At 47.8% G+C, this 140,702-nt stretch overlaps 5 protein-coding genes, 1 long non-coding RNA gene and 3 pseudogenes across 14 annotated transcripts; 5 read left to right on the top strand and 4 right to left on the bottom strand.

Moving 5' to 3' along the window:
- The first annotated feature begins 8,808 nt into the window (after positions 1-8,808).
- LOC147366327 (UL16-binding protein 3-like) lies at positions 8,809-22,548 on the top strand. Of its 4 annotated transcripts, XM_086318311.1 has the most exons (5): positions 8,857-9,108; positions 12,869-13,135; positions 13,366-13,641; positions 14,569-14,701; positions 19,754-20,413. In XM_086318311.1, the coding sequence occupies exons 1-4, from the start codon at positions 9,027-9,029 to the stop codon at positions 14,682-14,684; spliced, it is 741 nt and encodes a 246-aa protein (XP_086174437.1). In that variant the 5' UTR covers positions 8,857-9,026; the 3' UTR covers positions 14,685-14,701; positions 19,754-20,413. The 4 variants fall into 4 exon arrangements, with proteins under 4 accessions (XP_086174436.1, XP_086174435.1, XP_086174434.1 ...); XM_086318310.1 differs by lacking the exons at positions 12,869-13,135; positions 19,754-20,413 and adding an exon at positions 21,810-22,548 and having other exon boundaries at positions 8,809-9,108; XM_086318309.1 differs by lacking the exon at positions 12,869-13,135 and having other exon boundaries at positions 8,821-9,108; positions 19,738-20,413.
- Positions 22,549-36,915: 14,367 nt separating this feature from the next.
- LOC147366326 (UL16-binding protein 3-like) lies at positions 36,916-48,084 on the bottom strand. Its single transcript, XM_086318305.1, has 5 exons — positions 47,902-48,084; positions 40,050-40,313; positions 39,540-39,815; positions 38,780-38,912; positions 36,916-37,402 (listed from the first exon to the last, which is right to left on the bottom strand). Exons 2-5 carry the CDS (start codon positions 40,084-40,086, stop codon positions 37,258-37,260), a joined length of 591 nt encoding a protein of 196 aa, XP_086174431.1. The 5' UTR covers positions 40,087-40,313; positions 47,902-48,084; the 3' UTR covers positions 36,916-37,257.
- A 6,192-nt stretch (positions 48,085-54,276) lies between these two features.
- LOC147366324 (uncharacterized) lies at positions 54,277-74,162 on the bottom strand. The gene is made up of 3 exons (XR_015133310.1): positions 73,613-74,162; positions 54,953-55,022; positions 54,277-54,620 (listed from the first exon to the last, which is right to left on the bottom strand). It is a non-coding gene; the product is annotated as an uncharacterized LOC147366324 (long non-coding RNA).
- LOC147366325 (retinoic acid early transcript 1E-like) lies at positions 64,723-72,644 on the top strand. The gene is made up of 6 exons (XM_086318304.1): positions 64,723-65,055; positions 65,883-66,063; positions 66,847-67,110; positions 67,352-67,633; positions 68,480-68,619; positions 69,021-72,644. Exons 2-5 carry the CDS (start codon positions 65,991-65,993, stop codon positions 68,587-68,589), a joined length of 729 nt encoding a protein of 242 aa, XP_086174430.1. The 5' UTR covers positions 64,723-65,055; positions 65,883-65,990; the 3' UTR covers positions 68,590-68,619; positions 69,021-72,644.
- Positions 74,163-76,821: 2,659 nt separating the features above from the next.
- On the bottom strand, positions 76,822-90,280 carry LOC147366322 (UL16-binding protein 3-like). Of its 2 annotated transcripts, XM_086318286.1 has the most exons (5): positions 90,034-90,280; positions 80,988-81,251; positions 80,474-80,749; positions 79,738-79,870; positions 76,822-78,553 (listed from the first exon to the last, which is right to left on the bottom strand). In XM_086318286.1, exons 1-5 carry the CDS (start codon positions 90,104-90,106, stop codon positions 78,499-78,501), a joined length of 801 nt encoding a protein of 266 aa, XP_086174412.1. In that variant the 5' UTR covers positions 90,107-90,280; the 3' UTR covers positions 76,822-78,498. The 2 variants fall into 2 exon arrangements, with proteins under 2 accessions (XP_086174412.1, XP_086174413.1); XM_086318287.1 differs by lacking the exon at positions 76,822-78,553 and having other exon boundaries at positions 79,738-80,205.
- Positions 88,020-89,797, bottom strand: LOC147366323 (uncharacterized; annotated as a pseudogene).
- An 18,825-nt stretch (positions 90,281-109,105) lies between the features above and the next one.
- On the top strand, positions 109,106-113,065 carry LOC147366321 (inactive tyrosine-protein kinase RYK pseudogene; annotated as a pseudogene). Its single transcript, XR_015132269.1, has 3 exons — positions 109,106-109,278; positions 109,354-109,405; positions 111,241-113,065. The product of XR_015132269.1 is annotated as an inactive tyrosine-protein kinase RYK pseudogene (transcript).
- An 870-nt stretch (positions 113,066-113,935) lies between these two features.
- On the top strand, positions 113,936-129,401 carry LOC147366320 (UL16-binding protein 3-like; annotated as a pseudogene). Its single transcript, XR_015132268.1, has 5 exons — positions 113,936-113,943; positions 115,159-115,267; positions 115,374-115,745; positions 115,980-116,256; positions 116,901-129,401. The product of XR_015132268.1 is annotated as a UL16-binding protein 3-like (transcript).
- A 2,124-nt stretch (positions 129,402-131,525) lies between these two features.
- Positions 131,526-140,299, top strand: LOC147366319 (UL16-binding protein 3-like). Of its 3 annotated transcripts, XM_086318277.1 has the most exons (6): positions 131,526-131,628; positions 134,952-134,990; positions 135,654-135,917; positions 136,293-136,568; positions 137,726-137,858; positions 139,028-140,299. In XM_086318277.1, the coding sequence occupies exons 1-6, from the start codon at positions 131,541-131,543 to the stop codon at positions 139,212-139,214; spliced, it is 987 nt and encodes a 328-aa protein (XP_086174403.1). In that variant the 5' UTR covers positions 131,526-131,540; the 3' UTR covers positions 139,215-140,299. The 3 variants fall into 3 exon arrangements, with proteins under 3 accessions (XP_086174403.1, XP_086174404.1, XP_086174405.1); XM_086318278.1 differs by lacking the exon at positions 134,952-134,990; XM_086318279.1 differs by lacking the exon at positions 134,952-134,990 and having other exon boundaries at positions 136,289-136,568.
- The last annotated feature ends 403 nt before the right edge of the window (positions 140,300-140,702 follow it).

The following is a 140,702-nucleotide window of genomic DNA, read 5'->3' as shown; positions in this document are numbered from 1 at the left end:
CAACATAAGTGTTTCCAGTGACTAAAAGTGAGTGGGCAGTTCGTTAAAATACCTATCATACTTGTAATAAGTACAGTATTATATGGACTAATTTTATGAAGCTCATAAACTATAAACATCATAGTAAGTGGAAGTGACTTCTAGTTCTGGCATCCACTTGGTCTAAAAGATCAAGGGCTTCACTGAGAAAAATCATTCGTTTTTTCAGTTCTGCAAACTTGAAAATAGTACTGCTTGGAAATATGATTCTCCACAGAATTTACAGGTTGGTATGATGATTCATGGCTGAAGTAATATCATTCATCTGCTCTTACTTCCATAGCCTGGGAACGTGTCTTATAATTTTGCCAAATGCCTACATGTTTCTAATATACTCCCAAAGATAAAGGACTTTAAGCTGCTTTACTCAAAAGGAAGGCACTCTATAAACTATAACTCAATAACTTTCTGTAAATTATATCTCAATTATAACTGTCTGTAAATTATGTCTCAGTAACTGATGTACATTAAAGACGGAAAGAGAGAAGACTAATAATAGTGGGACAAAAGAAAAACAGTGAACTTGTCCCACCTATGAGCACATCTATTGATCTGTTGTTTGGAAACGGTTTTTAAACCTTCCCCCCCTCCACTAGGACTAAATGACTGCCCGTGTGTGCACGCATGTGAAGTTGCTTCAGTTGTGTCTGACTCTTTGCGACCCCACAGACCGCAGCCCGCCAGGCTCCTCTGTCCATGGAATTCTCAAGGCAAGAATACTGGAGTGGGCTGCCGTTTCCTTCTCCAGAGGATCTTCCCAAGCCAGGAATGGAACCAGGTCTCCTGCATTGGCAGGCAGATTGTTTTTACCACTGAGCCACCTGGGAAGCCCCTAGGAGCTCTGTCGCCAAAGTCTTACAGGAAAAGAGTTTGGGGCCTACAGTTTTATATCCAGACAGTTTCATTTAAATGGGATGGGTGTGTGTATTAGTTTTCTATTTCTGCCATAACACACGACAGACTCAGCTGCTCAAATCAAACCCACTATTTTCACACACTTCTTGCCTGCAGGACAGAAGTCCGAGGTGACTCCCTGAGTTTCGCTGCTCTGGTCCTCCCCAGCCTGAAATCAAAGTGTGGACCAGCTGGGCCCCTGGCCTGGGGCCCTGAGAGGAATCAGCTTCGCACCCCACCTCCCCACCTCACTAGATCACTAACAGAAGCCATTTCCTTAGAGTTTCTGGACTGGGAAGCCATTAAGACCCAGGACTAGGAGGGGTGCCCCAGAAGTTTCTTGCTGGTGGTTCCTCACCCCTGACTCATTTCTCCCTGCAGGCTCTTCCTCCTTGTAAATTCTCCTGGGGCTGGTTGACATCCCCCGGTCAAGGCAAGGCCAGATAAAATTTAAAAACTGGCAAAAAAAAAAAAAAAAGTACAGTATGGAGGAGAGGTAGCACACAGAGAAGAGGGTGTGGCAGGAAATGCTGCTGCCCGCAGGCCACCCCCCACCTCAGAAAGCAGGAGCCCCTGAGTTGGGCAGGGCAGGATAAGGCAGTTCCTCCCTGTGGTTTCCTGGAGGACCCTGAGAAGACCTGAAATGCTTTAAAAAGCAAGTGAGCAAGTGAATGCACGCACGCGCACAGACACACACACAAACACACCCCTCCCCCTCAGCTGGTAAATTCATGACACCTCTGCTTTTACCCTTGAACTTGCCAGAGGAAAACTACAAAGCGAGTTAGCGCCCACTTCCCCCAAACACTGTTACCCTTTTGCCTGAGGACAAACCCCAGTGAAGCCCTCAGTTCCTGAAGTAGGAGGAACGGAAGTACAGTTTCCCAAAGTGGGGCTTGGGCCGTGAGGGTGAGGATGGGCACCCCACTTCTACCCTCTGGTCCCAGATCTGTATAGTCACCTGCTGGGGACACAAACGTCACAGTGGTACTTGATTGAGGCGGGACTCTGCAAGCTTTTCCCTGCAGGCCGTTTGGAATCAGTCTCTGTCTCAGGGACCCACCCCCACCTTTGTAGAGCAAAAGCAGCTGAAGACAACAGGCAAATCAATGAGGGGGACAGGAGTGCCACTGTCCTAGCTTACCATCCTCAGATTTAGGGTACATGGGGTCCCAGAAATGGGCGCCTCACCCCTAGTGAACCTGCTGAGGGGCTCCTCAGCCTGTCTTTGAAAAGCCCTGGCTGTGGTTTTGGGACAGTGGATGTGCTAGGAGTGTGGGTGTGCTATGGAGTGCCTTCCTGGTCTAAGGGGCCACGAGAGATGATTTGTGAAGCTGAAGGTGTGAGGAGAGGGTGTATCTGATGACCACTGAGCCCACCTGACCTAATGAGTACTGGGTTGAGGAGTGCAGATCACAACTGGCACTCCTGGGTTGCCAGGTCCCTTGATATCCTATGGTATCCAGCTTTAGATTCTGTGCTCCTCGCCCCCTCTGTGTTCCCGCTTCCTCAAGAGCGGCCTCCACATGCTTTCCATCTCCCTGCAACTTCCTCTTCTGCCTTAAGCCAGCAAAGGGCACCCTTTTGACTGGTGATGGGGAGGGCTGGGCAGGGACAGTCCTTGCTCTGCCAAGCGCAGCCCTACAGAGGGACACACTTGCTGTCACAGGGATCAGGAAGGGATGCCTGTGGGTCCTTTCCTCCCAACCCCAACCATCACCTGCATTTCTCTGTCACAGACTCTCACTCTCTTTGCGATGACTTCACCACCAATCTTGAGCCCAGACTAGGATAACCACAGGGTGTGGTCCAGGCCAGGTCAGTAAGACTTTCATTTACTATCCTTGTTTAGTGAGAAGGTTAAATTCTTTGGTCCTCTGGGACATGAAGGTGAAGGCCAGGGAAGACAGACAGAGACTCCAAAAAACCTGGAGAAGAACTAAAAACAAAGCCAGCTTGACATGAAGCTGGAAACTGTCACAACCAATGGGAAGTAGGAAGGCCCAGGGCAGAGGCAGAGGAATCACTGTAGGGTTACAGAACTATGTGTTTGCATACAGACTGGAAGTTGGTCCCACCTAAGAGGCCCAGCAGCCAGGGCAGGGACAGAGAGGATAGAGCAGGACCAGGAGACTGGAAGAGAAGCAGAGGAGTGATGGGGCATTGAGACAGGTTGTCTAGACCAGACACAGACCTCCTCTGCTGGGGGTAGGACTTCCCACCCTGCAGGGAGGGTGATGTGTCAGGGCAAAGCAATGGATGCTCCAGCAGATTCTGGCAGTTTGGCTTTCAAGGACAGAAAGAAGACTTTTTGACTCAGAGAACAGAAACTGAACAGTGGTTCATCTTGGAGGCAGACATTGGACAATCAGAGAGCTGTGACTGAGTTCCTCATGAAAATCCCAAATGGAGACTGTAAGGGCTGGCTTGAGCAAGCTTTCGTGCACTGGGATAAATTGCCAAAGACAATAGGTAATTGAGATGCTCAGGATAGAGTGGTAGTTCTCTCGAAATGAGATAGACCTATCCCACTCTGTGTGTGTGTGTGTGTGTGTGTGTGTGTTCGGGAAAACGGTCCATGTGCCATGACTTGGTCCAGGGAGGACAATTGCCCTGGGGATGCTCTGTCATCCTCCCTTTCTCGTCCCACCTCCTGACATCTCTTCCTCACATCACAGGCCTTTGGACTACTCACTAATTGAAAAGATTCAACTATGGAATCATTTTGATCCCAGAGATTTACTTCTTATTCCCTCTTCCCAGAATCTTTTATTTTTCGTCTCACTTGTTCTATTTCTGGAATACCTTCATACCACCTGACATGCCAGCTTCTGGAAACACTCTCCACGACCTTCCTCATGAGTCACCTCATTTTCCGTCACAGCAGGAGTGACTGGATATACAACCTATGCTTCCCATATTAGGTGTTTGAGCTGCGTGGGCCCAATCCTAAGACCTGAGCCCTTTCCTCACCAAACAGTAGGAGTCACAGCCCTCCTACTCTACACATTCATCAACTGATGGCAAGGCATCGATTGACAATAAATTCTGCTGTGCTGCAGCTGTGGGGAGGCAGAATCAACTGATGGCAAGGCGTCGATTGACAATAAATTCTGCTGTGCTGCAGCTGTGGGGAGGCAGAATCAACTGATGGCAAGGCGTCGATTGACAATAAATTCTGCTGTGCTGCAGCTGTGGGGAGGCAGAAGAACCTGGACCAGGACACAGGCTCTGTGCCCCCTGGGGCAGGGCCACGGGACGGCAGGCTTGTAAACGGCCGATTATAAAGAAAAGGCATTGCTCTTCCAGTACTCTTGGGCTCCCCTGTGGCTCAGCTGGTAAAGAATCCGCCTGCAAGGTAGGAGACCTGGGTTCGATCCCTGGATTGGGAGCATCACCTGGAGAAGGGAAAGGCTACCCCTCCAGTATTCTGGCCTGGAGAATTCCATGGACTGTATAATCCGTGGGGTCGCAAAGAGTCGGACACGACTGAGCGACTTTCACTTTCACGTCACTGATTCACTCGAGTCTCTATTCAGGAGGGGGCCTGGATGGTTTGGGGACAAGAGACACAGGGGGGCTGGGAGAAGGACAGGACGCAGGCTTGGGTGAGGCACCAGCTTGGTGGGTTCAGGTGATCAATGTGTCAGGGGAAGACTCATGCATAGGCCTGGGGGACAAGGGCCTGGGTTTAATCCCTGGAAAGAGGCAACATGGGGGACCTGGTAGCCTCAGTGGAGGAGGCTGGTGAAGAGGCAAGTGACTGGGAGAGCAGGAGAAAGACAGAAGGACAGCATTAGAGTCCTGGTCAGGACAGCCAGGTGGGGGAAGACGGGCCTCTCCTGACACTTGGACAGCCCTGGCCAACCCTACCCCGTGCATGCTCCTGCACCCGGGCACATTGCAGACCCCAGATGGGAGTGAAATCAACTGGGAGGTGATTTTAATGGGTGTCTGCAACAGAGCATACTTCCAAGAACCGCATTGTTCTTGCTACTTCCTTAAAATTCTGCTTGCATCTTTAAATAGGAAACCCAGCCTCACTCAGTGACAAGACATGAAATGGGGCACTGCCCTTGCTGAGGACTCCGCATGCCCCTCCTAGTTCAGGGCTCAGTCACCCCTGAAGCCAGCAAAGGCCAGGACCCCCATGATAACAGAGATGGAGCCCTCTGTCACAGATGTTAATGTCACTGGTAGTCTCCTGGAGTGAAAAATAATGTCCAAAGGCAAGGACCCACTTTCTAAGGATTAAGAGGGCTTGTCAGTCCCAACAGGAGATGAGCTCACTCTTCATCACCAGATAGATAGCCCCAAGACGTGAATTCAGAGATGTTGAAATCTTGGTTGGAAGCAGCACAAAAGACTGAATGAATGAGACAAATGTGAGGGGGGAAAATCCTCCACAAAGGTTCTGTTACGGGAACCACTGACCAAAACCACGGGCCCTGGCCAGGCTTGATACTGACCACTTGCATGAATTATCTTACAACCGGAAGTCCTGGTGAGGAATGCAGAACTTACAAGATACCATCAACCAGAAGAACTGGGGGAAGGTCCAAAGGGGAGAGGATACGACAGTCCATATGTCCTACCAGCTTGCCGGAATCCTCCCTGGAATCCATTTTGGCTGAGAGATGCCTGCACCTCCAGAAAGAATCCTAAGACCAAATATGGATCAAGCAAGGTGACCAGCCAGAGACAATTTCCAGAGGCCTGGAAATTAACCCCATCACCATAAAATCCGAGACCATGAGCCACGTGGCAGAGCAGTTCTCCTGGGTTCCCTTACGCTGTTTCTCTCCACCTGGGCAACCCTTCCCAATGAAGTCTGTTGCTTTGTCAGTGCCTGGGTCTCCTCGGACAATTCATTTCCGAATGTTAGACAAGAGCCCACTCTTGTTCCTGGGAAGGGCTCCCCCTTCCTGCAACAAAGGGCAACTCTGGTGGGATTTCTTCAATACAATTGACCACTCGGGTACTCAGGGACCAGCTTGTCTGCTGACCAACCAGACCCAGTGGTAGAAACAGGGACTCTTTTGTCCCTGTTCTCCTTCTGATGCAGACAACTGGCTAGTGCCCCAACTCGGTAAGAAACAAGAGACTTTATTGACCTTTTCCCCTTTCTTCTTTTCAGTCCCTCCTTTTGTACTTTTTTCTTCTATCCTGGTCCCGAATGCAGGAGTCTAGTTGAAGGGCCTCAGCCTGAACTGAGGGTCGGAGCCTGATGACCCCCAGTGAGCAGAGAACTCGAATTCTGGCCTGCTGTCTGGTTTTTGGAGGGCTGAGTTCCAGTCCTCCCTGCCTGGAAGCCCAGGGAAAAGGCCTGCAAGGCCTGGTGGCAGGTGATGTCCACAAGGCCCCCTTTAGTCCCCCCTCCTCCCCTCTTCTTTCAACCTGGCCTCCTTTCCTCCCTTTGCAACATTTCAAGACCCGAGCTATTTCAGTTTACTCTGTTAGCACTTGGAGCTGAGTTCTGGATCTCTGTAGGAGGTTTTCTGAGAGACTGCAGCCTTTCATTTACAGGGGGCAACCAATTAGGGCGGCTGGGCCTAAGTGTATAGTTTGTGTTCTGTGTTATGATATGTGATGGTCATTCTGCCTTCTGAAATCAGAAATTCTGGTTCTGTTGCACTGTGGAGGTATCTTGAGTGAATGCTGCTAAGCTAAGTCATTTCAGTCGTGTCCAACTCTGTGCGACCGCATAGACAGCAGCCACCATCCCTGGGATTCTCCAGGCAAGAACACTGGAGTGGGTTGCCATTTCCTTCTCCAATGCATGAAAGTGAAAAGTGAAAGTGAAGTTGCTCAGTCGTGTCCGACTCTTCACAACCCCATGGACTGCAGCCGACCAGGCTCCTCCATCCAAGGGATTTTCCAGGCAAGTGTACTGGAGTGGGGTGCCATTGCCTTCTCCATGAGTGAATGCTCAGTTCAGTTCAATTCAGTTCAGTTGCTCAGTCGTGTCCAACTCTTTGCGACCCCATGAATTGCAGCACCCAGGCCTCCCTGTCCATCACCAACTCCCGGAGTTCACTCAGACTCACGTCCATCGAGTCGGTGATGCCATCCAGCCATCTCATCCTCTGTCGTCCACTTCTCCTCCTGCCCCCAATCCCTCCCAGCATCAGAGTATTTTCCAATGAGTCAACTCTTCACATGAGGTGGCCAAAGTACTGGAGTTTCAGCTTTAGCATCATTCCTTCCAAAGAATACCCAGGGCTGATCTCCTTTAGGATGGACTGGTTGGATCTCCTTGCAGTCCAAGGGACTCTCAAGAGTCTTCTCCAACACCACAGTTCAAAAGCATCAATTCTTCGGTGCTCAGCTTTCTTCACAGTCCAACTCTCACATCCATACATGACTACTGGAAAAACCATAGCCTTGAGTAGACAGACCTTTGTTGGCAAAGTAATGTCTCTGCTTTTCAATATGTTATCTAGGTTGGTCATAACTTTTCTTCCAAGGACTAAGCATCTTTTAATTTCATGGCTGCAATCACCATCTGCAGTGATTTTGGAGCCCCAAAAATAAAAAGTCTGACACTGTTTCCACTGTTTCCCCATCTATTTCCCATGAAGTGATGGGACCAGATGCCATGATCTTTGTTTTCTGAACGTTGAGCTTTAAGCCAACTTTTTCACTCTCCTCTTTCACTTTCATCAAGAGGCTTTTTAGTTCCTCTTCACTGTCTGCCATAAGGGTGGTGTCATCTGCATATCTGAGGTTATTGATATTTCTCCTGGCAATCTTGATTCCAGCTTGTGCTTCTTCCAGCCCAGGATTGCTGATGATGTACTCTGCAGATAAGTTAAATAAGCAGGGTGACAATATACAGCCTTGACGGACTCCTTTTCCTATTTGGAACCAGTCTGTTGTTCCATGTCCAGTTCTAACTGTTGCTTCCTGACCTGCATACAGGCTTCTCAAAAGGCAGGTCAGGTGATCTGGTATTCCCATCTCTTTCAGAATTTTCCACAGATGATTGTGATCCACACAGTCAAAGGCTTTGGCATAGTCAATAAAGCAGAAATAGATGTTTTTCTGGAACTCTCTTGCTTTTTAGATGATGCAGTGGATGTTGGCAATTTGATCTCTGGTTCCTCTGCCTTTTCTAAAACCTGCTTGAACATCTGGAAGTTCACAGTTCATGTATTGCTGAAGCCTGGCTTGGAGAATTTTGAGTATTACTTTACTAGCGTGTGATATGAGTGCAATTGTGTGGTAGTTTGAGCATTCTTTGGCATTGCCTTTCTTTGCGATTGGAATGAAAACTGACCTTTTCCAGTCCTGTGGCCACTGCTGAGTTTTCCAAATTTGCTGGCATAGTGAGTGCAGCACTTTCACAGCATCATCTTTCAGGGTTTGAAATAGCTCAACTGGAATTCCATCACCTCCACTAGCTTTGTTTGTAGTGATGCCTTCTAAAGCCCACTTGACTTCACATTCCAGGATGTCTGGCTTTAGGTGAGTGATTACACCATCGTGATTATCTTGGTCATGAAGATCTTTTTTGTACAATTCCTCTGTGTATTCTTGCCACCTCTTTTTAATATCTTCTGCTTCTGTTAGGTCCATACCGTTTCTGTCCTTTATCGAGCCCATCTTTGCATGAAATGTTCCCTTGGTATCGCTCATTTTCTTGAAGAGATCTCTAGTATTTCCCATTCTGTTGTTTTCCTCTATTTCTTTGCATTGATCACTGAAGAAGGCTTTCTTATCTCTTCTTGCTATTCTTTGGAACTCTGCATTCACATGCTTATATCTTTCCTTTTCTCCTTTGCTTTTCGCTTCTCTTCTTTTCACAGCTATTTGTAAGGCTTCCCCATGCTATCTGACTGCAAAGATTCTAGCTATGAGCCCATGATTCTAGAGGGAAGGGATGGGACACAGCAACTGGCAATCAGGAACCAGCCGGTCTTTCAGGACAAGCCTGGCCAAGTTGGTTCAGCCCAGCCCAGCGGGCGGGACCCAGAGGCGTGCCGCTGGAAAGGAGCAGGCACAAAGAAACCAGCCAGAGCCAGCTAGGTCTCAGATAATCCCCACTTCCAACCGGCAACCTAGCATTCCTGCGAAATTGGGATGAGGTGACAATGGCCTGGATCCGGGGTTTCAAGCCCGGTCTTCGCTTTCTGCTTCTACTTCTGTTTTACCCGTTCAGCGCGACGCCAGGCGGTGAGTTCAGGGATGAACTTCTCGGTTGTGGGTGGAGGGGTGGAGGGAATGACTTAACCCGGGAAGGGGATGGGGGTATACGAGGGGGTTAGGGAAACTTTGTGCTGTGTGACCCCCGCCCTCCTCTGTCCCTTCCCCTGGCCCCTTTGCTCCTGGGGTGGGGGGCTTTCCCAGGCTGGTTACCCACCCTCTGGGCCAGAAAAGAGGTGACTTTGGTGAAACAGTGGTTGGTGCCGGGAGTTTCGGAGGTGAAGTTGGTAGAGGGCGAGGAAATGCTGCCCTCAAGACCCCGGCCTGCCCTTGCGAAGTGGGAGCCCTGGAGCCAGGGTGTTTGGGACAGGTGGCCGTCCCCGGGAGAAGAGACCCAGGTAACTCCTCCAAAAGCACGCCCTCCCCCGACCCCATCTGCTCACACAAACCCTTCAGATCGGTACCGCTCTCTGTCCTTGTAAGACCAGAGCTCTTTACAGGTAATAAATTTCACCTGCAGAACGGACGGGGCTGCAGAGAAGGCAGGGCCGAGCTTGAGAGCGCGGAAGTGGCGGCCGCGGCTGGCTGCCACGTGCTAGGACGAGATGAGCTGCGCGGCGGCGGAAGCTCGGGTCTGTGAAGGGCTCGCGGGCGGCGGTGGCGATGGCCCGCGGCGGCCCAGCTTCTCCTGGGCGGCGGAGGCGCGGTCCCAAGCGGGACGGATCTGCTCGGCCTTCTCCCGGGGCCGCGCATCCTGCGGGCTGCCGCTGCCGCCGGTGCTGCTCCTGCTGGCTCTGCTGCGCTCGCGCCAGCCACGCGAGGCCCCGCCCCCCGCCCCTCCAGCTCCCCGCGCCCTGCCACCAGCTGCCGGGGTCGGGGGAGATGGTGGGGGGAAGGGGCAGGGGGAGGGAGGTCAGCGCGACCCTCTACCTTAGCGAGAACCGGGTGTGTTGGCTCTTCGGTCTTGATGCATAACTTCATTGTGTGAGAAATGATCTTATTTCGGTAAAGAATCTGCCTGGTTTGATTCCTGAGTTGGGAGGATCCCCTGGAGAAGGGAATGGCAACCTACTCCAGTCTTCTTGCCTGGAGAATCCCATAGACAGAGGAGCCTGGAGGGCTACAGTCAGTCCATGGGGTCGCAGAGTCAGACAGGACTGAGCGATTAACACTAATCCTTTAACCTGTTAATACCCAGCGAGACAAATTCCCTGCCCTTCACTTGGCTTACAGAGTCAGTTTGAACATAAAGCAGGTTTCCAAGTAAACAATTTCGTGGGAATTCCCTCTTCATCGTTTCTACTCGGGGGCAGTGGCCACGCATTGTGTCTGTGTTTCGGACTGAGTTTTTGTTCTGGCAAAGTAGATTCTGAGGTTATAAGAATCTTTTAATCTTCCAGTGCAGCTCCACTTGACAGTAGTCTTCAAAAAGCTTTACAGTCTTAACGTTGAAACGACGAAAAATGTGCCACAAAAAATTTGAAGTAAAAACTTCAGTTTGTACAGAATCACTAGCAGAACTATTTATGATCCTGTTCCAGTAGTTCCCAACACGTCCCAAGCCATGTTGCAGATGACTCAGCATCTGAGAGGCGACACACCCAGCAGTGCAGTTCCCATCTCCAGTTATTGTACCCTTGGGAGAGAGGAGTGGGAGTTGAAAAGTGTCACTTTTTGGAGACGAAAGCTAAGGTGAAGGATATTGAGATATCCAGGGAGATCAGTTTTTATCAGTTTAGTCGCTCAGTCGTGTCTGACTCTTTGCGACCCCATGAACCGCAGCACGCCAAGCCTCCCTGTCCATCACCAACTCCCAGAGTCCACACAAACCCATATCCATTGAGTCAGTGATGCCATCCAACCATCTCATCCTCTGTCGTCCCTTTCTCCTCCTGCCTTCAAGCTTTCCCAGCATCAGGGTCTTTTCAAATGAGTCAGCTCTTCGAGTCAGGTGGCCAAAGGATTAGAGTTTCAGCTTCAACATCAGTCCTTCCAATGAACACCCAGAACTGTTCTCCTTTAGGATGGACTGGTTGGATCTCCTTGCAGTCCAAGGGACTCTCAACAGTCTTCTCGAACATGACAGTTCAAAAGCATCAATACTTCTGCGCTCAGCTTTCTTTGTAGTCCAGCTCTCAGATCCATACATGACCACTGGAAAAATCATAGCAGTGACTAGATGGACCTTTGTTGACAAAGTAATGTCTTTGCTCTTTAATATGCTGTCTAGGCTGGCCATAACTTTCCTTCCAAGGAGTAAGCCTCTTTTAATTACATAGCTGCAATCACCATCTGCAGTGATTTTGGAGCCCCCAAAAATAAAAAGTCTGACACTGTTTCCACTGTTTCTCCATCTATTTGCCATGAAGTGATGGGACCAGATGCCATGATCTTCGTTTTCTGAATGTTGAGCTTTAAGCCAACTTTTTCACTCTCCTCTTTCACTTTCATCAAGAGGCTTTTTAGTTCCTCTTCACTGTCTGCCATAAGGGTGGTGTCATCTGCATATCTGAGGTTATTGATATTTCTTCCAGCAATCTTGATTCCAGCTTGTGCTTCCAACAGCTCAGTGTTTCTGATGATGTACTCTGCAGATAAGTTAAATAATCGGGGTGACAATATACAGCCTTGACAGACTCCTTTTCCTATTTGGAACCAGTCTGTTGTTCCAAGTCCAGTTCTAACTGTTGCTTCCTGACCTGCATGCAGGTTTCTCAAGAGGCAGGTCAGGTGGTCCGGTATTTCCATCTCTTTCAGAATTTTCCACAGTTGATTGTGATCCACACAGTCAAAGGCTTTGGCATAGTCAATAAAGCAGAAATAGATGTTTTTCTGAAACTCTCATGCTTTTAGGATGATGCAGCGGATGTTGGCAATTTGATCTCTGGTTCCTCTGCCTTTTCTAAAACCAGCTTGAACATCTGGAAGTTCACGGTTCACGTATTGCTGAAGCCTGGCTTGGAGAATTTTGAGCATTACTTTACTTTACTAACTACAAAGATTGTCCATTCATGTCAGAAATCCAGGCGATGTGAAATGAGTGTGGTGTGGATCTGTGGACCCAGGGACAAGCACTGTTAGCAGGGACAGCTATCCACTGTTACCAGGCACAGCTATCCACTGACTGCCTGGAGCCCTGAGCCTCACTTCAGAAACAGGGAGGCCATGATGATACTTCAGTCCCTGTGCATAATGCTAGTAACATGCCAGGTCCAACATGAATTTGGGAGTAGTTTCTGCTTCTTCAGGTTCACTTACCTGAGTCCATGGTCATGTGGCTCATTGGGAAAGAAGGAAAGGACTTCCATGCTTACTGTGGTGATGAAAGGGCACTCCTCACTGGAACATGGCTTCCTTCTCCAGGGATGCGTTCTGAAAAGAGGCTCTGTTCTAAAAATGAAATGCTCCTCAGAAGCAGCCCCCACGTGCTCTCCATCTCTGGCAGGACACTGGGTTCGATTCTGAAAGTCCTCTTCCATCTAGGCTTTTCCTGCAGAGCTGTCTGGCATGTAATCCAGCAAGGCTGTGTGTTGGTCAACCCTGGCTACTGACTGGTGGGCAAGGGGCTATATCCAGGATGTGCAGTTTCTGCCCAGCAGGGGACCTTTCCTTCTCCACAAGGAAGGGAGGGGCACTGGCTCTATGGAGTGTCAGGGATGGAGCAGGAGGGACCATGCTTGCTTTGCCAGGCCAGCCCTGCTCTTTTACTCTGCTCTCACGTAACTGAGGGGAGGAGGCCTATGGGCCTTTTTCTGCCAACCCTGCCCTCACCTGCCTTTTGCCTTCACAGATGCTCACTCTCTTTGCTATAACTTTACCGTCGATTCTCAGCCCAGACCTGGACAACCATGGTGTGTGGTTCAAGGCCAGGTGGACGGAAAGGTTTTTCTCTCCTATGACTGTGGTCGTGCTAAGATCCAATTCACAAGTCCATTGGGGGAGGAGGTGAAAACGACAAAGGCCTGGGAAACACAGACTGAAACACTCAGAGACATTGGGGACTTGCTCAGGGAGCAACTGCCTGATGTTACGTCAGAGAAACGCACGGTCACAGTGAGTTAGAAAGTCCAATTGCAGAAGGAGCAGACTGGGGGCTTAAACTCTTTCATTGTTTTTGGGTAAAGAATAAAATGGAGGATATTGTTCCTTCCCTAGTAGTCCAGTGGAAGGAGCAGGCCTTGGAGGAGGGAACAGGGCCAGATTAGCTGGGCTCAGGGGAGGTGGACCCAGGTAGGGCAAAGAATCTGTCAAGCCCAGAGGCTGAACTCTTTGCCACGGCGGGGGCAGACCCTCTCACCCTGCAGGGCAGGATGACATGTCGGTGTGAAGATGATGGACACATCAGTGGATCCTGGCAGTTCGGCTTCAGTGGACAAATGTGCCTCCTCTTTGATTCGGAGAATGGACACTGGACAGAGGTTCATTCTGGAGGGAGGCGGATGAGAGAGAAGTGGGAGAAGGACAGAGCTGTGACCAACTTCTTCAAGAAGGTCTCCATGGGAGACTGTCGGGTCTGGCTTCAGGATTTCTTGGTGCATTGGGAGGAAATGTTGAAGACCACGGGTAAGTGAGACTAGAAGAAAGAAGTGGTAGTCCACTCAAAGGGGCATGGACCCACCGCTCTGTGTGTGTGTGTGTGTGTGTGTGAAAGTGATCTATTCAAGCTGAACAGTTCCTGGGAGAACAATGGCCCTGGGGATGCTCTGTGATCCTCTTTCCTCTTCCGCCTCCTGACATCTGTCCCTCACATCACAGGCCTTTGAACCATTGTACATGGATTCTTGCTGACCCCTAACATGAGGGCACCACTCTGATTCTAGAGATTTCCTTCTTACTGACCCTCTCTCTACAAACTCTTTAAAAATATCGGCTATTCTAGTTCTGGAAATCTGTCAATACCGCCTCAAACATCAGCTCCTGAGAGGACTTAATCTGTTCCCATCCTCGTGTCGCCTCATCTGACGTCATGCAGGACTGAGGGGCTGCGTGGGGACCCTTGCTCGCCCATTCACTGTCTGAGCTCTGTGGAGATGGGGCGCCTCCCTTCCTCCATCTCACCTCAGGACCTGTCACAGGGGCTGCCATATGGTTGGTTCAAATGACTGCATGACAAAGAGACAGACTTGTGAACAGAGCAGGGGAAGGGCAGGGCGGGACGAAATGAGACGGTAGCAGTGACGTATATACGTACTATGATGTGGAAAATAGCTAACCAGTGGGAAAACGCTATATGACACAGGGAGCCCAGGCTGGCGCTATGTGATGACCTAGAGGGGTGGGATGGGAGCGGGAAAGAAGGTTCAGGATGGAGGGGATATATGTATCTAATTATGGCTGATTTGCATGGTCCTACAACAGAAACCAACACAGCATTGTAAAGAAATTATGCACTAATGACTCCATAGTAGGGTACCCGGGTCCGGGGGGCTGAGAAGGCATCTGCTTAGTTTAGGGGTCGGGACAAGGGCTTCACTCTCACTTTCCTTACAGCATCACCAGCTGAAGCTCCCCTCAGAGTCAACTCCTCGGCCCCAGCCATCAGGCACATCACCTGGATCCTCCCCGTGCTCCTCACCAGTTTCATCATCATTGTCTTCCTGGGCTGAGTCCTTTCCAGGAACAGGTACTGAGGGCAGAATTCAGAGGGAAGGCATGGGCACAGGGCCTGGTGTGAGGCCGGGGAAGGTGAATCCCACCCAACCCCTGCCCCTCACTGAACCTCCTCATCCTGGAAATGAGCAGGTGAATAAGACTCCATATCACCTGAGAGCAAGAACTGCAGACCCAACTCCAAAGGCCCGTTCTCACAGGAAGTGGCCTGGGTCAAGCAGGCAAGGCAGGAGCCCCACAGCAGAGACTGTGAGAAGGGCTGAGGCCAGGCCTGTGCTCCAGGAGCAGCAGCAGTTGTGACTCAGCCTGTGGCCTGCACGCCACCAGCCTCCTGGGGACCCAGAGCCTCCATCACTGAGAGGCCTTGCCTTGAACAGAGGTGACAGGATGGGTGGGCCTGAGCTGGGGTGGAGGTGCCCAGCTGGGGGGACCAGGAAGAGATGGGGGGCAGGGACCCTGGTCCTGAGAGCTGTGTGTGCTGCTGGCTCTGAGGCTGGAGGGGAGTGAAGGAAGGAGGTTTCCCTGAAACCCCTCAAGGCTGTCAGGAAGCAAGGCCCCTCCTCCCCGGACCTGCCCCATGAGGGAGGATCAGGACAGGAGTAAAGGGAGCAGATTGATTCTTTACTTGCTTCAGTCCTGAGCCTAAGCAGGTGATCTGTGTGTCAGGGAAAGGTTCTCATGCACAGACCTGGGGGACAGGGGCCTGGGTTTAATTCCTGGGAAGAGGCAACACGGGGGACCTGGTAACCTCAGTGGAGGAGGCTGGTGAAGAGGTAAGTGACTGGGAGAGCAGGAGAAAGACAGAAGGACAGCCTTAGAGTCCTGGTCAGGACAGCCAGGTGGGGGAAGACGGGGCTCTCTGGACAGGCTTGGCCACCCCCACCCGTGCATGCTCCTGGCACCTGGACACAGTGCAGACCCCAGATGGGAGTGGAATCAACCAGCAGGTGATTTTAATGGGTGTCAGCAACAGAACATACTTCCAAAACAGTGGTCATGATGAAATTATCTGATCACTTTGTGTTTCTTTCTTAAACTTCTGCACGTGTAGTTTCCACATATGTCAATAGGAATCCCAGCCTCACTGAATGAGAAGACATGAGATGGGGCACTGCCTGTGCTGAGGTTTCAGCACACTCCTACTTCAGGGCTCAGTTACCCCTGAAGTCAGCAAAGGCTAGCAACCCCATGATAACAAAGAGATGGAGCCCTCTGTCACAGGCTTTGACCTCTCTAGGTCATTAACAATCTCTTTGGATGGAAATAATGACCAAAGACAAGGACCTATTTACCAAGAATTAGGAGGCCTTGTCAGTCTCTGGCTTCACTCTTCATCACCAGAGAGCCCTGAGATGAGAATTCTGAGATATTAAAACACTGGTTGGAGGTTGTGCAAAAGAAAACGAATGAGACAAACACCAAGGGGAAAAAAAGTCTTTCATAGTGGTTACGAGTGTCATTTGGAGAACAAAAAACCTTAAGACGTCTCCAGGTGGCAGACAGTGGCGGCTCTGGATCCCAGTCTCCCTGCCAAACTTGGAAAGAGACACTCCAAGCTGAGTCCTCAAACTTTTTCTAAAGAGCAATTACATTGGTTGACAAAATGTCTTGGGCTCCCCTGGAACAGAAACAACTAGAGAACGTACTGTTGATGGCACTGCAGGTAGTGGCTGTCTTCTATCCCTTTCACGTTGTTGTTCAGTCACGTCTGACTCCTGCGACCCCACAGAATGCAGGATACTAGGCTCCTCTGTATTTCACTATCTCCCAGAGTTTGGTCAAACTCTGTTCACTGCGTTGGTGATGCTATCTAACCATCACACCCTGTGCCGCTCTCTTCTTTTGCCGTCAATCTTTCCCAACATCAGGGTCTTTTCAATGAGTCAGCTGTTCGCATCAGGTGGCCAAAGTATTGGAGTTTCAGCTTCAGCATCAGTCCTTCCAATGACTCTTCAGGATGGATTTCTTTTAGAACTGAATGGTTTGATCTCCTTGCAGTCCAAGGGACTCTCAGGAGTCTTTTCAGCACTGAAGTTCAAAACCATCAATTCTTCGGCCCTCAGCCTCCTTTATGGTCCAACTTTCACATCCATACATGACTACTGGAAAAATCATTGCTTTGACTAGACAGACATTTGTTGGCAAAGTGATGTCTCTGCATTTCATACGCTGTCTAGGTTTCTCTTCACTTTCCTTCCCAGGAGCAAGTGTCTTTTAATTTCATGGATGCACTCACTATCCACAGGGATTTTGGAGCTGAAAATGACTCAGTTTCAGAATGACTAAAACTGAGAATGGAGAGGAGGAAAGCTGAGGTATCAGAAGAACCATGTGGTGAAAAAAAGGAAGAGGGGCAGGAGACAGGTTTGGAATGATTGGAAACTGCAAGAATGGGCAGCTGTTGGGGCATGGATGATGTGAGGAGTGGTATGACCAGAGAAGGAGGCCCCATGCCCACTTCCCCATTTTGCTGCAGGAACTGGAAAATCTCTTTTCCTCTCATTCCTTCTCATCCAAGCAGGGTCTCAGTCTGCTGAGTTGGGTCGTCTCCAGGCTCCAGGTGGTATGTCTTGGACCACTGTTCCAAGGTTGGTCTTGGTTTCCTGGTGCTGCTCCTCTCTGGTTCTGCATGGCCCCCCAAGGCTGTGAGTTCAGGGTGAACCCAGGAGAGGAGTGGGGGTGTCCTGGGCATCCTGGAAACTTTCCCAGTGGGGTGCCACCCTCCCTCCTCTTAAACCTCTGCAGGCTCCTTTCCTCCTGGCAGGAAAAGAGATGATTTGGGTGAAAAAGTAATCCCAGCTGGAAGGGAGGTGAGGCAGAGAGATGTGGGAGCCAGGGCAGTGGCAGAAAATGCTCCTGCAGCCCCCCTCCCCCAGCCCACCCATCCAGAATTTGTAGCCACTGGAGCCGGGTGGGGGGGAGTGGGGGCAACAGGTGGCCGTCCTGAAGGACCGAACCCACTGGGGTGGAGGGGAGGGCTGGGGGGAGTCGGTCATGTTGTGATGACTGGGGAGGAGGTGCAGGGGGAAGGAGTCCAGGGAATGGGTGGAATCTGTTCCTAGAAGGCTCCTTCCTCAGGGTCCTGCTTGGTTACAGCACCATTTATTACTCATCTCTGTGCATCCCAAGAAGCCCAGGGCCTCCAACTTTCTCATCTATGTACAGATCCTAAACATGCCCTCTATCACCTGACATCTTATCATCTTGCTTGAGGACTCGTCCCAGCAAAAGCCTCCCAACCTGGCCTCCAGGAAAGACAGGAGCCCAGTCTCCCAAAGCATGACTCGGGGCATGAGGGTGAGGATGGGCACACCCACTTCTGCCCTCTGGTCTCACATTCATGTCTACAGACTGTGGAAACAGTTCAGTTCACTCGCTCAGTCCTGTTCTTCACATCAGGTGCTCAGATTACTGGAGCTTCAGCATCAGCCCTTCCAATACACATTCAGGGTTGATTTCCTTTAGGATGGACTGGTTTGATCTCCTTGCTATCCAAGGGATTCTACAGAGTCTTCTCCAACACCACAGTTCAAAAGCATCAATTCTTTGGCATTCAGCTTTCCTTATGGTCCAACTGTCACATCCATACATGACTATTGGAAAAACCATAGCTTTGACCAGATGGACTTTTGTTGGCAAAGTAACATCTCTGCTTTTTAATATGGTGTCTGGGTTGGTCATAGCTCTTCTTCCAAGAACCAGGCGTATTTTAATTTCATGGCTGCAGTCACCATCTGCAGTGATTTTGGAGCCCAAGAAAATGAAGTCTGTCACTGTTTCCATTGCTTCCCCATCTCTTTGCCATGAAGTGATGGGACTGGACGCCATGGTCTTCATTTTTTGAATGTTGAGTTTTAAGCCAGCTTTTTCATGCTTCTCTTTCACTTTCATCAAGAGGCTCTTTAGCTCCTCGTTGCTTTCTGCTATAAGGGTGGTGTCACCTGCATATCTAAGGTTATTGATATTTCTCCCGGCAATCTTGATTCCAGCTTGTGCTTCATCCCGCCCAGCATTTCGCATGATGTACTCTGCGTATAAGTTAAATAAGCAGGGTGACAATATGCAGACAATATACATTACTCCTTTCCCAATTTGCAACCAGTCCATTGTTCCATGTACGATTCTAACTGTTGCTTCTTGACCTGCCTACAGGTTTCTCAGGAGACAGGTAAGGTGGTCTGATATTCCCATTTCTTTAAGAATTTTCCACAGTTTGTTGTTATCCACACAATAGGTCATTCAGGTGCGACCTAAGTCAAACCCCTTATGGTTATTCAGTAGATAATTCCCTAGGGGATGGATCAACCAGTCCTGGGGTTAAATCCTAGTCATGCTTAGTTGTTTGATGTGTTTGATTCATTTTGACCCCAAGGACTGTACTCTACCAGGTTCCTCTGCCAGGCTTCTCTGCCCATGGGAGTATCCCAGCAAGAATTGTGGAGTGGGCTGCTGAAGGAAAGTTTCTTGGCTCAAAATAACCAGGAGTTAAAATTCCCCTCCCGGTCCTCCCCACTATTCTATGCAAAACAAAGAACTCTTTCACCTGAAGAAAAAAAATGAACATTAAGGTTGATTACTCCCAAGAACTACTCCAAACAACCTTGAAGAAGAATAGGCCCCCTTAAGACAGTAGACTTCCACCTATATGCCTATATAAACTTACTCTTTTCTTGGGTTAGTGCTGCAGCTCACTAATCTGACTGCTGCCCCTTCTCGCCTCTTTAAAGGTGATCTGTTCCTGTAAAGTGCCAGTCTCATTCTTTTTCTGAGCCTTGCCTTCTCTAACTCCCTTACCCTACAGTTGCCATTTCCTCCTCCAGGGAACCCATGGACTGAACCCACATCTCCTGTGTCTCCTGCACTGGGAAACCCAGTTGGTTTTCATGTTCTCTCTGGCTGCTGTTGTCTCACAAATGTGGAGGTCTCTAAGTGGACACAAATGCAGATACAAAATCTATCTGGTTTGTCTGAAGAGACAAACAGATTTACTGTCTTCTTTAGAAAAAGTTCTCCAGCTCTTGTCTTAATTAATAAATATTAATATTACAGGCTGCTGTCTCCACAGGCTTCAGCAGTACTTGAACCAAAATGTTCAAGCTGGATTTTGAAAATGCAGAGGAACAAGAAATCAAATTACCAACATCCACGGGATCATAGAAAAAGCGAGAGAATTCCAGAAAAATATCTACTTCTGCTTCATTGACTATTCTAAAGCCTTTGACTGTGTGGATCACAATCAACTGTGGAAAATTCTGAAAGAGATGGGAATACCAGACCACCTGACCTGCCTCTTGAGAAACCTATATGCAGGTCAGGAAGCAACAGTTAGAACTGGACATGGAACAACAGACTGGTTCCAAATAGGAAAAGGAGTCTGTCAAGGCTGTATATTGTCACCCCGATTATTTAACTTATATGCAGAGTATGTCCCCTGGAGAAGAAAAAGGCAACACACTCCAGTATCTTGCTTGGAGAATCCCATGGAAGGGCGAAGAGCTGACACACTGGAAAAGACCCTGATGCTGGGAAAGATTGAAGGCAGGAAGAGAAGGGGACAACAGAGGATGAGATAGTTGGATGGCATCACTGACTCAATGGACATGAGTTTGAGCAAACTCTGGGGGTTGGTGAAGGACAGGGATGCCTGGCATGCTGTAGTCCATGAGGTTGGAAAGAGTCAGACATGACTGAGCGACTGAACAACAATAAAGGGAATTAAACAAGGGGTTCCTCAGTTGTGTGTTTATGAACCAGAAACTTGCCCTGTACCTTCTAGGTGTTGTGAATGTGATGGGAGTGTGGATCTGGTAGTTAAAGGCTAATGTTCCCCCTCCTTCTCTGTAGACCGACTTCCTTGGTCCAAGGAGTCACAGGGGATACTGCATGAAGCCCCAGGTGTAAGTAGAGGGTAGTGGCCATGCCACAATTCTGGTATCACATCTAGGCCACTTGCTGGCCTCTTATTTTCCCTGTGGCCCTGGTTATGCCAAACCAGATAATCACTTCTATGCTATGAGAGCTGGCCTATCTGAACTAATGATTAGGGGTTGGTGAACTCAGGTCATGATGCGCAGCTCTGACATTCCGTGGCCAGAGGCCTCATCTCTGTCAGACCACAGGACCATACCAGGAGCCACTTTTAAATGGTATGGCTTTCCCACTGCACGTTGGATGGCCTTGCTTCAAGACACAAGGAGTCTGTGTTGTGAGCAGCCAAGTAGTCATGCCATATACTGCACATAGCACCTTTCAGACCACAGATACCTCTAATGTCACAGTTTCTGCTGGGTCATCTGCCCAAGAAGCAGGTCTGCCATGGTCATTATTCACCAATCATCTGTAACTGCTTTTGTGCAAGGAGAACAGTTGCAACAGAGGCCCATGATCTCCAAAGCCTGAAATATTTCAGATGTGCCATTACAGAAAATCTATGGCCACACTGGTAATTAAATGGAGACAGCATAGGGATGACACCTCTGCAGCTGTAGAGAGGTTGTAGGTTGGTACTCATCTCTGTCATTTCCTCCAGGATATGATATTGTTTATAGATACAACTGGGGGATGAGGAGTCAGGTTAGAAGTGTGAAAGTGGAAATCACTACTATGGTAGACCTCACTCCGTGATCACTTACTAACTGCAATGATTGTGCACTCATGTTACAAATACAATGCATGTGACATGAGCACCCTGTGGGTCTGTGGACGAGTGACACTTCTGTGAGCAGGACCTGGGACAGATGTCTATTCACTACCCAGTACCTTATGTATCACTTCAATGACAGGGGGTCCTGAAGCTTCAGATGATGTGAGTCCCACAGTAGGTCCATATGAATGTGGGGGTATCTTGCTTCCCGGTGTACACTTACCCAGGTCAATGACCAGGTGGCTTTCAAGGATGGGGAAGGCCAGCAGGACTTTTGCACTTGCCATGGTGATGAAAGGGCCCTCCTTGCTGGGACCTGGCATCTCTCTCACTCTCTGCAGTAATGGATTCTGAGTATCAGACCCGACTCAGTTCTGGAAACTTGGCAGAGGATCTAGACTTCTTCTGGGGATGGCTGCTTTCAGCCTCATGATCATTCCGCCTTGTGTTTTGTCTCCCTTTGTTTTGTTTCTTTCAGTCATGCAGTTTGTATCCCAGTTGGCTGCCTATCTATTTGCCTCTAGGATCGACCTCTGCTACTGACCAGCATTGTACTCTCTGCAGTCAGGCCCTGGGTGCACTGGGACTCTCTAGTCTGATTGACTATTGCACCAACTTTGCTCCTGACATACAGGAACCCCACCTGGCATCTGTGCTTTCCACCTTCTTCCTCCCTGTTCCTGCTGGAAACCCACTGGGCACACCATCTATTACCGCCTTTCCTGACCTTCAGCAAAAGTCATCCTTGAACTGTTGGAGATGCTTCTCATCCATCCTTTCTACTTAGTCTTTCCCACGGAGCATGGCGGACTGGAAACTTTTCTGCCCTTTTGTTAGGGAAAGCATAGTGACTGAAACCGCCCACCCTGGCCAGGCACCATAGTAACTATTTGCATGAGTTATTTTACAACAGGAAGTCTTAATAAGGAAGAAGAAACTAATAAGCAGCCACCAACTGGAAGCATTTGGGAAAAGTCAAAAAGAGACACCATGTGTCCTACCACTTCCCAGAATCCTGCTTGCTGGTATCCATCTTGGCTGAGCAATGCCTGCGCCCCTAATTCAGAATGATTGGCCAAAGAAAAGCTGGAAACTAATCCCACTTCATAAAATGCAGGACTGTAAGCCACATCACAGAGCTGTTCTCCTAAGTTCCCTTACCCTACTGATCTCTGCCTGGGTGCCCCTTCTCAATACAGTATCTTTCTTTGCCAGCACATATGTCTCCTCGGACAAATCATTTCTAAGTGTTACACAGGAGCCCACTCTTGGGCCCTGGAAGGGGTTCCCCTTCATGCAACCGTATTAGTAAAGTCACAAGTAAGAATTTAAGCCAAGAACTTTCATAAGGTATAGCCAAGTATCAGTTCAGTTCAGTCTTTCAGTCGTTCCTGACTCTATGTGGCCCCATGGACTGCAGCACACAAGGCCTTCCTGTCCATCATCAACTCTCGGAGCTTACTCAAACTCATGTCCATCGAGTCGATGATGCCATACAACCATATCATACTCTGTTGTCCCCTTCTTCTCCCGCCTTCAATCTTTCCCAGCATCAGGGTCTTTTCCAATGAATCAGCTCTTCGCATCAGGTGGCCAAAGGATTGGAGTTTCAGTTTCAGCATCAGTTCTTGCAGTGAATATTTAGGATTGATTTCCTTTAGGATGGACTAGCTGGATCTCCTTGCAGTCCAAGGGACTCTCAAGAGTCATCTCCAACATCTCAGTTCAAAAGCATCAATTCTTTGGCACTCAGCTTTCTTTATAGTCCAACTCTCACATCCATACATGACTACTGGAAAAACCACAGCTTTGACTAGACGGACCTTTGTTGGCAAAGTAATGTCTCTGCTTTTTAATATGGTGTCTGGATTGGTCATAGCTTTTCTTCCAAGGAGCAAGTGTGTTTTAATTTCATAGCTGCGGTCACCATCCACAGTGATTTTGGAGCCCCCAAAAATAAAGTCTGTCCCTGTTTCCTTTGTTTCCCCATCTATTTGCCATGAAGTGATAAGACCAGATGCCATGATCTTAGTTTTCTGAATGTTGAATCTTAAGCCAACTTTTTCACTCTCCTCTTTCACTTTCATCAAGAGGCTCTTTAGTTTTTCACTTTCTGCCATAAGGGTGGTGTCATCTGCATATCTGAGGTTATTGATATTTCACCCGGCAATCTTGATTCCAGTTTGTGCTTCATCCAGCCTGGCATTTCCATGATGTACTCTGCATATAAGTTAAATAAGCAGGGTGACAATATACAGCCTTGACATACTCCTTTTCCTATTGGAAACAGTCTGTTGTTTCATGTCTAGTTCTAACTGTTGCTTCTTGACTTGCATATAGATTTCTCAGGAGGCAGGTCAGATGGTCTGATATTCCCATCTCTTGGAGAATTTTCCACAGTTTGTTGTGATCCACACAGTCAAAGGCTTTGGCATAAAAATAAATAAGCAGAAGTAAATAATAAAGCCTAAGTTAATAAGCAGAAGTTAATAAAGCAGAAATAGATGTTTTTCTGGAACTCTGTTGCTTTTTTGATGATCCAACAGATGTTGGCAATTTGATCTCTGGTTCCTCTGGCTTTTCTAAACCCAGCTTGAACATCTGGAAGTTCACAGTTCACATACTGTTGAAGCCTGGCTTGGAGAATTTTGAGCATTACTTTGCTAGCATGTGAGATGAGTGCAATTGTGACCACACACCTGACCCCTCTTCCTCAGAAGCGGCCTTCCCATGCTCCCCATTTCCCCTCAGGACATTGGGCTAGATTCTGCCAGTCCTCTAGGTTTAGGGCTTTCCTTCTGAACTGGCCTGGCACAGCTCTGGAGAAAAATATGTTGGCTAATGCTAGGTGTTGGCCCTGTGAACAGAGTGGACATAATGTTGCATGGCTTCTTGCCTGACAGAGGCTTCGTCCTCTTCCTCAGCCTGTAACTGCTGAGGGTGGTGCCAGGCAGAGAGGTCCTTGCTTAGAGAGCCCAGACCTGCAGCTTTATTCTGCTCTCACATAACTGGGGGTGGAGGGGTGCCAGGAGGGCTATGGATCTCTTTTTCCCGACCCCACCCTTGCTGTGTTTTGCCTTCATAGATGCTCACTCTCTTTCGTATCATTTCACCATTGATCCTCAGACCAGACCTAGGCAACCATGGTGTGTGGTTCAAGGCCAGGTAGATGGAAAGGCTTTTCTCTCCTATGATTGTGGTGGGTCTAAGATCGAGTACATCAGCCCATTGAGAGAGGAGGTGAAAACTACAGAGGTCTGGAAAACATAAGCAGAGACATTGGGCATCAGGGAGTTGCTCAAGGAGCAACTGCCTGACATTACATGGAGAAACACAGGGTCCTGGGTGAGTTTGGTCGGTGGGAATGTAAATTGATACAACCACTATGGAAGACAGTATGGAGATTCCTTTAAAATCTAGAAACAAAACTACCATATGATCCAGCAATGCCACTACTAGGCATATACCCTCAAGAAACCAAAAGAGAAAAAGACACATGTATCCCAATATTCATTGTAGCACTATTTACAATAGCTAAGACATGGAAACAACCTAGGTATCCATCAACAGATGAATGGATAAAGAAGCTTTGGTACATCTATCCAGTGGAATATTACTCAGCCGTAAAAAGGAATGTATTTCAGTCAGTTCTAATGAGGTGGATGAACCTGGAGCCTATTATACAGAGTGAAGTAAGTCAGAAAGAGAAAAACAAATACCATATATTAACCCATATATACAGAAATTATTATGACTCTATTTGCAGGACAGCATGGAGACTTTGACATAGAGAACAGACTTATGGACATGGTGGGGTGGGAGAAGGAAGGAGAAGAGCAGGACAAATGGAGAGAGTAACACAGAAACACTACCATATGTAAAATATATAACCAATGGGAATTTGCTGTATGACTCAGGGAACTCAAACCAAGGCTCTATAACAACCTAGAGGGGTAGGATGAGAGGGAAGTGGGAGGGAGGTTCAAGAGGGAGGAGACATATGTACACCTATGGCTGATTCATGCTGATGCATGGCAGAAACCACACAATATTCTAAAGCAATTATCCTTCAAGTAAAAAATAAATTGAAAAAGAAAGTCCAAGGGCAGGAGGGCCAGATTGAGGGCTTAGCTACATTCATTGTTTTCAGGTAAAAAATAAAGAATATTGTCCTTCCTTAGTAGTCCAGTGGAAGGACCAGGACTTGGAGGAGAGACCAGAGCCAGATTAGGTGGGCCCAGGGGAAGTGGACCCAAGTGGGGCAAAGACTCTGTCAAGCCCAGAAGCTGAGCTGTTTCTTTCCCACAGTGGAGGCAGCCCCTCTCACCCTACAGGGCAAGATAACGTGTTGGCGTGAAGAGGATGGACACACCAGTGGATACTGGCAGTTTGTTTTCAATGAACAAATGTCCTCTTTGATTCAGAGAATGGACACTGGATAGTCGTTCATTCTGGAGGGAAACAGATGAGAGAGAAGTGGGAGAAGGACAGAGCTGTGACCAACTTCTTCAAGAAGGTCTCCATGGGAGACTGTCGGGTCTGGCTTCAGAATTTCTTGGTGCGCTGGGAGGAAATGTTGAAGACCACGGGTAAGTGAGATGAGGAGAAGTGGTAGTCCACTCAAAGGGACATGGACCCACCCCTCTGTGTGTGTGTGTGTGTGTGTGTTTGTGTGAAAGTGACCTATTCAAGCTGAGTAGTTCCTGGGAGAACAATGGCCCTGGGGATGCTCTGTGATCCTCTTTCCTCTTCTGCCTCCTGACATCTCCCTCACAGCACCGGCCTTTGAACCATTGTACATGGATTCTTGCTCACCCCTAACATGAGGGCACCACTCCGATTCTAGAGATTTCCTTTTTACTGACCCTCTCTCTACAAACTCTTTAAAAATATCGGCTATTCTAGTTCTGGAAATCTGTCAATACCACCTCAAACATCAGCTCCTGAGAGGACTTAATCTGTTCCCATCCTCATGTCGCCTCATCTGATGTCACGCAGGACTGAGGGGCTGCCTGGGGACCCTTGCTCGCCCATCCACTGTCTGAGCTCTGTGGAGATGGGGCGCCTCCTTTCCTCCATCTCACCTCAGGACCTGTCACAGGGGCTGCCATATGGTTAGTTGAAATGACTGCGTGACACAGAGACAGACTTGTGAACAGAGCAGGGGAAGGGCAGGGTGGAGGAACTGAGACGGTAGCAGTGACGTATATGCACACTGGAAGTGAAAGTTGCTCAGTCATGTCTGACTCTTTGCAACCTCATGGACTGTATGGGATTCTCCAGGGCAGAATACTGGAGTGGGAAGCCTTTTCCTTCTCCAGGGTATCTTTGCAACCCAGGGATCGAACCCAGGTCTGCCTCATTGCAGATGGATTTTTTACCAGTTGAACCACCAGGGAAACCCAAGAATACTGGAGTGGGTAGCTTATCCCTTCTCCAGCGGATCTTCCTGACCCAGGAATTGAACCAGAGTTCTGCATTGCAAGCAGACTCTTTACCAACTGAGCTATCAGGGAAGCCCCTATATACACACTATCATGTGGAAAATAGCTAACCGGTGGGAACCTGCTATATAACGCAAGGAGCCCAGCCTGGCACTATGTGATGGCCTAGAGGGTTGGGATGGGGGCAGGGAAGGAGGCTCAGGATGGAGTGGGTATATATATAATTATGGCTCATTTGCTTTGTCCTATAACAGAAACCAACATAGCATTGTAAAGAAATTATCCTCCAATTAAAAAAAAAACCCAGACTCTATAGTAGGCTACCTGAGTAAGGGGGGTTGAGGAGGCATCTGCTCAGTTTAGGGTATGTAGAAGGGCTTCACTCTTATTTTCCTTGCAGTATCACTAACTGAAGCTCCCCTCACAGTCCAGTCAACAACCATAGCCATCAAGTCCATCACCTTGATCCTCTCTGTGGTCCTCATGCATTTCATCACAACTGGTTTCATCAGCCCGGATTCTGGGCTGAGTTCCAGAAACAGGTACTGAGGGCAGAATTCAGAGGGAAGGCAGGGGCACAGGGCCTGGCATGAGGACGAGGAAGGTGAATCCCAGCCAACCCCTGCCCCTCACTGAACCTCCTCATCCTGGAACTGAGCAGGGGGATAAGACCCCATATCACCTGAGAGCAGAACTCGACAAGCTCAGCCCTGAGTTCTGAGAGGTCCCCGCTGTCAGGTGACATTGTGAAAAGGGAGGGGCCCTCACTAGGCTGAGGGACTATTGATGCTTAAAGGGTTCAGCCAAGTCCCCTGACTGAGCACAGACTGCTGGCTGGCAGGGCCCCCGGTAGGTGGTGTGAGAATAGCAGGCACTCAGGGCGAGGGCAGGACTCACGGGGGCTGAGAGCAGCTGGGGGGCTCCACATGATGTGTCAGCGGGGAGGGGACCCACCCAGGGGCCAAGACGAGAGGGGCCGGGCTCTCATCCCAGGAGGAAGGGGCAGGAAGGCCTTTGCAGACCCAACTCCAAAGGCCTGTTCTCATAGGAAGTAGCTTGGGTCAAGCAGGCAAGGCAGGAGCCCCACCGCAGAGACTGTGGGAAGGGCTGAGGTCAGGCCTGTGCTCCTGGAGCAGCAGCAGTAGGTCTTTGTGAAAAACTTCTATACCTTGAGGGGAGGCTCAGTTCAGTGGTCCCTGTCCAACAGGGAGAAGTTTTGATAGAAGAAAGCTTCAACCCCTTAACCCTTAAGAATAAATGTGTAGAACCCCTCAGTGGGGAATGAGACAGGCTGGGACAGTCTGCTGCAGTGAATGTACCTGGACAAAAGTCACATCAAGCATCAAAATATGAAGAAATTATAAAGGACTGAAAATAATTGCATGCATGTGCAGTTGGGGCAAATAATCAAAACAAGATACAAAAAGACCAAAAACCCAAGGGGATTTCAGAGCAGCCGGGAGCAAAAGCAGGGTACTGGTCATGATCCCTGCACACAGCACCACCAAGGGGGAACAAACCAACCAGGTCACCCCTCTGGCCTGAACCCAGGACCCGCCCCCACCCTCAACTCATATGCGGGACCGGCTCCCCCACCCTCTGGAGTCAGCAAGGGAACATGTTACTTGTTTTTGCTCCCTCATGAGTCCCAATAAAGCTTCTTTCCCCCTGAATTTGTGTCTGGCCTTTTACCAACTTCTATTGATCGAGTCCAAGAGCACTGGTTGGTAACACAGGAGGGCTTTTGCTGAAGGTCAGGATGCTGCTCGGAGATGGTGTCTCCAGTGGGCTTCCAGCAGAAACAGGGATTGAACATATGCAGATCCCAGGTGGGGAAGCACCGTGTCAGGAACAAATCACATGAAATGGTTGATATGAGTAGAGAGACGGGACGGCTGCCAGGTCCTGACTGCAGAGTATGATGCTGGTTCCCAGCACAGGGCGATCCTAGAGGCAAACACCCTGGATGGGCGGCCAACCTAGACACAAACTGCACGACTGAAAGGAAGGAGACCAAGGAAGGCCCTGGGGCTCCACTGGTTAGGACTCTGGGCTTTCGCTGCCAGGTGCCCGGGTTGATCACTGGTCAGGGAACTAAGATCCCCAAAGCCAGGCAGCCGACCAAAAAACAAAAAACCCCAGAAACGAAAAGAAAGTAGAACACAAGCTGGATGATCAGGATGCTGAAAACAGCCATCCCAACAGCTTGTCTGGATACTTTGCCCATTTTCTAGAACTGAGACAGTTATCAGAACAGAGAATCCATTACTACAGAGAAAGGCCAGTTTCCAGCAGGAGGGCCCTCTTATCACCATGGCAAGCGCAGTGCAGCAGTCCTCTGGCCTTCCCCATCCTTGGAAGCCACAAGGCCATTGACTCAGGTAAGTGCACACTGGGAAGCAGAAGCCATCCCACATTCCTATGGACCCAGTGTGTGACTCACATCATGTCCAGGGATCTGAAGCATCATCGCGACCCTGCTGTTATCAATGTGATGCATGAGATGCAGGGTATTGAATACATAACCATCCTGCATCCTGCTTATAGGGGTATCACAGTGTGTGAAGACCCACACAGTGGTTATTTCACATTCTCCAGATTCGAACCAGTGATGGAAAAATCTCCGTAGTTAGGAATGGGGTGAAGGCTGCCATAGTTGAGAAGTATGAGTACATTCTCATATTGCCTTTCCTTTGCTACAAACAGAATGTGCAAGACCACCCTTTTCTGGGTAAAATGACAGATTAGTGACAACCATGGCCTGAAAGCATGCAGGGCTGTGATCCCTTCACATCTGCTTTTTATATCTGCCTGGTGTAAAGCATTTCTATCAATGGCCGGACACTAAATATTTCAGGATTTGCAGACCAGAGGCCTCTGCAACTGCTCAACTCAGCTGTGGAAGGTGTTCATGGAAAGGACATGAAGGAATGAGTGTGGCGGGAACTGCCCCTGGGACCCTAGGACCCTGCAGCACCCATGACACAGAAGTCCACCAGTGGGGGAAATCGTGCCAGGGGTAACCTGCCTGCCTGCTAAGTCACTTCAGTCATGTCTGACTCTTTGCAACCCTATGGACTGTAGCCCACCAGGTCCCTCTGTCCATGGGATTCTCCAGGCAAGAATACCAGTGTGGGTTGCCATGCCCTCCCCCAGGGAGAGCTTATGACATCCTAATCAGAGCATCACAACCCAGCCCCACAGGGTCAGAGGCATGGCCACGCCACTTGTAGTGGGAAAAGCCTATCATTTAAACATGGCTACTGATATGGTCCTGAGTCTGGTAGAGAAGGGACCTCCGGTCTTGATGAACTGGGCTCAGCTGAGAGGTCAGCTGTCATAGGATAGAAGTGATCGTGTGGTTTGGCATAAGCAGGGCCACAGGGAACAGATAAGATGACCAGCAGGGGACCAAGACCCGACAGCAGAACTGTGGTACCTTCCTGTCCTCTGCTGACCTCTGTGGTTACACAGGGTCCCCGTGGCCCCTTGGACCGAGGAAGCCACTCTACAGCAGAGGAGGGGGGCCTTAGCCTGTAACTGCAGGACCCACCCTCCTATCACATTCCCACCACCAGAGGCTACAAGGCAGGACCGGGCAGGGTTGGGATTCATAAACAGGCAGCTGAGGGAGCCCCTGGATAATTCCCCAGGTGATGAGTCACCCAGTGCTGGGGTTCGCAAACCAGGGCAGTGGTCAGAGGGATTCCTTTGGTTTTTCACATTGTCTTTGCCTGTTGTCGCACCGCAAACCTGGAGGTGCACAGAGACAGACGCCAAAAGGCCTGAAGAGATGAACAGATTTGTCTTCTGTAGATTTCCCCAACTCCTGTCTTAATCAATAACCATTATAGGCTGCCATCTCCATGGTTTGTGGACGATATGAATGTGGGACCAAAGGGTAGAAGTGGGGGTTCCCCCTCCTCACCCTCAGGCCCCATGTCACACTTTGGGCGACTGGGCTCTCATCCCTCCTGGGGACCAGGCTGGGAAGCTTTTGCTGGGGTAAGTCCTCAGGCAAGGGGATAAGATGCCAGTGGTGGAGAATGTGATTCAGGTCCCTTCACAGGTGGGAAGGTATTGGACGCCCTGGGCTTCTCGGGATGCAAAGATGTGGAATGAACTTAGTGAGCTGTGGGGCAGGAGTGTGGCCACTAAGGGGATGTGTCTGGGGAAGGGAGAGCCTTTCCAGGTGGCACGGGTGGTTTATAGCTGGTAAAGATGCCTGGGAGTCAAGGGCAGGGAGTCATGTCGAGGAGAAGGGTTTGTGTGAACAGATGAGATCAGTGGTGTGTGCTTTTCAGGGGGTGTCTAGGTTCCTCCCCACAGGAAGGTTGCCTGTCCCAGGCCTGCCACGGGGGCTCCCACTCCTGGAGGCATGGCTGAGGGGCTGGGAGCTTAGGGATGGCAGTGTTTCCTGCCATGCTCTCCTTGTCCTCTTGCCTCCCCACCTCCCATTGTCTGAGCATTGCTATTTCAACAAGTTTGCCCATTTGCTGGCCTGAAAGTGGCCAACCAGCCCAGCAGGTGCCAACAAGGAAAGGAGCTCACCTAAGGATTGAGGAGGAGGAGGCGGAGGCAACACCATGGCCGTGAACTTTCTAACCAAGGCCAGCTCAGGTCCCACTCTCTGGTTATAATGCATCAACCCCACCCTCTCCCAGCAGGTTCACTGGGAACTCACCACGCTGCGCTTCGTGGACACAGTTGGGCAGCAGAAGCAGGACCAGGATGGCAAGACTGAAGTTGATGCCAGCAGCCCATGCCACCTGAAGCCCCAGGGTGATCCACTCTTGGGGAGGAGCCTGGTTGGCCAGTGGAGAAGGGAATCAGTCCCCAGAGTCCTCCCACTGGAGTCTCTCCTGGGGGCTCCCCCAGGCTCCCCACACCCTCTGTGGGACTGATGTTCCTCAAAAGTTCAGTGATCTGTCCCTCACCTTTCTTCTATCCATCCCCTTCTCTGGATCCCCGTGTTCCTTGTGTTTTTTTAGCGGCACTAACACCTGATAAGGGGCTTCCCAGGTGGCTCAGCAGTAAAGAATCCGCCTGTCAATGTGGGAGATGTCTATTCCATCCCTGGATGGGGAAGATCCCATGCAGGAGGAAATGGCAACACACTCCAATATTCTTGCCTGAGGAAATCCCATGGACAGAGGAGGCTGGCGGGCTACAGTCCACAGGATCACAGAGATACGACTTAGTGACTAAACAACAACTCCTGAGACAGGGGTTGGCGAGTCCTCAGCATGTACAAATTCAGGGTTACCTGCATGATCTCCTCAGGTCCTAAATGAATGTTTAGCCTCTCTTCATTCCCGTAGGTAGCGTTTCCCATTTACAAATGTGTAAATTGAGGCATGTCAAGATGAAGAAACTAGCAGAGTCAGAATTTTGTCTAGATTCCTGTTTCTGGAGGTATCTATAGTCCACATCTGTGAAACTGCTCCAGGTACTAATTCCAGTCTCTGTAGCCCTCCACCTCTGACCTCACGCCTGGGGATCTGGGGTGAGGCCGGGCGTCAGGGACATGCCTGGGGTGAGTCTGGGTGCCCAGGTCCCTGGGGCCTACACTCCTCACACGGGGCTGACCCGGCCCATCTCTCACGGCAGCCTCTGACTTCCTCCTGTTCTCCCAGTCCTTCCTCCCTGTGGTCTGAGTCTACCAGGGGCTTCCGGGTTGCCTCCTCTGGGGAATTCAACCCAGGCTCCCGCCCCCGGCCCTTTTATGAAGGGAGAGTCTCCCTACTCAGCTCACCTAGCCCCACCAAGCTCTTGCCCCACCCAACCCTGAGTCCTGCCCACCCTTGTGGGTCTCTTGTCCTCCAACCAGCCTCCCAGCACAGGTCTGTCCCACAAAGAGACTCTAGTGAGTCTGTTGAGAACCTTCTTATCTCTTTTGCACCTGTTGATTCACAGAGTTTGCTGCTCTCCTTGAGTGGCAGCTTGTGTCACCCCAAGCTAGAGCATGGCGCCAGACTGCGTGTGAGTCAGGGCTTCTACCAGATAAGCCTGCCTGTGGCATTGCGGTCACACAACTCATCAAGATCCCAGGGACCTGCAGTGATTGTCTTAGCCTGGGCTGGTGTCACATGGAGATGGGGCAGAGCTGAGAGATTGGCTTCTCCCTGTGTGCCTGTGTGTGTATGTGTGTGTGTGTGTGTGTGTGTGTGTGTGTGTGTGTGTGTGTTGGGGGGATGGATGGCAGGGAGTCTCCCGTCTGGAGCTCTGTTGGTTGTCAGCCCCAACCAATGCTAGGCATGGTCTCCAAATGTTGGCCAGCACACCAGACACTTTGCAATCTGCTGACTCTGTGCTGGGACAGGGAGCAAGCAATTCTGTGCCCATGGTCTCTAGGAGTGGTGTCTCCATTTCCCACAGTCCTCCAGTGCTCCAGATCATAAACCCTCTTGGTTTCTAAAACAGGAGTGGGGGTGTGAGGCTGCTTCTCCCAGCAATGCACCAGGGCTGGGGTGCCTTATGTAGGACCAAAACCTCCTGCTTCTTAGGCAGAATGCTCCAGTTTTTGATGACCCTTCCATTTCAGAGTACCTGGCCAAAGGGTCCCAACTAGATCCCTTCTTTTCTGTTCCTGCCCTTCTCACCGTGGTTCTTTCTCTATGCTGGTTGTAGAGGGAATGTTCTGCTGGTTTCAGGTCATTTTCTCAGAAAGAGAGCTGTTTTGTATGTGGTTGTAGTTTTGGTGTGTTCATGGGAGAGTGGAGCTCAGGGCGTCCTACTTGGCCATCTTGATTTTGCCTTTGTGTGATCAATGATCTTTCATGTTAGTATTGTAATTGTTTTGGGTGCCAAGAACCATGGGCACATTGCCATCCGATATGTGTGTGTGTCCTGACTGCTCTGTTGACCCGTCCATCTCTCTCCTGAGACTCCTGAGTCCCTGAGACACAGCAATATCAAAATTATGCCATTGACAGGAAGAATCACACATCTCTCACTTTAAATCCAAAGATAGAAATGGTTAAGCTTTTCAAGAAGGCACATCAAAGCCACGATCAGCCAGTAACTAGGCCTCTTGCCCCAAATAGTTAGTCAAGTTGTGAACGCAAAGCAAAGGAAATCAAAAGTGCTCCTCCAGTGAACTCACGAACGAGAAGAAAGCAAAACAACCTTACTGCTGATATGGAGAATGTTTCAGTGGTCTGGGTGAGAGACCACAAGAGCCACAACACTGCCTTAGGCCAAAGCCTAATCCAGAGCAAGGCCCTAGGCTTCAATTCTATGAAGGCTGAAAGAGGTGAGGAAGCTGCAGAAAAAAGTTGAAAGCCGGTAGAGGTGGTTCGGAGAAGGCAATGGCACCCCACTCCAGTACTCTTGCCTGGAAAATCCCATGCACGGAGGAGCCTGGTGGGCTGCCGTCCCTGGGGTCGCACAGAGTTGGACACGACTGAAGCGACTTAGCAGCAGCAGCAGTAGCAGCAGAGGTGGTTCATGAGGTTTAAGGAAAGAAGCCATCTTCCTAACATAGAGTGCAGAGTGGAAGAGCGAGGGTTGATGCAGAAGCTGCAGTAATTTATCCAGAAGATCTAATAAAATAATCTATGTTGATAGCTATCCTAAATTAGAGCTTTCCAGTGTAGAGAAAAGAGTGTTCTATTGGAAGAAGATGCCCCCGAGGACTTGCATAGCTAGCAAGAAGTCAGTTCCTGGCCTCAAAGACTCAAAGGATAGGCTGACTCTCTTGTTAGGGGCTAATGCAGCTGGTGACTTGAAGCTGAAGCTAAGCCTCACTTACCTTCTGAAAATCCTAGTGACTTTCAGAATTATGCTAAATCTGCTCTGCCTGTGCTCTGCAAATGGAACAACAAAGTCGAGATGACAGCATATCTGTTTACAACACTGATTACCAAAAATATTAAATCCACTGTTGAGACCTACTGCTCCCAAAAAAGGATTCCTTTCAAAATATCACTGCTCATTGAGAAAGCACCCAAGGGCCCTGATGGACAAGTAATGAGATTCATGTTGTTTTCACACCTGCAAACACAGCATCCATTCTGTAGCCCACGGATCAAGGAGTAGTCATGATGTTCAAGTCACAGTATTTAGGAAATAGTTTCAGTAAGGCTATAGCCGCCACAAATAGTGATTCCTCTGATGGATCTGGGCAAAGTCAATTGAAAACTTTCTAGAGTGAATTCATGAAACATTTGTGATTCATGAGAAGAGGTTGAAATAACAACATTAATAGGAATTTAAAAGTTGATTTTAACCTTCTTAGATGACTTTGAGGGGTTCAAGATTTCACTGGAAGAAGTAGCTACAATGTGGTGGAAATAGCAAGAGAGCTAGAATTAGAAGTGGAGCCTAATGTGAACATGGGACTGATTGTTGCAATCTAATGGAGAAGACTCTTGAGAGTCCCTTAGACTGCAAGGAGATCCAACCAGTCCATTCTGAAGGACGTCAGCCCTGGGTGTTCTTTGGAAGGACTGATGCTAAAGCTGAAACTCCAGTACTTTTGTGAAGAGTTGACTCATTGGAAAAGACTCTGATGCTGGGAGGGATTGGGGGCAGGAGGAGAAGGGGATGACAGAGGATGAGATGGCTGGATGGCATCACCGACTCGATGGACATGAGTTTGGGTGAACTCTGGAAGTTGGTGATGGACAGGGAGGCCTGGTGTGCTGCGATTCATGGGGTCACAAAGAGTCAGACACGACTGAGTGACTGAACTGAACTGAATGATAAAATTGGAATAAACGAGAGTTGACTCTAATGGATGAGCAAAAAAAGTGGTTTCTTGATATACAATCTACTCCTGGTGACGATTCTGTGAAGACTGTTGAAATGACAACAAAGGACTTAGAATATTAAGTTTAGAATAAATTTAGTTGCAAAGGCAGCAGGAGGGTTTGAGAGGATTAACTCCAATTTTGAAAGTTCTACTGTGGGTAAAACGCCGTCAAAGAGCATTCATGCGAAGAGAAATCTTCTGTGAAAGGAAGAGTCAAACAATGTGGCAAACTTCATTGTCTTATTTTCAGAAATTGCGCTACCCACCGCAACCCTCAGCAACCACCACCCTAATCAGTCAGCAGCCACAGACCTTGAGACAAGACCCTTCACCAGCAAAAAGATGATGACTCCCTGGAGGCTCAGATGATGCTCAACATATTTTAATTTAGAAACAAAGTGTTGTGTATTAAGGTCTGTACATTATTTATTTGCACATAAAGCTATTGCACCCTTAACAGAATTCCGTGTCAACATAACACTATATTGCAGTGGAAATGAAAAAGTTTGTGTGATTCCCTTTATTGTGAAATTCACTTTATCGCCCTGGTCTGGAACCCAGCCTGCAATGTCTCTGAGGTCTGCCTGTATTTACATGGCTTTTAGTCCACGTTTTCCAGCCTAGAACTAACACTGGGATGGCTGCATGGTAGGGTGAACATATGACCTAGTGTTGGGATATGGTGAAATATACATTTAAAAATCCAGAGAATTTAAAGATCACTCCACAACTGGACTGCATGTTTGTTTAGGAGTGATCTTTAAATTCTCTGTTTCCACAAGAAATAAAGCGTTATCATTGGTTTTATTTAGTCTCATAATGTGGAGGAATGGTGAAATACCATGACTTTTCTCCTGGATTAGAAAACAGGCATGAAGTACTTAACTCTTTTGCAATATTAATTTAAGGATCAGTATAAAGGGACGACCTGGTAGGCTGCAATCCATGGGGTCGCTAGGAGTCGGACACAATTTCGTGACTTCACTTTCACTTTTCACTTTCACGCATTGGAGAAGGAAGGGCAACCCACTCCAGTGTTCTTGCCTGGAGAATCCCAGGGACGGGGGAGCCTGGTGGGCTGCTGTCTATGGGGTCGCAGAGAGTCAGACATGACTGAGGCGACTTAGAAGCAGCAGCAGCAGCAGCATAAAGGGTTCCCAGGTGGCGCTAGTGGTAAAGAATTGGCCCGCCAACGCATGAGACACAGGAGACAAGGATTCGATCCCTGGGTCAGGAAGATCCCCTAGAGATGGAAATAAGGACCCACTCCAGTATTCTTGCTGTGAAATCTGATGGACAGAGGAGCCTGGTGGGCTACAGTCCATGGGGTCACAAAGAATCAAACATGACTCAGTGCCAATAGAGTAATAAATTATGAAGGGAATCAGTCAACGTAAAATTTTGTTCCATTGAAAATACACTGAAGTTGTTTCTCTGGACATAGAAAAAAATCCCTGAGTCCTGTAGTAACAGATGTATTTTTCCAGCAATATCATCATTTGTAAGAATAAGGTCACAATGCAGGGAAAAGTCTAATTTTCCAAAAATTAGAAGAAGACTGAAAGAGTTCTGTTTGTGGAGATCTCTTGTTCAAGTAGTCGAAAGTTTCAGTTCAGGGATTCCGTCACTCAGCACCAAGAGAAACTAGGTTTGAAAAAAATAAAGATGTTGAGGAGGATGCTCATCAGATTTGACAAGAGACTCGAGATGGTGCAGCCACTGTGTCATCATAACTGGTAGACAGACTTGGGATTCCTAAGGTCTGATCTCTTGGCTCTAAAGTGAACAGCAGGGGAACAAAAGCAGCCAAGCAAAGACTGAGTCCTGAGGCCAACAGAGCACCTGTCAGGGGCTTCCTGGGAACACAGTCTCCTGCAGAAAAGAAACTGGTATTGGTCCAGGAAGCTGAGGAACTCCTGTCACTTTCCTGGGGCTGTCCTTCCCCAACCTCCCCTCCAGCCCCTCCCTCATTGAGGGGTTCCTATGTCCTCCACCCCCACCCCCACCCCAGGCCCAGCAGCTTCTAGACATCTCCTCCTTCCTTCCTACATCACAGAGTCACCACAGGCCCTGACACCCCCTGCTTAGGCTCAGGACTGGAGCCAGTGAGGAATCAACCTGTTCCCTTTACTCAGGTCCGGATCCTCCACGAGGTGGGCCTAAAGGACCAGGGAGCATGTCCTCGGAGGAGGGGTGTTGCTTCCTGACAGCCTTGGGGGGCTGCAGGCAAACCTCCTTCCTTCGCTCCCCTCCAGCTTCAGCCAGCAGCACACACAGCTCTCAGGACCAGGGTCCCTGCTCCCCATCTCTTCCTGGTCCCTCCTAGCTGGGCGCCTCCACCCCAGCTCAGGCCCACCCATCCCCAGGCACCTCTGCACAAGGCAGGGCCTCTCAGTGATGGAGGCTCTGAGTCCCCAGGAGGCTGGTGACCTGCAGGCCACAGGCTGAGTCCGAACTGCTTCTGCTCCAGGAGCACAGCCCTGGCCTTACCTCTTTTCACAGTCTCTCCTGTGGGGCTCCTGCCTTGCCTGCTTGACCCAGGCCACTTCCTGTGAGAACAGGCCTTTGGAGTTGGGTCTGCAAAGGCCTTCCTGCCCCTTCCTCCTGGGATGAGAGCCCGGCCCCTCTCGTCTTGGCCCCTGGGTGGGTCCCCTCCCTGCTGACACATCATGTGGAGCCCCCATGCTGCTCTCAGCCCCCGTGAGTCCTGCCCTCGCCCTGAGTGCCTGCTGTTCTCACACCACCTACCGGGGCCCTGCCAGCCAGCAGTCTGTGCTCAGTCAGGGGACTTGGCTGAACCCTTTAAGCATCAATAGGCCCTCAGCCTTCCTGTGCCCCAGCCACCCCTCACTTCCCATTGTCATCTGACAGTGAGGAGCTATCAGAACTGAGGCCTGAGCTTGTCTGAGTTCTTGCTGTCAGGTTATATGAGGTCTCACTCACCTGGCTCATTTCCAGGATGAGGAGGTTCAGTGAAGGGCAGGGGTTGCATGGGATTCCCAAATCCAGGAGGAAGGGGTGGGAAGGCGTTTGCAGACCCTACTCCAAAGGCTCTAAATATGCAGTGGCATATTAGAAGTGGGTCAAGCAGGCAAGCAGGAGCCCCACAGTAGAGACTGTGGGAAGGGGATAGGCCAGGCCTGTACTCCTGGAGCAGCAACAGTTGTGACTCAGCCTGTGGGATTCCCTTCCCTGTCCTCACACTAGGCCCTGTGCCCCCGCCTTCCCTCTGGATTCTGCCCTCAGTACCTCTTCTTGTAAAGGATCCAGGCTACGATGCCCATTATGACAAAACTGACGAGAACCCCAGGGGCGATCCAGGTGACGTGACTGATGGGTGGGGCCGTGGGCTGCACTGTAGGTGGGACTGTGGTCGGTGATGCTGCAAGGAGAGTAAGAGTGAAGCCCTTGTCCAGACCCCAAACTTGGCAAATGCCTCCTCGCTCCCCTGACTCAGGTACTCCTATTATGCAGAAGTTTACACCCATCACATGGAGGCCCCTGAGACAGATCCCCAGGCGAGACGGAGGGAAGAGAGGAGTCCACTCCTCATGGGGCTCTGACAGCTAATGGGGGAGAAGGGTTTCCAACACAGCCACTCAGTCCTGCTGTGACATCAGAGATGGTGACCTGAGGATGGAATCCTCAGGAGCTGACAGCAGAGGTGGTATTGACAGATTTCCAGAAGAAGGATTGGTGACATTTGAAAGAAAATTCTGGAAAGAGGGTACAGTGAAAAATAAATCCCAGAAATCAAAAAGATGTCTACAGGTTTGGGATCAGCAAAAATCCATGTTCAGTTGTCCAAAGGCCTGTGCTGTGAGGAGAGCTATCAGGAGGTAGAAGAAGAAGGAGAATGACAGAGCATCCCGGATCATTGCTCTCCCAGGAACAACTCACCTCTGACGGATCACTTCCTCAAACACACACAGAGACACAAACACACACAGAGGGGTGGGTCCATGTCACCATGAGAGGAGTATCACTTTCTCTTCCTCTTCTCACTTACCCGTGGTCTTCAATATTTCCTTCCATCGCACCATGAAATCCTGAAGCCAACCCTGACAGTCTCCCATGGCGACCTTCTTCAAGAAGTTGGTCACAGCTCTGTCATTCTCCCACTTCTCTTTCATCCATCTGCCTCCAGGGTGATCCACTCTCCAGTGTCCATTCTCCGAATCAAAGTGGAGGATCATTACTCCATTCAAGCCAAACTGCCAAGATCCACTGACGTGTCTGTCATCCTCACAGCGACATGTCATCCTGGCCTGCAGGGTGCGAGGGTCTGCCCCCACCATGGGAAAGAAAGAGCTCAGCCTCTGGGCTTGATAGATTCTTTGCCCCACCTGGGTCCACCTCCCTTGGCCCAGCTAATGTGGCCCTGTGCTCTCCCCAGAGGCCACTCCTTCCACTGGACTACTAGGGAAGGACCAGTATTCAATTATATTTTTTACTTATAAACAGTGAATGTAGCTGAGCCCCTAATCTGGCCCTCCTGTACTTGGACTTTCTAACTCACCTCTGGGCAAGTGTTTCTCCAGTGTAAAGTCATGCATGTGGTCCTTGATCCAGTCCCTGATGTCTCTCAGTGTTTCGATCTGTGTTTCCCAGGCCTTTATGGTTTTCACTTCTTCTCCCAATACACTTGGGAGTATGATCTTAGCATGACCACAATCATAGGAGAGAAAAACCTTTCCGTCCACCTGGCTTTGAATCTCACACCACGGATGTCCAGGTCTGGGCTGAGGATCGACGGTGAAGTCAAAGGAAAGAGAGTGAGCGTCTGTGAAGGCAAACCGCAGTGAGGGTGAGGTTGGAAGAAGACCCATAGCCCTCCACCCCAGTTCTGTGAGAGCACAGTAGGACTGCAGGTCTAGGCTGACAGAGCAGGATGGCCCGGCCTGCCCTCCCCAGCCCCTCATCTGGTATGACTGAGGAAGACGAAAAGCCTCAGTCAGGCAAGAAACACCACAACCCTGGATATGCCCCATTTCCACTCTGCTCACAAGCTCCGCACGTGGCACTAACCGACACATGCTTTTCCCAGGGATGGGCCAGGCTGGTTCAGAAGGAAAGGCCTAAATCCAGAGGACTGTCAGCTTCTCTCTGAGTGTCCTGTGAGAGATGCAGAGGATGAGGGGGCTGTTCCTGAGGAAGCGGATCACAGTCAGTGAGGCTGGGGTTGGGAAGGATGAGCTCAGAACCCAGAGCTGGGGAAGGGAGAGTTTATAATCACGGGTCACTGGGCTTAGCAAGGCTGGGGAGACATGGTAATCTCCCACTAGGACAGGTCTTGGAATCCTGGAGAAAGGCCTGGCCCATCGGGCATGAAAGAGAAAATCCAGAACTTCCGAGGCAGGTGGTAGAGGAGGCGATCCAAGGCTCAGAGAAGTGAATCTGCCAGGGTGGACACGGTATGAAAGGGCAGGAGAGTGTGCAATCCACCAGCTCCATGGGAAAGCCTGATGGACTCTATGGAGCTCGAGAGGAAAGCGCAGATGAGAAGCATCTCCAACAGCTCAAGGTTGACTTTTGCAGAAGGTCAGGGATGGTGGTAGGAGACCGTGCTCCTGTGGGCTTCTACCAGGAACAGGGATGGAAGTTGTAGAAAAATCAGATTCCAAGTAGGGGTGCTCTAGGGCCGCAGAAAAGTAGGTGCAGTGGTCAAAGTGATTAGGGAGTCTCAATGCCAGCCAGGGCCTGACTGCAGAGAATATGATACTGGCTCATAGAACAGGGCGATCCTAAAGGCAAACAGATGGGCAGGAACCCAGATACAAACTGTACCATAGAAAGAATTAAAGAAAGACAGAACACAAAGCTGGATAATCAGGAAGCCAAAGGCAGCCATTCCTACCAAACACCTGATCCAGGCCCATTTTCCAGATCTGAGCCACTTCTCAGAAGGTGTCACCAGAGAAAGAAGCCATGTTCTAAAGAGGAGGGTCCTTTCATCACCACATCTAGTGCAAAAGTCCTTCCATTCTTTCCCAAAGAGCCACACGGTTATTTACTGGGGTAAGTGAACCTGCAGAAGCAGAAACTACTCTCACATTCACATTGCACCTAGTGTGTTTCTAATATCAGGCACAGGAATCGTAGCATCATCATGGTCCCCTAATTGTTGAAGCCATGCTTGGAGTACCAGGCCATCAGTGGACAGCAGTCCCAGGTTCTGCTTACAGTGGTTATCACTGGGTCCACAGACCACACAGCGGTCATTTCACATGCCCTGGCCTTGTGATAGGCATGGAGACCTGAGTAGCTAGTAGATTATCATGGGGTGAAGACTACTGTAGTAGTCAATTCCAGATTCAAACTTCAGACCCTACTTCCCCATCCCCAATAGTATGTGTGTACAACATCCTGGAGGAAATACAGAGACAGGTACCAATCTACAACCTCTCGAGGGCTGCAGGGGTGTGGTCCCTATCCTATCTCCATTTAATACCACTGTGGCCTTAGGTTTCCTGTAATGGTACAGAAGAAATACTTGAGGCTTTGCCGACCCTAGGTCTCTGCTGCAACCTGCTGTCCCAGCACAAAAGCAGTCACAATAGGTGAATGATGGGCATGGCTGGAGCTGCTTCTTGGGCAGATGACCCAGCAGAACCGGTGACATCAGAGGTATCTGTGGCCAGAAAGGTGCTACGTGCCATTTTCTATGTGAAGGCTCACAACACAGATCCCGAGTGTTCTGAAGCTAGGCCATGCCACTTGCAGTGGGGAAAGTCACACCATTTAAACGTGGCTCCTGGTGTGGTCCTGGGGCCTGGCAGAGATGAGGCCTCTGGTCAGGGACTGGGGTTGCCCATCGTGATGTGTGCTCATCAACCCCTAGTCATTAGTTCAGCTAGGCCAGCCGTCATAGGACAGAAGTGGTTATGTGTTTTGGCATAAGCAGGGCCACAAGGAACAAACAAGACCCACATCTCTGGCCTAGATGTGAGCCCAGAGTTGTTATATGGCCACTATCCTCTGCTCACATCTGTGGATTCCTGTATGGCACTTTGGACCAAGGTAGCTACTCTGTAATAAAGAAGCGGGGAGCATTAGCCCATAACTGCTGGATGGTTTTTATTTACCTAATAAAAAGTACTGCATGTTGAAGACAAATCATTCTCAACACTAGTGAAAGAAAGCAAAACTTTAAAGGTGAATCAACTACATTACCTTGTAGAAGTTAAGAAAATAAAAAGCAGTTGGTAGTAAGATTGTTAGTTCAAATATGTGTGTTTAAACAATTTTTAAAACTATTTTGTAAAAATATACCTATACCTCAAAAGCTGCTGCTAAGTCGCTTCAGTCATGTCCAACTCTGTGCGACCCCATAGACGGCAGCCCATCAGGCTCCACCATCCCTGGGATTCTCCAGGTAAGAACACTGGAGTGGATTGCCATTTCCTTCTTCAATGCATGAAAGTGAAAAGTGAAAGTGAACTCGCTCAGTCGTGTCCGACTCTTAGTGACCCCATGGACTGCAGCCTACCAGGCTCCTCCATCCATGGGATTTTCCAGGCTGCTGAAGGGAAGTAGGTAATTTCCCTACTGTTCTCTGGTCCTTTCTTACTACTGCTGAAGGGAAGTAGGCCACTTCTCTACTGTTCTCAGCCATGAAGGATCAGCAGACCCCTTCTGAATTGCTCTCTAGTCCCTTCTTACTCCTGCTGAAGGGAAGTAGGCCCCTTCCCTGCTGCACTCGGCCCTTGAAGACCAGCAGGTCCCTTCTCTGCTGCTCTCTGGTCCCTGTTTACTACTGCTGAAGGGAAGGAGGTCCCTTCCCTGAGACTCTCTGGTCCCTTCTTACTACTGCAAAAGGGAAGTAGGTCCCTTCCCTATTGCTCTCTGGTCCCTTCTTACTATTGCAAAAGGGAAGTAGGTCCCTTCCATACTCCTCTCGGCTCTTGAAGGACCAGCAGGTCCCTCCCTACTGCTCTCTGGTCCCTTTTTACTACTGCAAAAGGGAAGTAGGCCCCTTCCCTGCTGCTCTCGGCCCTTGAAGGACCAGCAGGTTCCCTTCCCTATTGCTCTCTGGTCCCTTCTTACTACTGCTGAGGGAAGTAGGTCCCTTCCCTATTCCTCTCGGCTCTTGAAGGACCAGCAGGTCCCTCCCTACTGCTCTCTGGTCCCTCCTTACTACTGCTGAGGGGAGTAGCCCCCTTACATACTGTTCTTGGCAAAAGAAGGAGTGGCAGGTCCTTCCTTATGACTCTCTTGTCTCTTCTTACTGGGGCTAAAGGGAAGTAGGTAATTTCCCTACTGTTCTCTGGTCCTTTCTTACTACTGCTGAAGGGAAGTAGGTCCCTTCCCTGCTGCTCTCTGGTCCCTGTTTACTCCTGCTGAAGGGAAGGAGATCCCTTCCCTGAGACTCTCTGGTTCCTTCTTACTACTGCTGAGGGAAGTAGGCCACTTCCCTACTTCACTCGGCCCTTGAAGGACCAGCAGGTTCCCTTCCCTATTGCTCTCTGGTCCGTTCTTACTACTGCTGAGGGAAGTAGGCCCCTTCCCTACTTCACTCGGCCCTTGAAGGACCAGCAGGTTCCCTTCCCTATTGCTCTCTGGTCCCTTCTTACTACTGCTGAAGGGAAGTAGGCCCTTTCCCTACTTCCCTCGGCCCTTGAAGGACCAGCAGGTTCCCTTCCCTATTGCTCTCTGGTCCCTTCTTACTACTGCTGAGGGAAGTAGGCCACTTCTCTACTGTTCTCAGCCATGAAGGATCAGCAGGTCCCTTCTGAACTGCTCTCTGGTCCCTCCTTACTACTGCTGAGGGGAGTAGCCCCCTTACATACTGTTCTTGGCAAAAGAAGGAGTGGCAGGTCCTCCCTTATGACTCTTTGGTCCCTTCTTACTGGGGCTAAAGGGAAGTAGGTAATTTCCCTACTGTTCTCTGGTCCTTCCTTACTACTGCTGAAGGGAAGTAGGCCCCTTCCCTGCTGCTCTTGGCCCTTGAAGGACCAGCAGGTCCCTTCCGACTGCTCTCTGGTCCCTCCTTACTCCTGCTGAGGGAAGTAGGTCCCTTCCCTGAGACTCTCTGGTCCCTTCTTACTACTGCTGAAGGGAAGTAGGCCCCTTCCCTACACCTCTCGGCCCTTGAAGGACCAGCAGGTTCCCTTCCTTATAGCTCTCTGGTTCCTTCTTACTACTGCTGAGGGAAGTAGGCCCCTTTCCTGCTGCTCTCGGCCCTTGAAGGACCAGCAGGTCCCTTCCCTATTGCTCTCTGGTCCCTTTTTACTACTGCAAAAGGGAAGTAGGCCTCTTCCATACTCCTCTCGGCCCTTGAAAGACCAGCAGGTCCCTTCCCACTGCTCTCTGGTCCCGTCTTACTACTTAGGGAAGTAGGTCCCTTCCCTACAGCTCTCTGGAACATTCTTACTACTGCTGAAGGGAAGTAGGTCTCTTCCCTACTGCTCTCTGGAACATTCTTACTACTGCTGAAGGGAAGTAGGTCCCTTCCCTACTGCTCTCTGGTCCCTTCTTACTACTGCTGAAGGAATAGGTCCCTTCTCTACTGCTCTAGGCCCTTGAAGGACCAGCGCTCTTTATCATGGATCAGTTAACACCAGCAGGGTGGCCGGGGTAGGAGCTATTCACCTTTCAAGGGCTCAGGCCAGGTGGGCAGCATCAGGTGGCCTGGCTTCTCCTGGGTGGTAGAGGCAGGCACTCACAGCAGGATGGATGTGCAGGGTGGTCTCCCTGGGATGGGGATCCGGCAGGCCGCCGCCAGTACCGCTTGGGTCCGCTAGGCTGCCTGCTGCCCCAGCGCCCCTTGGCCCCAGAACTCCCACGCACTGTATCAGTGTTTGGGCTTGAGCTGTCCTGTCCTGGCAAAGTAGATTCTGAAGTTACGACACTAAATGCACCTCAACTTGACAGTAACTTCAAAAAGCTTCACATCTTAGAGTTGAAACAAAGGAAAAGTTGCCATCCAGAAATCAAGGAAGGAAAACCAGCCTTGGACAAAACGACCAGCGGAGGAACCCATTTATGATCCTGTACATGCAGCTCCAGCCATGTCTACACGTGTGTTTTATATCAGCCTAGGGGTTTGCTGTCCAGGTATATTTCTTGTAGTACTAGTATTAGCTGTTTTGCATCTTCATAGTGTGAAAAGGATTGAACTGGGAGATAGCATCAGCACCAGCAGTAGTTCCCAAGGGCTGTCTCAGTCCCAGTCGTTCCCAGATGTCTCGGTATGTGAGAGGCAACACATCCAACAATACAACTCCCATCTCCAGTTATCTGACCTTGTGGCTAGAGGAGTACGACTTGAGAAGTGTCGCTCTTTTGGAGGCCAGAGCTTAGGTGAATGATATCAAAATATCTATCCAGGGAGAGGAACTCAAAAGATATACACAGAAGGTACCTTTTGGTGTAGTATCCATGGGGTTTATGTAGATGAAAAAGATCCAGATAAAGAGCAACAAGCATTTGTAAAAACAGTTAGAGTTCGAGCTTGTGAAATTCAGCTGATAGCGATGCTCCCTGAAAGCTGAGAGCTATGAGATCTTCATCACAGAAATCTTCCTATTAGCCACGTGTGAACAGAAGAAGCGGAAAAGCCCATGGTGGACTGCCTTACATTAACTGGGGGTATCTTAAATTGTTTTTACGACAGTGCAAATATGTAGAGACCAATAGTCTGCAGGCAACTTCTCAACGAAACCTAGTTCACATGGCTGCTCAGATTGCCTGTGGAATGAGCTACCTGGTCAGAAGAGAAGTCTTCCACAAAGACCTGGCAGCTAGGATCACTGTCATTGATGACAACTTCAAGTTAAGAGCAAAGCCAATCCCTCTCCAAGTCTTGTTCCTCATGGACTCTCACTGTCTGGGGAACAACAAAAACACGGGATCGATGGATGGCCTTTGAAAGTCTGGTTAAAAATGAGTTCTCCATCCTTCCCTGGTGATCCAGTGGCTAAGACTCCACACTCCCAATGCAGGGGCGTGGGTTTGATCCCTGGTCGGGGAACTGGATCCTCCATGCCACAACTAAGAAGTCAGCATGCTGCTACTAAAAGAGCCCACGTGTTTATGACTCTGGCCAAATGCCCTAAGTGGACATCTACCCATTTGATGTGGCCCAGTACCTGAAAGAGGGTTACCAAATAGCCCAGATTATCAACTGTCCTGATGAACTATTTGCTGTATTGGCTTGTGCTGGGCCTTCGATCCAGAGGAGAGATGGAGTTCCAGCAGCTGGCCCGGTGTCTCACAGAGCTGCATGAAGCCCTGGGGGCCTGTGTCTGACTCTCCTCTCACAGTCCCCCAGCATCAGGAGGAAGGTGCCTGTCGAGGCCCACTTGGAGCCAGCTAGTCACATACATCACCCAGCATCACAGAAGCACGTTTGTCTTCCAGAACACGTGCCTTAGGAATGCTTTAGCATCTGAACTTTCGAAGACAGATTTAATGATGTGGAATACTTTCTCAATATCACTTTTATTAGCTTGAACTGAAAACGTTTATGTAAATTTTTTACACATAGTTGCCTTTGAGGTCAGAGATGGCAATGGCACCCCACTCCAGTACTCTTGCCTGGAAAATCCCATGGATATATATGTATATGATATATATACATGCACATGTATATACATACATACATACCCTGCATATAAGTTAAATAAGCAGGGTGACAATTTACAGCCTTGACAGACTCCTTTTCCTATTTGGAACCAGTCTGTTGTTCCATGTCCAGTTCTAACTGTTGCTTCCTGACCTGCATACAGGTTTCTCAAGAGGCAGGTCAAGTGGTCTGGTATTCCCATCTCTTTCAGAATTTTCCACAGTTGATTGTGATCCACACAGTCAAAGGCTTTGGCATAGTCAATAAAACAGAAATAGATGTTTTTCTGAAACTCTCTTGCTTTTAGGATGATGCAGCGGATGTTGGCAATTTGATCTCTGGTTCCTCTGCCTTTTCTAAAGCCAGCTTGAACATGTGGAAATTCAAGGTTCAGTATTGCTGGAGCCTGGCGCAGGACAGCGGCGGCTGCGCGGCGGCTGCGACGGCGCAGAAGGGCAGATCATGGGCTTGTGGTTTTCAGGGCGTCTCTGGGTCCCTTCCCTGGGCTCCAGGACTCCCACTTCCCAGGGCCGGGCTGAGCCCTGGCGGGCCTCAACAGCATTTCCTGTACGTTCTGGCCCCGTTTTCTCCCAAAGTCCCCGCATTACTGCTTCACCAAGGCACCCCTGTTCTCGCCCGGAGAGCCCGCAAGTAGCCCGGGGGAGCCACCGAGGTGTAAAGGACCCAGGGGAGGGAAAAGAGGAGAGGGCGGCGGCACCACCCCTTAAGAAGTTTCGCGAACCCGCGCGCACCCAACTTCCCCGCGCCGCGCCCCCGCCCCGCGCAGGTTCATCCCGGAACTCACCGCCGGGCGTCCCGCTGAACCAGACAATGAGAAGCAAGTCCAGGAAGCCAAGACGGGTCTCAGGGCCACCTATCTCTCTCTCCCTTTGCCATCTGGATCTCGATTTTGCAGGAGTGGAGGATGGCGGGTCAGAGGAGCGGATCCTTTCTGGGGCGCTGCGGGCGTTCCTCAGCCCGGGCGCCCCGCCCCAGGGCCAGGCCGGTGAAGTCATTAACCTGCGGTTTCCCCAGACTGCTAGCTTGCGACCAGGATGTTGCCACTTCCTCCTCTAACCACTTATTTTAGCGTTTCGTGGTCTGATAGCCAGAACATTCCTAGTTAGATCATTTTGTCATTTTGGTCTTCCTAATTAATAGAAATTGATCAGAGGTCGTCAGGGAAGAATTTCTGGCAAGAAGGTCTTGGAGGGGCGATCTCAGGGCTTCCTGCTTCCCCATCTTGAGCTTGCCTTGGATGATCACTGACTTCTTCATTGTATTGAGTTTCCTTAGGGTTTTCCATACCATCTTATGAAAACTTAAAGAAACTTTTCAGCCAACCCAGTTATTGTTTCCGGTGCCAGTTCAGGTGGCAAACTTAATTGATAAACGTCGTCTGTGTCCTGACCGTTCCACTGACCTGCCCTTCTCTCGCCCTCTCCCTCTCCTCCAGCTTCCTGAGTCCCATAGACACAACAGTATTGAAATTAGGCCAGTTCATCACTCTGCAAGTTTGCTTCTGTCCCATTTGTTTATTTTTTCCTTCAAAATTTCAATGCCAATGCATTTTGAAGAGGATTCTGTGTAATTCTACAGGTTGTGTGCCCTCCTTTTTTTTTTTTTTTTGTATAATTGTACAACTTTGGAAATTACATAAGTTATAATGATCCAGTATTATTTGTCATTCAAAAAAAAAAAAAACAACTAACTTTCTCTTCTTCCCAGCAACCATCTAAGGGGAATTAAAGTTCCTGACAGAAGGCCCGTTCAAGATGGCTTCTACTCTGGTAGAAACAGAAAACAAAAAGATGAGGAAAAGCAATAAAGAAATGGGTCCTCATCAAACTTACATACTTTTGCACAGCAAAGGAAACCATAAAACAAAAAAGGCTAACTACAGACTGGGAGAAAAGACTTGCAAATGATGCAGCTGACAAGGGCTTAATTTCCAAAATATATGAAAAACTGTTACAACTCAGTAATAAAAACGGGGAACCCAATTAAAGAATGGACAGAAGATCTAAATAGACATTTCTCCAAAGAAGGCATACACATGGCCAATAGGCATGTAAAAAGATGCTCAATATCAATATTTATTATTTTTAATTAATTAAAATTTTTATTTTATATTGATTGGAGTATATAGTTGATTAAAAATGTGTGTTAGTTTCAGGTGTATAGCAAAGTGATTCAATTAAACATATACATGTATCTATTTTTTTACAAATTCTCTTCCCATTTATGTTATTATAGAATATTGAGCAGAGTTCCCTATGCCACACAGTAAGTACTTGTTGGTGATCTATTTTAAGTATGGTAGTGTGCATATGTCAATCCTAAACTCCCAGTTTCTCTCTCTCCATCACCTATCACCTCTGGATATACGCCTAGGAGTGGGATTGCTGTATCATATGGTAGCTCTGAACCTGCCTGCAATGCAGGAGACCTGGGTTTAATCCCTGGGTCAGGTCCTGACCCAGACAGTAGGAGCCATTTGGCTTTTTAACAAGTAGGATAGGCGTTTTATAAGGAGAGTGAGTAGGGCACAAGAGACCCTGACGTAGCAGCTTAGAGATGTTGGGTTTTAATCCCTGTTGATGTATTTGGGAAATAGGATATTGAGGTTGATTGGGAAACTTTGTTGGATCTTTTAGACAAATATAAATGGGAGTATGGTGGGAGTATCCCAGACTATAGGGTTTACAGACGAGGAGGGTAATGGGGGAGGTGAAGAAATAGTAGGTTCGAGAAGGAGTAGCCAGGCCAGGTCAGGAGAAAGATTTGGAACAGTGAGGAAAGCCTAGAATTTGAAGAGTAGATCCCTTCCAAGGATTGGAGTGGGGCATTTTGGGAGTATGAGGAAAGAATGAGAGAAAGGGGTATTTTGAAGTGTACAAGGCAGAGGCTTGGTAATCTGTGGTGTAGGCACTAAACCGTCAACCCCACGACAGAGATCTGAAAGACTAGTTTTTCTGGAATAAGCAGGTGTGGCAGAACAGGTGGCCCCTGTGTTGATAAGAAAACAGATGGGCTTCCCTGCCACTGTGAGATACCCTGGACTCCGTAAAGGTGATGAGAGTTGGGGCCTGGGGCTCTGGGCACCTTCAGTCTTCAGCAGCCGGTCCGAGGAGCCTGGGCAGAGCTGGGTCTGAGGACTCCTGCTCGGGACTGGGAGGAGATGTCCAGATCCCTAGAGAGGATTAGGGCAGTCCACCTTCCAATGTCCCTTTATGCCACAATTAGAACATGGACCTGGAGGGGACCTGGGCTTTGGGCATGAGCGGGCCCAGTGCCCTTCTTTACTGCACTTGTAACAGGGCCTAGATGATTTCTTTTCTCTGTCAGAGGATTAAGGTTTGGAGCTGTGTAGAGCAGAGGTTCAGAGATGATATTTAGCCTAATCTCTTTGAGCGTTTACTAGTTTTGCCTGTTCTTCCCATTTATTGAAAAATTTTAAAGCCAAATTTAAAAGATCTCGTTGAGAGGTTTGCGGGCCTTCCTCTCTGCCTTTTTTTAGCTTTTTTTGAATGTCTGGGGACGATTGGGAATCAAATGGGTATTCAGGACAACAGTACCTTCTTTTGAAGTTGGATCTAATTTTGTATATTTTTGTGGGGACAGAATTCTAGCTAGGTTAACAGAACAATGCCTTCTGTTAACCTAGCTAGAATTTGTGCTACATTTTCATCTGGTCTTTGAGTTATTTCTCTGAGTGTATCAAAGTTAACAGCCTTATGTCCTGCTTTTTGGAGGGCTGTAGTAAGGCAAGTCACCGTGTGATTATGGGCTATTTACCCCAGATGCCCTGCCTGGTAGGCCCAGTCAGGGTTGTCCCTGGGAATGGCAGCTAGGTCTACAGGTTTAGTACCATCAGTTTGATGTATTTCATGGGCATGAGCCTGAGAAGCTTGACAGACTTGTTCTTCCTCTTCTAGGAGGAGGGTAGAAGACAGTCTAGTGTAAATATCATGCCAGGTCAAGTCATAAGACTGGGTGAGGTATTTAAATTATTTTAAATAAAAGTGTCCCTTGACAGTCCCTTGGACAGCAAGGAGATCTAACCGGTCCATCCTAAAGGAAATCAATCCTGAACATTCATTGGAAGGACTGACGCTGAAGCTGAAACTCCAATACTTTGGCCACCTGAAGAGAAGAACTAACTCATTGGAAAAGACCCTGATGCTGGGAAAGATTGAAGGCAGGAGGAGAAGGGGATGCCAGAGGATGAGATGGTTGGATAGCATCACCGACTCAATGGACATGCATCTGAATAAGCTCCGAGAGTTGGTGATGGACAGGGAAGCCCCGCATGCTACAGTCCATGGGGACTCAAAGAGTCAGATATGACTGAGCGACTAAACTGAACTGAAACAAGTGTCAGGGTCAGAGGAAAAAGAGCCAAGACGTTTCTTGATTTGAGATAAATCGGAGAGGGAGAATGAGATGTGTACCCGAACAATGCCTTCTGTACCAGCCACCTCTACTAAGGGAAGGAGGGGAGCAGGAGGGATTCAGGGTCCTGTTTCTTTAAGGCCCTTTGCAGCCAGGTGTGAGGAGGGGATTTAGGGAGGTCAGGATGGGACTTGAGACTCTGGTAGCAGGGATGGATCAAAGCCCCAGAGCCCCTTCCAAACAGGCCTGGAGGGAGGGTGAGAAGTGGTGGCAGCCTGCACCTGAGAGCAAGAGGAGAGGGGGAACCTAAGGTGGAGGTTGGGGAACCGGGTCTGCTACGGTGGGATTAGAGGCGATTGGAGGTGCACTGTGGTCAGAAGGGTCAAAAGAAGAGGAGGAAAAATCCAAAAAGGGATCAGGAGATGTAGTATTGGGGGGAAGTGGCCCAGGATAGGCTAAAAGTATTTGAGAAGTAGAACAGGAGAGGGCCTGGGTGGAAAGCAAAGAAAGCCTGAACATAAGGGATCTCTGACTACTTGCCATTGCGGCAGCCAAAGTTACAGAGGTCCCGTAAAGAACTGGAATGGAGAGTTCTGTTTTCTGGCCATTGGAACCTAATATCCAGTTGAGACTGTGGCCAGACAGCGTTAGAGTGATAAGGGAGCCGTGTTGGCCTTATCTCTCCTGGAAAACCCAAGATTTTTAGGTTTTGGAGAAGGCAGCCTAAAGGGGTAGATTTTATAGGTTGGGACTGAGAATTTCCCATTATAGACGAATACGGAGGGAGGGCAAACTAGGGCGAGAGAAAAACGAGGAGAAAGGTCTCAGAGAAAAGGCATACCCACTCTCATGGGCTTCTCAGACAGCCTGACAGCAGCAGGATCTACCTTGAAATCAGTTCAGTTCAGTCACTTAGTCGTATCCGACTCTTTGTGACCCCATGGACTGCAGCACGCCAGGCTTCCCTGTCCATCACCAACTCCCAGAGTTTATTCAAACTCATGTCCATCGAATCCGTGATGCCATCCAACCACCTCCTCCTCTGTCATCCCCTTCTCCTCCTGCCTTTAATCTTTCCCAGCATCAGGGTATTTTCAAATAAGTCAGTTCTTCACATCAGATGGCCAAATGATTGGAGTTTCAGCTTCAGCATCAGTTCTTCCAATGAATATTCAGGATTGATTTCCTTTAGGATGGACCAGTTAGATCTCCTTGCTGTCCAAGGGACTCTCAAGAGTCTTCTCCAACACCACACGACGGTTCAAAAGCACCAATTGTTCGGTGCTCAGCTATTTTATTTTTTTGAAGTGGGCATCCCCTATTTCAAAGTGAGACCAGAGCCCAAGGGCTGAGGGGATCCTTTGCCTAGCTCTAGGGCTTCAAAAACCAGACCAGAGAAAGAGGATCCCAGAGAGCAGGAATTCACTCACCCCTGCAGCTGATGAAATTAGAGCCTGCGTGTGGATGTCAATCCAGCAAGGCAAGTGGAGAGTCCCATCCTGGGGACTCCCTTCGGTTTCTTAGCAAGGTCCAAGGGAGGGAACCACCAAAGGTGGGCTCAGGAGAGGAGCCCACCTGGCCGCAGTGGGTCTTCCCTCCCATGTGTCAGTACCAGAAACGTAAGGCAAGCGCGATGAAAAAGAGAGTGAGCCAGGCATTCAAGCAGAGAAAGATTTATTATAGGAAGAAAGAAAGAAAGTGACTGGCTATAGAGAGAAACCAGTGCTCTCTTTTTACAGCCAACCCTTCTTATACCCTGTCGATGGGAAATTGTGCCCTGGAGGAAGGGGGCCTCAGTTTATCTTTAGCCTGCAACTGGGGTCTTATGGTCACTTAGTCGAAGGGGTCTCACAGTCGGGTGGTCATGTAGTCTTGAGAAACTGGCACCAGCAGGGAAAACAGGATATCGCCTTAAGGAAGGTACAGTCTGCCCCCAGGGCAATGTGGCCACTGTGACTTCATCCCTTATTTGTCAGGGCACCATAATGGGCCATACTTTAACAATATGCTATGAGCCCCTTGCGAACTGTAGCATGTGCAATGTTCTTCTAAGTTGGATCCCATCGCAGAGGCCTATACATACATGTTCACACTTATTACGGAGGGGCCTCCCTTTTCGACCTCCAAGAAGCCTTCCTGAACATGTGCACACAGGGAAGTCTTCCTTAACCTCAGGAGTGGGCACCTTATCTCTGCTTCAGCAGAGCTCAACTTTTGCCATTAACTTTGTCCTTGGAGTGAGAACAAAGCTTGAATTTTATTCCACCTGACAAATACCAGGTGTCCAGCCCAGAGGCCCACTGTTGCCTACCTCACCAGAACCCGGGTTGGTACCACTTCTGGGGACACACCCCTAACAGAAGCACAGGACCTGGAAAGGCAGGAGGGGCTGCAGCTTCAGGCCTGGCCTCCCATCCCTGTGGCCTTAGGTGAAGCTGAGGCTCCTGCCACTGCCTTGTCTTTGGAGCACGGCTGCACGATGCCTTTTCTCTCTCCTGGAATTGGTCATCGTTCTGCAGAGCTGGGTCCCCTCAGCCAAGGAGGAGGGAACTCTGCCTTGGTGGAGGAAGAAGATGAGTCTTTCTCATCCTTCCCTCAATCTTCTGAGCCAGGTGCTTGGGGCTTTGCCTGTTTCTTTCTTCAGATGTGTGTGTGTCTGTCTGTCTAATTTCCAGGTGTGTTTAGAGGGGCCTGTAGATTAGCCAGGAGGTACCAGGGAAGTTGTCCCCTCCCAGTGTTTGAGAGAGAGCCTGGCCCTCTGTCAACAGAAATAACCAAAAAACAATTTATAATAAGAATAGAAAAGAGTTCTATTGGAGCCAAACAAACAGCTAGCCCAGTAGCCAGCTTTCAGATTACTCTGAGAACGTGCTCCAGAGAAGTAGGGTTTTTTGCACAGTCTTATATCTTGTCAGAACAAAGAACATTGAAAAAGTGAGGCTTATATTTCTCCAATGATTCAAAAAAGAACAGACCAGCATGTACCCATCCAGTCAGTACAGCCTTGGCCCCTGGGAAGGGCGTCTTACCATCAGAGAAGGACCAGCATTGGAATCCCAGGAGGAAGGGCATTTAATTCTTCATTTTTAGCATGGACATTCTTTACTTCTGGTCAGGGTGTCCTTTTCCCTAGTAATTAAAGCAGACGTACAAAATATGTTTGATAGGCCACAACCAGGCTATCTTAACTAACATAAAATTCAAGTGAACTCATGTATAAGCCAGAATGGCTTCCCTATATCCCAATATGTGAAAATCTCTTTCATCACTACTCTGGAATCTTGCCTCTTAGACCCCAAGGTAGATCCCTCCTCGCACTGCACCTCTCTCGGGATCTTCTGGAAAGCAGATCCTTGGTTTATAACTCCTCCCTCTAGTCTTCCTCTTCACTCTGCCTGTTGCTGTGTCCTACCTTCTTCCCCAGGAGGCCTCTGGCCACCCTGTGCCCTGTGTTCACTTACCATGTTTTCCAGGATGTTCCGCCTCTTCACTATCCACTGAACGTCCTGTGTATCCAGACAGACTGTGAGCCTTTGGAGGATACGTGTGTTAGTAGCTCAGGCATGTCTGATTCTTTGCAACCCCACTGACTGTAGCCCACCAGGGATTTTCCAGGTAAGAATACTGGCATGGGTTGCCATTTCCTTCTCCAGGGGATCTTCCCAACACAGGGATCCAACTCGTGCCTCCTACATTGCAGGCAGATTCTTTATTGCTGAGCCACCTGGGAAGCCCTGGTGGAGGACAGACTCTGTCTTGTACTGTCATAATTTGTCCCATACCCTACCTCACGCTCTGCTTATAGTAGCTGCTCCCCCAACGTCTGACCATGGGAATGCACCTGGCAACAGAGAACATGCTCTCAGTGATCTGCAGAATTTGCCAATTTTTCTGAACCTCAGAGAGTCAGAGGAGTTAGGGCTGAGGATTTGGGGGCTGAGACCGCTGGGACCCAGAATGGAGGCCCCTCCCACTGGTGGCCCAGCCCTTCAGAGGTTTCCTTGTGGTCTCAGGGTCACTGGGGACATAAAGCATCCTTTTCTCCCCACCCAGCGCTCACCTGAGTGTTCCTCTCTCAGCTGCTCACTCTCTGGACTACCTTTTCACTCTCTGTACTCGTTCCAAACCTGGACAGCCCTGCTTAACTTACGTGTTCCTCCTTCTCTTACTTTTCTCCTGATATTCAATAAATAAGATGCATTCAGTTCATAAATCCAGACGGTAGTCCAGGTTTGAGAAGAAGATTTCAAGATGGGGTTAACCTACAGGGATTTCATTGAAGAAAACCCCTGTGAGAGAGAAGGAGGAAGTCTGAGGAGGCTGGAGAACCATTCAGATGGACGTAGTTCTGACCCAAAGTGAAGGAGAGAGGGGCGGGAGGCAGGGTGGTGGCATCCCACACTGCCATGTCATCTGGCGAAAGTTCCATAAGGCTCTCAAGGAATCCATGTCCCCCAGGAAGGGGTCTGCCTCAGCCCCCAAGACTATCAGGCTTACTTCTTGGCTGGGAGCAGACATGGGGAGAATGACCTTGACACAAACACAGTGATGGACTTCAGAGCTCAGCTTGGGGCTTGCGGTCAAGTAAGCACACTGTAGTTTAAGACCTAAGGTACACCTTCTCAAGCCCAACAAGCAAAAGCCAGACAAAGCACTCAGCTTGAGAAAGAATGAGTTTTTTGTAAATACAGGGGTGTTTCCCTGCTGGCTCAGTGGTAAAAAATCTGCCTGTCAATGCAGCAGACTGGGGTTCGTTGCCTGATCCAGGAAGGTTCCAATGCTGCAGAGCAACTAAGCCTTTGTGCCATGACTATTGCTCTAGAGCCCGGGAACCACAACTCCTGAGACCATGTGGTTCAGCTACTGATGCCCTTGCACCCTAGAGCGGTGCGCCACAGCAAGAGAAGCCACTGCAAGGAGAAGTCTGCGCACCACAACTGGAGAAGAGCCCTGGTTCTCCATGACTAGAGGAAAGCTCTCCGTAACTAGAGAAAAGCCTTCACAGCAACGAAGACCCAGCACAGCCACGACTAAATAGATAGATACATAAAATTATTTTCTAAAATATTCGTATTGTAGGGGAGGAAAAATAATTTCCCCTCTACCCCTCTGAGTTCTAGGCTCTAATAAAAGACAGATTAACACGAGAAAAAGAAACAAAAGTTTCAGTTCAGTTCAGTGGCTTGTGTCTGACTCTTTGCAACCCCATGGACTGCAGCATGCCAGGCTTCCCTGTCTATCACCAACTCCCAGAGTTTATTCAAACTCATGTCCATCGAGTCAGCGATGCCACCCAACCACCTCATCCTCTGTTGTCCCCTTCTCCTGCCTTCAATCTTTCCCAGCATCAGGGTCTTTTCCAATGAGTCAGTTCTTTGCATCAGGTGGCTAAGTTTATTAACATGTATACCTCATGTATATATGGGAGATACCCAGGGAAAAATGAGTATCTCCTTAGAATTCAGACTTAAATACTACCTTTAATTGTACAGCACAAGAATACAGTCAATATTTTATAACTATAAGCAGAGAATAACATTTTAACATTGTGAACCAATGTGCTGTACACCTGAAACTTATATAATAGATATCTCAATACAATACAAAAAATTTTAATAAATGATAAAAAGCAGTTTATATACACACACAAAATATCACATTAATAAGGAAATGAGAGAGGAAAGGGATGTAGGCTTAGAGGAAATAAAGGATGTTTAAGAAAGTGAGAAATGGAATAGCTTCTGCCATATCAGCAAACGAGGATGCTGTAGTCACCAGGGATTGCAGCCTTCCTACGAGAGCTGGTGAGCCCTAAGGAGAACACCTATGATCTAGCGGCCATCAGGCTGCAGCCATTATTTAAGGGGCTAGAGAAATTCACATTTCGATATCTGACCAACAGTTATTTGGGGCAAGAGTTAGGCCAAGGGGCCTGACCATCTTGGCTCAACCCCACTCTGGGGATCCCAGAACTTTTTGTATAAAACTAGATAAAATGGACAGGGAACGAAAGGAAAAAAAAAACTTCCAATGCGCTTCCCCTGTGGCTCAGTGGTAAAGAATCCGCCCGTAATGCAGGTGACATAGGTTCGAACACTGGGTCAGGATGATCCTCTGGAGAAGGAAATGGCAACCCACCCCAGTATTCTTGCCTGGGAAATCCATGGACAGAGGAGCCTGGTGGGCTACAGTCCACAGAGTCACAAAAAGTCGGATGCGACTGAGCTACTGAACAACAACAATGACGATAGAAACTGAAGTTAAAAGGTATATAAGTTAATGGAATTTAGATAAAAGTATGTAAAATTGGTATATTTAAATGGATTTATAGAAAATGTTTAAATGTCTTGTTTAATTATACAATGGGATAGACATGTTTCACTGGAGAATAGTTCTACTGCGTGGTATTATAAGAGATATAGATTGCCACCCAGGAGATAATAACTAAACATACTAACCAATAATGTTACCTGAGCCATACAAGTAAGAAAAAAAAAAAAAACTGGGAACTAAAATACAAGGACTAATAAAAATAGTGATTTTGCTTTGGGTTTAATTTGTAAACTCCAAAGTATCTTTGCTAAATACTTTATATATAAACCTTTGAAGGCATGGTAAATTAAACTCTAAAGTTCTAAAACAGACAATTAGTAAAAGAAATTTCAGTTTTGTTAAAGATCTAATCTGACTGGCATGAAATGGTACCTCATTGTGGTTTTGATTTGCATTTCTCTGATAATGAGTGATGTTGAGCATCAGCAGATGAATGGATAAGAAAGCTGTGGTACATATACACAATGGAGTATTACTCAGCCATTAAAAAGAATACATTTGAATCAGTTCTAATGAGGTGGATGAAACTGGAGCTGATTATACAGAGTGAAGTAAGCCAGAAAGAAAAACACCAATACAGTATACTAACACATATATATGGAATTTAGAAAGATGGTAACCCTGTATGATTTGGGAGAATGGCATTGAAACATGTATAATATCATATAAGAAATGAATCGCCAGTCCAGGTTCAATGCAGGATACAGGAAGCTTGGGGCTGGTGCACTGGGATGACCTAGAGGGATGGTATGGGGAGGGAGGTGGGAGGGGGGTTCAGGATGGGGAACACGTGTACACCCATGGTGGATTCATGGTGATGTATGGCAAAACCAATACAATATTGTAAAAATAAAACAAAATAAAATAAAAAAATAAAGATCGTATCACTGATTTTAATATCTTTAGGTGACAGAACTGTTCTTTAGAAAACTATAAAAGCAACTGGATTTCTCTTAGAAATCTCTTACAAACCAAAATGTAAATACAAGCCACAAGGACTGAGACTGAGCCTAATTAGCTCCATCAGACAAGACCTGAAACCAAAGGGAAAAAGTGGCAGCTTTAAAATTAAAAGCCCTGGGAATGTTCTGTTAACCAAACCTTACAGATAGCAAAGCTTTAGTCATCTGAGCAAACAATGTTAATGTATTTCAGCTGTTCTTTGTAAACTAATAACTTTATATTGTAATACCCGATTCATGGTTAAGCTTTTAAGTGAAGCTATGAGATCTATGGTTTTGCCTATATATTTCTGTGTACACATTATACATGAGACATCTCTACTTCTAAAAAGTTTTATCAACATTAAATTTATAAATAACTATTTAATTTTAATAAAAAGCACTTTCATTTAAAGACAGTGGCTAAAGTAACTTTCAGGTTCATGTGAACTGGCAAATATTCAATATTAAGTTGATATCTGGTATTAATGTTTGTTTGTTTATCTAACTGATATAGATATGTCAAGAGTCATCAAAATTATGTAACTCCTTATTGTATCTAGATTTAATACATAAGACCTTACTAGATCTGTTATAAGAAAAATAACTTGATATTATGAAATCTGAAAGTAAATGTAAATGAGATAAAAACATTGGGATAAACTCTTTAAAATAATTATATTTTAGAAATGTCTACCTAAAATAATCTTTCTAGATGTTTGATAACTGAGTTTGAGCAAGCTCCAGGAGTTGGTGATGGACAGGAAAGCCTAGCATGCTGCTGTCCAGGGGGTCGAAAAGAGTCGGACATGACTGAGCAACTGAAATGACTGACTGACTAAAAGTCCTAGAACTGTGTTAATTTAAGTGATAAAAGTTTATTAAATAAAATATACTGAAACATCAATTACTAAATAAAAAACTAAAGGTATTTAGAAATATCAAAAAATGCTGCTATCACATCGAGATGTTCTCTATAAGAGAACAAAAGTTTTAAAATCTTATCACTGGTGTTTATGATAACCAGTCTATAAAATGCTAGTGTAAAAGACAGTTCATTGTTTAATTCTTAGCTTTTACTAAAAACTAAGGTTTTAAGTGTTGAGGATTCTAATTTAAACATGTCAGTAAAGCTATAAGGAATAATACAGTAACATTTCAGTATATAGTAAGAAGTAAAATAAATGTTTTCAGTTAAAAAAGATATGAGAAATGAGATTACATTTTATGGAGGAAAAAAATTCGCTGGTTGATCATATTTAGATGGAAAAATGAGAGACAGGATGAATACAGAAAGTGATGAGAGATTATGCAAAGGAAGCCTGAGGAAGAAAAAAATTTTATTCATAGTTAGGATGAACAACGCTTAAGTGCTAAGTGAAGTCGCTCAGTCGTGCCCTACTCTTTGCGACCCCATGGACTGTAGCCTACCAGGCTTTTCCGTCTATGGGATTTTCCAGGCAAGAATATTGGGGTGGGTTGCCATTTCCTTCTCCAGGAGATCTTTCCAACCCAGGGACTGAACCCAGGTCTCCCGCACTGTAGGCAGATGCTTTGCCATCTGAGCCTTGAAGCTAACTAAACAGATTTTGTTAAGTAAGCTAATGCAAGACTGGAATTTGATTTCTCTTTCTGTTATAAGTGCTCCTGTTTGAAAAAAAAATTGCATGAGTTTCTGTGCCCTTAGGTGAGCCATATTTATTTTAACTGTTTTTGTGATTTTGGTGAAGTGAATAAGTACTGTTTTAGTGACCTATGATCCTGTTGTGTTTTAAAACTTTTTTTTTTAATATTTCTAACAAAATTCCCAAATAGTAAAATCTAACTAAGGCTCCTTTAGCCTCCAGCTGACTCAGGGATGCTTCAAAAAAACATCTCTGAGACATCTCAGAGAGAAATACTAAATTAAGTTTATTTTTAATTAAAAACATTGTCAAGTTATTGAAGGTAAACTTTAGGTTGTAATGTATAGATAAATGTAATTAATATAGATATTCCAAAATTTATCCCTAACATCTGATATGTCCTGATATAATGTTATCAGTCATAATTCTAGTTATTATCCTAAAAGGTTATATGTTACAGAAATATCCAAGTTTCCTGCTAATTATATTGTATTCAAAGTTTTAACTATACTATTTTAAATTTGTCCTTCATAGAGTATTATAATTTTACATTGCTTGTACAAAATAAAGATTTTCAAAAAGACTTATAAAAAGAACCCCTTTAAACAAATGTAAGTTTTTGATAGACATTAGTAATGCCACTAAATTGGATAATAAATGACACACTCTAATACAAAACGTGACTAATTCCTGCAGATCAATAGGAATTAAGTACATGAGACTAAATAAATATAATTTATAACTTTGATTTTAGAAAACATACTAACTTGAATCTGTCTTCCAGTAAACCTTTTTCTCTGATACTGTCACAAGTTGATATATCAAGCCTTTGTAAACAAAGATGAAACATTTAACTTTTTATCTCTACCTGATACTGGCAAAATTTGGATTCTCCAGCTGGCTCTCCTATGGATTTGATGGTTTATTACAACTAGTGATACTAATCTTTGTTTTAATTTATTTTTTGTTTCCAAATTGTTTATGCCTGTTTCTCTACTACACTATGACTCTGTCAATGTTTCTATTAATAGCTACATTACTTATATTCTATTTTATAAGATTGTTGTCTCAGAGTGTATAACCAGGCTTCCAACAAATGTAACTGTGACTTAAAACAATTAATCAAATATTTAGTTCTGTATGTGATCAATAATTATAATAGTGTGACTCTAGGTATGGGAAAAGAAAAGAAGGGAACTATCTCCTGGATCACAATAGGTTAAAAGACAGAGGACCCAGAAAATCTTTCATTGTCTATCAATGGGTCTAATCCAGAAACTAACACCTAGAGCGATATATCAATGAAAACCTTCACCTGACCTGGGATGAGCCTCCCAGCACCGTGGGACCAAAATTGGTCATGAAGTGTCTCCCAAATATCGGTCGAATTTCTGACCAAGGGAAAGGACCGGAAAATGGAATATTTCCTGTTATGTCAGTAAACAAGGATGTCGCAGTCATCAGTGATTCCAGCCCTCCAGAGTACTCAGGAGGGAAAAGAACACCTGTGTGATATGGCAGTAATCAGGCTGCAGCCACTTACTACTGGGAGCCCTGAGGAACTCAGAAGGTGAAAACACAGACAACTGGCCTCAGAGAGCTGAGATGCATATGAAAGGAATGAATTCAGTGAGCCCAAACTCTTGCATCTTCCCATATATAGGAAAGCACTAAATTCCCTAACTTGAGATATCTGGTTTTCTTTAATTCACAAAAATACTTTTGATGTTCAGACTACCTGCCCTTTGTTGCAAACTTCTGCATCACCTGAGTCCTCCCTGCTGCCTTCTTGGAAGAGTTCTATCAAGGCTACTTGAGATGCTACCTCCGGGATTTATGTCTTAAAAATTTCCACCAAATAAAACACAGCTCTCAACTTTTAGGTTGTGACTATTTTTAAGTCGACAATGGTCAACTGATTTTCAAGTCAAGGGCAAAGAAGAGTGTTTTCAGCAAAAGGTGCTGGGGCAACTGGAGAGTCACATGCAAAAGAATGAGGTTGACCCGCCCCCTTACACCATATACAAAATTAACTCAAATTGGATCATAGACATACATTGAAGAGCTAAAACTATGAAAGTCTTAGAAGAAAAGATGAGTGAATCTTTGCCTTTGCATTTGACAAAACTCTTCTTAAATACAATACTAGCCACAAATGACAACAGAAAAAAAAAAAAGACTTTTTTCAAATTTTTTTTTAAAAATTGCTTTTTAAAGGATACCATGAAGAAAGTGAAAAAATGAGAGAAGATATTTGCAAGTCATGTGTCTGGTAGGGCTTCCAGGTGGCTCATTGGTAAAGAATCCGCCTGCCAACGCAGGAGACACAAGTTCGATCCCGGATCAGGAAGATTCCCTGGAGGAGGACACAGCAACTCACTCCAGTCTTCTTGCCTGGCAAACCCCATGGACAGGGGAGCCTGACGGTCTACAGTCCATAGGGTCGCAAAGAGTCAAACACAACCGAGCGAATGAACACAAGAACGAGCACACATATGTCTGGTAAGTGACTGACATCTAGAATAGATAAAGAGCTCACACTCCATAATGGGTGTGTTCTCTGGACAAGCTCCCAGGGAGGACCCATGGCAGATGATCTAAAAAGTGCTTATGAACCACACCGGATGAAATGACACTCGGTCACATCTTACATCATTCTAGTCTCAAAATAACTTTACCATGAAAAACTAACTTTTTTGTTTTTGTTATAAACAAGTGGACTAGAACATTTCACTTAAGTCATAAACAAGTAGTACAACCTCATTTAAGTCAAAAGCAAGTGGATTTGAAATCAGATCAAACCAATACACAACAGACATTCCGTGTGGGAGGCAGTGTGAAGTGAGGGGTGCTGGGGAAGACCGTGTCCCTCGGACCCTGGAGGTTCAAGGTGAACATGGAACCACTGTGGGGGAAGAGCAGAGAGGGACTGTTCCTAGAGGTGGGGTGGTGCCCTGCGCCCTCTAACTTGTTGCAGACTTGATCACAGACTGCCTAGAAGGGTGGTGGGAGTAACGGAACAGTCGGAAGAATAAACGGCCTGCTGCCATGTATTTTATTTAGCTCATCTATTTATTTCAGTTCAGTTCAGTCACTCAGCTGTGTCCGACTCTTTGCGACCCCATGAACCGCAGCATGCCAGGCCTCCCTGTCCATCACCAATTCCCGGAGTCCACACAAACCATGTCCATTGAGTTGGTGATGCCATCCAACCGTCTCATCTTCTGTCGTCCCCTTCTCCTCCTGCCCTCAATCTTTCCCAGCATCAGGGTCTTTTCAAATGAGTCAGCTCTTTGCATCAGGTGGCCAAAAGATTGGAGTTTCAGCTTCAACATCAGTCCTACCAATAAACACCCAGGACTGAACTCCTTTAGGATGGACTGGTTGGATCTCCTTGCAGTCCAAGGGACTCTCAAGACTCTTCTCCAACATCACAGTTCAAAAGCATCAATTCTTCGGCGCTCAGCTTTCTTTATAGTCTAGCTCTCACATCCATACATGACCACTGGAAAAATCATAGCCTTGACTAGATGGACCTTTGTTGACAAAGTAATGTCTCTGCTTTTTAATATGCTGTCTAGGTTGGTCATAACTTTCCTTCCAAGGAGTAAGCGTGTTTTAATTTCACATCTGCAATCACCATCTGCAGTGATTTTGGAGCCCAGAAAAATAAAGTCTGACACTGTTTCCACTGTTTCCCCATCTAGTTGCCATGAAGTGATGAGACCAGATGCCATGATCTTCGTTTTCTGAATGTTGAGCTTTAAGCGAACTTTTTCACTCTCCTCTTTGACTTTCATCAAAAGGCTCTTTAGTTCTTCTTCACTTTCTTCCATAAGGGTGGTGTCATCTGCATATCTAAGGTTATTGATATTTCTCCCGGCAATCTTGATTCCAGCGTGTGCTTCCTTCCAGCCTAGCGTTTCTCATGATGTACTCTGCATATAAGTTAAATAAGCAGGGTGACAATATACATACAGCCTTGATGTACTCCTTTTCCTATTTGGAACCAGTCTGTTGTTCCATGTCCAGTTCTAACTGAGCTGCCCTTGTAAGGAATGCCATCCATGAAGGACTGAATTGAGGCAGCTGGACAGGTGGCCAGGGTGATATCGATTTAGGAAACTCAAGATGCGATGGTAGAGAAGAGAGGGGCGGAGCCAGAGCGCCTGAAAACTCGCCCGGGGGAAGGACGGAGAAATCGCCCGTGGCTCCTTGGCCGGGTCTCCTCCCAGCTCGTGGGTCCCCGAAGGCACCGCGGCGGCGCCCAGACTGACAACCGGAAAGAGCCTCGTCATCACCCCGCAACCCTGGGCACTTCCTTACAAAGACTCAGTCACCGACCGGGCGGGCCTCCAGGGGCGCCGTCCCGCGAGCGCAGCACCTCGGCCCGGGGCCAGTCTTCCGCGCCCGCCCGGGATCCCCGCTCCAGCGACGCCTCTCCGAACACCGCCGGCCGAGCTTCCCCCGAGCCGGGGCCTCGAGGTGTCGGGCCGAGATTCGAAAGAGCGATTCAAAGTGAAAACCCCGAGGAGAGTTTCAGGATTTCTCTTGTGGTTGTTCTCTCGGGGTTTCAACCTGCTCGAAAGCGACCTTGGCTGGACCGGGCAGGCGAGGACCGCGCCCCGCCGATCGCAGGAGCCGGGTGCGGAGAAGGAGTGGGCGGTGAGTGCGAACCCAGGACGGGCCCCCGCAAATGTTCTGTCTTCTCTCGCCACAACGAAGCCACCAGCCCGGAGACCGCGGGGTTGAGCCACCTGCGCGGCTGATGTCGTGCTGGAGACGGGTAGCGCAGGGGAGGGGGCTGGGAAAGGCGGGAGGGGGCCGCTGCTGCTTGACTTGGGAAAATCCGTCAATGTTTTGCGGTGAGCTTGCAGGGCTTTGCCACTTGCGGGTGAGCAAAGGATAATAAATTCCCGGCTGTTCTGGAGCTCGGCTCCAACAGGACTATTGGACTCTATGTACACCCTCCTCTGACATGACAGACCTGGTGGGGTCGGCCGCTGCTAGTTTGGTTAACAGGAGGAAATGACAACCCACTCCAGTATTCTTGCCTGGAGAATCCCATGCACAGAGTAGCCTGACGGGCTACAGTCCATGGGGTCGCAAAGAGTCGGACACGACTGAGTGACTAACATGTAGTGAATCGTTATCATTACAGAGAAGGTTTGAGAGGTTAGGATGGAAAGTGGATGTAGAAGAAAAGAAGGGATAACTGAGCAGGAGATGGCAGCAGGGTAGGGGTGAGGGAAGAAGTGAGTTCAAAGAAAGATTAGAGCAGGAAGTGGTTCAAAGAATGAGCAGAAGAGCCAACAAAACGTGGGCTTTTCTTGCTCATACCAGAAGAGGGCTTTTTTGGAGAGAGGATAGTTATTCAAAGTGGATTTGGCTTTGTAATGTCATGACTTTTTTTTTTTTTTAATGAGTAGTTACATTTGAAACTTAAGAAGTACTTCCTGGGTATAAGTGTTATTTTTCTTGTTTTTCAACAGGGCTTCTTCAGTCTAGGACTGAAGACTTTGGGCGGTGCCAGGAGACAGAGGTATAGACACACCCCAGGCTACCTTTTGCTGGTCACTCTCCTAAAACTGCAGGGAGGAATGTCACTGGCTCACACCACAGGCCATCTTTTGCTGATACTGCTGCTGATAGAAGCCGGGAAGACTCTGGGCAGTGAGTGTCCTGGATCTGGGGCTCTGGTGGGGGAGGGGGGGACATAAGAAAATGGGGAGGGAAGGGGCTCCACCCAGGTGGGTGCCTGTCCACCTACTCTTAGGATGGTGAGGGTGTGGTTTAGTTGGACTGGCTGCCCAGGAGGTGACTGCCTTCCAGGACCCCACCCAAGGCATGGTGCCTGGGCCTGTGCTCCTGTAGCAGCTTTCCCTCTTCTGGCAAGTCCCACCTCCTACTCCAGTAAAACTTTCCTGATGACTAGGGACCCATCGTGAATGTGGCATGTGTCCTATGGCATCCTTCTCCCCATTCTGTTGAAAGTCTTGTCTGTTCAGATAGATTTTAAGTCTCTAGAAACCAGACACTGTCTTCTGTTTTTGCTGCCTCACAAACTGGCATGTGCATACTTAGTCACTTAGGTGTGTCCAACTTCTTGCCACCCTACGGACTCTGTAGGCTCCTGTGTCCATTCTCCAGGCAAGAATACTGGAGTGGATTGCCATTTCCTTCTCCAGGGATTGAACCTGGGTCTCCTGCATTGCAGGCAGATTCTTTACTGCCTGAGCCACCATATAGCAGATAAATCTTCCTGCTAATAGCATATGGACAGAAAAGATCCACGGTGGCATCAAAGTGTTTAACTAAAGCTCAGACAGTTAAAGGTGGGACTTTAACTGGACTGAGGATACAGCAGAGGAGGGGGTCTGGGATAGAGACCCCTCCCTCTGCAACCAGGCCCTGGAGGAGGAAACTCCCAGCCATACCTGTGGTTTTCTCTCACAGATGCCCACTCTCTGTGCCTTGACCTCACTGTCAAATCTCAGTCCAGACCTGGCCAGCCCTGGTGTCAAGTCCAGGGCTCCGTGGACACAAAGCCTTTCCTCCGGTATGATAGTGCCAGCAACAAGGTCAAACCTTTGGGTTTCCTGGGAAAGGAGGTAAACGACACGAAGGCGTGGACTGAAATAAGCCAAACGCTGGTAGAAGCAGGAAGAGAGCTCAGGATGGTCCTGCCTGTCATCAAACTGGACAAAAAGGACATGAGGGGTAAGTATGGGAAGGGGGTGGGGAGCTGGAGACAGCAAGAGAAAGAGTGCATGCAGGGAGGGCATTCCTGTGAAAGGACTGAACAGGATCCAGCCTTAGAGACCCGGTGGACCTGATGGGTAAAATGGGGCAGGTCATGGTCAGAAGATCACGAGCCCCTAGATGTGCAGACACACTTGAGTGACTGGGGAGGATGGACTGTGGAGAGTCCAGGATGATTCATTGTGTGTGGGGGGCACAGGTCCTCCCACCCTGCAGGTAAAGCTGTGTTGTCAACGTGAAGCCGAGCAATGCTCTGGTGCATCCTTGCACTTCAGCCTCAATGGACGGACAGCTCTTCTCCTTGACACCATGAGCATAACCTGGACAGTCATCGATCCTGGAGCCACAGGCATCAAGGAGGAGTGGGAGAACAACCAGGAACTGGCAGAGTATTTCAGGACCATTTCAACAGGAGACTGCAGTTACTGGCTTAGGGAATTCCTGAAACACTGGGAGAAGATGCTGGTCCCAGAGCCCACAGGTAACTGAGTGGGTGTGGGGGAGGTGGCAGCTCTCTTCAAAGGTCTAGTGCCTTCATGTGTGGATATGAGCACATATGTTAGTGTAATTGAAAATGTGATCATGGATGGAGTGACTGATCTCTTGGTGGACTTCCTGTCTGGAGAGTCAGTGATGGGCATAGCACTGAACTGGCCAGCATCCTCCTTTCCCAACCCACCTCCCTCAGCATAGGAGCCCCCTTCCTCATTAACCAATGACCCAGACCCCAGGCACTGCTCGATGGTCCCCAAACCTATATATGCATTATGTTTCCAGGCCTTCTCTCCCGCCTGTCGTACTGATCCTTTAACCAACTCAAATGTCACTTAATGAAGCCCTTATCCCTTCCCAGACAGAATTAAGTGCCCCCAATTGTGTCCTCCTCAAAAAGGACTCCTCATAGTAAACATGTCCACCTGAAAGATAATCAGATGGACATTTGCTGTCTCAGTGACTCAGACGGTAAAGAATCTGCCTGCAAGGCAGGAGACCTGGGTTCAATCCCTGGGTTGGGAAGATCCCCTGGAGTAGGAAATGGCAACCCACTCCAGTATTCTTGCCTGGAGAATCCCAGGGACAGAGGAGCCTGGTTGGCTATAGTCCACGAGCTCGCAAAAGAGTCGGACATGACTGAGCGACTAACACATCTCAGGAGAGATATTAGCTCCACGAAGACAGAGCACAAGCCCATTAATCTTTCCATACCCGGACCTGAAGAGTGGCTTCACATGAGTCAGTAACTATATGGGGAACATGTGCTAAGGACAGCAGGTACTGAGGAAGGTGTATTCTTAGATTTGACAAGGCTTTTGCTTTTTCGTTTTAGAACCGCTAATAATGGCCCCAGATATCAGCCAGTCTGCATCCATCCGATTGGTCTCTTGCATTATCCTATTGATCATCACCCAGTTAGTTCTAATTGCTTCATCGTCATGAATATTATGAAGAAATCAGGGACCACAGCAGGTGAGAAGCCAGCTGGCCTCTGGCTCCTAGGCAGGTTTGTTCTGGTCAGGACTTGGGAGAGGTGAGCCACGGGTTTCACCAAGCCCCTGTCCACTGGACCCATCTTTACCAAGATGATGTTCTATCTCTGTCTTGGGCCCCCACACTTCCCTATAGGGTGGGGAACCACTCTGTTGTTGGGGTAGAAGAGGCTGGTGTGGGCAGCAGGACAGTGCAGTGGGAGTGGGGATGAAGACAAGTGTCTTCTCCTTTGGGGGCCCCGGGTACAAGATGTAGACGTGGTGGGGTGGGGTGTTGTCCTGAGATCTTACTCAGGCTTTCCCAGCCCTTGGATGAAAAAAACCTTTTGTTTTCTGATGGTAGCATTCTCTAGCTCAACATTTTCCCCAGTGTTCTAACAGCTATTCCATCATCTGGATGTTTCTCCCTGGACTATGAGAAGGTACAATGTTAAACCAACTCTGGGTGGCAAAAACTGACCCTTGATGACAGTCTGGCTGTTGATCTAATATACTACCTTCTACTCAGAGTGGGGTTTAACAAGAAGCTAAAAAAGCCTATGCTTGAGAATTTCTTCACTTTCCAGGACTGCTGATGGGCCCTTAAGATGTATTGACTTGGTCATTTTCAGGATTTGCAAAAGTCAAACATTTGCTCACAATCAGTTAAAACTTCCAATGCTATTCTTTCCATCAGACTTGCCTTCATGTGGGGTGAAATTGGGGTGGGGGGCGGGGGTTGGCATTTTTTTAATTCTGTTAAGAAGATAATGCATTAGGGATATACTGTGTGATTTAATGAGACATAATTTAGGTGTTCACACTCACTTTCATGTATAGTTAAGTTACCGCATGCTTTTATGGGCTGAATGTTCTTCTTAATTCATGTGATGAAATCCTCACCTCCAGGAAGACTTGTTGAAACCACTCAGCTGGTGGTGTGTGGTTATAGTCTGTGTTGTGGTACAATAGGAGGTGTATGTTTGGTCGGAGTCCTGGTTCCTGGATCAGAGTTTCTAAAACCCACATTTTGGTGTCATATTTGGTGTTCTGAGTATAGAAAAAATAGCTTTTCTTTAGAGACCTAGCAGACTAATACATATGCAGAAACCGCAATCAAGTGCTAACTGCCTAGATGTCATGACACAAAAGTATGAGGCTACCAGTTGAATTATCACATAGATTAATATATGTATTAACATACTAACATGTTAATGCATAAAAATGTATCCAGGACAGAGGAAAGGATAAAGTGTGATATAGCCAGAAATGGAACACTATAACGCAGTAAATAAAGAATAAATTACTGCAGTAAAACCATAGATGCCTCATAAAAAGGATTTGAGAGGCAAGTGCTGGACACAAAAGAATATATATGCTGTGGTACTCCTATTTGTTGTGTTACATTATTGTGAAATTTAACTGAATTGTTTTTAAGATGTATTTATTTTTGGCTGTGCTGGGTCTTCATTGCTGTGTGCAGGCATTCTCTACTTGCTGCTCTCTCGTTACGGTGCAAGAGCAGCTCACTGTGATGACTCTTCTCGTAGCAGAGTGCAGGCTCTAGGCTGTGGGCTTCAGTAGCTGAGGCACACAGGCTCAGTAGCGGCAGTGCCCAGGCTCCAGGGCACAGCCTCAGTATTTGTGGCCCATGAGCTTAGTTATTTCACAACATGTGGGATCTTCCCTGACAGGGACTGAACTCGTGTCTCCTGCATTGGCGGGCAGATTCATTACCAATGAGCCACCAGGGAAGCCCCTAATCAAATTATTAAAAAGACATTCTAAGCTTGATTCTAAATCCTACCTCAATAATTTATGGATGAAGATTAGATGTTCCATGACTTGCAACCAGGAAATTATGCATACTGGAAAAGATATTATTTAAAGGACTCTCCACAACCTAGATGGACCCTTATCAGGTGCTCTAAACTAGCTCATGCACAACAAAACTGAAGAGAATGAACTCTTGGATTAATATTTCCCACTTAGAAAGGGCGACTGCACTGAACTGGCTAACAGAGAACACTGCTGACCTCAGAAACACCTAAAAACAATGCTCAAACAAAGAAGATGTTTGAGCTCATACATTCATACCAGGATGAGAAGAAGACAACATTGGAAAAAATTTTAACCTTTCAGTTTTCACTCATGTCTAGACAAACTTGAAGTTTTCTCCTGTCAGGAATATATTCAGTGATGCAGAGAATTCAATTATACATTGTACTTTTTTGCCCAGTGAGAATCACATGAATGTTTATTGAAACTCCTTTATTTTAGGGGCTCAAATGTGTTGAAGGCCTACAATTAGGTGAAGGAGACCTCACCTGGAAATAGGGTGTGTGCAGATGTAATCCAACCAAGGTGAGGTCAGGGTGGATTAGGTTGGGCTCTAATCCAAAGACTGGTGCCTTTACCAGGAGGCACGCCTTGAAAGAAATGTGGAGACGCAAAGAAGAGACGGATATAGGAAAACAAGACACACGAGCGTCATGGAAGGACAGAAACAGACACTGGGGCTACGCACTGCCAAGGGTTTCTGGCAAGCACCAGTGCTGTGCATAGTACCTCAGTCGTGTCCGACTCTTTGCGCCGCCATGGACTGCAGCCCACCAGGTTCCTCTGTCCATGGCGATTCTGCAAGCAAGAATACTGGAGTGGGTTGCCATTTCCTTCTCCATGCAGTCACCAGTAGTCAGGAAGAGAAAAGATGGAGCCTTCCTTAGAGCCTTCAGAGAGGACCCTACTGACAGCTTGATTTCAGACTTCTAACCCTCACAATCTTAAAAGAATAAATTTTGGTTGTTTCAAGCCATAGAGTTTGTGGTAATTTTTATGAAGACTTCACTGTCCCAACCAAGCTTGCGGGGGCTTAGGCTGCATTCCCAGCACAAAGGGAACTGGTGAGCAAGAAGGAAGGCAAGAGAGCAGTTTTAGAAAAGAGCCAAGAAACAGACCCAGGGACGTCTAGAAATGTGACACCTAGTAGACGAGGAAAGAAATACCAGCGAAGGGTACACTGCTCAATACGTGACAGCGGGAGAACTGGCTGATCCTGTAACTAAAAGAGGATTTCTATTTAGCACAACACACAAACGTTCATTTTAGGTTGATCAACGCAGGAAGGTGACTGTTCGTGCAGGCTCGGGGCTGTATGCAAATAGGAGCACGTTTGCTGAGTAGTTTTAGGTATGGGGCTGGGGCATTAAAAAGGAGACAGCACGTTTCCAGGTAGGACCCAGACAGAGACCTAAAATTCCTGCTCGGCCCTGGGGCAGAGTCCTGGCAGCCAGCCCCTTCCCAGAACCACCCCGAGCTGTGTGTGGCTTTGCGGCAGCTGGAAGGCCCAGTATCTTGGGGAGAACTGGTCAGTGTGACTGTGTGTGTGTGTGTGAGAGAGAGAGAGACAGAGAGGGTATGCGTGAGAGGAGGAGGGCCGAAGAGAGGAGTGATTGTGTTAGGTGCTCAGTCATGTCTGCCTCTTTGCGACCCTGTGCGCTGTAGCCCTCCAGGTTCCTCTGTCCATGGGATTCTCCAGGCAAGAATACTGGAGTGGTTGCCATTTCCCACTTAGGTGTGTGTGGGGCAGTGCCACTAATTTGTGATAGGAAGGTGAATGTGAAGAGAGGGAGGGAATGCTGGAAAGAGTGTGTTGGATGTGTGGGGAGCGGCCACAACTGGTGTGTGAGAATGTTGGGAACCTTGATGTGTGTGTATGTGTGTGACTGTGGACAGCTGAGCCTGGGACAGAAGGGGAGAAGACAGTATGCATATGCAGAGGGCCCGGAGGGGGATGCCCTGGGGGACCCAGAGAGGAGGAAGAGAGTGAAGGGAAATGGCTGTGAGGGGAAAGTTTCTGGATGGCAGTGGAAGTAGACGGGAGCCTTCTGTGTGGAATTTGTGTGAAGCAGTGTGTACAGACAGTGTGAGGAAGCCAGGGTCCCTGAGGGAAGGGAACGCGGTGTGACTTTGCAGAGAGTGGAGAGCCAGTGGGGCAGGCAAGCAGGCACTTGTGTGTGAAAGAAAGTGTGTGGGGGGTGGGGGATGGGGTGTGCACAGAGGGAAGGGGGTGTGAGGAGACCTGCATGGAAAATTTCAGGAAGGGTGACGTGCACAAGGGTGGAAGGAGTGTAAGTGAGAAGCATGAAGCCTATGTGGGGAACACGTGTGTGTGAGGGGGCTGTGTGGGAGGCTGAAGAGTCAGGCTGGGCTGTGGGTGATGGAGGGCAGTGTGAGGGCGAGGGGGCTTGTGTGTGTAACTGTGGGGGCTGAAGTGTGGGAAGACAGGTGTGCATGGAGAGTGTGGGGTGAGCAGTGTGTCAGGACTGTTGCTGAAGAGGCCTCAGTGGTGACCGGCTCCCCAGCTTCTCCTTTCTCTGGGCCCCGACCCTCTGGCCTGGACCCCAAGGCTCCAAGGGAACCAAAAACTGGCAGGGACAGGGAAGAAGCTGATACCCCCTATCATGTACTTTCTTTTTTTAGCTTGAAACACCACACAAGAATATCTGCCTTGTGACAGGTGTCAACTGGGGTCACCTGCCTTCACCAGCTGACGCCTCCCCCAGGCCCAGGGGCTGAACTGCATTCTCTCCCTCAGTTTTTAGTCAGCCTGGGACTTTCCTGATAGCTCAGTTGGTAAAGAATCCACCTGGAATGCAGGAGACCCCAGTTCGACTCCTGGGTCAGGACGATCCTCTGGAGAAGAGAAAGGCTACCCACTCCAGTATTCTGGCCTGGAGAATTCCATGGACTGTACAGTTGGACCCGACTGAGTGACTATCACTTTGGAGCCTCTGAGCAATAGGATTCCCTTCAATCCCCTCCTGCCTACTAAGCTCAGGGGGAGGGACTCCTGTGGGGGGCACGACAGGTGGACGAGGGGACCCAACCCTCTCCACCACGCCCCTCCCACCTCTCCAGGCCCAGACTCCTCACTGTCCCCCAACTCCTTCCTCCCCACCTCGCCCTTCTCCCCACCTTCCCTCATCTCTTACCGCTCATCGCAGGTGTTCTCAGATCTCTCCAGTAGCTCTGGTGGGGAGCCAGGAGCCTGCATGGCAAGACCCCCGGACCCACCCTCAGACACTCACAGCCCATGTGTCCTGGGAGGGAGTAGAAGCAGCTTCCACAGAAAAGTGGGGACTTGGGAGCCTGAGCTGTGACCTTGGAGACTACTCCCCAGCAGCTTTTAAATGCAACCTACCCTCCCTCCCCCCGCCCTCCCCCTCCCTCTCCCTTTCCCTCTCCACCCCAACCACACTCCACCCCACTCCTCCCACACCACCCCTTGGCCCCCCTCCAGGAAACCCTGGAGCCAATACCCACCTTGCTAAGCCCTCCCTGCTGTCCTGAAGAGGTCGCCCTAATACTTACCACTACTTTCCACGGGATGGTTTGTTTTTTCAGTTAGCTTATTAACTGCGGGATTCAGACAGGGTCACATATTTTTTTTTCACATGTCCTGCCCTTGGCACTCTCCTTTCCATGTAGCTGATTCCTCTCCCCAATGTGTGTTAGGGCTACTGTACTGGCATCAGCATGTACCCTGGGGAAGTCCTCAGCCATAGTGGCTACAGAACATCAGGGGTTAAATGGAGACATCAGTGAGGATGGGGGAAGGGTGGAAAGACACTAAGTCTGGGGTCCCCTCTGCCTGTCCTGCCTTTCAGGGGACTTGAACCCCGTGTCTTAGACACCAGGCTTTTGAGAGCTCCCTTCCTCCCTGTCTTAGTCCCATGGGATTGCTATAACAAGTAACCATACATTGGGTGGCTTACAAACAACAGGAAAGTTTTCCCCATGGTTCTGGAATCTGGCAAGTCCAAGATCAAGGCACTGGAAGATGTCTGGTTCACAGAGGGCTGTCTTCTCACGGTGCACTCACCTTGTGGAAGGGTGGAGGGAACACAGGGTCATTTTCTACAATGGTTCTCACCCATTATTTTGACTGTGTGGATCACAACAAACTCTGCTAAATTCTTAAAGAGATGGGAATACCAGACCACCTTATCTGCCTCCTGAGAAACCTGTATGCAGGTCAAGAAGCAGCAGTTAGAACCGGACATGGAACAACAGACTGGTTCCAAATTGGGAAAGGAGTACGTCAAGGCTGTATATTGTCACCCTGCTTACTTAACTTATATGCAGAGTACATCATGCTACATGCTTGGCTGGAAGAAGCACAAGCTGGAATCAAGACTGCCAGGAGAGATATCAATAACCTCAGATACGCAGACAACACCACCCTCACAGCAGAAAGGAAAGAGGAAGAAAAGAGCCTCTTGATGAAAGTGAAAGAGGAGAGTAAAAAAGCTGGCTTAAAACTCAACATTCAGAAAATAAAGATCATGGCATCTGGTCCCATTACTTCATGGCAAATAGATGGGGAAACAATGGAAACAGTGACAGACTTTATTTCCTTGGCCTCCAAACTCATTGCAGATGGTGACTGTAGCCTTGAAATTAAAAGATGCTTGCTCCTTGGAAGAAAAGCTATGACCAACCTAGATAGCATATTAAACAGCAAAGACATTATTTGGTGACAAAGGTTCATCTAGTCAAAGCTATGGTTTTTCCAGTAGTCATGTATAGGTGTGAGAGTTGGACCATAAAGAAAGCTGAGTGCCAAAGAATTGATGCTTTTGAACTGTGGTGTTGGAGAAGAGTCTTGAGAGTCCCTTGGACTGCAAGGAGATCAAACCAGTCAATTCTAAAAGAAATCATTCCTGATTATTCATTGGAAGGAATGATGCTGAAGCAGAAGTTTCAATACTTTGGCCACCTGATGTGAAGAACTCATTGGAAAAGACTCTGATGCTGGGAAAGATTGAAGTCAGGAGGAGAAGGGAACTACAGAGGATGAGATGGTTAAAAAGCATCACCAACTCAGTGGACATGAGTTTGACCAAGCTCCAGGATTTGGTGATGGAAAGGGAAGCCTGGCGTGCTGCAGTCCACAAGGCCACAAAGAGTCAGACATGACTGAGACTGAACTGAATTGAAAGGAACACATCAATCATTTCCCACACACCCATCTTCTGATACCATCACATTCAGGGCCAAAGTTGCAACAGATGAATTTTGTGGGGCACATGAAGAGTGAGCCAGCACTCCCCATGCCAGCTAGTACCTGAGTTCTCTCACAGACACTTAACTTGGCTACAACTTCATGGTCACTCCAGCCCTGATGTGAGATGGAGGCTCCACAGAGGCATTGGAGAAACAGATTTTCCTTCATTATGAGAATAACAGGCCCAAATCCTTGCTTCTCTTGGAGGAAAATTAATGCCTTGAAGGCCTGCTCAGAACAGACCCAGACCCTGGGGGAGACATGGGGCAAGGACTCAGAACCTGAGGCCGTTCAGCTGGAGAATTGTGGGCCCAGGGTAAGAGGTGGGAACCAGGGCCTAGACACCATCAGGGGAAGCAGAATGTGTGGTGCTTAGTAGCTCAGTCGTGTTCAACTCTTTGCAACCTCATGGACTGTGGCCCACCAGGCTCCTCTGTCCGTGGGATTCTCCAGGCATGAATACTGGAGTGGGTTGCCATGCCCTCCCCCAGGGGAGCTTCCCAACACAGGGACTGAACCCAGGTCTCCCGCATAGTAGGCAGATTCTTTACGGTCTGAGCTATTGAGACACCATAGAAGCAACTTAAATGACAATCGACAAATGAATGGATAAAGATGATGTGGCGGGGGCTTTCTGGTGGGTAGTGATAGGAATTCGCCTGCCAATGCAGGGGACACAGGTTTGATCCCTGGTCAGGGAAGATCCCACATGCCACAGGACGACTAAACCCATGTGCTTTGGAAGCCCAGGCAAACTAGAACCAGTGCTTTGCAACAAGAGGAGCCACTGCTCTGAGAGGCCTGTGCACACCCACCCTGCTCTGTCTCCTGAAGGCTGTCCTTGTTGCCCAGGAGGTGTCCTGGATCCTGGGGCCGAGACGCTTTAGCTCTTACTGCTCATTCTCTGACATTTATTCTCCTTCCCCCTTCAAGGAACTTCACACTGATCAGAATGGCCATACTGAAAAGTCTATGAGTCTGAGTAGGCTCCGGGACTTGATGATGGACAGGGAAGCCTGGCGTGCTGCAGTCCATGGGGTCACAAAAATTCGGACAGGACTGAGCGACTGAACTGAACTGAACTGAAGGAGGCAAAAACTGTAAAAACAGGTACCAAAGTTATTACTGGAGACATACAGAAAGAGTTCGTTTATTTAAGAGGGAAGCAAGGCGGAAATATACACCCAGAAAGGAGTGCAGGCGTCCTGAATGAGCAATACAAAGAAGCTAGGCTAGGGATTTAACATACACATACATGTCTCTATCTTCCCTGGTGGCTCAGTTGGTAAAGAATTTGCCTGCAATAGAAGAGACCCGGGTTCAATCCCCGAGTCAGGAAGATCCCCTGGAGAAGAAAATGGCGATCCACTCCAGTACTCCCTTGCCTGAAGATTTCCATGAACAGACGAGCTGGCAGCTTACAGTCCATGGGATCCCAAAGAGTCCGACATGACTGTGTAACTAACCTTCTTTCACTTTCACTTCCATACATGCATCTTTTCTTCCCCAACTCCACTTCCATCCCCACCCAGGCTGCCACATGACATTGAGCAGAGTTCTATGTGCTATACAGTAGGTCCTTGCTGGTTATCCATTTTAAATAAATCAGTGTGTGCATGTTGATCCCAGACTCCCTAACTATCCCTTCCCCCTCATCCTTTCCCCCTGCAACCATAAATTCATTCTCTAAGTCTGTGAGTCTCCTTCAGGTTTGTATGTAAGAGCACTTGTATCACGACGTTTTGGATTCTGAGTGTGAAGGACCTCAGAAGGTGTTTCTGCTCCTCCGTCTGACGTATGTCGTTCAATATGACACTCTCCAGGTCCATCCATGTTGCTGCATAGGGCATTATTTCATTCTTTCTGAGGCTGAGAAATACTGCCCTGTGTATATGTCCCACATCTTCTTTGCCCATTCATCTGTGGGTGACGTGTAGGTGGCTTCCAAGTCCCGGCTACTGTGAGCAGTGCTGCCGTGAACACAGGCTGCACGTGTCCTCTCAGACCATGTGTCCTCAGAGTCGCCAGGGACATCGAATCCCACAAGATGGACAAAGGGTGAAACGTCATGACGTCTCTTGGGGGTTAGAAAACAAAAATCTTAAATACTTCAAGTTTCCTGGAGTACTGAGATTTTTATTTAAATAGCACTAGCATAATAAATAGGCTTCCCCAGTGGCTCAGATGGTAAAGAATCCGCTTGTCAATGCAGGAGACACAGGAGATGCAGGTTCAATCCCTGAGTTGGAGAGGTCCCCTGGAGAAGGAAGTAGCAACCCACTTCAGTGTTCTTGCCTGCAGAATCCCATGGACAGAGGAGCCTGGCGGGCTACAGATCACGGGGTCACAAAGAGTTGGACATGACTGAGCGACTAACACAGCGACTAGGCATGATAAATTATTAAGGGAAACAGTCATAAATAAAACTTTGTTCTATTGAAAATAGGCTGAGGTGATTTCTCCAGACACAGAAACAATCCCTGAGTCCTGTAATAGCAGATGGTATTTTTCTTGCAATATCATTTGCAAGAACGAGGTCACGAGGCAGAGTCTAATTATCCACAAACTAGAATATGATGAAAAAATGTCCTGTTTGTGGAGATTTCTTCAAGGACTTGAGCATTTCAGTGTAGAAATTCCATCACTTAGCACCAGGACAAAGTGGCAAAATAAATTGTTTCTGTTTGTTTTTTTTTTAGAGACGCTGAGTAGGATTTCCCCAAATGTGATAAAGCCCATGAGATGATGCATCTACTGCGTAACTGTAACTGGAAAACAGACTCAGGATTCATGGAGTCTGATGTCCTGGATCTAAAGTGAAGAGCAGGAGAGAGGCACCTGTCGCGCTTCCTGGGAGCACCGTCGCCTGCAGAAAAGAAAGAGGCCTTGGTCCAGGAGGCTGAGGAACTCCTGTCACCTTCTTGGGGCTGCCCCTACCCAGGCCCCCTCCAGCCCCGCCCTCACTGAGGGGCTCCTATGTCCTCCACCCCCACCTCCACCCCAGGCCCAGCAGCTTCTTGTCATCTCCTTTTTCCTTCCTGCATCACAGAGTCACCCCAGGCTCTGACACCGCCTGCTTAGGCTCGGGACTGGAGCCAGTGAGGAATCAATTGGCTCCCTTTACTCAGGTCTGGATCCTCCCTGAGGGGGGCCTAAAGGACCAGGGAGCAGGTCCCTGGAGGAGGGTCTTTGCTTCCTGACAGCCTTGGGGGCCTGCAGGCAAACCTCCATCCTTTGCTCCCCTCCAATCTCTGAGCCAGCAGCACACAGAGCTCTCAGGACCAGGTTCCCTGCCCCCCATCTCTTCCTGGTCCCCCCAGCTGGGCGCCTCCACCCCAGCTCAGGCCCACCATCCCCAGGCACCTCTGCTCAAGGCAGGGCCGCTTAGTGATAGAGGCTCTGGGTCCCCAGGAGGCTGGTGACCTGCAGGCCACACTGAGTCAGAACTGCTGCTGCTCCAAGAGCACAGGCCTGGCCTCAGTCCTTCCCCCATCTCTGCTGTGGGGCTCCTGCCTTACCTGCATGACCCAGGCCACTTCCTGTGAGAACAGGCCTTTGGAGTTGAGTCTGCAAAGGCCTTCCCACTCCTTCCTCCTGGGATGAGAGCCCGGCCCCTCTCATCTTGGCCCCTGGGTGGGTCCCCTCCCCGCTGACACATCATGTGGAACCCCCTGCTGCTCTCAGCCCCCATGAGTCCTGCCCTCTCCCTGAGTGCCTGCTGTTCTCACACCACCTACCGGGGGCCCTGCCAGCCAGCAGTCTGTGCTCAGTCAGGGGACTTGGCTGAACCCTTTAAGCATCAATAGGCCCTCGGCCTACCCGTGCCCCAGCCACCCCTCACTTCCCATTGGCATCTGACATGAGGACCTTTCAGGACTGAGGCCTGATCTTGCCCGAATTCTGCTCTCAGGTGATATGGGGTCTTATTCACTGGCTCATTTCCAGGATGAGGAGGTTCAGTGAGGGGCAGGGGTTGGCTGGGATTCACCTTCCCTGGCCTCACACCAGGCCCTGTGCCCCTGCCTTCCCTCTGAATTCTGCCCTCAGTACCTGTTCTTGTAATGGATATAGGCTAAAACGATGATTATGACTAAACCGGCGAGAACCCCGGTGGCGATCCAGGCGATGTAAGTGCTGTCTGGGGCCATGGGCTGCACTGTAGAGGGTCCCGTGGTCGGTGATGCTGCAAGGAGAGTAAGAGTGAAGCCCTGGTCCAGACCCCAAGCTCGGCAGATGCCTGCTCACCCCCCTGACTCAGGTACCCCTACTGTGCAGAGAGTTTACACACATCACATGGAGGCCCCTGTGATAGATCCTCAGGTGAGATGGGGGGAAGGGAGGAGCCCAGTCCTCACAGGGCTCTGACAGCTAATGGGGGAGCAAGGTTTCCAACACAGCCACTCAGTCCTGCTGTGACATCAGAGACGGTGACCTGAGGATGGAGTCCTCAGGAGCTGACAGCAGGGGTGGTATTGACACTTTTCCAGAAGTAGGATTGGTGACATCTAAAAGAAGATTCTGGAAAGAGGGAACAGTAAGAAAGAGATTGGGATCACAGAGATGTTCTCATTTTTAGGATCCGTGGGAATCCCTGTTCACTCGTCCAAAGGCCTGTGCTGTGAGGAGAGACGTCAGGAGCTGGAAGAGGAAGGAGGATGACAGAGCATCCCGGGGCCATTGTTCTCCCAGGACAGCTCACCTCTGACTGATCATTTTCACACACACAGAGGGGTGGGTCCATATCACCATGAGAGAACTACCACTTTCTCCTACTCTTCTCACTTACCCGCGGTCTTCAACATTTTCTCCCAGCGCAGCAAGAAATCCTGATACCAGCGCTGACAGTCTCCCATGGAGACCTTCTTGAAGAACTCCGTCACAGCTCTGTCATTCTCCCACTTCTCTTTCATCCGCCTCCCTTTAGAATGAACCATTGTCCAGTGTCCATTCTCCGAATCAAAGAGGAGGCACAGTTGTCCATTGAAGCCAAACTGCCAGGATCCACTGGTGTGTCCGTTGTCTTCTCGCCAGCATGTCATCCTGGCCTGCAGGGTCAGAGGGCCTGACCACACCGAGGAAAAGAAAGAGCTCAGCCTCTGAGCTTGACAGATTCTTTGCCCAACCTGGGTCCACCTCCCCTGGGCCCAGCTAATCTGGCCCTGGTCTCTCCTGCAACAGCTGCTCTTTCCATTGGACTACTAGGGAAGGACAATATCCAATTTTTTTTTTTTTTACCTGAAAACAGTGGATGCAGCTAAGCCCCCAGTCTACTCCTCCTGCATTTGGACTTTCTAACTCACCCTTGTCTATGTGTTTCTCCGATGTAACGTCAGGCATCTGCTCCTTGAGCAAGTCTCCAATGTCTCTGAGTGTGTCAGTCTGTGTTTCCCAAGCGTTCATACTTTTCACTTCCTCTCCCAATGGACTCATGTACTTGATCTTAGCTCTACCACAGTCATAGGAGAGAAAGACCTTTTGATCAACTTCTCCTTGAACCTCACACCATGGCTGACCATCTCTGGGCTGAGGATCGATGGTGACATTATAGGAAAGAGAATGAGCGTCTGTGAAGGCAAAACACAGTGAGGGTGAGGTTGGGGAAAAAGACCCTGAGGCCCCTTCCCCCAGTTATGTGAGAGCAGAGTAAAGTGCAGGGCTGGGCTGACAGAGCAATGACACCCCACAACACACACCACACAGCCAGTGCCCCTCCTCTCCTTGTGGAGAAGGAGGAGTCCCCTGCCTGGCAAATTTCACACATCCTGAGTGTGTCCCGTTGTCCACCAGGTCTGTTCCTAGCATCATAAGCTTTGCAGAGACATGCCAGGCTGCTATGCAGGAAAAGTCTAGATGACAGAGGACTGTCAGAATCTAACCCCGTGTCCTGTGAGAGATGGGGAGCCTGTGGGGATGCTCCTGAGGAAGCAGGATCACAGGGAGAGGGGCAAAGAGGGGACGGGTGAGCACAGAACCCCACATTGGAGAAGGGAGAGTTCACAACTAGGGGTCACAGGACTTAGCAAGGCCAGGGAGACACTGCTGATCTCCCATTAGGATGGGTCTTGGAAGCCTGGAGAAAGGCCTGGCCCACCTGGCAAGAAAGAGAAAGTCCAGAACTTCCAAGGCAGGTGGTAGAGGAGGGGATCAAAGGCTCAGGGAAGTGAATCTGCCAGGGCGGACACGGTATGAAAGGGCAGGAAAGTGTCCAGGCCACCAGGCACCATGGGAAAGCCTGATGGATTCTATGGAGCCAGAGAGGAAAGTGTGGATGAGAAGCATCTCCCATAGCTCAAAGATGACTTTTGTGGAAATCAGGGATAGTGGTAGGAGACCGTGTTCCTGTGGGCTTCCGGCAGGAACAGGGATGGAAAATGGGGAAAGATCAGATTCCAGGTGGAGTGTTGTATGTCAGGAGCAAAGTTGGTACAATGGTCAAAGTCATTAGTGAAAGTTGCTCAGTCATGTCTGACTCTTCTGACCCCCATGGACTATATACAGTCCATGGAATTCTCCAGGCCAGAATACTGCAGTGAGTAGCCTTTCCCTTCTCCAGAAGATCTTCCAGACCCAGGAATCGAACCCAGGTCTCCCGCATTGCAGGCAGATTCGTTACCAGCTGAGCCACAAGGGAAGCCCAAGGATACTGGAGTGGCTAGCGTATCCCTTCTCCAGCGGATCTTCCCGACCCAGGAATCAAACTGGGGTCTCCTGTGTTGCAGGTGGATTCTTTACCAACTGAGCTATCAGGGAAGCTGAAAGTGATTAGAGAGTCCCAATGCCAGCCAGGGCCTGACTGCAGAGAGTACAATGCTGGCTCATAGCACAGGGTGATCCTAGAGGCAGAGAGATGGTCAGTGAACCTGGATGCAAACTGCTTGATTGAGAGACAGAAAACAAGGAGAGACAAACACAAGACTGGATGATCAGTAGGCTGAAAGCAGCCATCCCTACCAAACATCCCTACCAAAATTTCCAGAACTGAGCTACTTCTCAGAAGGCATCACCAGAGAAAGAAGCCACGTCCCAGTGAGGAGGGCCCTTTCATCACCACGGCAAGTGCAGAAGTCCTTCGATACTCTCCCGATGAGCCACACGGTTATTTACTGGGGCAACTAACTCCAATACTTTGGCCACCTGATGTGAAGAACTGAGTCATTGGAAAAGACCCTGATGCTGGGAAAGATTGAAGGCCAGAGGAGAGGGGATGACAGAGGATGGGACAGTTGGATGCCATCACTAATGCGATATACATGAGTTAGAGTAAGCTCTGGGAGTTGGTGATGGACAGGGAAGCCTGGCAGGCTGCAGTCCATGGGGTCGCAAAGAGTCAGACACAACTGAGTGACTGAACTGAACTGAACTGGAAGTGCAGAAGGAGAAACTACTCCCACATTCATTAGACCCAGTGTGTTACTAACACCACGCACAGGAACAGTAGCATGATCATGGCCCCCGTGCTGTGAAGCGATGCTCCGAGGACCAGGCAATTAATAGACACCTGTGCCAGGTCCTGCTGACAGTGGTTATCTCTGGGTCCACAGATCCACTCAGTGTCCATTGCACACGTCCTGGGCTTCTGACACGAATGCACAGTCTGTGTTGTTAGTAAACTGCCATGGGTGAGGTACCATAGTCGTGGATTCCACATTCATTCTTCTCACCCTGACTCCCCATCCCCCGATAGTACATGGAGACAGTATCATCTCCTGGAGGAAATAATGAAAACGAGTACCAACCTACAATCTCCCTAGGCCTGCAGAGCTGTGGTCCCTATCTTATCTCCACTGAATTACCACTGAGGTCCTAGGTTCCCTCTAATGGTACATATGACACATTCCAGGCTTCAAGACCCTAGGTCTCTGCTGCAACTCCTGTCCTGGCACAAAGGCAGTCACAATTGATGAATGATGAGTGTGGCTGGACCTGCTTCTTGGGCAGATGACCCAACAGAACCGGTGACATCATAGCTTCCTGTGTTCAGAAAGGTGCTACATGCTGTAGGTGGCATTTTACTTGGAGGCTCACAACACAGACTCCTGGTGTCCTGAAGAAAGGACATACCACTTGCAGTGAGAAAGCCCATACCATTCAGTGCGGCTCCTGGTATGGTCCTGGGGCCTGGCAGAGATGAGGCCTCTGGTCATGGAATGTCAGAGTTGCCCATTATGATCTGGGTTCACCAACCCCAACCATTAGTTCAGATAGGCCAGCCGTCATAGGATAGAAGTGATTATGTGGCTTGGCATAACCAGGGCCACAGGGAACAAATAAGATGTGCCAGCAGGTCACCTAGGCCTGACACCAGAGTTGATACAGGTATGCTCACACCTGTGGCTTCATGCAGTGCCCCCTATGGCTCCTTGAACCAAGGAAGCCAGACTATAGCAGAGGGGGTGCATTAGCCCATAACAGCCAGATCCACACTCCTATCACAGTCCCACCACCAGAAGCTACAAGGCAGGACACGGTAAGTTTCTGGTTCATAAACAGACAACTGAGGCAGCTCTTGGATGATTCTCTATGGGATGGGTCACTCATTACTGGGGTCAGAAACCAGGATAGTGGACAAGTCTGGTTCTCAGTTGATTTACACATTATATTTGGCTCCTGCTGCTCCACAAACATGGAAGCTCCTTTTGCACTCAGAGACAGATACCAAATTGCCTAAAGAGACCTTGAGATTTACTATCTTCTGTAGAAAAAATTCTGTCAACTCCTACCTTAATCAATAACCATAAAAGGCTGCTGCTGTCCCAATTCCTAGACACTATGAATGTGGGACCAAAGGGTAGAAGTGGGGATGCCCAGCCTCACCCTCGAGCCCTGTGTCACACTCTGGGAAACCTGTTCCTGTCCCTCCTAAGTTAGGTCCTCGGGGCCAGGTGTGGGGGGGTTTGTTGGGTGAGTTATCAGACAGAGGGATAAGATGCCAGTTGAGAGAGGGCATGTTTAGACTTTCTCCAACTAGCTGTTGGAGGCCCTGGGCTTCTTGGGACCATGGACAAATGGGAAATAAATGGTCTCATAACCAAAACGGCTCAAGGGCGCCTTAGTGGGAAAGACCTGCCCCCCCCTCCCCCCATGGTCTCTGTCTGCCTCTTGTTTGTAGAAAAGTTTCAGTCAGCCAGGCCTCCTGTGAGTCTCAAAACAGTGGTTTAAGAGTTAAGGATTAGAACATGTGAAGATGGAGAAAGGAATACTCCTTAGGCTGGGAAACTGGTAACAATTTAGACTGTGACCAGCCACATAGCAGTGTCATGAAATTACCAGTTCCCTGAAAGATAACAAAGAGCTGACACAAGCCTCAAGTTGTTTCTACAGGAAGCAGACCCCCAGCACATAAAAACTGCTGGCGGCAAGCACGTAGACCCCCAGACTTGTTGAAACCATAAGCTTGGTGGTGCTCAAACATTCGCCTTGTGCCAACCACCCTGACTGTGCTCAAGACGCTGATGTGCCCCACAGCAGCCACCTCTGCTCCCTTTCTAACCTGGAAACTTAGAGGCGGTCTGAGAACATTAGGTCACTATTTCCCAGGGCTCCTGAACAAACCAGCTTCTCCTTTTCCATCACTTATTAACTTCACCAGTGGTAGGATCTGGGTCATAACCAGCTTCAATTAGTAACGGCCTGAACTGTCTGGGAGGAGCTTTGACTCCAGGGAGGCGCTGATCAATGGCTAGGCATTGAGAGCCTTCCTCATGATGCAAATGTAATTTTTTTTTAATAAACTGAATTCTTTAATTTTTTCAAGTGTGTTTAAAAATCCATTTTGTACTTAAGCCAGCCTTGAAGATAAGCACATAATCTGTTTACTTTTTTTTTTTTACCCAACAAAACTCAGGCACCCATTCTGTGCATAGCACTGTTCTAGGTGCAGTAAAAGGGATTCTTAACCTTAAACCATGATTGCACCTTCTGGAACTGTGTTATCCTCCTTTTCCAGAAAGTAAAAATAAATAAAATCACCATTGTTTACTATTGACCTGCCCCAAATCCACTTCTGGCTCTGAGAACTGCTGCTGCTGCTAAGTCGCTTCAGTCGTGTCTGACTCTGTGCGACCCCATAGACGGCAGCCCACCAGGCTCCCCCGTCCCTGGGTTTCTCCAGGCAAGAACACTGGAGTGGGTTGCCATTTCCTTCTCCAATGCATGAAAGTGAAAAGTGAAAGTGAAGTCTCCCAGTTGTGTCCAACTCTTAGAGACCCCATGGACTGCAGCCTACCAGGCTCCTCCATCCATGGGATTTTCCAGGCAAGAGTACTGGAGTGGGGTGCCATATGCTAGGATCTGCCAAATTTAAGATGTTTCAGTGAATTCCGCTCCTACTTTCCCCAAAGTAAGAAGGCAGAACTCCTCTTTATTTAAAAAAAAAATTTTAAAGGCAATTTTTCATGAAAGAGTAGTTTCTATTTCTATTGCATTTTTCTCTTTTTTTTCCTTCTAGCTTTTAAGTTTTCTTCCTCCAACACTACCTTTTCCTGTACAAGGCAACAGCATTTTTTCATTTTTCTTTTTCTAAGACAAAGTATTCTATCTTATAGACAAATAATTCCCAAGACTAGTGATAAATATTTAAAAAAAGAAGAAGAAGAAAGAAACTTAAGAGTTTCCCTGGTGGCTCAGCAGGTAATGAATCCACCTGCAATGCAGGAGACCCCAGTGCAATTCCTGAGTCAGAAAGATCTCCTGGAAAAGGGAGAGGCTACCCACTCCAGTATTCTTGAGCTTCCCTGGTGCCTTAGATGGTAAAGAATCCACCTGCAATGTGGAAGACCTGGGTTCAATCCCTGGGTTGGGAAGATCCCCTAGAGAAGGGAAAGGCTACCCATTCTAGTATTCAACCCTGGAGAATTCCACGGACTGTATAGTCCATGGGGTCGCAAAGAGTCAGACACGACTGAGCAACTAAGCCCAGCACATTCAAGGGTGAATCAACTACATTACTTTGATGAAGTAAAAACTAAAAAGCACTTGGCACTAAGCTAGTCCAAGTATTTGTGTTGAAACAATTTTAAAAACTATTTATTTTATAACACTGTTTAAAACTTTCTTGGTCAAAAAATTTATACAAACATTTTCAGTAAACCTAAAGAAAGTGATATCTAGAAAATATTCCACATCATTAAGTCTGTCTTAGAAAGTTCAGATGCTATGGCATTCCTAAGGCACAGTGTTCTGGAAGACAATGTGCTTCTGCGGTGCTGGGTGATGTATGTGACTGGCCGGCTCCACGTGGGCCTCAGCAGGCACCGTCCCCCTGATGCTGGGGGACTGTGAGAGGACAGTCAGACACAGGCCCCCAGGGCTGCATGGAACCCTGTGAGACACTGGGCCAGCTGCTGGAACTGGGCTTCTCCTCCAAATCTAAGGCCCAGCACAAGCCATCACAGCAAATGGTTCATCAGGACAGTTGATAGGCTGGGCTATTTGATGACCTTCTTTCATATCTCTAAAGAGTCGACATCCGTGTAGGGTATTTGACCCAGAGCCATGAGCTCCTACACTATCACTCTGAAGGCCCACACATCACTAGCACTGGAGAACTAAAAAAAATTATTTTTTTCATATCTATCTTTTTTTGGCTGTATTGGGTCTTAGTTGTGGCACTTGGGACCTTTTTGCAGCATGAAGACTCTTAGTTGCAACATGCTGACTTCTTAGTTGTAGCATGCGGGATCCAGTTCCCTGACCAAGGATCGAACCAGGCCCTTTCATTGGGAGTGTGGATTCTTAGCGACTGGATTACCAGGGAAGTCCGGAGACCTCATTCTTAACCAGACGTTCATGAGCCATCCATCGATCCCACTTTTTCACTGTCCTCCAGACAGTGAGAGTCCATGGGGAACAAGATTCTGGAGAGGGGCTATCTGTACTCTTAACTTGAGGTTGTCATCAATGGCAGAGCTCCTAGCAGCCAGGTCTTTGTGGAGGACTTCTCTTCTGACCAGGTAATCCATTCCACAGGCAATCTGACCTTGTGGACCAGGTCCTGTTGAGAAATTGCCTGAGGATTACTGGCCTCTACTAATTTGTGCTGCAGGCTTCCCTGGTGGCTCAGACAGTGAAGAATCTGCCTGCAATTCAGAAGACCCGAGTTTGACCCCTGGGTCAGAAAGATCACCTGGAGAAGGGAATGGCCACCCACTCCATTATTCTTGCCTGAAGAATTCCTCGGACAGAAGAGCTTGGCGGGCTACAGTAGATGAGGTGGCAAGAGCCGGACAGGACTGACTAATACACACAGAGACACACAATTTGCAATGCTGTGAAAACTATTTATGATTCTCCCAATTCGTGTAAGGCAATATCATAGGGCTTTTCTCTTTTTTCTATACACATAAGGGAAATAGGAGAAGATTTCTGTGATGAAGATCTCATAGCTTGCAATGTTCAGTGAATATCATTGTCACCTGAATTTCAGAAGCTTAATCTCTGTTTTTACAAATGATTGCTGTTTTTTATTTGGATATTTTCCATCTACATAAATCCCATGGAAAATACGCCCTAAACTACCTTCTTGGAGTACATCCTTTCCGTGGATAGAGTTATCCTCTCCTTGGATATTTCGATATCCTTCACCTTAGCTCTGGCCTCCAAAAGAGGGGCACTTCTCAAGACACTCCTCTACCCACCCACAAGGTAGGATAACGGGATGGAAGTACTATTGTTGGGTGTGTCTCCTCACAGATACTGAGTCATCTGGGACATGGCTGAGACAACCCTTGGGAACTACTGGACACTGATGCTGTCTTCCAGTTCAATTCTTGTCATACTATGAAGGTGCAAAACAGCTAATATTATTACTACAAGAAATATAACTGCACGGCAAACCCCTGTGCTGATATAAAACACACGGGTAGAAGTAGCTGGAGCTGCATGAACAGGATCATAAATAGTTCTGCTAGTGGCTTTGTCTAAGACCGAAGTTTTTTGTAGCACATTTTCCTTCCTTTCAAATTTTTGAAGAAGGGAAGTTTTTGAAGAATTTACTGTCAAGTTGAGCTGCATTTAGTATCACAACCTCATCATCTACTTTGCAGAAAAGGAAAGCTAGAGCCGATATAGTGCATGGAAATCCCCCCACCCCGTGCCCCTCGAACGCCCCACCCCCATCAAGCAGAAATGCCGACCTGGGGCAGGTCCACGAAATTGTCTACTTGGAAACCTGCTTATATTCAACTTGGACTCTGCAGGCCAAGTGAAAGGCAGGACATCTGTTTCGCTGGGTTAAAGGATAGACGTAGTGCCCAACAAGGCCACTTCTCTAATATATAAAGTTCTGCATCTAGACCAATGAGCCGAGGCACCTGGTCCCTGCTCAGGAAGAGGCTCGCACCGGCCCCCGGGGTCCTGGGTGAGGCCCGGGGGCCGGGGGTGGAGCCCTGGGGCCGGGGGTTGAGCCGTGCCGCGGAGCCTGGTGGCCAAGGGTGGAGCCCGGGGACCGGGGATGGAGCCCGGGGCCGGAGGTGGAGCCTTGCTGAGGAGCCAGGGGACCGGGGGTGGAGCCCTGGGACCGGGGGTGGAGCCGTGCCGCGGAGCCTGGTGGCCGAGAGTGGAGCCCGGGGACCGGGGGTGGAGCCGTGCCGCGGAGCCTGGTGGCCGAGAGTGGAGCCCGGAGAGCCGGGGTGGAGCCGTGCCGCGGAGCCCGGTGGCTGAGGGTGGAGCCCGGAGGCCGGGGTGGAGCCCGGGGCCGGGGGTGGAGCCATGACGCAGAGCCCTGGGGCCGGGGCCGGGGCTGGAGCCAGCAGCGAGGGCTCGGACAGGAGCACTCAAGCACGTTTCAGCAGGGAGTGCGCCGCCGCCGCCGCTTCCTGGGCACCAGGGTCCGCTCTGCGTTTATAACTTACAGCCGGGAAAGAGCGCTGGTCCTTCAAGGGCCGGGAGATGTAGGGACCAGAAGGGTCTCTGTTGCACAGGTCGGGGCGGGAAGGCGTGCTTTTCGGGGCGGGTCTGGGTCTATTCGCCGGATGCCCGACTGGCCCCAAACCGCCCGGCTCCAGGGCTCCCACTTCCAGGGGCGGTCTGGACCCTTGGGGGGTTTCAACCCTATTTCCTGCCGCGTTGCGGACCCCTCTTCTCCCAGCGTCACTTCCCAAATTCCCGACATTACTACTTCACCCAAGTCAACCCTGTTCTGGCCCGGAGTACCAGCAAGAAGCCGGGAGGAGCCTCCGAGGACTAAATGGGCCAGGGAAGGGAAAGAGGTGGGGGCGGCAGCGCCACCCTGTAAAAAGTTTCGCGAAACCCCGGGGACACCACCCCCATCCCCTTTACCGCTCATAACCCATTAAACCTCCTCGCGTTCCCCCGCCACGCTCCGCGCAGTGTCATCCCCGAACTCACCGCTGGACGTTCCGCTGAACAAAACAATTGGAAGCAAAACGAGGAAACCAAGACTGGTCTTGAAGCCACCCATCTCTCCCTTTGCCACCTGGATCCCTTTGCAGGAGTGCGAGGCTGCCAAGCCAGAACCCGCGATCCTCTCCCGCTAGCCCACAGCTGAGGTGTGGACCTCCACTCCTCCCAGGACTGCCTGGCCCGCCCCTCCGCTGACAGATTTCCTAGCAGTAACCACTAGGAACCCCGCGCCGGGGGCTGGGCGGGGCTCTATTAACAGCTCACTTGCTCACTAGCCCGGCCTCCCCGTGTGCTCGCCTGCCCACCTGCTTACGTAGTGCGCCCACTTGCTTACGTAGTGCGCCACTTGCAGGTGACTGGAGACCGCCTAGTTCTTGTTACTGAGGCTGAAACGCCAATACTTTGGCCACCTGATGCGAAAGAAGGGGCGTCACTGGAAAAGACCCTGATGCTGGGAAGGATTAAAGACGGTAGGAGCAGGGGACGACAGAGGATGAGATAGTTGGAAGGCATCACCGACTCGATGGACACGAGTTTGAGTAAAATCCGGGAGTTGGTGATGGGTTTGCAGTCCACGGGGTCGCAAAGAGTCGGAGACGACTGAGCCACTGAACTTAAGGCTCTTGTTCCTCACCTTGTTCCTTATCAGTCTTAAGTCTCTTGTCCCTTATCAGATCGGGGGCACTCAGGCCAGTCATCTGAGTTGGGAGGAGACAAGGAACAAAAGAAAATTCTTGTTCGGGCGCCTGGGTCGGGTCAGTCAGCGGACAAGCTTGTCCCTAAGTACCTGAATGGTCAGGGCATCAGTCGCAGTGAGGAAATCCCACCAGAGTCGCCATCTGTTACAGAAAGGGGGACTCCTTGCAGGGTGTGAGAGTGGGCTTTTGTCTAACACTGGGAAATGAATTGTTCCAGGAGACACACATGCTGACAAGGGAAGAGGCTTTTTTGGGAAGGGGCTACAGGGCGGAGAGCAGCAGGGTAAGGGAACCCAGCAGAACTGCTTTGCCACATGGCTTGTGGTCTCAGGTTCTTTGGTGATGGAGTTAGTTTCTGGGTCATCTCTGCCCAATCATTCTGACTCAGGGTCGTCCCTGGTGTCAGAAATGTGTTCTGACGAGCTTTATTGATATTTCTGAGGGTTTATTTATATAGTACTTACTTTCCCTTAACCCAATTAAATCCAGCTCAGTTACAAATTCATTTTCATGTAAAGACAGAACCAGAGATCTCCTTGTTTTATTGCTTCTGTTTTAAAAATGCTATTTTTTCCCCCTGACTCTGGGGTACCACAGATGGATCAGATGGTTCCTGAGAACCCAGGCGAAAGACTTACATTTTGGAAGGGAGAAATGGAAGCTCCCTTTTTTGTTTGTTTTGTTTTTAAAGTCTTCCAAAATGATTGTGAACAGTGATTGCAGCCATGAAATTAAAAGATGCTTGCTCCTTGGAAGAAAAGCTATGATAAACCTAGATAGCATATTAAAAACCGGAGACATCACTTTCCCAACAAAGGTCCCTATAGTCAAAGCTATGGTTTTTTCAGTAGTCATGTATGGACGTGACAGTTGGGCCATAAGAAGACTGAGCACTGAAGAATTGATGCTTTTGAGCTGTGGTGTTGTGGAAGACTCTTGAGAGTCCCTTGGATAGCAAGGAAATCAAACCAGTCAATCCTAAAGGAAATCAGTCCTGAATATTCATTGGAAGGACTGATGCTGAAGTTGAAGCTCCAATACATTGGCCACCTGATGTGAAGAGATGACTCATTGGAAAAGACCTGGGAAAGATGCTGGGAAAGATTGAAGGCAGGAGGAGAAGGGGATGACAGGGGACGGGATGGTTGGATGGCATCACTGACTCAATCGACATGAGTGTGAGCAAGCTCCAGGAGATGGTGAAGGACATGGAAGCCTGGTTCTTGCAGTCCATGGGGTCACAAAGAGTCAGACATGACTGAGTGAAAGAGCAACAAGTAACCCATGCCCACAACTGTAGCAGAGCTTTGCAGGAGCAATTGGACAGAGAAAAGTACATAAAACAAAGATGCTTTTAAATTCACTGACTGAGAGAACCTACCAATGACAGAAAATTAACAAACAAGAAACAAAGAGAGGGTCTTACTGGGAAGTGGCCTCTGGGGCATTTTGTCCAGCCCAGCCCAGCTCTTCTCTCAAGGGGGCCAGTGGGAACCTCAAGCCTGAAGTGGGGACACAAAACAAACAAGTCATGGTGAAAAAGGTGACCCAACAGGGAGTCTCTTGGATGTAAAAGGTCAGGAGTGTAGATATGAGGACCAAGGGAGAGCAAAAGGGAGGAGGGACAGAAAAGACTGAAAAAACGGAAAGGGAGCCATTGCCTTTTCAACCCTTGCACTCTGCGGGTGTCTATTTATTCAGGCACCAACCTGCAGGCTTCCAGAAAGGGCCAGTGAGGGAGGGAGCACCCTGTCCACTGCCCACTGGGGTGATCAAGCCCAGAAACCAGCCCCTTGTACATCGGCTGTGGGCCTGCAGCCCAGAGGTGGGATTCTCACCTACACATAAACCAGCATATAGATATCTGCCACTTAACTGAGTTCCCAACGGGACTTCTCTTGGCCGCAGGAAAATAGAAGTGAGAATATTGGTATGATCAGACGTCTAGCCACTACCTAATAAGTGGTTTGAACCTCTATCGTTCTCACAAATCTCCTATGAGGCAGAACCTGCTGGACCAAGACCTGCAGGGTATGAGGTGAGTCTCTCCCACTACCTTGTCACCCATCAAAGTGAGCCATTGACAGCCAGAGGGAGCTTTGTCTCCTAAGCTGGGAGGGGTGATGCTGACCTTGCCGAGGTCCACTCTCTCAGAAGGATAAGACAGAGAGAGGAGAAGTGGAGAGATAATAGATGAGGGAAAGGGACAAAGGGTGAGGGGGAGCGCGATGCCTGAATGAGGGCCCTGAGGCCCCCAGGGGCCAGGAAGGCAGACCAACCAAACTGGTGACTCTGAGCTGAGGTTCAGGCGGCCACTTGTCACCACAGGGAATTTGCACCCTGAGGTCACAGAGATGCCCAGATGCTCTGGCAGAAAGGGGACAGTAGCCCTTCATGGTTGCCACAGAGTATGTTAGCGACCAGGCTTCTTGGCCTCAGTTCAGTTCATTCAGTCACTCAGTCATGTCCAACTCTTTGTGACCCCAGGGACTGCAGCACGCGAGGCCTCCCTGTCCATCACCAACTCCCAGTGTTTACTCAAACTCATGCCCATTGAGTCAATGATGCCGCAGGGGCAGGGGCTCTGGGTTCGGCAGACTTGGGTATGCTTGGTGCTGCAGACATGGGTATTGCATAAGTCCTCTTGGTGGAGGTCGCCATTAACCCCACCAAAGAGCTGCCAGAACGTACACAGGACTGGGGGAATAGACTCTTGGAGGGCACGAACAGAACCCTAATGGATAGAAGTGGATAAGAGGCCAGATAAGAAATTTAGGCGAGGCTTCACTGGGACACGTGCTGCAGTGTGAGGGCGCAAGCACAAGCCACAGGTTTCCTTGCTAATTCCCTTGGGGGGAGGGCGGTGGGGGAGGCAGGCTGGTCCCTTATATGGGTGAGGGTAGGGGCAGGTCAAGGCTTAGGACCTGAGGGATGGCTTAGGTGGTCTGCCCACCGTCGTGGCAGTGTCCTGTGCAGGGATCATACCTCGCACCCTGCTTTTCCAGTTGGGTGTTTTATCTTTTCATTCATAATTAAGCCCAACTTGGCATGCATGCAGTTATTTTCAGTCCCTTATAATTGCTTTGTATTTTGTTGCTGGAGGAGATCACTGTCCAGGTGCAAGCACTAGAGCGAAGGTCTACAGATCTAGGTTTCAAGTCCCAGCAGATCTCACTTGCGCTGCTGGACATGTTTCTCATCCACGCTTTCCTCTCAGGCTCAATGGAGTCCATCGGGCTTTCCCATGGAGCTGGTGGATTGCACACTTTCCTGCCCTTTCATACCGTGTCCACCCTGGCAGATTCACTTCTCTGAGCCTTGGATCCCCTCCTCTACCACCTGCCTTGGAAGTTCTGGACTTTCTCTTTCATGCCAGGTGGGCCAGGCCTTTCTCCAGGCTTCCAAGACCCATCCTAGTGGGAGATCAGCAGCATCTCCCTGGCCTTGCTAAGTCCTGTGACCCCTAATTGTGAGCTCTCCCTTCTCCAGCTTTGGGTTCTATGCTCATCCTGCTATCCACTGTGATCCTGCTTCTTCAGGAGCAGCCTCCAAAGGCTCCCCATCTCTCCTCAGGACACTCGGAGACATTCTCACAGTCCTCTGTGTTTAGGCCTCTCCTTCTGAGCTGGCCTGGCCCGCCTCTGGAAAAAATTGTGTCAGTTCATGCTAGGTGTAGAGCTTTCGAATAGAGTGGAGACGGGCATATCCAGGGCCGTGTGGTTTTTTTGCCTGATCAAGGCTTCCTCCTCTTCCTCAGCCAGTACCTGAGGTGTGTTTGGGGTGGTGGGGCAGGCGGGGCCGTCCTGCTCTGTCAGCCCAGCCCTGCAGCCTTACTCCGCTCTCACATAACTGGGGGAGGAGCCTATGGGTCTTTTTCTCCCAACCTCACCATCACTGTGTTTTGCCTTCACACATGCTCACTCTCTTCCCTATAATTTGACCATCAATCCTCAGCCCAGACCTGGACAGCCATGGTGTGAGGTTCAAGGCCAGGTGGACGGAGAGGTTTTTCTCTCCTATGACTGTGGTCTTGCTAACATCACATTCACGAGTCCCCTGGGAGAATTCTGGAGCTGAGGTCCCTATCATTTTCTGAAAATTAGAGGGGAGCCTGGTTGATATCATATTCAAAAGCAGAGACATTACTTTGCCAACAAAGGTCCATCTAGTCAATGCTATGGTTTTTCCTGTGGTCATGTATGGATGTGAGAGTTGGACTGTGAAGAAGGCTGAGCACCGAAGAATTGATGCTTTTGAACTGTGGTGTTGGAGAAGACTCTTGAGAGTCCCTTGGACTGCAAGGAGATCCAACCAGTCCAATCTGAAGGAGATCAGCCCTGGGCTTTCTTTGGAAGGAATGATGCTAAAGCTGAAACTCCAGTACTTTGGCCACCTCATGTGAAGAGTTGACTCATTGGAAAAGACTCTGATGCTGGGAGGGATTGGAGGCACGAGGAGAAGGGGACGACAGAGGATGAGATGGCTGGATGACATCACTGACTTGATGGACGTGAGTCTGAGTGAAGTCTGGGAGTTGGTGATGGACAGGGAGGCCTGGTGTGCTGTGATTCGTGGGGTCGCAAAGAGTCAGACATGACTGAGCGACTGAACTGAACTGAACTGAACTGGTTGATATATCCCCTAAAAATGTATTGGAGATGATCATTCTGAACAGGACTAACACTAACAACAACAAGCAAAAGGGATGGTAATGAAAGGCTGTCTTGATTCCTGATGTCTATTTTTATCTTATGTTCTTTCTTCATTTCCATCCATGGACCAGAGCTCTTCAATTTGTACTATTTATGCAGTTGGGGAGGCTCCCTTTAGTGATCATTTATCTCTTACTGAGATTAAAGGTAAAAATAAAATATGTTTATAATATCCATATTATAAGTATATATTTATATATAAATATATATGTATATATATTAAAATGGTGGATCGGGGCCTTCCCTGGTGGCCCAGTGGTAAAGACTCCATGCTTAGACTGCTAGGGGTAGGGGTTTGATCCCTGGTTAAGGAACAAGATCCTACATGCCTCATGGCATAGCCAAAAGATAAAAATGATGCATCTTAATTTCTATCCTGGGAAACTAAATTTTAAACCTTAAACTTTAAATATTAAAACTAAAAAATTAATACAGTCCATTAAAGAAAATGCAGCAGTATTCATTAAATTAGAAGTTCAAGGTGACATGAGGAAACAGAGTACAGATTCAAAGGCAGAAAAAACCATTAGTTCCTCAACTACATGATGAAGTGTTTGAGGCAAATGTTGTATTGTCTTCAAGTTTGAAATGCATCAAAAAATAAGATACATTGATCTTATAAAGATACAAACCTTCCAGCACCATGATCTTGGACTGCCTCCCTACAGAACTGTAGAAAAACCTGTGTTTGTTGGGTAAGCCATCCAGTCTGTGGTCCTTTGTATGGCAGGACCAGCTGACTAGTACAGGCTCCTGTGCTGTGCTGGGCCTAGTTGCTCAGTCCTGTCTGACTCTTTGTGACTCCACGTACTATAGCCCTCCAGGCTCCTCTGCCCACAGGGATTCTCCAGGCAAGAATACTGGAGTGAGTTGCCAGGCCCTCTTCCAAGGGATCTTCCCAACCCAAGGGTTGAACCTGGGTCTCTCGCATTGCAGGTGGATTCTTTTACCATCTGATCCACAAGGGAAGCCCAAGAATACTGGAGTGGGTAGTCTATCCCTTCTCCCAGGTCTCTTCCCAACCCAGGAATCGAACCAGGGTCTCCCGCCTTGCAGGTGGATTCTTTACCAGCTGGGCTACTTGGTGAGAGGGTAACAGGCAGGAAGGCCAGGGTTCTCCAAATGGAGGAAATAGCCTGCAAGTGTCAGACATTTTTATCTCTCTTAAGCGGCAGGAGGAAACAAACTAGCAATATTTTTTTCCTTCTCTATACAAATTTAAAGGGAGGTTTCTCTTAAAATACTGTGTTGCCATAATGACACCTGGTTTCACCTGAAGTTAGCTATTCTTGAGCCTAGAGATGACCAATGCCTTTTTCTTATGGAAATGTTCGTCTTAAGCTATGCTAATGTACTATGCCTTTACCCCAAAGTCTGTCTCCAAGTCGGTTCCGCCTCTTGGCCCAGAAGCTACTTGACAAACCAGTATGGATATTGTTCCCCTAATCTATGTAAATGAAACCATTTGTATGGTGGTCTGCCCTTCTTCAAGATTCAAGTTAATCATTTTATGGCCCAGGATAAACCATTTGGCGCCAAGACTATCCCAAAATGCATCTTATGGGTGAGGGGCCTGGTGCCATTCTGAATTTTAAGACATTCCTTTCTTTCATTAACAGACTGCTAGTGACTATATAACATCCAGCTGAAGACTAGCAGGCGGGTACTCTTTCTGCCCCCTTCTGACGCCTATGTCAGAAGCTTTTTCTATCTCCTTTATACTTCAATAAAACTTTATTACACAAAAGCTCTGAGCAATCAAGCCTCGTCTCTGGCCCCGGATTGAATTCTTCTCCTCCGGGGGCCAAGAATCCCGGTGTATTCGCGTGATTCAACAACAACCTTTCATTGGGAGCCAAATATAGGCTCCTACCCTCCTACAGAGACTGGGAGATGCCAGCCCTATCTCCTTTAATACTTCAGATTCAGAGATGGCTCCCAAGGCCCACACTCTAGAGCCTGCAGGCCTTAACTGCCGAAACCAATACCGTGACTACTGAACCCCACATGCCCAAGGCCAGTGCTCCACAACAAGAGGAGCCACCTCAATGAGAAGCCCAAGCACTGCAGCTAGAGAGGAGCCCCTGCTGGCTGCAGCTGGAGGAAGCCTGCCCGCAGAAACATAGACCCAGGGCAACCAAAAAAAAAATCTGTAAACAGATGCCACTCCAGTATTATTCCCTGGGAAATCCCTTGGACATAGGAGCCTGGCTGGCTACAGTCCATGAAGTCTCACAGAGTTGGACATGACTTAGGGACTAAACAGCAGCAACAGCAAAGGAAGTTATATCTTGTTAGATAATACACAGTAGAAAAGCTCATGTCACATAGACTGGCAAATTAGTATCCTTCACTGAGTCCTTCTCCACTAGGTGTATAGCTTGTCTTAGTTCTCATTCTTCCTTTCATCTGGGTGGGCTTGGTCATAGAGTATGCTAGCATATTTAAGTAATAAATGGCCTTAATAAGTCACCTTAAGAGAAAGAAAGAAAGAGATGGCTCCCTGGGCTTTGAGAAAACAGTCCTGAGTTGTAAAACTGGTAAGAGAAAAAGTGACAAGATTTTGAAGTAAAACGTTCTAAGAAAAGGTAAGTTAGAGGCCTAGAGCCTGGAATGAGGTCAAACTTCATCTCAAGTTTCAGTTCAGTTAAATTGCTCAGTCCTGTACGACTCTTTGCAACCCCATGAATTGCAGCACGCCAGGCCTCCCTGTCCATCACCAGCTCCCAGAGTTCACTCAGACTCACGTCCATCGAGTCAATGATGTCATTCAGCCATCCCGTCCTCTGTCTTCCCCTTCTCCTCCTGCCCCCAATCCCTCTCAGCATCAGAATCTTTTCCAGTGAGTCAACTCTTCTCATGAGGTGGCCAAAGTACTGGAGTTTCAGCTTTAGCATCATTCCTTCCAAAGAAAGCCCAGGGCTGATCTCCTTCAGAATGGACTGGTTGGATCTCCTTGCAGTCCAAGGCATTCTCAAGAGTTTTCTCCAGCACCACAGTTCAAAAGCATCAATTCTTCTGTGCTCAGCCTTCTTCACAGTCCAACTCTCACATCCACACATGACCACAGGAAAAACCATAGCCTTGGATAGACAGACCTTTGTTGGCAAAGTAATGTCTCTGCTTTACAATATTGCTATCTAGGTTGGTCATAACTTTCCTTCCAAGGAGTAAGCGTCTTTTAATTTCATGGGTGCAGTCACCATCTGCAGTGATTTTGGAGCCCAAAAAAATAAAGTCTGACACTGTTTCCACTGTTTCCCCATCTATTTCCCATGAAGTGATGGGACTGGGTGCCATGATCTTCGTTTTCTGAATGTTGAGCTTTAAGTCAACTTTTTCACTCTCCTCTTTTACTTTCATCAAGAGGCTTTTTAGTTCCTCTTCACTGTCTGCCATAAGGGTGGTGTCATCTGCATATCTGAGGTTATTGGTATTTCTCCTGGCAAGCTTGATTCCAGCTTGTGTTTCTTCCAGTCCAGCGTTTCTCATGATGTACTCTGAATATAAGTTAAATAAGCAGGGTGACAATATACAGCCTTGACGTACTCCTTTTCCTATTTGGAACCAGTCTGTTGTTCCATGTCTTGTTCTAACTGTTGCTTCCTGACCTGCATACAGATTTCTCAAGAGGCAGGTCAGGTGGTCTGGTAGTTTAGTCCAGCTAAAAGAAGTATTAAGGTTACCCTGGTCACACTTCTCAAAATAAAGCCAGTGGAAACCACACAGCAACTCACATAAGGAAGAGCCATTGCCTTCTCCCAATAGTCAGGATAAAGGAGGTCAAACCAAAGTCTCCAGAATGTCAATAAGATACTGACTAGCAAGTGATCATGATGATGATAATGATAAAAATAAAAGGTGAGTTTGATTCTGATATTTGCACAGACAAAAAAATGTGGGTTGAAACTTCACTTCTGTGTTAGAATAGAGGGATATTCCTCTATTATAAAACAGTAATAATAATAGGAATATTATAATATTCCTCTATTATAAAACAGGAATATCCTGTTCCCTGACAATATTTCAGCCCATAATTTTACCATCTATTGATGATCCTGGACTGATAAGATATTCATTAACACTAGAAAACTAGCAGTAACTGAACATGTATTCATTCAATAACTATTTATTGGGCTCTTGCTGAGAAATGGGAACTTGGCAGGCACGGAGACAGCAGCTGCCCCTGTTGAGCATCTCCTCACACAGTGTGGCCAGGATCTCTCTCTCTGTGTCAACCACACTCTTCATCTGAACCATGGAGCACAGTAATTGAGTTCAGTGACTATTTCCTCAATTCATCCCACAAGGATGGCATGTGGCCAGAACCAGTTTTAGATGTCTGGATGCGAAGTTAATTCACTACACACTGGGAAATTAACTCCATACAGCAGTTCTTCTAATTAACTAGATTGATGAAATCAGATGGAAGGGGGTTCAGTTATTTTGAGAAATCATTTTCTAGGTGTTGAGTATAGACCATGGGAAAGTATATGACCAGGGAGTCCAAGCCAGAATTCCCTCTTCTCCTCCTGCTTCTGTCACACCTGAGACAGGCTGGGACCTGGACAAAGGTCTCATGAAGCATAAAAATGCAAAGACACTATAAAGGGAGAAAAAGTGCTGCATGTATGCACAGTTGGCACAAATTATGAGCAACAAGATACAAAAAGATCAAACCCCAGCTGCCACTACTGAGGTGTTGGGAGCAAAAGCAAGGCAGTGCGTATAAGCCAACACACCCACGGGGTGGGCAGACCACCTAAGCCACCCCTCCTGCCTGACCCACGGATCAGCCCCCACCCTCACCCCACATAAGGGACCAGCTTGTTCCCCTCAGGATAGAGTGAGGGAACTTGTTTCCCTTCCCTCAAACTGTAGAAGGAATTCCGATGAAAGAGAGTGGGACCCTATGGCCCTTGCCCCACCATGTCCTCAGCCTGCCTTTTGTCCATAGAAAAGCTTTAGCCACACACTAAGCTTAATCAGAGAAGTGAGAAAATGCAGAAACTAAGGAAAATAGTCAAAGGAGACCAAATAAGAATAATGTAGTCATTAAGTGTAGTCAAGGACTTTGAGGTCCTTCTCAAGGGCTATTGATAATATTCTGAGCTCTATCCTGTGAACTGTCTTATAGATACATAAATTCCCACCAGTTGGAAGAAATTAGCTACATGATGACCAGACTGTAGCCATGATATAAGCTACCACAATTCCAAGAATTGTCCTCAAGGAGATGAGAACAAACCAACCATGGAACCAAAGATTAATTGTCCTTGAAACAATCAAGATGACTCTGGTCAGACCATCCATGACCAAGTTGGAGATGACTGTCAGAGCTGACTGTGCTGTTTCTGCATGCAGCCCTGTCCCTCTGTCTATAAAAGTTCTTGCCCACTTATTGTCAGTTGGGGGGAGTCAGCCTTTGGACAGATGTCCATCCTTCCCACACCCTGCTCACCTCCATTTGTTGTTTAGTCGCTAAGTATGTGACTCTTTGTGACCCCATGGAGTGTAGCCTGCCAGACTCCTCTGTCCATGGGATTTCCCAGGCAAGAACACTGGGGTGGGTTGCTATTTCCTTCTGCAAGGAATCTTTCTGAGGCAGGGATTGAACCCACACCTCCTGCATTGACGGGTGGATTCTGGGCAGATTCTTTACCACTGAGCCACCATGGAGGTCTGCTACCCTCTTCCCCTCCACCATTGCTGGCATCCAAAATAAGGCAAACTTTCCTTTCCATCAACAAGACCTCTCTAATGGCTTTAGAGTGGGAAGCAGACAGACCCTAGTTTGGTCATGGTGGAGAGGTCTGACAGAATGCGGTCCACTGGAGAAGGGAATGGCAAGCCACTTCAGTATTCTTGCCTTGAGAACCCCACGAACAGTATGAAAAGGCAAAAAGACAGGACACTGAAAGATGAACTCCCCAGGTTGGTAGGTGCCCAACATGCTACTGGAGATCAGTGGAGAAATAACTCCAGAAAGAACGAAGGGATGGAGCCAAAGCAAAAACAACACCCAGTTGTGGGTGGGACTGGTGATAGAAGCAAGGTCAGATGCTGTAAAGAGCAAGATTGCATAGGAACCTGGAATGTCAGGTCCATGAACCAAGGCAAATTGGAAGTGGTCGAACAGGAGGTGACAAGAGTGAACATCAACATTCTTGGAATCAGCAAACTAAGATGGACTGGAATGGTGAGTTTAACTCAGATGACCATTATATCTACTACTGTGGGCAGGACTCCCTTAGAAGAAATGGAGTAGCCAGCATGGTCAACAAAAGAGTCTGAAGTGCAGTACTTGGATGCAATCTCAAAAATGACAGAATGATCTCTATTTGTTTCCAAGGCAAACCATTCAAAATCACGGTAATCCAAGTCTATGCCCCAACCAGTAACGCTGAAGAAACTGAAGACTTCTATGATGACCTACAAGACCTTTTAGAACTAACACCCAAAAAAGATGTCCTTTTCATTATAGGGGACTGGAATGCAAAAGTAGGAAGTCAAGAAACACCTGGAGTAACAGGCAAATTGGGCCTTGGAGTACAGAATGAAGCAGGGCAAAGGCTAATACAGTTCTACCAAGAGAATGCACTGGTCATAGCAAACACCTTCTTCCAACAACACAAGAGAAGACTCTACACATGGACATCACCAGACGGTCGACACTGAAATCAGACTGATTATATTCTTTGCAGCCAAAGATGGAGAAGCTCTATACAGTCAGCAACAACAAGACTGGGAGCTGACTATGGCTCAGATCATGAACTCCTTATTGCCAAATTCAGCCTGAAATTGAAGAAAGTGGAGAAAACCACTAGAACATTCAGGTATGAACTAAATCAAATCCCTTATGACTATACAGTGGAAGTGAGAAATAGTTTTAAGGGACTAGATCTGATAGATACAGTGCCCGATGAACTATGGACAGAGGTTCATGATATTGTACAGGAGACAAGAATCAAGACCATCTCCAAGAAAAAGAAATGTGAAAAAGCAAAATGGCTGTCTGAGGAGGCCTTATAAATAGCTGTGAAAAGAAGAGAAGTGAAAAGCAAAGGAGCAAAGGAAAGATATAAGCATCTGAATGCAGAGTTCCAAAGAATAGCAAGAAGAGATAAGAAAGCCTTCCTCAGCGATCAATGCAGAGAAATAGAGGAAAACAATAGAGTGGGAAAGACTAGAGATCTCTTCAAGAAAATTAGAGATACCAAGGGAACATTTCATGCAAAAATGGATTCGATAAAGGACAGAAATGGTATGGACCTAACAGAAGCAGAAGATATTAAGAAGAGATGGCAAGAATACAAAGAAAAACTGTACAAAAAAGATCTTCATGACCAAGATAATCACGATGGTGTGATCACTCACCTAGAGCCAGACATCTTGGAGTGTGAAGTCAAGTGGGCCTTAGAAAGCATCACTATGAACAAAGCTAGTAGAGGTGATGGAATTCCAGTTGAGCTATTTCAAATCCTTACAGATGATGCTGTGAAAGTGCTGCACTCAATATGCCAGCAAATTTGGAAATCTCAGCAGTGGCCACAGGACTGGAAAAGGTCAGTTTTCATTCCAATCTCAAAGAAAGGCAATGCCAAAAAATGCTCAAACTACTGCACAACTGTACTCATCTCACACGCTAGTAAAGTAATGCTCAAAATTCTCCAAGCCAGGCTTCAGCAATACGTGAACCGTGAACTTCCAGATGTTCAAGCTGGTTTTAGAAAAGGCAGAGGAACCAGAGATCAAATTGCCAACATCTGCTGGATCATGGAAAAAGCAAGAGAGTTCCAGAAAAACATCTATTTCTGCTTTTTTTTTTTTTTTTTACTATGCCAAAGGCTTTGACTGTGTGGATCACAATAAACTGGAAAATTCTGAAAGAGATGGGAATACCAGACCACCTGACCTGCCTCTTGAGAAACCTATATGCAGGTCAGGAAGCAGCAGTGAGAACTGGACATGGAACAACAGACTGGTTCCAAGTAGGAAAAGGAGTCCATCAAGGCTGTATATTGTCACCCTGCTTATTTAACTTATATTCAGAGTACATCATGAGAAACTCTGGGCTGGAAGAAGCAGAAGCTGGAATCAAGATTGCCAGGAGAAATATCAATAACCTCAGATATGCAGATGACACCACTCCAATGGCAGAAAGTAAAGAAGAACTAAAGAGCCTCTTGAAAGTAAAAAAAGAGAGTGAAAAAGTCGGCTTAAAACTCAACATTCAGAAAACTAAGACCATGGCATTTTGTCCCATCACTTCATGGCAAATAGATGGGGAAACAGTGGAAACAGTGTCAGACTTTATTTTTCTGGGCTCCAATCTCACTGCAGATGCTGATTGCAGCCATGAAATTCAAAGATGCTTACTCCTTGGAAGGAAAGTTATGACCAACTGAGACAGCATACTAAAAAGCAGAGACATCACATTGTCAACAAAGATCCTTCTAGTCAGGGCCTTGGTTGTTCCAGTGGTCATGTATGGATGTGAGAGTTGGACTATAAAGAAAGCTGAGCGCTGAAGAATTGATACTTTTGAACTGTGGTGTTGGAGAAGACTCTTGAGAATCCCTTGGATTACAAGGAGATCCAACCAGTCCATCCTAGAGGAAATCAGTCCTGAATGTTCATTGGAAGGACTGATGGTGACGTTGAAACTCGAATCCTTTGGCCACCTGATGCGAAGAGCTGACTCATTGGAAAAGACCTTGATGGTGGGAAAGATTGAGGGCAGGAGGAGAAGGGGATGACAGAGGATGAGATGGTTGGATGGCATCATTGACTCAATGGATGTCGGTTTGGGTGGACTCCGGGAGTTGGTGATGGACAGGGAGCCCTGGCATGCTGTGGTTCATGGGGTCGCAAGGAGTTGGACACGACTAAGAGAATGAACTGAACTGAACTGAACTGAAATATTCCCAGAGATTTTGGAGGGAAAGGAGTGAGTTGTCCTGAAGAGAGACCTTTCTTCCCTGGGCAGAGATTGAACCATGGTAGCCTGGATGAAAACCCCGGAACCCTAGCCACAAGACCACCAGGGACTAGAGGCTAGAAGCAAAGTGGCCCTGGTTCTTTCCCCCATTTGATAGCAAGAATGTTCCAAGGAAGCAAAAACTGTAAAATAGGTACAAAGCTTATTATTAGAGACACAGCACAATGTTTGAGAGAGAACATAGAAAAACTGGCTGTTTATTTAAGACAGAAGCAAGGCAGAAATAAATACCCAGAGAGAAAGGGCATGGGCATTGTCTATAATGAGGAGGAGTGCAGTATGTCACAAGTTCTGCAGAGACACACACCGGAGAGGAGTGCAGGCATCCTGAGGGAGGAGGAGCTCAGTATGAAGGTGATGTAAATTACTTATGTAGGACAGTCCTTCGGGTCTTTGTTTACCTTTGGCCAATTATCTTGTTTCTTTCTTCACGCCTGCCTGGTCCATGGAACCTCCCCAAGATGCATGTGCTGTAAGGCGAGCGTGGAGAAAAAGAGAATGAGCCAGGAATTCAGGCAGAGAAAGGTTTATTATAAGAAAGAAAGAAAGCAACTGAATTTAGAGAGAAAATGGTGCTCTCTTTTTACAGCCAACCCTTCTTATACCCTATCGATGGGAAATTGTTCCCCAGAGGGAGGGGGCCACAATTGATCTTTAGCCCACAGCTGGGGTCTTGTGGTCACTTAGTGAAAGGGTTCTCATGGTCGGGTGGTCAAGGAGTCTTGAGAAACTGGCACCAGCAGGGAAAAAACAGGATATCACCTTAAGGAAGAAACAGGATGCGCATCAGGGCAATGTGGCCACTGTGACTTCATCCCTTGTTTGTCAGGTCACCACAATGGGCCATATTTTAACTATACAATAAGAGCCCCTTGTGAACCCTAACTTCCAGCCTTTTTGATATAGGATAAGTGAAGAAGAACTGAAGAGCCTCTTGATGAAAGTGAAAGAGGAGAGGGAAAAGGTTGCCTTAAAGCTCAACATTCAGAAAACTAAGATCATGGCATTTGGTCCCATCACTTCATGGCAAATAGATGGGCAAACAGTGGAAACAGTGGCTGACTTTATTTTTCTGGGCTCCAAAATCATGGCAGATGGTAATTGCAGCCATGAAATTCAAAGACGCTTACTCCTTGGAAGGAAAGTTATGACCAACCGAGACAGCATATTAAAAAGCAGAGACATTACTTTGTCAACAAAGGTCTGTGTAGTCAAGGCTATGGTTTTTCCAGTACTCATGTATCGATGTGAGAGGTGGACTATAAAAAAAGCTGAGCGCCGAAGAATTGATGCTTCTGAGCTGTGGTGTTGGAGAAGACTCTTGAGAGTCCCTTGGACTGCAAGGAGATCCAACCAGTCTATCCTAAAGGAGATCAGTCCTGGGTGTTCATTTGAAGGACTGATGTTGAAGCTGAAACTTCAATCCTTTGGCCACCTGATTCGAAGAGCTGACTCATTTGAAAACACCCTGATGCTGGGAAAGATTGAAGGCAGGAGGAGATGGGGATGACAGAGAATGTGACGGTTGGATGGCATCACCAATTTGATGGACATGAGTTTGAGCAAGCTCTGGATGTTGGTGACGGAGAGCAAAGCCTGGCATGCTGCAGTCCAAGGGGTCACAAAGAGTCAAACATGACTGAGAGACTGAACTGAACTGAACTGAACCCACCAATCACTTCCCACACATGCATCTTCTGATACCATCACATTCAGGGCCAAAGCTGCAACAGACGAATTTTGTGGGGCACATGAAGAGTGAGTCAGCACATGCCAGCTAGCACCTGAGTTTCCTCACAGACACTTAACTTTGGCTACCACTTATTGTCACTCCAGCACTGATGTGAGGTGGAGGCTCCACACGGGCATTGGAGAGACAGATTTTCCTTCATTATGACAATAACAGGCCAAACCCTTGCTTCTCTTGGAGGAGAATTAATGCCTTGAAGGCCTGCTCAGAACAGACCCAGACCCTGGGGGAGACATGGGGCAAGGACTCAGAACCTGAGGCCGTTCAGCTGGAGAATTGTGGGCCCAGGGTAAGAGGTGGAAACCAGGGCCTAGACACCATCAGGGGAAGGAGAATGTGTGTGTGCTTAGTAGCTCAGTCGTGTTCAACTCTTCGTGACCCCATGGTCTGTGGCCCACCAGGCTCCTCTGTCCATGGGATTCTCCGGGCACGAATACTGGAGTGGGTTGCCATGCCCTCCTTCAGGGGATCTTCTCAACACAGGAATGAACCCAGGTCTCCCGCATAGAAGGTAGATTCTTTACCGTCTGAGCTACCTGAGAAGCCATACAAGCAACTTAAATGACAATCGACAAATGAATGGATAAAGAAGATGTGGCAGGGGCTTTCTGGTGGGACAGTGTTAGGAATTCACCTGTCAATGCAGGGGACACAGGTTTGATCCCTGGTCAGGGAAGATCCCACATGCCACAGGACGACTAAACCCATGTGCTTTGGAAGCCCAAGCAAACTAGAACCAGTGCTTTGCAACAAGAGGAGCCACTGCAATGAGAGGCCTGCGCACACCCACCTGCTCTGTCTCCTGAAGGCTGTCCTTGTTGCCCAGGAGGTGTCCTGAATCCTGGGGCCGAGACGCTGTAGCTCTTACTGCTCATTCTCTGACATTTATTCTCCTTCCCCCTTCAAGGAACCTCACACTGATCAGAATGGCCATATTGAAAAGTCTATGAGTCTGAGTATGCTCTGGGACTTGGTGATGGACAGGGAAGCCTGGCGTGCTGCAGTCCATGGGGTCACAAAAATTCGGACATGACTGAGCGACTGAACTGAACTGAACAAACAATAAATTCTGGAGAGACTGTGGAGAAAAGGGAACCCTCCCACACTGTTGGTGGGAATGTAAACTGATACACGCACTATGGAGAATGGAATGGAGATTCCTTTCAAAACTGAAAACAGAGCTACCATGTGGTGGTGACTTGGTTGCTAAGTAGTGTCTGACTTTTTGTCACCCGAGGGACTGTTGCCCGTCAGACTTCTCCGTCCATGGAATTCTCCAGGCAAGAATACTGGAGTGGGTTGCCATTTCCTTTTCCAGGGGATCTTCCTGACCCAGGGATTAAACCCAGGTCTCCTGCATTGCAGGCAGGTTCAGAGCTACCATATGATACAAAATCCCATTCCTGGGCATATATCCAGAGGTGAAAGGTGATGGAGAGAGAGAAACTGGGAGTTTAGGATTGACATATACACACTACTGTACTTAAAATAGATGACCAACAAGGACTTGTGTGGCATAGGGAACTGTGCTCCATATTCTGTAATAGCATAAATGGGAAAAGAATTTGTAAAAAAAGAGATACATGTATATGTATAACTGAATCACTTTGCTGTACATCTGAAATTAACACACATTTTTAATCAAGTATATACTCCAATATAAAGTAAAAAATTTTAATTAATTAATTAAAAATAATAAATATTGATATTGAGCATCTTTTCACATGCCTATTGTCCATGTGTATGCCTTCTTTGGAGAAATGTCTATTTAGATCTTCTGCCCATTCTTTGATTGGGTTCCCTGTCTTGATTATTGAGTTGTAAGAGCTTTTCATATATTTGGAAATTAAGCCCTTGTACTTGCAAGGGTGACATCATTTGCAAATCTTTTCTCCCAGTCTGTAGTTTGCCTTTTTTTTGTTTTGTTTATGGTTTCCTTTGCTGTCAAAAGTATATAAGTTTGATGAGGACCCATTTCTTTATTGCTTTTCCTCATCTTTTTGTTTTCTGTTTCTATCAGAGTAGAAGCCATCTTGAATTGGCCTTCTTTCAGGAACTTTAATTCCCCTCAGATGGTTGCTGGGAGGAAGAGAAAGTTGTTGTTGTTGTTTTTTGAAAGACAAATAATACTGGATCATTATAACTTATGCAAATTTCAAAGGTTGTACAATTATACAAAAAAAAAAAAAAAAGGAGGGGCAAACAACCTGTAGAATTACACAGAATCCTTCTTCAAAATGCATTGGCACTGAAATTTTGAAGGAAAAAGAAACAAATGAGACCGAAGCTACTTGCGGAGTGATGAACTAACCTAATTTCAATACTGTTGTGTCTATGGGACTCAAGAAGCCCGAGGAGAGGGAGAGAGATGAGAGAAGGGCAGGTCAGTGGAATGGTCGGGACACAGAGGACATTTATCAATTAAGTTTGCCACCTGAACTGGCACCGGAAGTAATAACTGGGTTGGCTGAAAACTTCCTTCAAGTTTTCATGAGACGGTATGGAAAACCCTAAGGAAACTCAGTACAATGAAGAGGTCAGTGATCATCCAAGGCAAGCTCAAATGGGAAAGCAGGAAGCCTTGAGCTCTCCCCTCCATGATCTTCTTGCCAGAAATTCTTCCCTAACGACCTCTGATCAATTTCAATTAATTAGGGAGACCAAAATGACAAAATGATCTAACTAGGAATATTCTGGCCATCAGACCGCGAATCGTTCAAACAAGTGGGAAGAGGAGGAAGTGGCAACACTGGTCGCGAGCTAGCAGTCTGGGGAAGCCGCCGGTTAATGACTGCGCGGGCCTTGCCTGGGGCGGGGCGTCCGGGCGGAGCAACGCCGCAGGCCCCAGAAGTGCAGTGTCTGCCTCCCCAGAAAGGATCCGCTCCTCTGACCTGGCATGCTCCACTCCTGCAAAATCGACATCCAGGTGGCAAAGGGAGAGATGGGTGGCCCCGAGACGCTTCTTGGCTTCCTGGACTTGCTTCTCGTTGTCTGGTTCAGCGGGACGTCTGGCAGTGAGTTCCGGGATGAACCTACTGGGGGCGGGGGGATGGCCCGAGGGGAAGTTGGGTGAGTTACGACCTGAACAGGGGTGGTGGTGTGCGCCCTCTCCTCTTTCCCTTCCCCGGGTCCTTTACTACTCAGTGGCTCCCCCGGGCTGCTTGCGGGCTCTCCGGGCCAGAACAGGGGTGCCTTGGTAAAGCAGTAATGCGGGGACTTTGGGAGGTGACGCTAGGAGAAAAGGGGGCCAGAACGTACAGGAAATGCTGTTGAGGCCCGCCAGGGCTCAGCCCGGCCCTGGGAAGTGGGAGTCCTGGAGCCCGGGAAAGGGACCCAGAGCCGCCCTGAAAACCACAAGCCCATGATCTGCCCTTCTGCGCCGTCACAGCCGCCGCCTCCTGCGCCAGGCTGCAGCAATACTGAACCTTGAACTTCCAGATGTTCAAGCTGGTTTTAGAAAAGGCAGAGGAACCAGAGATCAAATTGCCAACATCCGCTGCATCATCCTAAAATCAGGAGAGTTTCAGAAAAACATCTATTTCTGTTTTATTGACTATGCCAAAGCCTTTGAGTGTGTGGATCACAATCACCTGTGGAAAATTCTGAAAGAGATGGGAATACCAGACCACCTGACCTGCCTCTTGAGAAACCTGTATGCAGGTCAGGAAGCAACAGTTAGAACTGGACATGGAAAAACAGACTGGTTCCAAATAGGAAAAGGAGTACATCAAGGCTTTAAATTGTCACCCTGCTTATTTAACTTATATGCAGAGTACATCATGAGAAACACCGGGCTGGAGGAAGCACAAGCTGGAATCAAAATTGCCGGGAGAAATATCAATAACCTCAGATATGTAGATGACACCACCCTTATGGCAGAAAGTGAAGAGGAACTAAAGAGCCTTTGATGAAAGTGAAAGAGGAGAGTGAAAAAGTTGGCTTAAAGCTCAACATTCAGAAAACGAAGATCATGGCATCTGGTCCAATGACTTCATGGCAAATAGATGGGAAAACAATGGAAACAGTGGCTGACTTTATTTTTCTGGGCTCCAAACTCACTGCAGATGGTGATTGCAGCCATGAAATTCAAAGACGCTTATTCCTTGGAAGGAAAGTTATGACCGACTGAGACAGCATGTTAAAAAGCAGAGACATTAGTTTGTCAACAAAGGTCCGTCTACTCAAGTCCTTTGTTTTTCCAGTGGTCATGTACGGATGAGAGAGTTGGACTATAAAGAAAGCTGAGGCCCGAAGAATTGACGCTTTTGAACTGTGGTGTTGGAGAAGACTCTTAAAGAGTCCCTTGGACTGCAAGGAGATCCAATCAGTCCATCCTAAAGGAGATCAGTCCTGGGTATTCATTGGAAGGACTGATGTTGAAGCTGAAACGCCAGTATTTTGGCCACCTGACGTGAAGAGCTGAATCACTTGAGACGACCCTGATGCTGAGAAAGATTGAGGGCAGGAAGAGAAGGGGATGACTGAGGATGAGATGGTTAGATGACATCACTGACACAATGGACATGGATTTGGGTGGACTCCGGGAGTTGGTGATGGACAGGGAGCCCTGGCGTGCTGTGGTTCATGGAGTCACAAAGATTCAGACACAACTGAGCGACTGAACTGAATTGATGATCTGTGCACAGAGCTCCTTCTGGTCCCTTCGTAGTACTGATGAACTGAAGTAGGTCCCTTCCCTACTGCTCTCTGCCCTTGAAGGACCACCAGGTCCCTTCCCTACTGCCCCTGGTCCCTTCTTACTCCTGCTGAAGGGAATTAGGTCCCATCCCTACTGCTCTGGGCCCTTGAAGGACCAGCGCTCTTTAAGACAGATCAGTTAACACTGGCAGGGTGGCCGGGGTAGGAGCTATTCGTCTTTCAAGTGCTCAGGCCAGGTGGGCAGCAGCAAGTGGCCTAGCTTCCTTCTCCTGGGCGGTGGAGGTGGGCGCTCACAGCAGGATGGATGTGCAGGGCGGTCTCCCTGGGATGGGGATCCGGCAGGCTGCCGCTGGTACAGCTCGGGTCCGCTAGGCTGCCTGCGGCCCGGCCCCACCACCCCCACCCCTGCCCGCAGAACTCCCAGGCACTGTATCAGTGTTTGGGCTCGAGCTGTCCTGTCCTGGCAAAGTAGATTCTGAAGTTATGACACTAAATGCACCTCAACTTGACAGTAACTTCAAAAAGCTTCACAGTCTTAGAGTTGAAATGAAGGAAAAGTTGCCATCCAGAAATTGAGGTAGGAAAACTTCAGCCTTGGACAAAACCACTATCAGAAGAACCCATTTATGATCCTGTACATGCAGCCTTGTCTACAGCCATGTCTACAGGTGTGTTTTATATCAGCCTAGGGATTTGCTGTCCAGGTATATTTCTTGTAGTACTAGTATTAGCTGTTTTGCATCTTCATAGTGTGAAAAGGATTGAACTGGGAGATAGCATCAGCACCAGCAGTAGTTCCCAAGGGCTGTCTCAGTCCCAGTCGTTCCCAGATGTCTCAGTATGTGAGAGGCAACACACCCAACAATACAGCTCCCATCTCCCGTTATCCAACCTTGTGGCTAGAGGAGTACGACTTGAAAAGTGTCACTCTTTTGGAGGCCAGAGCTTAGGTGAATGATACCAAAATATCTATCCAGGGAGAGGAACTCAAAAGATATACTCTAAGAAGGTACCTTTTGGTGTACTTCCCATGGGGTTTATGTAGATGAATAATATCCAGATAAAGAGCAACAAGCATTTGTAAAAACAGTTAGAGATCAAGCTTCTGAAATTCAGGTGACCACCATGCTCCCTAAAAGTTGTGAGCTACAAGATCACAGAAATCTTCCTATTAGCCATGTATGAACATAAGAAGGGGAAAAGCCCATGGTGGATTGCCTTACATGAATTGGGGGTATCTTAAATTGTTTTTATGACAGTGCAAATATGTAGAGGCAAATAGTCAGCAGGAAACTTCTCAACAAAAGCTAGTTCACATGGCTGTTCAGATTGCCTGTGGAATGAGCTACCTGGTCAGAAGAGAAGTCTTCCACAAAGACCTGGCTCCTAGAATCTCTGTCATTGATGACAACTTCATGTTAAGAGCAAAGCCAATCCCTCTCCAGAGTCTTGTTCCCCATGGACTCTCACTGTCTGGGGAACAACAAAAACACGGGATCAATGGATGGCTTTTGAAAGTCTGGTTAATAATGAGTTCTCCAGCCTTCCCTGGTAATCCAGTGGCTAAGACTCCACACTCCCAGTGCAGGGGCCTGGGTTCGATCCCTGGTGGGGGAACTGGATCCTGCATGCCACAACTAAGAAGTCAGCATGCTGCTACTAAAAGAGCCCATGTGTTTATGACTCTGGCCAAATGCCCTAAGTGGACATCTACCCATTTGATGTGGCCCAGTACCTGAAAGAGGGTTACCAAATAGCCCAGATTATCAGCTGTCCTGATGAACTATTTATGTGATGGCTTGTGCTGTGCCTTCGATCCAGAGGAGAGATGGAGTTCCAGCAGCTGGCCCAGTGTCTCACAGAGGTCCATGCAGCCCTGGGGGCCTGTGTCTGACTCTCCTCTCACAGTCCCCCAGCATCAGGAGGAAGGTGCCTGTCAAGGCCCACTTGGAGCCAGCTAGTCACATACATCACCCAGCATCACAGAAGCAGATTTGTCTTTCAGAACACCAAGCTTTAGGAATGCTTTAGCATCTGAACTTTCTAAGACAGACTTACTGATGTGGAATACTTTCTCAATAGCAGTTTTATTAGCTTGAACTGAAAATGTTTGTGTAAATCTTTTACACATAGTTGCCTTAGAGGTACAGGTAGATTCTTACAAAATAAATAGTTTTTTAAATTGTTTAAACACACATATTTGGACTAGCAATCATACTACCAACTGCTTTTTATTTTCTTAATTCTACAAGGTAATGCAGTTGATTCACCCTTGAAGTTTTGCTTTCTTTCACTAGTTTTGGGAGTGATTTGTCTTCAACATGCAGTACTTTTTCTTAGGAAAACAAAAATCATCCAGCAGTTATGGACTAATGACCACCCTGCTCCTTTGCTACAGAGTAACTATTTGTTCCAAAGTGGCATAAGGGAAGCCACAGGTGTGAGCAGAGGATACTGGCTATATAAGAACTCTAGTGTCACGTCTAGGCCAGCTGCTGATGGGTCTTATTTGTTCCTGGTGGCCCTGCTTATGCCAAAACACATAACCACTTCTATCCTATGACGGCTGGCCTAGCTGAACTAATGATTAGGGGTTGATGAGCACACATCACTATGGGCAACTCCATTCCATGACCAGAGGCCTCATCTCTGCCAGGCCCCAGGACCACACCAGGAACCATGTTTAAATGGTGTGACTTTCTCCACTGCAACACTTAGGGTCTGTGTTGTGAGCCTTCAAGTAGAAAATGGCACATAGCACCTTTCTGGCCACAGATACGTCTGATGTCACCAGTTCTGCTGGGTCACCTGCCTAAGAAGCAGCTCCAGCCATGCTCATCGTTCGCCAGTTGTGACTGCTTTTTTGCTGGGACAGCAGGTTGCAGCAGAGACCTAGGGTCCGAGAAGCCTAAACTATTTCTTCTGTACCATTAGAGGAAACCTAAGGCCACAGCGGTATTAAATGGAAATAGGATAGGGACCACACCCCTGCAGCCCTTGAGAGGTTGCAGCTTGGCACTTGTCTCTGTATTTCCTCCAGGATATTGTGTACACGTACTATTGGCGGATGGGGAGGTAGGGTCTGAAGTTTGAATCTGGAATTCACTAATACAGTAGCCTTCACCACACAGTAATTTACTAGCTACTCAGGTCTCCATGCCTGTCACAAGTCCAGGGCATGTGAAATGACCACTGTGTGGTCTGTGGACCCAGTGATAACCACTGTAAGCAGAACCTGGGACAGCTGTCCATTGATGGCCTGGTACTCTGAGCATCGCTTCAACAATTGGGGGACCATGGTGATGCTACGCTTCCTGTGCCTGATATTAGGACCACACTAGGTGCAATGTGAACGTGAGAGTAGTTTCTGCTTCTGCAGGTTCACTTACCCCAGTGAATAACCATGTTACTCTTTGGGAAAAAATGGAAGGACTTTTGCCCTAGATGTGGTGATGAAAGGGCCCTCCTCTTTAGAACGTGGCTTCTTTCTCTGATGATACCTTCTGAGAAGTGGCTCAGATCCAGAAAATGGGCCTGGATCAGGTGTTTGGTAGGGATGACTGCCTTTGGCTTCCTGATCATCCAGCCTTGTGTTCTGTCTCTCTTTATTTCTTTCAATGGTACAGTTTGTATCTAGGTTCCTGCCCATCTGTTTGCCTTTAGGATCGGCCTATGCTATGAGCCGGCATCATATTCTCTGCAGTCAGGCCTTGGCTGGCATTGAGAATCTCTAACCACTTTGACCACTGCACCGACTTTTCTGCTGCCCTAGAGCACCCCCCACTTGGAATCTGATTTTTCTACAACTTCCATCCGTGTTCCTGATAGAAGCCCACAGGAACACGGTCTCCTACCACCATCCCTGACCTGCACAAGTCATCCTTGAGCTATTGGAGATGCTTCTCATCCACACTTTCCTCTCAGGCTCCATAGAGTCCATCAGGCTTTCCCATGGAGCTGGTGGATTGCACACTCTCCTGCCCTTTCATACCACGTCCACCCTGGCAGATTCACTTCTCTTAGCCTTGGATCCCCTCCTCTACTACCTGCCTCGGAAGTTCTGGACTTTCTCTTTCATGCTGTGTGGGACAGGCCTTTCTCCCGGCTTCCAAGACCTGTCCTAGTGGGAGATCACCACATCTCCCCAGCCTTGCTAAGCCCAGTGACCCGTGATTATAAACTCTCCCTTATCTAGATTTGGGTTCTGAGCTCATCCTCCGCACCCCCAGCCCCACTGGCTGTGATCTGCTTCCTCAGAAACAGCCACCTCACCCTCTGCATCTCCCACAGGACACTCACAGAGAAGCTGACAGTCCTCTGGGTTTATGCCTTTCCTTCTGAACCAGCCTGGCCCATGCCTGGGAAACGTATGTGTCGGTTAGTGCCGCGTGCGGAGCTTGTGAGCAGGGTGGAAATGGGGCATATCCAGGGTTGTGGTGCTTCTTGCCTGACTGAGGCTTCGTCGTCTTCCTCAGTCGTAACTGGTGAGGGGCTGGGGGCGGCAGGCAGAGCTGTCCTGCTATGTCAGCCCAGCCCTGCAGCTGTACTCTGCTCTCACAGAACTGGGGGATGAGGCCTATGGGTCTTCTTCTCCCAACCTCACCCTCACTGCGGTTTTCTTTCACGACGCTCACTCTCTTTTCTATAACTTCACCGTCGACCCTCAGCCCAGACCTAGACAGCCATGGTGTGAGGTTCAAGGCCAGGTGGATGGAGAGCTTTATCTCTCCTATGATTGTGGTCATGCTAAGATCATATTCACAAGTCCATTGGGAGAAGAAGTGAAACCATAAAGGCCTGGGAAACACAGATCGAAACACTCAGAAACATCACGGACCAACTGCATGACTTTACACTGGAGAAACACACAGTCACAGGTAAGTTAGAAAATCGAAGTACAGGAGGGCCAGATTAGGGGCTCAGCTACATTCACTGTTTATAAGTAAAGAGTATAATTGGATATTGGTCCTTCCCTAGTAGTCCAGTGGAAGAAGTGGCCTTTGAGGAGAGCACAGGGCCACATTGGCTGGGCCAAGGGAGGTGGACCCAAGTGGGGCAAAGAATCTGTCAAGCCCAAAGGCTGAGCTCTTTCTTTCCCATGGTGGGGGCAGACCCTCTCACTCTGCAGGCCAGGATGACATGTCACTGTGAGGATAACAGACACATCAGTGGATCCTGGCCATTTGGCTTGAATGGACTAATGAGTCTCCACTGTGATTCGGAGAACGGACACTGGAGAGTGGATCACCCTGGAGGCAAAATGGATGAAAGAAAAGTGGGAGAGTGACAGAGCTGTGATCGACTTCTTGAAGAAGGTCTCCATGGGAGACTGTCGGTCCTGGCTTCAGGATTTCATGGTGCACTGGGAGAAAATGTTGAAGACCTTGGGTAAGTGAGAAGGGAGGAGAAAGTGATACTCCTCTCATGGTGACATGGACTCACCCTTCGTGTGTGTGTGTGTGTGCGTGTGTGTGTGTGCGTGTGTGTGTGTGTTTGACTAAGTGATCCTTCAGAGGTGAGTTGTCCTGGGAGAGCAGTGACCCGGGATCCTCTGTCATCCTCCTTCCTCTTCCACTTCCTGACGTCTCGCCTCACAGCACAGGCCTTTGGACGATTGAACATGGATTTTTGCTGATCCCAAACCTGTAGACATCTTTTTGATTTCTGGGATTTATTTCTCACTGTACACTCTTTCCAGAATTTTCTTTTAAATGTCACCAATCCTACTTCTGGAAATCTGTCAATACCACCTCTGCTGTCAGCTCCTGAGGACTTCATCCTCATGTCACCACCTCTGTGTCACAGCAGGACTGAGTGGCTGTGTTGGAAACCTTGCTCCCCCATTAGCTGTTAGAGCCCTGTGAGTACTGGCCTCCTCCCTTCCCCCCATCTCGCCTGGGGACCTCTCTCAGGGGTCTCCATGTGATGTGTGTAAACTGTCTGCACAATAGGGGTACCTGAGTCAGGGGGGTGAGGAGACATCTGCCGAGTTTTGGGTCTGGACAAGGGCTTCACTCTTCCTCTCCTTTCAGCATCACCGACCACGGGACCCTCTACAGTGCAGCCCCCGGCCCCAGCCATCAATCACATCACCTGGGTCACCACCAGGGTTCTCTCCCGTTTCGTTGTAATGGGCATCATAATAGCCTGTATCCTTTACAAGAAGAGGTAGTGAGGGAAGAATTCAGAGGGAAGGCAGGGACACAGGGCCTGGCGTGAGGACGGGGAAAGTTAATCCCAGCCAACCCCTGCCCGTCGCTGAACCTCCTCACCCTGGAAATGGAGCAGGTGAATAAGACCCCATATCACCTGAGAGCAAAACTCAGAAAGCTCAGCCCTGAGTTCTGAGAGGGCCCCACTGTCAGGTGACATTGTGAAAAGGGAGAGGCCTTCACTAGGCTGAGGGCCTATTGATGCTTACAGGGTTCAACCAAGTCCCCTGACTGAGCACAGACTGCTGGCTGGCAGGGCCCCCAGTAGGTGGTGTGAGAACAGCAGGCACTCAGGGCAAGGGCAGGATTCACGGGGGCTGAGAGCAGCAGGGGTCTCCACATGATGTGTCAGCGGGGAGGGGACCCACCCAGGGGCCAAGATGAGAGGGGCCGGGCTCTCATCCCAGGAGGAAGGGGTGGGAAGGCCTTTGCAGACCCAACTCCAAAGGCCTGTTCTCACAGGAAGTGGCTTGGGTCACAGCAGGCAAGGCAGGAGCCCCACAGCAGAGACTGTGGGAAGGGCTGAGGCCAGACCTGTGCTCCTGAAGCAGCAGCAGTTGTGACTCAGCCTGTGGCCTGCCTGTCAGCAGCCTCCTGGGGACCCAGAGACTCCATCACTGAGTGGTCCTGCCTGACAGGTGCTCTGTCGGCCTCAGGACTCAGTCTTTGCTTGGCCGCCTTTGTTCTCCTGCTGTTCACTTTAGAGTCAGGAGATCACACCCAAGAATTCAGAGCCTGCCTTCCAGTTATGATGACAAGGTGGCTGCCTTGTCTCATGTCTCTTGTCACATCTGGTGAACAGCCTCCTCAGTCTCTTTTCTTCCCCCAACCCATTTTACCTCTTTTTCTTGGTGCTAAGTGATGGAATCCATGCACTGAAATGTTCAACTACTTGAACAAGAAATGTCCACAAATAGGACACTTTCTGTCTTCTATTTTGTGAAAAATCAGACTCTTCTATGTATGGCAATCTCATTGTTGCAAATGATGATAATGGGAAAAAATACCATCTGCTATTACAGGACTCAGGGATTCTTTCTATGTTCAGAGAAACAACTTCAGAGTATTTTCAATAAAACAAAATATTATGCTTGAATGCCTCTTTTACTCATTTTGTTTCCTAATATGCATATTTAAGTCAGTATCTCACTATTGCAAAAGACATAAATACTTCAAGTTACTTTTTCTAATCAAGGAGGGAACTTGGGACATTTCACCCTTTCTCCACCTTATGGGATTAAATAGAACTGATGATTCGGCTACATTTATTGTGGAAGCAGAGAATAAAATGAATGCTCTTAAAGTAACATTCAGTCTAGCTGTCAATCCCAATCCTGATACCTGAATCCAAAGACATATCCTGGAACTTGTGCAATGAAATTGTTTTTTATTTCATCAAGATCTGCATCCTCAGTAGTGACTCTCCTGTGTTCCTCTATGCCTCTCCCTCTCAAAAGAGAAGCCAGACTTCACAGCACAAACTATGTCTGTTTTGAAAAGTAGATTTATTTCTCCATTGACAGAGGATCATAGTCAGAATAGATAATGAATTACTACAAATAAATAAGATAAACTGTAACTTTTTGGCCACTGATTGAGCTGTTCACATATGGTGAATTGTTGTTCAGTTGCTAAGTCCTGTCCAACTCTATGACCCTGTGAACTGCAGCACGCCAGGCTTCCCTGTCTCTCACTGTCTCCTGAGTTTGCTCAAACTCATGTCCATTGAGTCGCTGATGCCATCCAACTATTTCATCCTCTGTTGCCCTATTCTCCTCCTGCCCTCAGTCTTTCCCAGCATCAGGGTCTTTTCCAATGACTTGGCTCTTCACATCAGGAAGGCAAAGTATTGGAGTTTCATCTTCAGCATCAGTCTTCCAATGAATATTCAGGATTGATTTCCTTTAGGATGGACTGGTTTGATCTCCTTGCAGTCCAAGGGACTCTCAAGAGTCTTATCTAGCACCACAATTCAAAAGCATCATTTATTCAGGGCTCAACCTTCTTTTGGTCTGACACTCACATAAGTGCATGACTACTAGGAAATCCATAGCTTTCACAGGATGGACCTTTAGCAGGAAAGTGATGTCTTTGAGTTGCACATCCTACTCAGCATCTTTCCTTTTTCTTCTCAAACCAGTTTACCACTTGACCTTGATGGTCAGTTTTGCTTTCTTATCATGCATGTGTTCACTGGAGGACCACTTTTGATTTCCTTTAAGTACTTTTCCTTTGTGTTCACACCTTGACCAACTGTTTGATGTGAAAGGCCTGGCTTCTGGCCTGTCTTGGCTTTTGACATGTCTTTTTCAAATGGTTAACTATTTCTACCCTTGGATTTATAGAGAAAGATGTCTGATTCTTCTTCTCACTAGGACGTGCAGTGGTCATTGTAAGGTTATTTTTTTCTTCTCTTAAGCTTTTCTTCCGAGGAGCAAGTGTCTTTTCATTTCTTAATTAAAATTAATTTTCATTTAATGGCTGCAGTCGCCTTCCACAGTGATTTTGGAGCCCTAGAAAATAAAATCTGCCTCTGTTTCCACCTTTTTCCCATATTATTGCCATGAAGTGATGGACCTGGATGCCAAAATCTTAGTTTTTAGAATGTCCAGTTTTAAGCCAGTTTTCACTCCTTCACCTCCCCCAGGAGGCTCTTTAGTTCCTCTTCGCTTTTTGCCATTTGTGCGGTATCATCTGCACATCTGAGGTTGCTGTTTTTTCTCCTGGCAATCTTGAAACCAACTTGGGCTTCATCCACCCCAGCGTTTCACATGATGTACTTGGCATAGAAGTTAAAAAAGCAGAGTGACAACATACAGCCTTGACGAACTCCTTTCCCAATTTGAACCACTCCATTGTTCCGTGTCCTGTTCTGACTATTGCTTCTTGTCCTGCATACAGACTTCTCAGGAGACAGGTAATGTGGTCCGGTATTCCCATCTCTTTAAGAATTTTCCAGTTTGTTGTGATCCATGCAAAGGCTCTAGCATAGTCAGTGAAGCAGAAGAAGATGTTTTTTTGGATTCCCTTACTTCTGAGATCCAGCAGATGTTAGCAATTTGATCTCTGCTTCCTATGTTTTTCTAAATCCAGCATGTATATTGGAAGTTCTTGGTTCACCTACTGCTGAGGCCCAGCTTGAATGATTTTGAGCATGACCTTGCTAGGCATGTGAAATGTGTGTGATGGTATGAGAGTTTGAACATTCTTTGATATTGGAATGAAAAACAACATTTTCCAGTCCTGTGACCATTGTGGAGTTTTCCAGATATGCTGGCATATTGAGTGCAGCATTTTAACAGCATCATCATATAGGATTTGTTTGTTTGTTTGTTTGTTTTGGAGGCTAATTACTTTACAATATTGTATTGGTTTTGCCATACATTGACATGAATCTGCCACGGGTGCACATGTGTTCCCCATCCTGAACCCCCCTCCCACCTCCCACCCCATACCATCCCTCTGGGTCATCCCAGTGCACCAGCCCCAAGCACCCTGTATCATGCATCAAACCTGGACTGGCAATCTGTTTCACATATGATAATATATATGTTTCAAAGCCATTCTCCCAAACCATCCCACCCTCGCCCTCTCCCATAGAGTCCAACAGACTGTTTTATACATCTGTGTCTCTTTTGCTGTCTCACATACCGGGTTATCATTACCATCTTTCTAAATTCCATATATATGTGTTAGGATACTGTATTGGTGTTTTTCTTTCTGGCTTACTCCACTCTGTATAATAAGCTCCAGTTTCATCCATCTCATTAGAACTGATTCAAATGTATTCTTTTTAATGGCTGAGTAATATTCCATTGTGTATAAGTACCACAGCTTTCTTATCCATTCATCTGCTGATGGACATCTAGGTTGCTTCCATGTCCTGGCTATTATAAACAGTGCTACAATGAACATTGGGGTACACGTGTCTCTTTCAGTTCTGGTTTCCTCAGTGTGTATGCCCAGCAGTGGGATTGCTGGGTCATAAGACAGTTCTATTTCCAGTTTTTAAAGGAATCTCCATACTGTTCTCCATAGTGGCTGTACTAGTTTGCATTCCCACCAACAGTGTAAGAGGGTTCCCTTTTCTCCACACCCTCTCCAGCATTTATTGCCTGGAGAATTTTGGATAGCAGCCATTCTGACTGGAGTGAAATGGTACCTCACTGTGGTTTTGATTTGCATTTCTGTAATAATGAGTGATGTTGAGCATCTTTTCATGTGTTTGTTAGCCATCTGTATGTCTCCTCTGGAGAAATGTCTGTTTAGGTCTTTGACCCATTTTTTGATTGGGTCGTTTCTTTTTCTGGAATTGATCTGCAGAAGTTGCTTGTAGATTTTTGAGATTAATTATTTGTCAGTTGCTTCATTTGCTATTATTTTCTCCCATTCTGAAGGCTGTCTTTTCACCTTGCTTATGGTTTCCTTTGTTGTGCAAAAGCTTTTAATTTTAATTAGGTCCCATTAGTTTACTTTTTCTTTTATTTCCAATATTCTGGGAGGTGGGTCATAGAGGATCCTGCTATGATTTATGTGGGAGAATGTTTTGCCTGTGTTTTCCTCTAGGAGTTTTATAGTTTCTGGCCTTACATTTGGATCTTTAATCCATTTTGAGTTTATTTTTGTGTATAGTGTTAGAAAGTATTCTAGTTTCACTTTTGTATTTTGTATTTTTTGTATTTCCATACAAATTGTGAAATTATTTGACCTAGTTCTGTGAAAACTACAGTTGGTAGCTTGGTCGGGATTGCATTGAATCTGTAGATTGCTTTGGGTAGTGTACTCATTTTCACTATATTGATTCTTCCGATCCATGAACACAGTATATTTCTCCATCTATTTGTGTCCTCTTTGATTTCTTTCGCCAGTGTTTTATAATTTTCTATATATAGGTCTTTTGTTTCTTTAGGTAGATATATTCCTAAGTGTTTTATTCTATTCGTTGCAATGGTGAATGGAATTGTTTCCTTAATTTCTTTTTCTGTTTTCTCATTGTTAGTGTATAGGGATGCAAGGGATTTCTGTGTGTTGATTTTATATCCTGCAACTTTACTATATTCATTGATTAGCTCTAGTAATTTTCTGGTGGAATCTTTAGGGTTTTCTATGTAGAGGATCATGTCATCTGCAAACAGTGAGGGTTTTACTTCTTCTTTTCCAATCTGGATTCCTTTTATTTCTTTTTCTGCTCTGATTGCTGTGGCCAAAACTTCCAAAACTATGTTGAATAGTAGTGGTGAGAGTGGGCACCCTTGTCTTGTTCCTGACTTTAGGGGAAATGTTTTCAGTTTTTCACTATTGAGGATAATGTTTGCTGTGGGTTCGTCATATATAGCTTTTATTATGTTGATTCTGGAGAGTTTTTATCATAAATGGATGTTGAATTTTGTCAAAGGCTTTCTCTGCATCTACTGAGATAATCATATGGTTTTTATTTTTCAATTTGTTAATGTGGTGTATTACATTGATTGATTTGCAGATATTGAAGAATCCTTGCATCCCTGGGATAAAGCCCACTTGGTCATGATGTATGATCTTTTTAATATGTTGTTGGATTCTGTTTGCTAGACTGTTGTTAAGGATTTTTGCATCTGTGTTCATCAGTGATATTGGCCTATAGTTTTCTTTTTTTGTGGCATCTTTGTCAGGTTTTGGTATTAGGGTGATGGTGGCCTCATAGAATGAGTTTGGAAGTTTACCTTCCTCTGCAATTTTCTGGAAGAGTTTGAGTAAGATAGGTGTTACCTATTCTCGACATTTTTGGTAGAATTCAGCTGTCAAGCCATCTGGACCTGGGCTTTTGTTTGCTGGAAGATTTCTGATTACAGTTTCAATTTCCATTCTTGTGATGGATCTTTTAAGATTCTCCATTTCTTCCTGGTTCAGTTTTGGAAAGTTGTACTTTTCTAAGAATTTGACCATTTCTTCCAAGTTGTCCATTTTATTGGCATATAGTTGCTGATAATAGTCTCTTATGATCTTTTGTGTTTCTGTGTCATCTGTTGTGATCTCTCCATTTTCATTTCTAATTGTGTTGCTGGAGAATTTGCATGGTATGTCTTTCTCTGGAACTTGTTGGCCCTTGGGTGGTGCTTGGTTTCAGTGTAGGGTGTGGAGGCATTTGATGAGCTCCCATCAGTTAATGTTCCCTGGAGTCAGAAGTACTCTGGTGTTCTCAGGATTCAGACTTAAGCCTCCTGCCTCTGGTTTTCAGTCATATTTTTACAGTAGCCTCAAGACTTCTCCATCTATACAGCACTGATGATAAAACATCTAAGTTAATGGTGAAAAGATTCTCCACAGTGAGGGACACCTGGAGAGGTACACAGAGTTACATGGAGAAGAGAAGAGGGAGGAGGGAGATAGAGGTGACCAGGAGGAGAAGAGGGGGAATCAAAAGGGGCGAGAACAATCTAGCCAGTAATCAATTCCCTATGTGCTCTCCACAGTCTGGAACCCTCAGAGAGGTTCACGAAATTACACAGAGAAGAGAAGAGGGAAGAAGGAGACAGAGGTGGCCAGGAGGATAAAGAGGGGAATCAAAAGGAGAGAGACAGAGCCAGCCAGTAATCAGTTCCCTAAGTGTTCTCCACAGCCCGGAACACACAAAGAGATTCACAGGGTTGGATAGAGAAGAGAAGGGGGAGGGAGGAGATAGAGGCGACCTGGTGGAGAAAAACGAGAGTCCAAGGGGGGAAGAGAGCAATCCAGCCAGTAATCTTGCTCCCAAGTAAAAATGGGTACTGAAGATTGGGTTCTTAAAGGTACAAAATTGATAACAAATACCAAAAGCAAAGATTAAAAATCTAGAGTAGAGATTAGATTCTCAAAAATACAATATTAAAGAAAAGAACAAAGTCACAAAAATTATAAAATATATATATATATATGAAGCTTCCTTTAAAAATAGGGTCTTTTTTTTTTCAAAGTAATAGTAGGTTATAAAAATGAAAATTAAAGGAGTAATAGAGGAGTTAAACATTTTTTTTAATTTTTTTAATTAAAAAAATGACTATAGTAAAAATATATCTAGGACTTTCTCTGGTGTTGTGTGGACAGTGTGGAGTCAGTTCATTTTCAGATAGTTCCTTGATCTGGCTTACACTTCTCAAGATCTATAGGCCCATTCCTATGTAGTTGGTGCTAACTGCAGGGTTTTAACCTATTGCAACTGTCACTTCCAAAGCAGTTCCCTCTGTTTATTTTAGCTCTGTTTGTTGGCCTCTTCAGTGTCTAATTTCCACCCTGACACAGGGGGTGGTGGCGGTCACATTTTTTTAGGCTCACTTATTCAGTCGTGCTGTGGGGAGGGAGGAACACTGGAAACAAATATGGACTCTGTGGGGAGTGCTCCCAGTGTCTTGGCCGCACTGGGTTTGTCCCTGCTCATGGCGTGTGTGCTTGACCAGTCTACACTGCTTAGGCTCTAGATTGCTGTGCCAGGAACTGTCTGAGGCCGGTCCTGTGCTGAGCGCACTTCCCAGGTCAAAGCCACTCAGATTCAGGTTCTCAGGTACTCCACAAAGCCGCAGACCTGATTAGGCCTGCATTTTGTGCCCTTTCCCGGTCCAAGCAGCTCAGGTGACCAGATGCTTGGCGGGCTGTGATTTTACCGCCTCCCCCGTCCCAGCCGCTCCGTTTTCTGGGTGTACAACAGGCAGTGTGCCGTATGTCCCCTCTGGGGAGCTGATCTCTGGCTGCGACCCTCCCGGCAGATGTCAGCCGTCCAAAATCCCAAGGAGTCTTGGTTAGCAATGAAGCCTGCTTGCAGTTTGGTAGATGATGCCTCTCTGGGGCTGCGATTGCCCTCTTCCGGCTCTGGCTGCCCTCGCCTATCTGTCTCCGGCGGGGGATGGGCCAGTCCGCAGCCGGCTAGCTCTGCTCAGTCCTTTGTTCTGTGAGCGGGCCTGGCAGTATTTTAGCTTGGGGCTTTTCGCAGGATAGCTATCCCACAGTCTGGTTTGCTACCTCACGTTCAGATTGCCCTTGGGGCATTTAGGTCCAGTCCTTACTCTAAGCAATGCAGCCCCGGCCTCTCTGCCCAGCCCCCACTTGCTAGTGGCGGATGCAGGCGACTGCGCTGTTTCTCTGCTGGGGGTTGCCTTAGGTACGTAATCTGTGGGTTTTAATTATTTATGTATTTTTCTTCCCGGTTATATTGCCCTCTGAGGTTGCAAGGCATGCCACAGATTTGCCAGTGAGAGTGTTTCCTGCTGTTTGGAAACTTCTCTCTTTTTTAAGACTCCCTTCTCGGGATGGATCTCCATCCCTCCCTCTTTTGTCTCTCTTTTTATGTTTTATATTTTTTTCCCCTACTTCCTTTCAAAGACAATGGGCTGCCTTTCTGGGTGCCTGATGTCCTCTCCCAGCATTCAGAAGTTGTTTTGTGGAATTTGCTCAGCTTTCAAATGTTCTTTCGATGAATTTGTGGGGGAGAAACTTGTCTCCCCATCCTATTCCTCCGCCATCTTAGAGAATATCTCCGTTTAGGATTTTAAATTGCTCAGCTGGAATTCCATCACCTCCACTAGCTATGTTCTTAGTAATTCTTCCTAAGGCCCACTTGACTTCACACTTCAAGATACCTTCTCTAAATGAGTGACCACACCATCGTGGTTATCCAGGTCATTAAGACCCTTTTTGTACACTTCTTCTGTTTGTTTTTGTTACCCCCTTTTCATCTCTTCTGCTTCTGTTAAGTCCTTTCGATTTGTCCTTTATTGTGCCCATCTTCGCATGAAATGTTCCCTTGGTATCTCAAATTTTCTTGAAGAGATCTCTAGGCTTTCCCTTTCTGTTTTTTTTCCTCTATTTTCATTGATTATCTAGGAAGCCTTTCTTACCTCTCCTTGCTATTCTTGGGAATTCTGCATTCAGATGGATAGATCTTTCCTTCTCTCCTTTGCCTTTCACGTCTCTACTTTTCTCAGCTATTTGTAAGGCCTCCTCAGAAATCATATTGTCTTCTTGCATTTCTTTTTCTTGGGGATGGTTTTCGTCAGCACCTGCTGTAAAATGTCATGAACCTCCATCCATAGTTCTTCAGGAACTCTGTGTACCACATATAATCCCTTAAATCTATTTGTCACTTCCACTGGATAATAGGAGAGATTTTATATAGGTCATAGCTGAATGGCCTAGTGGTTTTTCCTACTTTCTTCAATTAAAGTCTAAATTTTGCAATAAGGACCTCATGATCTAAGCCACAGTCAGCTCCCGGTCTTGCTTTGGCTACAAGGAATATAGTCTGTCTGATTTCAGTACTGACCATCTGCTAATGTCCATGTGTAGAGTCTTCTCTTGTTTTGTTGGAAGAGTGTCTTTGCTATGACTACTGTGTACTCTTGACAAAACTCAAAGTAGCCTTTTCCTGCCTTCATTTTGTACTCCAAGGCCAAACTTGCCTGTTACTTCAGGAATCTCTTGACTTCCTACTTTTTCATTCCAATCCCATATGATGAAAAGGACATCTCTTTTGGTGTTAGTTCTAGAAGGTCATGTAGGTCTTCATAGAACTGTAAACCTGTGAAAAGATTGAACATATCCCGAATAATCAACCTGACAAAAAATTGCTGGGATATCCTCATATATTCATATAACTGATGGCCTTTAAAATAAATCTGGATCAAGAGATACAGGAAATGCACTAAGAGGAGTTTTCTCACATTGTTTGTAGGAGTAAAACTGAATCCTGCCTTGAGATGTATATTTCACTGTATCTCAACAGTAGATCGTTTGTCCATCTTACTACACAACCAACCCAATGGTAGTTCCAGATGGAAAATGTAGACGATAAGCCATGTAGATACAGCAAAACCTCAGAGATAGTCCAGGCTGTGTTCCAGACCAGGGCAATAAATTGAATATCATAATAAAGTAAATCACACACATTTTTCATTTCCCACTTTGTATATAGTTTACTTGACACTGTCTGACATCTGCTAAGTGTGCAATAGCTTTACAACTAAATAAATAATATACAGAATTTCATTAACAACACTTTGTTTCTAAAATAAAGTAGTTTGAGCATCATCTCTGTCTTCACAAGTCAAAATCTTTTTGCTGGTGGAGGGTCTTGTCTCAGTGTCTATGTCTGCTGACTGATCAGGATGGTGGTTGCTGAAGGTTGGGGTGGGTAGGGCAATTTCTGAAAAGAAGACAACAATGAAGTTTGCCACATCCTTTGACTCTTCCTTTCACAGATTTCTCTGGAGCATGCAGTGCCCTTTAACAGTGTTTTTACCCACAGTAGAAGTTCTTTGAAAATTGAAGTTAATCCTCTGCAGTCTGTTGCTGCTTTTTTCAACTAAGTTTATGTTATATTCTAAATCCTTTGTTGTCATTTCCATAAACTTCATAAGTTCTTCACCAAGAGCAGTTTCTGTCTCAAGAACCACTTTCTTTGCTCATCCATAAGAATGAGCCCTCCTTCATTTCAGCTTTATGATGCAATTGCAGCAATTCAGCCACATGTTCAGGCTCCACTTCTAACTCTAGCTTCCTTGTTATTTCCACTACATCTGCACATACTTTCTCCAGTGAATTCTTGAACCCCTCAAAGTCATCTGTGAAGGTAGAGATCTACTTCTCCCATACTCACATTAATGTTGATATTTCAACCTATTCCCATGATTCCTATAATCATGAATCCAATGTAAAGGAACTTCCCTGGGGGCCCAGTGGTGAAGAATCTACCTTCCAATGCAAGGAATAATTGCTTGATACCTGTTCAGAGATCTAAGATCCCACATGTCGCCAAACAACTAAGCCCACGTGTTGCAACTACTGAGCCCAGGCAACACCACTAGAGAATCTGTGTGCTCCGATGAAGGATCCTTCATGACCCAACAAAGACCCCACATGCCTCAATTAAGACCAATGCAACAACAAAAAAAATAAATTAGCAAATGTTTTTTAAAAAGACTACATCGTTTTATTAAAAAATGAATTCAGTGCAGAAATTTTTAACTTGACTTTGCCTAGATCCAACAGAGGAATGACTATCTACGCAGCTATAGCCTATAATGTACTTCCTAAATACAATGAGTTGAACATCACAATTACTCCATGATCCATGTGCTTCGGAATGGATGTTGTGTTGGCAGCCATGAAAATAACATGAATTTCATTGTACTTCTCCATCACATTCTTGGATGCTTTGTCAATCAGCAGTAATATTTTGAAAAGAATCTTTCTTTCTGAGCAGTTGGTCTCAACATTGGACTTAAAACAGTTGGCGCCAATGTTGTAAACAGGTACGCTGTCATCCAGGCTTCATTATTTCACTTACAGAGCACAGGCAGAACAGATTCAGCCTAATTCTAAAGGGCTTTAGAATTTTCCAAGTGGTAAGTGACCACTGACTTCCAGTAATCTGCTGCATTAGTCCTTATCAAGGGAATCAGCCTGTTCTTGGAATCTTTAAAGCCAGGCATTGACTACTCCTCTCCAGGTATCAAAGTCCTGGTGGGCGTCTTCTTCCAATAGATGGATATTTTGTCTACACTGGAAATCTCTGATTCAGTGGAGCCACCTTCATAGATTCTCTTAGCTAAATCTTTTGGAAAACTTGCAGCAGCTTCTATATCAGGTCTAGTTATTACACTCTGCACTTTATGTTATGGAGATGGCTTCTTTCCTTAAACTTCATAAACCACCCCCTGCTGGCTTCAAATTTTTCTCCTGCAGCTTTTTCACCTCTCTCAGCCTTCATAGAAATGAAGAGTTAGGGCTTTGATCTCGATTAGGCTTTGGCTTAAGAAAATGTCATGCTGGTTGGATCTTCTATCCAAACCCATAAAACTTTCTTCATATCAGCAATTAAGGACGTTTTGCATTCTCAGATAGAGACTCACAGACTTACTTAGAGAACAAACTTATAGTTGCTGGGGGTAGGATGGAGGAAAGAGATCCTTAGGGAGTATGGAAAGGTCATGTACACCCTGCTCTATGTAAAATGGATTGCCGTCAAGGACCTGAGTATGGCACATGGTGTGTGTGTGTGTGCTCTCTTTCTGTGTGTGTCTAACTCTTTCTGTCCTCATGGACTGTAGCCTGCCAGCTCCTCTATCCATGGAATTTTCCAGCCAAGAATACTGGAGTGGGTTGCTCTTTCCTTCTCCAGGGGATCTTCCCAGCACAAGGAACAAACCCACAACTCTGCTCACTGTTATGTGACTGCCCTGTCAGGATGGGAGTGTAGGGAGAATGGATACATGTATGTGTACAGGTGAGTCCCTTAGCTGTTCACCTGAAACTATCCCAACACGGTTTGTAAATCAGCTATACCCAATACAAAATAAAAAGGTTTTTCAAAACAGACTGTTTTTTAGTTGGAGTAGTTGAAGCTATTCTAGAAAAAAGATACAAAGATATGAAAACCCCAACTGCCACTTTTGCAGAGCCCAGAGCAAAAGCAGGATGCCTCACATGCCCCAGCACACAACAGTGAAGGGTTCAGCCAGTCACCTAAGCCACCCCCCTGATTGACCCCTGGGAATACCCCTCCCCTCATCCCATAGAAGGAACCAGCTCACCCCACCACCTTAGGGAGTGAGCACACAAGGACACTGTCATTTGTTCTTGATCCCCTCTGCTTCAGTAGGGGCCCCAATAAAGCCTAGCCTCAATTTCTTTTGATTAAGAAATTTGATTTATTTCTATTGTCTGGCCTCTGATTGATTTCTATTGGTGAAGGAGGCCAAGAGCCTGGTGTGTAACAATTTGGGAACAAGAGACACATGGGGGCTTGGAGGACAGGACTCAGGCTTGGGTGGGGCAGCAACTTGGTGGGTTCAGGTGATTGATGTGTCAGGGGAAGACTCATGCATAGGCCTGGGGACAGGGCCCTGGGTTTAATATCTGGAAAGATTTAATCACAGGGACCATGTAGCCCCAGTGGGGGAGGCTGGTGAAGAGGCAAGTGACTAACAGAGCAGGAGAAAGATGGAAGGACAGCATTAGAGTCCTGGTCAGGACAGCCAGGTGGGGGAAGACGGGCCTCTCTGGACAGGCCTGGCCACCCCCACCCGTGCATGCTCCTGGCACCCGTACACAGTCTAGACCCCAGATGGGAGTGGAATCAACTGGGAGGTAATTTTAATGAGTGTTGACAGTGAGTATGCTTCCAAGAACATGAAACTCCACCTGATTGCTCTTGCCAGGTCCTTGAAACTCTGCTCACATCCATTTCCACATCTATAAATAGGGAACCCAGCCTAACTCAGTGACAAGACATGAACTGGAGCACTGCCCGTGCTGAGGTGTCAGCGCGACCCTCCGAGGTCAGGGCTCACTCACCCCTGAAGCTAGCAGAGGCCAAGAGCCCCATGATAACAGAGAGATGGAGCCCTCTGTCACAGGTGTTGACCTCTCAATGTCATTGGTAGACCCACTTCCCAAGAATTAGGAGGTCTTGTCAGTCCCAACGAGTGATGGATGATCTCACTCTTCATCAGCGGATAGCCCTGAGACGTGAACGTGAGATGCTCAATGCTGCTTGGACACTGCATAAAAGTAAATTATGAGGGGGAAGAAAATGGATCACACAGGCTACTGTGTAGATCCCCTGGAGGAGAGCATTGCAGTCCACTCCTGTATTCTTGCCTAGAGAATCCCATGGAGAGAGGAGCCTGGTGGGCTTTTAAAGTCCATGGGGCACTAGGAGTCAGACATGGCTGAAGCGACTTAGCATGCACAAACACACCAGAGTAGAACAAGCAGGCGGAAGAGACCGCCAAGTGGCGCCCGCTGGCAGCGCTGGATCCCTGTCTCCACGCAGAACCTGGAAAATCGGATTCCGGCCTCAGTCCTCAAACTCTTTCTAATGAGCAGTTACTCTGGCTCACAAAAAGTCTAGGACTACTCTCGGACAGAAACTACTAGAAAATATATTGCTGATGACACTGAAGTTAAGGGCTCTCTCCAGGCCCTTTCAAGGGATCCGCAGAGTTTTCCGGTGGGGGTTGTGTTTTGGGGGAGGGGCGCGGTGCAGGGGTCAATCTTGAGTCTTTTAAGAAAAGCAGGGCTTCCCTCGAAGCTCAGTCAGTAAAGACTGCCTGCAATGTAGGAGATCCGGCTTCGATCCCAGGGCCAGAAAAATCCCAAGGAGGAGGGCATGGCGATCCACTGAAGTACTCTCGCCCAGAGAATCCCCATGGTCAGAGGAGCCCGGCGGGCTACAGTCCTCGGGGTCGCAAGAGTCAGACACGACTGAGCGAGTAAACCACCACCGCAGGAAGACTGCAGGCGGGAACGGGGAGGAAGGTTGAGCGGCGAGAAGGACTTGGAGGAGAAAAGAGACAGTGAGGGGCGGGGGGAACAAGGAGTGAGTCAGGAGTGGGCGGCTACTGCCCGGCGTCAGCAAGGCTGGGAGGAGGCAGGGGCGGAGAATGGACTGAAATGCGGGGCGAGCTATAAATAGCTCCCGCAAAGTCGGATCCAACCAGTTTCCAGGCGGGGATGGACTGGAAGCCTGACCCCAGAGCGCGTCTTGGTTTCGTGGCTCTGGTGCTACTCGTGGCTCTCCGGTTCTGCACGGCGCGAGGCGGTGAGTTCGGGGATTAACCTGCGAGGAGAGGACACGGGGCCCTAAGACCCGAGAGGGATGGGGTGTCCGAGGCGGTACGGGGAACGCCGAGGCGGGGTCGCCTCCCTGCTTTAAAGCTCCGCGCGCTCCTTTCCCGCTGGGCTCCTGCTCCCCGCCCCCATTCGCGCTTGTTGCCGTCCCCCTGCAGGGAAAAGACAAAATCTGGGTGAAAAAGAAATCCCAGCAGGAAGGGAGGGAAGGCAGGGAGACGTGAGAGCCAGGTCGGCGTCACGAAATGCTGCTGCATCCCCCCGGGTTTCCCCGTCCGGAATTCAGAGTCACTGAAGCGGGTGCAGGAAAGGTGGCGGCCGCTTCCGAGGGACCGAACCCACGCGGTTCAGGGGAAGACTGGGTGGAGTCTGACCAGTTGCGTTGGCCGCAGGAAAGGTGGCGGGAGATGGGCAAGAGTCTAGGTGGAGTCTGCCACTTGGGCGGAGAGTAGGGGGGGCGGGCAGTGCAGGAGGGAGGGTCTGGGAGATGGGTGGAGTCTGTCCTAGGACGCCTCCTTAGAGTCCTGCTTGGTTCAGTTCAGTTCAGTTCAATCTCTCAGTCGTGTCCCACTCAGTGCGACCCCATGAATCACAGCACGCCAGGCCTCCCAGTCCATCACCAACTCCCGGAGTTCACTCAAACTCATGTCCATCGAGTCGGTGATGCCATCCAGCCATCTCATCCTCTGTCGTCCCCTTCTCCTCCTGCCCCAAACCCTCCAAGCATCAGGGTCTTTTCCAGTGAGTCAGCTCTTCATATGAGGTGGCCAAAGTACTGGAGTTTCAGCTTCAGCATCAGTCCTTCCAATGAACACCCAGAACTGATCTCCTTCAGAATGGACTGGTTGGATCTCCTTGCAGTCCAAGGGACTCTCAAGAGTCTTCCCCAACACCACAGTTCAAAAGCATCAATTCTTTGGCGCTCAGCTTTCTTCACAGTCCAACTCCCACGTCCATACATGACCACTGGAAATACCATAGCCTTGACTAGACAGGCCTTTGTTGGCAATGTAATATCTCTACTTTTCAATATGCTGTCTAGGTTGCTCATAACTTTCCTCCCAAAGACTAAGCGTCTTTTAATTTCATGTGCTTGGTTACAACAGTATTTTTTCCATATCCCTCCCCATCCCAAGAACCTCAGGGCCTCCAACAACTTCCCATCTGTGAAGGGATCCTAAACCTGCCCTCTGTCAACTGGCACCCTATCCTCTTGCCTGAGAATTCACTCCAGCAGAAGCCTCCCAGCCTGGCCCCCAGGACATAAAGCAGGAGAGATGGGAGAAGAGTTTCCCAAAGTGTGTGACACAGGGCACGAGGGTGAGGACGGGCACCCCCACTTCTACCCTTCGGTCCCACATTCATATTCCCTGAGACTATGGAGACAGTGGCCTATTATAGCTATTATTTAAGATAGGAGTTGGAGAACCTTTTCTTCAAAAGATAGAGAGTAAATCTGTTGGTCTCCACAGGCCATGTGGTGTCTGTGTGCGTTATACATCTCCACATTTGTGCTACAAGAGCAGGAAAAAACGACCTGAAAAACCAAAAGAACCATGTGACTGCCCTGGGTCACAAAACAGTAACAAATGACTCCTCCCCTAGGGACTAGTGCGAGGTATTCCTTAGCTGCCTGTTAGTGAACCAAAAATTTGCTCTGTCCTACCTTGTAGGTTCTGGGTGGTGTGATTGTGAAAGGAGTGTGGGTCCAGCAGATACGGGTTAATGTCCCCTGACCCCCTCTGCTCTAGAATGGCTTCCTTGGTCCATGGAGATATAGGGGACACTGCATGAAGCCTCAGGCATGAGCAGAGAATAGTGTGTGCATGCTAAGTCACTTCAGTTATGTCCAACTCTTTATGATCCTATGGACTATAGCCCACGAGGGTCCTCTGTCCAAGAGATTCTCCAGGCAACAACACTGGAGTGGGTTGCCATGCTCTCCTCCATGGGATCTTCTCTCACTCAGGGATAGATCCCACATCTACTCCAGCTCCGACATTACAGATGGATTCCTTACCTCTGAGCCACAGGGCAGGCCCTGGAGAATAGTGGTCCTACAGTTCTGATGTCAGGCCTAAGCCACCTGCTGCTCTCTCTTATTTGTTACCTCTGGCCCTTCTTATGCCACACCACCATATCACTTCAATCCTATGATGGTTGGTCTATGTGGACTAATGATGAGGGGTTGATGAGCCCAGATCATGATGGACAACACTGACGTTTCATGACCAGAGGCTTCACCTCCACCAGCCCCCAGGACCATACCAGGAGCCACATTTAAATGGTGTAGTATTCCCCATTGCAATTCGCATGGCCTTGCTTCAGGACATAAAGGGTCTGTGTTGTGAACCTCCAAGTAAAATGCCATAGACGGCACATAGCACCTTTCTGACCACAGATACCTCTGACGTCACAGGTTCTGCTGGGTCATGTACCCAGGAAGCAGGTCATTATTCACCACTCATCTGTGACTGCTTTTGTTCTAGGACAGCAGTTGTAACAGAAAACTATGGTCTGCAGAGCCTGAAATATGTCATATGTACAATTATAGAAGTCTATGGGCCACACTGCAAATTTAATGGAAATAGGATAGGGATAACACTCCTGAACCCTGGAAAGGTTGTAGGTTGTTAGTCATTTTCTCCAGGATATGATATTGTTTACACATACTATTGGGGAATGAAGGTCAGTGTCAGAAGTGTGAACTTGGAAATCGCTTCTATGGTAGCCCTCACAGCACGGTAATTTACTAACTGTGAAGATTTTTCATTCATATTGCAAATGCAATGGATGTGAAATGAGCATTATGAGGATCAGTGAATGGGTGACACTCCTGTGGGCAGCACGTGGGACAGATGTGTACTCCTTACCACAGATCTCAGGCACCACAGTAATAACAGGCGGGCCATGATGATGTTTCAGACTGTTGGACACGATGACAGTCCCACTCTAGGTCCTTATGAATGTGGGGGTGGCTTCTCTGCCAAGTGTACACTTACCCCAGTCAATGACCGTGTGGCTTCCAAAGGCCAGAAGGACTTCTGCACTTGCTGTGGTGATAAGAGGCCCCTCCTTGCTGAAGCCTGGCATCTCTGTCTCTAGTAGTGGATTCTAAATATAAGACCTGACTCAGTGCTGGATACTGCACAAAGGACCCAGACATTTTGTTGGGATGTCTGCACTCAGCCTCCTGAACATCCAGCCTTGTGTTTGTCTCTGTTTTTTTATATAATTTTTCCTTTCAATTATGTAGTTTTTAACAGGGCTCACTGCTCTTCCCTTTGCCTTTAGGATCGCCCTGTGCTATGAGCCAGCGTGGTACTCTCTGCAGTGAGTCCTGGCTACACTGGGGCTCTCTGGTCACTTTGGTCACTGCGTCTGCTTTGTTTCTGACATAGAGCACTCCACTTGGCATCGGCTCTTTCCCCTTCTTCCTCAGTCCTGCTGGAAGCGCACAGGAACACCAATCCCACCACCATCCCTGACCTTCAGCAAAAGTCACCCTTGAGCTGTTGGAGATGCTTCTCATCCATTCTTTCCTCTCGGGCTCCATAGAACCTGTTGGACTGCACACTTTCCTGCCCTTTCATACCATGTCCACCCTGGCACATTCACTTCTCTGAGCCTTTGATCCCCTCCTCTACCACCTGCCTCAGAAGTTCTGGATTTTCTCTTTCATGCCATGTGGGCCAGGCCTTCTCCAGGATTCCAAGACCCATCAAAGTGGTAGATCAGCAGCATCTCCCTGGCCTTGCTAAATCCTGTGAATTCTCCTTTCTGCAGCTTTGGGTTCTGTGTTGGCCTTATGAGCAGAGTAGAGATAATGTTATGTGGTTTCTCTGCTTGCTCAGCCTGTAGGTGGTGTTGGGGGCCAGGGGTGCCTTCCTGCTCTACCAACCCAGCCCGGCAGCTTTACTCTGCTCTCACATAAGTGGGGGGAGGAGGTAATGGGTCTTCTCCAGAACCTGCCCTCACCTGCATTTTCCTTCACAGACACTCACTCTCTTTTCTACAACTTCACCGTCGATCCTCACCCCAGTCCTGGAGAGCTGTGGTGTGTGGTTCAAGGCCAGGTCGATGGGAATTTTTTTCTCTCCTATGACTGTGGTGGCACCAAGATCCAATCCACAAGTCCATTGGGAGAGGAGGTGAAAACTACGAACACTTGGGAAACACAGACAGAACCACTAAGAAACATCGGGGACTTCCTCAAGGGGCAATTGCCTGACATTATACTGGAAAAACACACGGCCAGAGGTGAGTTCAATTCAATTCAGTTCAGTCGCTCAGTCGTGTCCCACTCTTTGCAACCCCGTGGACTGAAGCACGCCAGGCTTCCCTGTCCTTCACCAACTCCCAGAGGTTGCTCAAACTCGTGTCCATCAAGTCAAACTCATGTCCATCGAGTCCAGGGGTGAGTTAGGAAGTCCAAATACTGAAGGGGCTGCATCCATTGTTTATGGGTAAAAAATTCAATTGGGTATTGGTCCTTCCCTAGTAGTCCAGTGGAAGGAGCAGGCCTTGGAGGAGAGAACAGGGCCAATTACCTGGGCCCAGGGGAGGTGGACCAAGGTGAGGCAAAGAATTTGTCAAGTCCAAGGCTGAGCTCTTTCTTTTCCTTGGTGGAGTCAGGCCCTCTGACCCTGCAGGCCAGGATGACGTGCCAGTGTGAAGAGGATGGACACATCAGTGGATCCTGGCAGTTCGGCTTCAATGGAGAAATGTGCCTCCGCTTTGATTCAGAAAATGGACACTGGACAGAGGTTCATTCTGGAGGGAGGCGGATGAAGGAGAAGTGGGAGAAGGACAGAGCTGTGACCGACTTCTTCAAGAAAGTCTCCATGGGAGACTGTCAGGCCTGGCTTCAGGATTTTATAGTGTGCTGGGAGAAAATGTTGAAGACCTCAGGTAAGTGAGACGAGTATAAGGAAGTGGTAGTCCACCCAAGGTGATATGGACCCAATGTCTGTGTGTGGGTGTGTGTGTCTGTGTGTGTCTGTGTGTGTCTGTGTGTATGTGTGTTTTGGCAAAGTGATCCATCTAAAGTGAGCTGTTCCTGAAACATGGATGGACCTAGAGAGTGTCATACTGAGTGATCTAAGTCAGAAAGAGAAGGAGAAATATCATATGACATGCCTTATATGTGGAATCTAAAAAGAAATAGTACAAAAAACTTAAAAAACAGAAAGAGACTCACAGACTTAGAAAACAAGCTTATGGTTACCTGGGGGAAGGGGTAGTTAGGGACTCTGGGAAGTTCATGTACATGTGCTATATGTAAAATGGATAACCAACAAGCTCCTACTGAATAGCACATGGAACTCTACTCAGTGTTATGTGCCAGCCTGGATGGGAGAGGGGTTTAGGGGAGAAGGGGTACATGTGTATCTATGGCTGAATCCCTTCACCGTTCACCTGAAACTATCATAGCACTGTTAATGGCTGTACCCCAATTAACAATGTTTTTGGAGTGAATAAAAATAAAATAAAAGAATGTAAAAAAATAAATTTTAAAAGTGAGTAGCTCCTGGGAGAACAATGATCCGGGATGCTCTGTCATCCTCGTTCACTTTCCACCTCCTGATGTCCTTTCCTCACAGAACAGGCATTTGGACGACTGAACATGGAGTTTTGCTGATCCAAATCCTGTAGACATCTTTTTTATTTCTGGGATTTATTTCTCACTGTGCCCTCATTCCAGAATCTTCTTTTAAATGTCACCAATTCTACTTCGGAAAACTGTCAGTACCACCTCTGCTGTCAGCTCCTGAGGACTCCATCCTCAGGTCACTGTCTCTGATGTCACAGCAGGACTGAGTGGCTGTGTTGGAAACCTTGCTCCCCCATTAGCTGTCAGAGCCCCGTAAGGACTGGGCTCCTCCCTTCCCCCCATCTCACCTGAGGATCTATCACAGGGGCCTCCATGTGATGGGTACAAGCTGTCTGCACCCATCTAGGGGTACCTAGGGTACCTGAATTCTAGGGGTACCTGAATCAGGGGGCCTGAGGAGGCATCTGGTGAGTTTGGGGTCTGGACAAAGGATTCACTCTTACTCTCCTTGCAGCATCACCGACCACAGTCCCCCGTACAGTGCAGCCTACGGCCCCAACCAGCAATCACATAACCAAGATCATCCTTGGAGTTCTCACCGGTTTCATCATAATAAGCATCGTAGCATGGATCATTCACAAGAACAGGTACTGAGGGCAGAATTCAGAGGGAAGGCAGGGGCACAGGTCCTGTCGTGAGGCTGGGGACCCAGTGACTCCCAGCCAACCCCTCCCCTCACTGAACCTCCTCACCCTGGAAATGAGCCAGGGGATAAGACCCCGTATCATCTGAGAGCAGAACTCGACAAGCTCAGCCCTGAGTTCTGAGAGGTCCCCGCTGTCAGGTGACATTGTGAAAAGGGAGGCGCCTTCACTAGGCTGAGGGCCTATTGATGCTTAAAGGGTTCAGCCAAGTCCCCTGACTGAGCACAGACTGCTGGCTGGCAGGGCCCCAGTAGGTGGTGTGAGAACAGCAGGCACTCAGGGCGAAGGCAGGACTCACGGGGGCTGAGAGCAGCATGGGGGCTCCACATGTTGTGTCAGCGGGGAGGGGACCCACCCAGGGGGCCAAGATGAGAGGGGCCGGGCTCTCATCCCAGGAGGAAGGGGCGGGAAGGCCTTTGCAGACCCAACTCCAAAGGCCTGTTCTCACAGGAAGTGGCTTGGGTCACAGCAGGCAAGGCAGGAGCCCCACAGCAGAGACTGTGGGAAGGGCTGAGGCCAGGCCTGTGCTCCTGGAGCAACAGCAGTTCTGTCTCAGCCTGTGGCCTCTTGGGGACCCAGAGACTCCATCACTGAGTGATATTGCCTTGAGCAGAGGTGCCTGGGGATGGGTGGGGCTGAGCTGGGGTGGAGGCGCCCAGCTGAGCTGCACCAGGAAGAGATGGGGGGGGCACGGACCCTGGTCCTGAGGGCTGTCAGTTGCTGGCTCAGAGGCTGCAGGGCAACGAAGGAAGGAGGTTTGCCTGCAGCCCCTTAAGGCTGTCAGAAAGCAAGGCCCCTCATCTGGGGACCTACTCTCTGGTACTTAGGCACCCCCTTGGGAGGATCTGGACCTGAGTAAAGGAAGCAGGTTGACTCCTCACTGGCTCCAGTCCTGAGCCTAACCAGGGGGTGTCAGGGCCTGGGTGACTCAGTGATACAGGAAAGAAGGAGGAGGTGAGAACAAGCTGCTGGGCCTGGGGTGGGGGTGCGGGTAGAGGACATAGAAGCCCCTCAGTGAGGAAGGAGCTGGATGGGGGCTGGGGAGGGGCAGCCCCAGGAAAGTGACAGGAATTCCTCAGCTTCCTGGACCAAGGCCTCTTTCTTTTCTGCAGGAGACTGTGCTCCCAGGAAGCCCCTGACAGGTGCTCTGTTGGCCTCAGGACTCAGTCTTTGCTTGGCTGCTTTTGTTCTCCTGCGTTCACTTTAAAGCCAAGAGATCAGACCTTAGGAATCCCAAGTCTGTCTACCAGTTATGATGACACAGTGGCTGCACCATCTCGAGTCTCTTGTCACATCTAATGAGCATCCTCCTCAACATCTTTATTTTTTTCAAATCCCCTTTCCCACTTCCTCTTGGTGTTGAGTGATGCAGTCTCTGCACTGATACTTTCAACTACTTGAACAAGAGATCACCACAAACATAACACTTTCAATCTTCTAGTTTTTGGAAAATTAGACTTTTCCCTGCATCGTGACCTTATTCTTAAAAATGATGATATTGCTGGAAAAATACATCTGCTATTACAGGACTCAGGGTTTTTTTTTTTATATATATCCAGAGAAACAACTTCATTATATTTTCAAAGGAATAAAATTTTACATTGACTGGTTCCCTTCATAGTTTGTGCTGAGTCATGTTCGACTCTTTGCGACCCCATAGACTGTAGGCCACCAGGCTCCTCTGTCCGTGGGATTTCCCAAGCAAGAATACTGGAATGGGTTGCTATTTCCTTCTCCAGGGGATCTTCCTGATCCAGGGATCAAACTCATGTCGCCTGTGTCTCCTGTACCTCTTTCGTTGGCTGATTCTTTACAACAAGTGCCACCTGGGAAGCCTTTGTAGTGATTCTTAAGTCAACATCTCTATATTGCAGAAAAGTTAAGTACTTCATGCCTGTTTTCTAATCCAGGAGAAAAGTCATGGTATGTCTCTATTCCTCCACATTATGGGATTAAATAAAACCAGTGATAATGCTTTATTTCTTGTGGAAACAGAGAATTTAAGGATCATTCCTAAAGTAACATGCAGTCCAGCTGTGAAGTGATCCTTAAATTCTCTGGATTTTTAAATGTATATATCACCATATCACAACAGTAGATCTGTGTTCACCCTACTATGCAGCCATCCGAGTGTTAGTTCCAGGATGGAAAACATACTCTAAAAGCCATGTAGATAGAGGCCAACCTCAGAGATACTGTGGGCTGGCTTCCAGACCAGGGCAATAAATTAAATTTCACAATAAAGGGAATTTCCACTGCACATAATACTGTGTTGACATGGAAGTCTGTTAAGTGTGCAATACCTTTATGTCTAAATAAACAATGTACAGACCTTAATACACAACACTTTGTTTCTAAAATAAAATATGTTGAGCATCGTCTGAGCCTCCAGGGAGTCACCATGTTTTTGCTGGTCGAGGGTCCTGTCTCAGTGTCTGTGGCTGCTGACTTATTAGGGTGGTGGTTGCTGGGGGTTTCGGTGGGTAGCACAGTTTCTGAAAAGAAGACAGCAATGAAATTTGCCACATCAATTGACTCTTCCTTTCACAGAATTCTCTTAGCATGCAATGCTCTTTGACAGCGTTTTACCCATAGTAGATCTTCTTTCAAATTGGAGGTAATCCTCTCAAATCCTCCTCCTGCCTTTTCAACTAAATTTATTCTAAACTTAAAATAGTCTAAGTCCTTTGTTGTCATTTCAACAATCTTCACAGAATTTTCACCAGGAGGAGGTTTTATATCAAGAAACCACTTCGTTGGCTCATCCATTAGCATCAACTCTCATTT

This window comes from Bos grunniens, chromosome 9 (genome assembly GCF_055505025.1).
Source record: "Bos grunniens cultivar Pamir isolate PY7600 chromosome 9, Bosgru_T2T1.0, whole genome shotgun sequence".
NCBI classification, from domain to species: domain Eukaryota; kingdom Metazoa; phylum Chordata; class Mammalia; order Artiodactyla; family Bovidae; genus Bos; species Bos grunniens.
This window is presented reverse-complemented; position numbering and strand designations above follow the sequence as displayed.

Bases quoted from the DNA above. Each gene is read 5' to 3' on its own strand.
- LOC147366327 (XM_086318311.1), top strand. From the start codon at position 9,027: ATGGCCTGGATCCGGGGTTTCAAGCCCGGTCTTCGCTTTCTGCTTCTA. The intron at 9,109-12,868 runs GTGAGTTCAGGG...TTGCCTTCACAG, and splicing joins GTTCAGCGCGACGCCAGGCG to ATGCTCACTCTCTTTGCTAT. The intron at 13,136-13,365 runs GTTAGAAAGTCC...CGGCGGGGGCAG, and splicing joins GAAACGCACGGTCACAGTGA to ACCCTCTCACCCTGCAGGGC.
- LOC147366326 (XM_086318305.1), bottom strand. From the start codon at position 40,086: ATGCATGACTTTACACTGGAGAAACACTTGCCCAGAG. The intron at 38,913-39,539 runs GTAAGTGAGAAG...CTCTCCTTGCAG, and splicing joins GGAAATATTGAAGACCACGG to CATCACCGACCACAGTCCCA. The intron at 37,403-38,779 runs GTACTGAGGGCA...TCTTTTCTGCAG, and splicing joins TGGATCCTTTACAAGAAGAG to GAGACTGTGTTCCCAGGAAG.
- LOC147366325 (XM_086318304.1), top strand. From the start codon at position 65,991: ATGTCACTGGCTCACACCACAGGCCATCTTTTGCTGATACTGCTGCTG. The intron at 66,064-66,846 runs GTGAGTGTCCTG...TTTCTCTCACAG, and splicing joins AGCCGGGAAGACTCTGGGCA to ATGCCCACTCTCTGTGCCTT. The intron at 67,634-68,479 runs GTAACTGAGTGG...TTTTCGTTTTAG, and splicing joins GCTGGTCCCAGAGCCCACAG to AACCGCTAATAATGGCCCCA.
- LOC147366322 (XM_086318286.1), bottom strand. From the start codon at position 90,106: ATGGGTGGCTTCAAGACCAGTCTTGGTTTCCTCGTTTTGCTTCCAATT. The intron at 81,252-90,033 runs GTGAGTTCGGGG...TTGCCTTCACAG, and splicing joins GTTCAGCGGAACGTCCAGCG to ACGCTCATTCTCTTTCCTAT. The intron at 80,750-80,987 runs GTGAGTTAGAAA...CGGTGTGGTCAG, and splicing joins GGAGAAACACATAGACAAGG to GCCCTCTGACCCTGCAGGCC.
- LOC147366319 (XM_086318277.1), top strand. From the start codon at position 131,541: ATGGACTGGAAGCCTGACCCCAGAGCGCGTCTTGGTTTCGTGGCTCTG. The intron at 136,569-137,725 runs GTAAGTGAGACG...CTCTCCTTGCAG, and splicing joins GAAAATGTTGAAGACCTCAG to CATCACCGACCACAGTCCCC. The intron at 137,859-139,027 runs GTACTGAGGGCA...TCTTTTCTGCAG, and splicing joins TGGATCATTCACAAGAACAG to GAGACTGTGCTCCCAGGAAG.